Source organism: Notechis scutatus, chromosome 4, assembly GCF_049901735.1.
Source record: "Notechis scutatus isolate UNSWTSFEM ecotype Mainland chromosome 4, rNotScu1.2, whole genome shotgun sequence".
In the NCBI taxonomy this organism is placed as follows: domain Eukaryota; kingdom Metazoa; phylum Chordata; class Lepidosauria; order Squamata; family Elapidae; genus Notechis; species Notechis scutatus.
Window position 1 is genome coordinate 140,876,537 of NC_142012.1, and position 144,179 is coordinate 141,020,715.

Here is a 144,179-nt window from a genome sequence, read left to right on the forward strand (position 1 = left end):
AACTTTTCCCGCAGTTCTACGTCTGTCTCTCTGACGGGTCAATGAATCTGTGTAGGGAAGGGGTGACCTTTTCAGAGGAGGTCTTCATCACTTATGAAGAAGGAAAGTTTCGTGAAGAAAGAATTTCTATGCAGCATTGCCATCCCTACCCCCTGCTCGCTTCTCTTTTAAAATCAAAGCATCCCCTCTCTCCTGAAATTTTAGCTTTATTATGCAGTAGTTATGTGAGAATTTATAATAAAGGCGAACTGAATCCCAAACTTGGTTCAATGGAAATTCCTACTTTCAACACTTCATGTCATGCCAATGATTTCAAGAGTAACAACCCATTTAAATCTCATGTTCTGTGGGGATTAACTGACTTGTTATGGGCTCTAAGAACATAATACAGACGGAAATCCATGCTTCCTGGGCAGGACTGTAAGGAAGACTAGGAACTTATCCAATTACTCTCACCAGAAGATAGTATGTGGAAGGATTTTTGTGACTTTGGAAAGGCCTTAGAAGGGCAGAGAAATAATATGGGATGAAATGCTGGCCCACTCTTTTATTGAAGGAAGAAGATTTTTTGAAAGAAGAGAGAGTTAAAAACTTCACCCCCTCCATTTTCCTTTCCCATTTATTACTGATGGGTATTTTTACATCTAAGTGGGCTAACAAGGAAGGATGGAGAAGTCAGGTAGAGATGGTTATTCCCTCGGGAAGGTTGTCCCATCCTTCCTCATTCTATCCTTCCTCCAGTCTAAAAGTTGAAATAACCAAGACTAGCCCAATAAGATGCTAATTTCAAATAGAATACATGATCCATTCCCTCCAGATTAAGGTATTCCTGTCAGGTAAGATGTCAGTCAGTACTCTTCTTAAGTCCTCTCACGGTGGACCACTGGAAAGCTACCACGTTGTGGAAGGCTGATGCGGCAGCTAACAATGATATATATCTTGTAAAGCCAATCTCCAAGATCAAAGTCTTCTTTTTTAAATAAAATCCAAATACATGTCAAACCTCATTTCAATCAAATCATCCATTAATGAATGCAAGATGAATATGTCATAGCATAATGTGACAGTACAATCAGAGGCTCAGGGAATGTAGTTTAACTGGGACCAAACATACATTCTAGAGTCCATCTGAATGAACAGAAAGGGAATTGATGGGATACTGAGCAGCTGAGTTATGCTCACGCAAGTATAAGAAATTATATTTTAACTTACTTGAATATTCCAGAAGGTTTCTGTAAAATCCTTTTCTTTTTCTCATTTCAAGGTAAACATTGAGCTTTATTTTCTGATTTGGTTCCTGTTTAGGAAAGAGTAGAATTTTTTTTTTAAAAAAAGTGGCTGTCTTATGTGCAAGTGATAAATAATTTGAGAATGGCGTGAAATCTCCTTTTTTCCCCCACCCAGAATAAAAGACTCACATTGTTTTGGAACTCAGTCTTTGTGTCTACAAAATACGGCAGAAATAAAGGAAGGGAGAGAGGGAGGGCGGGAAGAGAGAGAACCAGCTTACAATTAAACATTTCAAAAGTTTGAGCATATTTTACAGAGCAGGTCTAAGAATGATTTATAGAGAAATAGGAAAAGAGATCCCCCCTCCCCAGTTTTCCTTTGATCTGGCCCACTCCTTCTGGCAGAAAATTAAGAAGCCCTACCACCAACTTGGCTGCATTGTTTATGGACTTTTCAGGGCCAATATTAAACTTGGTCTCATTTGCAAGACCCTCCGAATCAAAGATACTCTCTCAGATTTAAATCAAATACCCTCAAGATGGCTGGGGTACTTTAAAGCTGCCGCTTTTACATGCCTTGTCTCTACATTTCAAAGGGGGAAACCAATGGCTGTCTGCGATAGACACAGGGCTTCAACGCCAAGACCCAGATTTAAAAGATGCCTTTAGAAAATTCAAATATACACCCTAACTTTTATCACCAGTGGCAAATATGAAGAAGTAATTGCATGCACACAAAACGGCAGGAAGACATGACTTCATGGCTGCATTGCTACAGAAAGTCCTCTTCGTAGATATGGAATATAGATGCAAAATGTAGAGAAGTTAAGGAAAGAATCACATCTGTGAAGAAGACACATCAGGTTTTTATCAGGACTATAACTTTAAAGATCAATGCTATACTGGAAATATATATATATCAATATTACTGGATATTGTAATTAGAAGGCTTTTCTCAAACTTTTAAGTTTTATTTATTCATAATCAGTTATACAAGCACTGGTATAATGTAAAAGAAAACATCAAACATAGTACACCTATAACAATTGATTAAATTTGTTCAAATTTAAACAAAGCTAAAAGAAGGCTTAAAAAGAGGTAGTAAAGAAGATGTGTTACATTACTTAAAAGAAAACGGAACATTTTCAGAATCCCCTTGACTAATCAACACTTCAATTTCTAATTTTCAAACACACTTTTCTCCCCAAATAAGATTTTGTAGAGGGCTTAATCTGAGAATCCGTGTAACAGATTTCCTCCTCACGAACAGTTTCTAATGCATGGCTTTCACTATTAATGAAGGGGACTTTTTCTTTTCTTTTTACTTTGACCAAAATTCTGAAATGTGATGAAGTAAGATTTGAGGTTCATGTATGTTGGGCTTCTGGCACAGATGACACCTGTGTTTACATATTGAATAAGTGTAGTTTCTACTATGGGCTAGATAGTCCTGACTTCTATTTTCATACTAAAAAATAGTTTAGCTGTAAGCAAATACTTGCTGGTAACTTGACTCTTGATATAGCCAGTCATTCCAATAAACCTCTTGCCAATCTATTTCTTTTCCTTCTTAGCTAATTCCCTCTGAAACAGCAGCAGTAGAAACTGCAGTATAAAAGGTCCTATCCCTTGTTCTTTTGAAATAACAATTTCCTAAAAAAAAAAAAGCTAAGCAGAGCAAATCAAAATCAAAAACAAGTTTACATAGAGGGTATATACAAGAATCAAGTTCATTTGATTTTTTTTTATTGGTCTTGTTCTAGAGGAAGGAAAGGAAGGCCAGATCCATATTTCAAGAGCTTTGCAAACTAGTTTGAGTGCCCTCGGCAGTTGCTTGGACCAAGGCTGGTTAGGAAATCAGGTAGTCCTCTGAAAGGAAAAAGCACACTAATGTTCACCCCACCCCCGCCTTCCCAAGGTTGCACACTCAAGTCATTGTTCCGGATACTGTGGGCCTGGCACATGTTCCCCGGTCGCAGGTCAGAGGTCAACCTCCAGGGTGTTTCCAAAGCCGGCCACTTCAAGAGCTTGAGCCTTCAACACTTATCCAAACTGATTAACTACATGAACAACAGTAGCCAAGGAAATGAAGCGGACTTCACCTTTCTCGCCACTGGGAAGGAAGGGCCAGACCCCAAAGGAGGACTGGGTTGAAAGAGTGTATGTATTGGGAGAGGGGGGTGGATGGGTTGTCATTGTTTTAGAGGAATCCTACTTCGTTCTCTTCAAGGCTCAGCGCTCCCTTAAGGAAAACGCCTTAAGTGGAAGATTCGGTTATGAAAGGCCGCTGGACCTTTCTCTGCAGATCGGGGTTAAGGCCCTCTTCCCTGCGCAGGAGAACGCAGGGGAGAAGATGCACGGAATCTCCCAAGGGCAAGCCCTGCGCGCACCAAAGCAATGTCAGACTCTTGCAGCTTCCTAGGCATTTCCAGCCCGAGACCAAACGAGGAGAGATGCTGGCCGGTATAAGAAAACTCACGTTTCTGTAAGGAGTACAAAGGGAGGGGGGGACATTTTCCAGCGTTAGGAATCAGCTTTTCTGTCCCGTCCTCCCCCTCTTTCTTTCAGTGCCACCGCCGCTCTATCGCAACCGGCTGGTTTATTGTCTGCTATCCTGTAAGAAGCGTCTTTGGAGATCAGCCGCAGACGCGTTCGCTCCCGCGGCAGGGCAGCGTGAGAAAAGCCTTGCTCAAAAAGTCCTGGCCCAGGGGAAAAGAAGATCTTTTCAATGCCGCTTTCCCTCCCCCACCTCGCTCCTCCCCCACCTTCAGCTGTAGGAATATGGGTGGCTTACCTGCAAAACAGTGTCCACTAAAGGAATTGGTGCTAAACCCCATAACCCACGTGCCCGAGAAAGGTCAAGGCATGTGGGTGCATCTCTCCCTCCCCCACTCTCTTTCTCGTGTGCGCGCGTGTGTTAGTGTGCGTGTGACAGAGAGTGGAAGAGAACCATCCTAAACTCAGATCTACCCACCCAGACCCTTTGAAAAGTGAAAAATCGCTCTCCCCCCCCCCCCACACCAGTTTAGTCTGCCAGAAGCTGATTGGAACCCGTGTCTCCCAATTTTCCCCATCTTCCATTCTTCCCCCTCCATCTTAATCACTTACCCCACTCCACCTGTTGAAAGCGAGATCCCTTCATTTCTGTCTACCAAGCCCGGACTGACAACAAATAAGAGAATCTAATCATAACAGAGCGGGAAAAGAAATGGGGAGATGGGAATAGAGGCTGGGGCGGGGAGAGAATTAGGTGGTGGGCAGCCAGAAGTGCTCTTGGGTGCTTCGTCGGAAAGTTCACCCTTCGTTTCTTCTTTTCTTGCTTTCTGAAAATAGTTGGGAAACGCTTGATGAAATTGAAATAAAACGTCGGGAAGGTATTTTAATGGCTTATGTGTCACGTTGGTGCATGTGGCTTTGAACTGGAGCAGCTCTGGTTTCCTGCAGAGAACATGCCACAAATCCCACTTTTGATCACTTCTACAACCCACAATGCTTGCACACATACAGCGCGCACACAGGCACAAATGGAGTTTCTAGCTCAGCCGCTTTCCATCCCCCACCCCACTCCCCACACACACCCGGAGAAATAAACAAGTGAAGAAACAAAGCAATCAGGCTGTCATTTGTAGGCGGCGCTCTTCCTTGAAGGTAAAGTCTTGGGGTGGGTTTTAAATGGCTGCCCTGCGTTCCGAAGACTCTCCCCCCCGTCTCTCTTCTGCTAGCTGCAAAGGTGCGCTGGTTTCTCCCGAGGACACCCCCCAGATTCTCCTTTTGTTGATCTCCTGGAATTAACCATGCTAAATACAGTAACCTTTCACCTTTCAGGCCAGATCTAACACTTGCAGGGTGAGGCACATTTCTTGCCAAGATGGGATGCTTCAAACCTGTTGCTCAAGGCGCTGGAGCCTTGCTTATATGGGTTTGGTTTGCAAGGCTACTTTCGCCCAAACAGCGCTAAGAAGGGAGAGAAAACCTAGGGAAATCTACAGACCAGAAAATCTTCCCTTCTCTTGTATTGAATCTGCAAGGGTGTCTGGCGTGCAGCATTCATTTGCACTACCTATCACAGCAAAAGGTTTCATTTTTTTAAAAAAATGTGTTTGCCATGCAGGCCCCCTGCCCTTTTAAAAATATTGTATATTGTATCACCCACCTAGATCTGCCAGGGGAATTTGCTTCATCGCGCCTAACAGGCCATTGGAAGGGTGCGTTTTTTTTGTGGGAAAGCTCCCATTGGTTCAACAGACCTGAAAGATTTTGAGTTTTAGCTGGTTTTAAACCCCCCACGCCACCCCCAATTTTAAATTTCTGGATATTGGGGGGAAATGGGTCCGGATTAAAAACAAAGCAGCTTCCCAACTAATGCTGTTTAAAAAAAAAAAAAAAGTACATTTTGGAAAACTGCAAGGAAGAGAGTCCAGAAGTTGCATTCTTAAATGATTGAGCCACAAAGATTGTTTTTAAGGACCATACTTCTCCATCTCGACAATCATTTTAATATATAGTCAATGGCTCTTTGTAACAAGAACAAAGGCAAACTATTCGCAGTTCTTCAATAGACTTTAGTTGGGGGAAAGGCAGGTTAATCGAGGGGTTGCATCTAGAAAACAAGCAAGTGTTGTATGTTTGCACTGAATCCAAATGTCTGCATTTTCCTAACTAAATCAAAGGGAGTGTTATTTCTTTTTCTGCTCACTCATCTGAAGGTAAGTAAATTTTCTCTGGCGATCACAAGCTTGGTCAGCAACAAAGGCGCCGCCTGCTTTTTCCACCGTCCTGGTGTGGCAAGTTGAGGAATTTCAATAAATGTGACAAGGGTGACTGATTTGTGAACTAGAAACGGTTCAGCGTCAGAAAATTTATACTGCTCCTATCTAGAGAGGATTTCAAATGCATTATAAAACCCCAGGATCCAAGAACTTCATGCAGCATAGAAGAGACAAAAGCAACTTTGGGAAAATTTACAGTTTTTTTTTTTAAAAAAAAAAAAAATCTTGAATTAAAGAGTTGGGTTTAAAAAAAAGGTAGAAAGGAGAGAGAAAAAACACACAAAGTATGAAAAAAAAGAGACAACACAACCACTACACAAAATAGCCAAAGCAAAAACAAAAGCAAATTGAAGTGCTCTCACCCACCTGCCTTTTGATGGTTGTTACACATTGTTGTTTTTTTTGGGGGGGGGAAATCGAACGTATTATTGCCATTTCCCTACTGATGTAGATTTGTTCTTTTAAAACAAGGTCTAAACAAGTCACCACTAACTTTGAGGAGAGCCTTAGAGGCATGTATGTATGTATGTATGTATGTATGTATGTATGTATGTATGTATGTATGTATGTATGTATGTATGTAAAGAAGTAAACGTAAGTGGGGAAAGAACAGATAACAAAAGGATTTTCATGGTCAAGCCCCTTAAAAAGTTGTTGAGTGTTGTTCAAAGGTCTTGAGCGCCAACCCATGAGCACCTTGGAAATTAAAAAGTAAAACGTTAGCAGAGGGACATCTACAGCTCCAGAACAAACCTGGGGAAAAGCTTTGGAAATATTTTCCAGCATAAAAATAATATATTGTATATGTTTGTGGGTATAAAAAGTTGCTACTCCTGTACGAGCTGTTTGTTAAACGCGATGTCACTCGGCTTCACAATACCTGGGATTGATGAGAGGAGAGAACCAATCAGGACAGAGCAGAGGTTTTGTGCACCCTTAATTGGAGAGGAAGGAGGGAGTTGCAAGTGAAAGTAGGAATGGCGAGGCACCAATGAACTGCGACGTCGGCCTCCACGTAGCTCCTCCCCTTCTCCCATTCATGGGGGAGGGGGGACGGTGTCGTCTTTTCAATTCATTTATCTGCAGGAATGATTGCCGCTATCAGTCTCGCGTTCACCGCCCGGCTGAGGAGGTGAAAGTTTCTCCCCAGGAAGATAAACCGCAAAAGACAATATTGTGCATGATTTGCGCCGGTTTTTTTTTTTTTCTAAAAACAAAGCAGGGAGAAAAAGGAAAGTGAAGGGGGAAAAGCCACAGGACGGGGAAAAAAGAGACCGGGGGTGGGGGGGAGCGGAGAGTGAAAGAACTGGAAGAGAATTGAAAATTGTTCGCTACTTCTCTACATTCCTCTAGCTTCTGTTTTTTAAACATTCCAGAAAGGAAAGAACTAAAGGAAGTTTCGTTTTTGTTTTGATTTTTTTTTTCTCCCCCAGGCAGACTCTGGTTCCTTCCTCTCGTTTGGCTATTGTTATTTGAGAGCGGGGTCTCTTGAATTCTCTCCCGCCTCCCCGCGAAGACCCCGAAAAAGTGCAGTCCGAGAGGCAGGAGGTGCGGGGGGGGGGGAAGGCGCAATCCGTTTTGGCTGTGCGCGCGCCGAGGTCTTTTTTTTTACTCTTCTTTTATTTTCGCAGCTTCTCCGCTGCTTCCTCGGCGCTCCCCCCAGCCTTCTCTCCCCCCCCCCCTTCGCACCCGACCCTTTCTCCCACCCTCTCCTTTTGGTGTGTGTGTGTGTGTGTGTTTTTGGTGCGCGGATGCCGAAGGGGGAGTTCCTGATGTGGTCGCTTTAGTGGCTGATCGTCGCGCGGACTTTGGCAAGAGAAAGGCACGGCGAAGCTGGTTGGATTGGCGGCGGCGGCGGCAACGGCTCTTCCTTCCCGTTTTTCCTGCCGTTTGTCGGAGGCTGCTTCTTTCGTCTCTCCCCCGCCCTCCCTGCCCCCGAGAAATCACTTTTGTTCGGCGGTTGCTGCCCGCAGCTGCCCGCCAAGCGGGGAAAAATGCTCCTGGATGCTGGACCTCAGTACCCAGCCATCGGTGTGACGACCTTCGGCTCCTCTCGCCACCACTCCACGGGCGATGTGACGGAGCGTGAGGTGGGACTGGGCATCAACCCCTTCGCCGACGCCGGCATGGGCGCCTTCAAGCTCAACCCCAGCAGCCACGAACTGGCCTCGGCCGGCCAGACCGCTTTCACTTCGCAGGCCCCGGGCTACGCGGCGGCGGCGGCGCTGGGACACCATCACCACCACCCGGGCCACGTCGGCTCCTACTCCAGTGCGGCCGCCTTCAATTCCACGCGGGACTTTCTTTTTCGCAACCGGGGCTTCGGGGAAGCGGCGGCGGCGGCCAGCGCGCAACACAGCCTCTTCGCCTCGGCGGCCGGCAGCTTCGGAGGGCCCCACGGGCATGGCGAGGCGGCGGGCCATCTCCTCTTCCCGGGCCTCCACGAGCAAGCCACAAGCCACGCGTCGCCCAATGTGGTCAACGGGCAGATGCGCCTCGGTTTCTCCGGAGACATGTACGGCCGACCCGAGCAGTATGGGCAGGTGACCAGCCCGCGCTCCGAGCATTATGCATCCCCTCAACTGCACGGCTACGGCCACATGAATATGAACATGGCAGCCCATCACGGGGCGGGGGCCTTCTTTCGTTACATGAGGCAGCCCATCAAGCAGGAGCTCATCTGCAAGTGGATCGAACCCGAGCAGTTGGCTAACCCCAAAAAGTCCTGCAACAAAACTTTCAGCACCATGCACGAGCTGGTGACTCACGTCACCGTGGAGCACGTTGGCGGGCCCGAGCAGTCCAACCACATCTGCTTCTGGGAAGAGTGTCCCAGGGAAGGGAAGCCTTTCAAGGCCAAATATAAACTGGTCAACCACATCCGCGTCCACACGGGGGAGAAGCCTTTCCCTTGCCCTTTCCCGGGATGCGGCAAAGTCTTCGCTCGGTCGGAAAATCTCAAAATCCACAAAAGGACGCATACAGGTATGTCTCCAAAGACACTCCGAAAAAAAAAAGAAGCCAAACTTCACTTGCCTTGGTGGGTTCAAAGAGGGCCGTTCGCAACAGTGTCTTTTCGGGAAGGGAAGAGGCCTCGGGAATCCTGTAAGGGGGCCCAGAGCAATCCTAGCCGAAGAAGGCGATCGAATTTCGGGTTGAAGTTCAGCTAAACGAACAAGAGAGAAACAGAGTATTTTTTCTCTAGAGTTTTTAGATTTAGATTTTAAAATGTATATTTTTTTAAATAAGGAAATTCGGAAATATAGGTTCTAACAGCTGGGGATGGAAGGGAGGGGAGAGTAGGAGTTGAGGGGGAAATGGCAGCGATCTGAATTTATTGGTTTTAATTAATTGGTGTGACAGCGTTGCTTTGAGAAATCTGGTTAAATATATAGCTTGTTCATTCCAGTTTTTCTTGCTATCAGTTTTATTTCTCTGTAAATATTTAATTACGTGGGAAAATTTAAGTAATATGAGCTGTATGGGTTTGTGTTATTAACATGCTAGTCTTGGAAAAGGTTTATTGTAATATCTCGTAAATCAACAGCACCTTAAAATTTCCTTCCTTCCTTCCTTCCTTCCTTCCTTCCTTCCTTCCTTCCTTCCTTCCTTCTTTCCTTCCCTCCCTCCCTCCTTCCTCATTCTATGATATAAGTTTATACGAAAATTGGAAGCAGGTACTGTTACCACTTGGAAGTTTAATCAAAGCCTATAATGCATAGGAAGTGAGACAATGAAAAAGTTCTATCAGATTATGTGCAGACCAGGGTTGAATAAGGAAAAGGGAAAGTAAACTAAGATGAAGAGTAGCTTTAATAGTGGTAGCGAATTTTCCCTTGCCAAAGACTGCCAGCTTTGCTGCAGTAGGTTCTCGTCTGGTGAAATCCTGAGGTCTGTTCTTGAAGTGGAAGAAAAATTCACTAAATATTTTATTTAGTCCTCGTTTCCCGATATTTCTTGGAGTTGGAATGATCTGATGTTTGTGCATATATTATATTATAGAAAAATTAACGCGCACGAAGTCCCTGATTTGTAACGAGAAGGTTCATGTTTATTTTTTCAATAGGTGAAAAACCCTTTAAGTGTGAATTCGAGGGCTGTGACAGGCGCTTCGCCAACAGTAGTGATCGCAAAAAGCACATGCATGTCCACACGTCAGATAAGCCTTATCTCTGCAAAATGTGCGATAAATCCTACACGCATCCCAGCTCCCTACGAAAACACATGAAGGTAAAAACGATGGGTTCAGTTTTGATCATGCTTCTGAGCTTCTCCTTGCTAGGACCTTCTCGCCTCCGCTCGCTGTAGTTCGCCTCCCCTGTCCCTTCGCCGACTTGGATTATAGCCCACAGCTACTTTTTTTTCGGAGAGGGGGGTGGAGAAAAGAGTGGAAAGCCCCCAGGGTATTTTTTTTTTTTTTTTTTTGCCAAGGGTCATTCAACCTATAGTGAGTTTATCCCCAACGGTATGGCCACTCTAGACAGGATAAAGGGAGTACTCCCAAAACCTAACAATTCCATTTGTTTTGCCCTGAGAAATGGCCTCACAATGGGTCCCGCTCCGGATTCATCTGGGGTTAGGCGCTGCTTCGGAAAAAGGATTTAAAGCAAAATCGAGATGGTAGTGCTTTGAAAGAACCTAGATGGGCACGGAAACCTCCCGTTTTCTTGTTTAAGCTTGCGTTAACAGCTCAGGTTTGTGTGTGTGTGTGTGTGTGTGTGTGTGTGTGTGTGCAATCCAGGCCCATATTTTTCTTGCAGGGCCGTCCTGCGAAATTAGCAGAGCTGGCGGAGACTTCAGTTTCTCTTTGACCAGCCAGCATCCTGATTACCAAAGCAAGATTTCAAACTTCTCGCGTTTTCACTCCTCTCCCTCCCTCTTCGCTGGCATATAGAGTTCAATCGGTGAATTGAGCTCAGGGGCTTAGCATTCGGGACAATTGGCCGAGATAGCGCGCATGCACATTGGTGTGTCAGTTAAATACCCACAACTATTTAGCTCTGCAGTGTGCAATATGTGTACGTACACATGCATATGTGTATATGTAAGCGATGTGTGTATATATGTATGTGTGTATGTGTATATTTAAGCGGTGTGTATACACGCACAGAAAGTGCATACCTATATACGTACCTACCTACTCACACCCACCCGCATGTCAAGCTTTCCTCTTTGTTCAATCTCTTTTTCTGTTTTCCAGGTCCACGAATCCTCTTCCCAGGGATCCCAGCCTTCTCCCGCTGCCAGCTCGGGTTATGAATCGTCAACTCCTCCAACCATCGTCTCTCCATCCACAGAAAACCAGACCACGAATTCCTTATCCCCCTCATCTTCAGCGGTCCATCACACGTCCAGCCACAGTACGCTCACGTCAAATTTTAACGAATGGTACGTTTAAACAAACAAACGAACACGGGCAAAAAGCGACCTATTTAAAAGACTCAAAAAAAAATAATAACGAACACTTTGAAATTGATGCATCTTTTTTGGGGGTGTGTGTGGTTTTTTTTAATATATATAAATAAATAAATCTATCAATCTATCTAAATGCTGCCATAGACCCAGGAGTGAACCAAATCAAGAATTCTCTCTCTCTCTTCCTCTCTCTCCCCCACCTCTGGTTTCCTTCCTTCTCTCCTCCCTCTATTGCTGTTTGGGTTTGGTTTGGGGGGGGGGCAAAGTCTAGGAGAGCAAAGCCCAAAGGGTTCTGTTGTGTATGAGAGAATGGCCACTTTGTGGTGCCATCTTGTCCATGGGCAGGGCTTTTTAGACGGGAACCACTAACGGAAGCTCTCACAACTGCATGTTTCTCTGGGCAGCTGCCTCCTGTTTTCTGTAAATACAGAAATACTAGCTTAAAATGTACTGTTTGATTTTGTAAATAGTTCTGCCACAAGTTGAAATAAGGGGGTATGTGAAACGGTGGTCTTTGCATATACTGGGGGTGGGGTGGGGGAGGGGAGAGGGAGGAGGCTGAAAGGGGAAGGGGGTGGTAGAAGATCAACTATTTGTACTGAATGGCAAGGATGTTCTAGTAAATGTGTACCAAAATGTGAATTACTTTGTATTATTACAGTCTAAACGTCAACCTAACAGAATATTATTGGTGTGCTTTTTCTTTTGTATAAAGTGCAAGCCTTTCGTTCCAAAGTCCAGTCTAAGTAGTGCAGTAAAATGTTGTTACATGTCCTGTCAAAATAATTCGTATAGTGCAAGCCTGGATCTGCGTGTCAAACTGTTACATTTGTGTATGTAAAGTGATATTAAAAAAAAAAAAAGAAAGGAAAAAAAAAAGCTATAAGCTATAACCTGTCCATTGCTTTTGGCAAATACAACCACATATTGTATATATTTCCCGAATTCCATATTTATCCGCATGTAAAGGTCTGGTTATACATGTTACAGATATTCAATATTTATGGCTAGAAGAATTGGTATGTACAATTTAGTTTACAGAACTGTTTGGTAACATTTCGTACATTATTAAAGATTCTGAAATCCTGTAATTTGTGGTAGGCATCCTTATTACTTTACTTGGGGTGCTGCAACTTAGATTTTTTTTTTTGGCAGTTAACTTTAGAGTCAGCCCTCTCCCCTCCTCTTGGTCCCCCCTTTTCTTCCATGGTATCATCAGGAAAGCAGCAACGTTGATATAAATGTGATAAATGCATGCATAGTGGCATGACAGTCATGTGTAATTAGTATTAGATTAAAACCTATGGAGTAAAAGTTTTCATTTGCAATATAATTTAACTGGCAATCATAAACATAGAATATATTATTATTGGTTAAATTTGTCCTACAGAAGGAAATTTCATCTGGAGAACAGAAGAAAGAAAAGAAAGAATATGCCCAGAATGTATGCTTGACCGGGGAATTATAGTACCAAAATACTGCAGTCAGTAACGATTGAAATAATTTATATGAGGATTAAAACTAAAACAAAACAAAACAAAACACCGGAGAGACTTTGGCTATAATTTATTTAAAATAATTTTAAAGAGGGCCACAAGTGACATCTTGTCCTTCCTTTGTAATGATCTTTCCATCCCCTCCCCCATTTCTAAACCCTCAAACCACACCGTCGTTTTGGAATCATCCAAATATAAAGCTTTTTTTTTTTATCTCTTCCCTCTATCATTATGGCCAACCTTAAAAGCTTCTTACAGAACTAACAAAAACAAACTCATCTAAGGAAGGCTGGTTGGAGTTTATGTATTTTATCTCTTTTGTCTCTCCCCACCAAAAAAAAAAATCAGTTAAGAAATCATTTCTCCTGGCTGGCTGGCAGTAATGCAGTAAAAAATATGTCTTTGTTGTATCAATATTAGTTGTACATAATCAGATTGTTTCTCTTTGCAATTTAGCTTGATAGATTTGCAAGCTGTGGTGCTTCTCTTAACTTAGTGATGCTTGTAGGAACCGCTAGGCTTTGTTCCTGGATGTAGCTTGCATGATCGCCCCATTAAGCAGACAACATTTCAACAAGACAACACAGATCACAAGCTTGGCTAAAACTCTCTGTGTGTCGGCTATCATGTCACAGAGTGAATTACATCTGGTGACCTCTTCATAGTTCAAGGAGGTGTGTGTGTGTTTGTTTGTTTGTGTGCGTGTATGTGCACGTGCACTATAGGTATTTTTAAGATCAATCAATCTGTTCTAACTTCTAGAGTGAGAAAAATTTGGGGTGGGCAAACATCTTAGTATGGATTCATTCATTGCTTCCAATGCTTAATGCCTTTATTGGTTAACTATTTGCAATACAGTACTGTAATGGGGTATTTATTGTGCTTGTTTGAAAATAAATGTCATTAGGGGAAGGAGATGCTGTGTTTACTCTTGCTTGAATGTTTAAAGCTGCAATCCTGTATACAGCATCCTGAAAATAGTTCTTCTAAATGCAATAAGGTTTACTTTTCAACAGAAATGGGCTTGCATTCTTCATTCAGCCAAGATAGGCCTGCAGAGAAGAAATTATGTGCAGAGGAGAAAATGTGTGTGTGTGTGTGCGTGTGTGTACTCAAGCAGACAAACACACCCTTGCCATTTTTTTTTCAATAGGAAAGATCAGATAGCAAGCTGGCAAAGTTGGTGCTCTTGTCTGTCTCATTTTAAGTATGCTTTCTAGAAAACGCTAGTCTGGCCATAAACACATTTAGTCTTTCAACATTTAGTCTTTCAATGTGAAGAGCGCCACCTTGTAAAGCCTACAGTAACTGAACAAAGTTCCTACCAGAGAGAGCAGAGAACCTATTGTAGAGGCAAAAATACAGAGAACAGCACCCCAAAGACACTTTGGGAATCAACTGAACTCTAAAGAAATGCAACCTACTGACAAAATTTAGTATTTTTGCCCTTTAACTTTGCTTTAAATGTAGTCGTTTTGTACTGGGGATGGTGTTATTCTCTTTTTAAAGGGAAATAATTGTTGTTGTTTTTTAAAAGAAGTCAGAGGGTAGAACAATCTCCTCCCTACACCCACTTTGAATACTCACCTAGATTTTTATTTTTATTTTTAAGGATTGATTGATTCACGCTTAGATAATATTTAAAAGAGGAACGCAATTCCCCCCCCACCTTTTTTTTGGCTGTGCACTTCTCAGCCTTTTTCCTTCCATGTTGGTGGGTTCAGAACAGTTGGTTTTACCTGAATTTTATGAGAACTCGCGGAGTATTTTAGCCAATTGATCAGAACATGGTTTCCACTACGTTCTATTTAAGGTTAGGGTAGTGGTTCTGTGTGTGTGTTTTCAAATAAATTTTTATCAATTGGATAAACAGGCTTCTCAAAATCAGCAGTTAGCCATTTTTTTTCCTGCTATACAATCCAGAGACCAGGGGAGAAAGTACAGCATGTGTAAAATTATAAGGGAGTTTTACATTTTTAAATCTGAACAGGTTTTTATATTTATGCATACAGGCATGTGTGTATATGAGCATGGATCTGTGTTTACAAACACACACACAAACACACTTTATTGTATAAAATAAGGTACTGTTGTTCCTTATATGAATGCTTAATTAACCTTGCCTTGACATAAGAAATCAGTACCTGGCTAAAATCATCACCTTCAACATCTTTTTTTCCTTCTTCTTCCTCTTCCTTATTTTAAAGGCTGGATGTAAGGATGCCACCGAGAGTTTGCATTAAACGGCCATTTAAACTTTGGCACCGTCTGTCATTGCACGGGTACTTTTAATGGCTTTGTGCGATGCATTTTTCACACTTTTCTTCATGGGCTATTAGGTCTAGAAAGACGGGAAACGCTGGTTGAGAAATATGAATTGCTAGCGTTCTGTTTAGTGGGAGACTCAGACAATGCACAAGTGAGCTGCTTCGCTGCTGCTTTGCTGTAGCCTTTCTACTTTCTGCGAAAGACAGGACGGTATTTCAAGATTCCTTGCAAAGGGTCCAGATACAGCCGTAACTGCGTTGGTTTTCTGGGCGATCCCAAACAGGACGCAAAGTTCCTTAAAAAAAAAAAAAAAGGGCGTGGGATCACCAGAGTTTAGAAACCTTACTTCGCAGCAAGGAAGCCATCGGACTGTATTACTTTCGCAAACACCTCACCACAACAGCCGTGGATCCTAACATTTCATTGTGTACCGAATTACATTTCCCGCAATCCTATCAAGCCTTCCCCTCTTTTTTAGATGGACCCTTTGTCTGTAGAAAACAAATCACGTCAAAAATAGATAAACCAGTTAAAAACGGATGAAACTCATAAAGTATTCATAGTTAATGTGATTTAAGAATAGATCTCAAACTATCCTTTTAAGGTTTAACTGTACTTAAAAAAAAACAAACCCCAAAACTATTTGATGGCTAAAACATGCTGGAATATTGAAAATTGTAGATGTTGTCATATTGGGAGTATCTTTTTTTTTTTTTTTTTTTGCAGATTTAACAGGAGGTTTATAAGGTTTTGTTTTGTCTTTGTGACCATTTACATCTGGATCTTAAATAATGTGAAACTGTGACTTCCCGTTAGGATTTCACTTGTCGATGGAAAACGAAATTAAATTGCATTTTTAATTTTCATGGAAATCTCACTGAATATTTGCTCTTTTCTCCACTGCATCTCAGCACATTTATTCTTGAATAACTACTTAGTACTTGGATAGAAAAGAATTAATGTCAGAGCCTTTTCTGATTCCTAATTGAAAAGGAAAAAGAAAAGGGTCATGAGGAATGGAAACGAAACACGAACCATCATTTTCAAACAAATTACTAAACCATGCAATTTAAGGAGTGATTTCTACTACTGGTACAACAGTTGGTGCCTTTTAGAAGTGAAACATTTTTAATGCAAATGAACAGAACTTTTTCATCACATCTTGTTCACCTATATCAATGTATCTACTGATATATCCACAACATGCAGGATCATTATTCCACTTATTTTGCAAATTTGTTTGCACTTAGCCATGTGAATGTGTGTGTATATATGTGCATGATCATCATACCAGCATTTTTACACATATTTGAATAGATATAGCTTGCATTGAGGAGATAACAAGTGAGGGTCTGGAGACATTCTTTTATGGCAGCAAAGGAGAAGGCAAAGTAAAGAGAAAGCTCCAGCATCTTCAAGATGGGCACAACAGAAGATAAGACAATGAAGGCATGAAACAATGTGGGATTAGGCCTGGCTAGCAAAAACAATCCTGGCCAGTCATAGAGAAAGGATTTTTGTGGGAACAAGATCACTGGTTTAAAGAAGGCAACCATCATAAGAAGTCATGATTTATTCAGACAGATTTCCTATATTACCTCATGCTCTTATTTTGTGGGTGTGCATGTATGCACATACACACATGATTTTTTTTGTAATACAATGGGGTATATTTTTAAAAAAATGAATATGCAGAATTAACATGGAAAAATTAACATGCAGATAATACAAACATTTAATGAGTCAGCAGCACATTCTTGATCACAAACTTACATCAATACTCAATTCTACGGCTACTCTTTTTGTCTAAGAAGCTTTTACATTTTTTGTGCGTATTTTGTAGTGCATATTTCTTTTTACCATTTTTGTTTCTCATACCGAATCTGTCTGTCCCAGACATTTGCCACAATGGGTGCTATTTTGTTTGCAACCATTTTTAACAACTTAAAAAACACCAATTTTAAACGTGTGCTTGAAGATACCAACATAAAATAAATTATCAGAATTGAGCCTTCTCTATTTATTGTTGAAATGTGCATATGCATGTGTGCATACATTTACGTGCATATAGATAACTGCAATCCTTTGACATGATAAAAATCAGTGTTAAGTCTGTCCCTTTTCCTAGGTTCTGTAATTCAGACCTGCTGCATCTTTGCTTAATAAGAAACAGGATCGTGTGAAACCAGAGGGCTATTTTTACCATGCAGCTGGAAGCTGTCATCAATAGGTAACATTTATTTCAGTTTTAGAATGCTGAAATAAAATAGCATGAAGTTTCCAGATGACGGCCCTATTGGAAAAGGGTTTTTGAATAATAGTAAATCAAATTAATTGCAATATATGTGTATAAAAACACACATTTTATGCAGCTATCTTAGGAGAATCAGCACAGGCAGAGATCTTTGTGTATATGGCAATTCTCACTTGTGAAACAGCAGCACCCAAGCCTGACTGAAACCAACAGAAATGGCAAGTTTGCAAGGCACGGATCAGCAATATTAAGCCCTTGGAAACCGCACATGTATCCGTGCGAATCTTTAAGCATGTGTTTGCTATAGATCTCATCTAGGGCTTACGTGTATTCAATGTTAAGGCCTGTAGTAAACAATTGTATCGGTACGTTGTAGGCAGGACAATACTGCACACCCACCTCGAATGTTTACATTTAAATAACCTCTTTCTTCCATCGAATTTCTAGGAACTCATTTTTTGTTATTTTTAGCGCAAGTCACTCCCGTTCCGTTGTTTCCTGGGGACGCGCGTGTGCGGGAAAGAAGAGGGCTTGCTTTTCATGTTTATGGAGCCGAAGGGGATGGCTACAGAAAAAGAAAGAAAGAAATTGCAGGAAACGAAACGAGTAGAAGGAAAAAAAAAAACCTCCAACTTTCTTTTTCGCAAAGCCGTCTGCTGATTTTCCAGATTGGCTCTTTGGCCAATAAAAGGAACCGAGAGGAAAACAAAAGAAGCCAGGGAAGGCCAAGCGGCTTTCCTTTTTCCGTTAAGGAGCGTTCTTGGAAAACAAGGGCAAGACCGCATGCTCACAAGCCTCGCTCTGCTTTTTTGGCCGCGCCGAGGATCTGCTCGCCTTCTCCAGTGGCACAGAAGCCGGCAGGTTCCTCGCTTTTAAGTACGCGCACACAGGACCCGGGGCTAGAGTTCGAGTGCGCCGCGCATGCGCGTCTCCCACCCCTGGGCAGAGCTTCCACGTGCTGTTGAATATTTATAACTCAGCACTTCCTAAACTGTCTGGAGAAGGTAACCGCACAGAGCCTAAATCATCGCGAAACCGCTGGCGTGGCTCCCGAAAGAGTTGGGCTGGGGGGTGGGTGGGGGAGAATATGCACGTGCTTGTTTTCCCGAGATCGGCGGTGGTTTAAGGGAGCTCGTACGGCAATCAAGGCTCAGCAGAAGGTTCAGCAAACCTTGCGGGCTCATAGCAAACAACGCCAAGTGGCGGTGAGGCGGACAGAGGTGGGGGTGGAGGGAAGGGGCTCCTTAAGATGACAGGAACAGCAGCAGCGGCGGCGGCAGCGCGGTTCTCAAGCACCTCGTTAGGGCGACGCTGGTTCGGGCTTAACGTGTTCCCCTCCCTCCCTTCGGTTAGCCAGTGGTTTCTATTGCATTAGGAAGATCCAGCCATGCAGGCCCGGAAGGGATCTCTTCGGGGGCTTCGCTCTGGTTTGTCTACTAGACTGCCTCCGGTTGATCCCACACCTCGACCCTGCTATATAGTTGAAGCCATCTTTCAACGCGGGCCCTTCAGCATTTGCAAAGGTTTTAGGTCTGCAGCTCCGTCCAAAGGCTTTCCAAGGCGTTAGAAGGGCAGACAGGCAACAGAGAATTTGAGACATTCCTAAACCTTAATTCCTTTGCCTCGACTGCTCGCTCCTATGCAGGCGACCAGCTCCAGCCCCCCCGGGTCTCCTTACCAAGTCGTCTCTGAATGGCAAAGAGAAGCTTGGCAAACTAGGCGAGGCATCCCGAACATGGAACTATATAGAAGGGAGCCAGAGATCTCTTGATCGAAGAGATTTTGGAAATCCTCAGGGGCAAAAAGAAAAAGAAAAGAAAAAGGAAATACTGCCAACAACAAACGCCATTATGACGACAGAGGAAAAGGATAACGTACTTCAGGCGGGTTAGGGTGCGGTGCATGTACGCCTGTAATGCAATCCTCTTTTCTAGTCTTTGTTAGGAACAGGAAATCGCCCTGCAGGTTACCAGCCTAGCAACTCGGGCGAAGCTCTTGGATTTCAGCCTACACCGAACCCACCGAAGTCACAAGAGGGCACTGACTGGAGGAGCCGTTTCTCAGGGTGGTTTCAGTTTCTCTTAGTTCTCGGTTGGGGTGTATGTAATGCGGGGTGCGGGCGATGTCCCGCCAGCTGTAGGGCAGTAGAGCAACCTGGCTTTTTTGCCCTCCGAAAACACCGTTCATTCTCGGCTTCTGTGGCCTCCTTCAAATGGCACAGCAACTGCTCCTCCTGCTCCGAGTAGTCCTTCGCCTTCAGCATTGTGAATGGGGGCCTGAGACGAGACCCCAGCTCTCTTTTACAAGGTTTAACCGCGGCAGGTGAACGTTCAGTCTTTCCCTCTTCCCACCCCTTTTTTCCTCTTATTTTATAGAAAATAATCAGGCACTATTTAGAAATTCTAGATTATTCCCCCCCCCCTCAAATAAACCAAACAAACCACACTCCTTTCTGAGCGTTCGCTTTCCGTTTGGCATCCTAGAAACTTCTATCCCTGCCTCCTAAACGTCAAGAGGCGCCAAAGCGAGGTTTGTATGTAAAAAAAGTTGATGGTTGGGTCTTAACTTAAAAGGCCACTCTCTCTCCTTTAAATGTCGTGTGGAAGAAATGAAAAAAAAAAAAAAAGCGTGGGCTTTTTTTTTTCTTTCCCTTTTTAAAGTGCATCTCCTAACAGACTGATTATAGCCCTACAATCTGGCGAGAATATAATATATTATTTAGCTGAGAAGGCGAAGGAAGATTGGTGACTTGAAAAGCGGAATGAAATGCAGAGGCGCGCGCGAGCCCGCTTTCACACACACACCCCCGGTTGATCATGTGACAGGTCAGCCTCTGACAGATTTATTTCGTTCAAAAGGTGGGCGAGAAAAACATCCGGCTCCAAAATTGTTGATCCTCTTTCCTTTCCGACCTTGTTTACAATCCCTGCGTGCTCTAAATACTACCGCCAGCCCGCATCCTTTATTTGCACTTGCTAAACTTCTGTTTACCCTCAGCTCCACTTTCCCAGGTGAATTTTGTTTTTCAAAAGAAAGCGGTTTAGAGCTCTTTTCCTTGAGAAAACATTTTTTTTAAAAAAGCCTGGGCAACAGGTTGATCCACGCAAGTACAAATGCGGGAAAGCCACTCCACATGCCCCTTGGAGGGTTTGCACACTCCCCCTTCCCCGTTGGTTGGCCAGCCTGTTTGAATAAGCGCCTCTCTCGTTTTCATAGGGAATATATTAAAAGTAAAAACAAACCAAAACAAAATCCACCCAGCTCGCCGCAAATATACACAAATATACACAAATCGGAGAGCTTAGAAAGAGCTTTGTTTACAAAACGCTATTTTATTGTCAGGGGTTATTCCGTCTTTCCTTCGCTCGCTTGCGCTCTAACACCCCCCCCCTCCACGAAAGCATTAACCCTTTTGGTTAGCTGGAGGGAATGTGAAACTGAGATTTGGCCCTGAGTTTATAATCTCCCTCGTCTCTCTCTCCCGCTCCCCTCTCTCTGTCTATAGATCTGGCACGGTCTTGCTCTCTTAACTCTCAGATCATTGTTCCGGTGGCGGCGGCCAGAAAGAGCAAGGCAGCGCTGTGCTCTCACTTCCTCCTAGCTTCTTCTTCTTCTTCTTTTTTTTTTAAAAAGTGTGTGTGTGGGGGGGAGGGACATTCCTCGTCCAACTTTTCCTTCAGTTATTCACTCTCTCAATCCCACTGGCAGGCTTTTGCCGAAAACCTACTACACTCCAGTTTTGGTAAGTGGGACGCCGGTCCAATTGCAAACATGGTGCCGCCGAGCTGGCTGGGTGAGTGTACCTCGTAGAAGTGTGTGTGTGTGTGTGTGTGTGTGGTGCGAGTGCGCGCGCGCGCGTGTTTTCATATCGAACAGAGCCTGCCCAACCCGTGTCGTTTCGCGTCAAGCAGCCCCGAGTTAAACTATGGTGGCGTCTGAAAATCTCAATAGAAACCAGCACGATCGCGATTCGCTGGCTCGGACGAACTTCGGGACGCGCAACCCTGAAGCCGGTTGGCAACTCGGCTGCCGTTGTGGCGATCGTGGCGGCAGTTTTAACGTCCGCGTCGACGAGAGCCGAGCGCTCGTTTTGCCTTACCTTCCTATTTGCTGTTTGCAGCGGCTCGGCTCGTCGTTATATAAAACAGGCAGCTGCCAGCCAACGGGAGGCTCTGCGATATCATTGGTTAGCGTTGCGGGGTGGTTTGAAATCTCATGTCAAAAGTTTCCCCGAATAAGTTTAATAATTATTATGGCGAAAACAAACCCTTACAACTTTTTTTTTTTGCAAGCGTTGACAACACAGTCTTCACCTAGCATTTCGCAGCCCGAGGCACCGTTTTACATGATTGTCATAAATGGTTACCGAGCGCATAACTGATATTAAACTCCAAGGCTGATTGAAATGTATAGGCAAACCTGATTTGAAATTCACCTTGCCTAACCTCCCCCTCCCGCCGCCGCCGCCGCCCCCTCTTCTAGGATGTATTGGGGAAGTGAACCCAGCCGCTGCGTAGAGTTGACCTTTGGCTGACACCTCTGGGTGGAAGACGCTTTGCAAATGAAGGATGGAGGAATTAAAATTCGCTGAATTTTGGCGGTGTTCGACGAGGTCCCATGACGTTCGCCCGAGGCTGAGCTTTCCAGGTCTGGAAGTCCAGCAAAGTTCAAGGGGGGATCGGACAGCTTCTCGGGATCTCCCTGATAGTCACAAGTGGGGGTACGGGGAGGGGGGAAGAAAGATTATTCCTCCAGGCTACAGAGCGCGAACAGCAGCAGCGGCGCCTTCAAGTTCAGCTGCACTTCCAGTTCTTCGAAAGCTTTAGCTTTATTCTCACTTTTGGGGTTGTGTGGGAGGGCGGGGGGGGGAAGAGAAGTTACGATAACAGGAGTTTATGTCGCGGGGTGGGTTTTCGAAGCACGAAAACAAGCGCGTGAAAGCGGCTGCTAACAAACGGTGCGACTTTCTTCAGGGGAAAAAAAAAAAGTGACAAACTCCCCCGCATTCCTCGAAAACTTTTTTCGAGCGTGGGTCTGAATCTGCAGCGCCCAGGATTTGTGACAAAAGAGCTTGGCTATAGAAGGGAGCGCTAAGATCGGAGAGAAAAGGTGACATTTCGCTTTCAAAGCAAATTGCCAAAACCAATCCGGGCTCCTTTCTCCTTCTGATGGGTTTGGGGTGGGGTGGGGTGTTCTAAAACTTTACCGGCGTTTGGGAGACGGTCCTTATAAGTTTTCCAAAGTCCTGATACGCATGTCTGTTATGCAGGAGGGGTATTATGTAAAATATGAAGCTGTTGAAAGTGATGCGGTGATACCAGACTTCCCACGGTCTGAAAGGTGAAGGCTGGACAGAAGGCTAGAATATGGCAGTGGGACTGCAGAGAACGCCTCTCTCCCCCCCCCCTCCCGCCCCACGTCTTTGGGCACACCTGACTCCCCTCATCCTGTTCAACTCTAGGAAGTTAATGAAACCGGGCCAGCACTGACATGTTCTACAATAAGTCAGTCCCTGCACGGTTGCTTTCAATGGGAGTCTCCACTCCCTGCGTCTCGCGTCTCCCCCCCCCCCAGCATTTTGACTAAGAGGTATTCACTTCGTAATTTCCCGGTTTCCATGGTCAAGTTTCTCTCTGGAGCCGGCACACGAGTTTCCATCAAGTCTATGCTTTCCTCACATTTAATGAGCAGCGCTTTCCCTTCCCGGGCTCACCTCGGTGAGACTCACGCCTTAAGCAATGTTGCACAAAGGCTCAAGTCTCTTGGAGTGGGGAATAAAGGCTCTTCTGTAGGCGGAGGAAGGGCGAACTATCTACGAGGACCAGACAATTTGTGGGATGCCAAACGTCTATCCCCTTGTCCAAATTCGGACTTCTTAGATTAATACACCCTCCTGTTTGGAAAGAAATATCACCCGTCTAGTACATACGTTATCCAAGCACTCTTTCCCCGAGAATACAGGGATGGTGTCCAGCCGTTTCACCCGAGCTCTTCATGAGTTGCTTATATAGCCCAAGAACTTTGGTATGGATCGTCTCATGACCCAGGAGGATTAACCGATGGGTGAAGCGTGACCCTACGCACCTAGCGCCCTTTCTTGCGAATCTCCTCTAAAGCAGTGTTGGCTTTGCTGTGCTCTGTCAAAAGGGTGAGGTCCCCTCCCGTGAAAGTTTTGGAAAGTCTGCTTTTATTGATCCCTTCCTTAGACAAAACCAACCGGATGTGACTGTCTCTTTGGAAGACGGGCATTCCAAAGGAAACGCGAATGAAAACGATGCAGGTCCGAGAAAATATATTTTAAAGAGACAAACCGAGAAGTGCAATCTTTAACAGCAGAGCGGGTTTTCCTTTAGCAGACCTTGGCTTTCCTTTGCCCCGTGGAGATTTGGTCCCGGTGGCTGCATTCTGACGACCCACCTTGGCATGTAATTTCCAGCACGAGTCAGGCCAACTGGCTTCCGAGAAAAAGCCTGTTAGCCCGGAGGTGTTGGAAAAAGCGTCTCAAGGCTGCCTAGCCCCATCATGGAATAGTGCTTAAGCTATTAGCTCGATGCCCCCAATCTTTTTCTTTTCTTCAATAGGACCTCGTAGGTCGTTTTAAATAGGCTTGGAATCGATAGGATGTCAGTCTGAATCGAATCGGTGCGGGGTCCTCTGCAAGAGTTCGAATCCCATTGCCATCAATGAGACTAACCCCCGCCCCCAGTTAGAAGCGGGACTCCCCGGGCTACTGTACTCCGCTTGCGTGGGATTCAGGTGGAAATACAGATCTTCCAAAAATTGTTGTAGTGTATTGAGAACAAACCCCAAATATCTGGCTATGTTATCAGTGCTATCAGTCCTTCTTACATCCCCACTTTTTTTGTCTAAAATTTTCCAAATACAAAGGCTTGAATTCAAAAGATCATGCAGTTTGATCAGAGCTAAAGCAGACAAAACATCTCCCACCTTAATAAACCAGTATGTTACTTTACAAGAGGAGGGTAAACATACCAAGAATGAAAGAAATCGTGACAAGTTGAAAAAGTGTTAATAGGGCAACTTCTATTGCAAAAAGTAGGTTCCAACTGATAATATCCGGCAAAGAGGCATGGGCTGTAAATAAATTAAACGGTTTCAATAAGTTAAAACTGTTTCTAACCAGGTTTTAATTGCCAAATTTCACATAAAAGCTGATTATAAATCCTTCCTGTCCTATCTGCATTCTGCAGTCTGTCATTTTTTAGGCTGTTTTGTTATCTCTAGAACATTTAGCTAATTAATCATGCCTACATTTTTCTTTTCTTGTCTGAAACACACAGTTTATGGAAAGCAAAATCACAGCATAAAATGCTCTTTAAAAGGGCTGTTTACTTCTTTCTCTCCCTCCCACCACTCCTTATCACTGCTTTAGCCTGCTTGATGTAAGGCAGAAGTACATATTCCAAGGCAGAACTATCGCCCTATTGGTATGCTTTGTCCAGATTTAGAGCAAAAGGAACATTTAATGGGAGGGAACTGGAAAAATGACTGTGTATCTCTTTCTGTGTGGGCATAGGCAATGCTCACTAACCTCATATACATTGACAAGTTTAATGTTGATTGTATTAGCAGCTGAAAGGAGTCCATATCGATTACAACAGAATTTCTTTTGCCTATTAAAATTAGGATCAGGCAAAAAAGAGGTTGTGTATTTCTTGGAAGAGCAACTTCCTTTCTTCCTTCTTCTCTTTCTCCTTTTATTGGAGACAACCATTATAATGAACACTGGTCATCCTATAATTCAGAACTAATCCTATTAGTTAATTCTATTGTTTATATCTGGAAACTGGAAGAAAGTAATGTGTGAAGTTATGGATCTGATGCAACATTGATGTCACTGTCCCCATGAAATGTTAGAACAGCCAGCTTAGCCTGTCTGAAGCAGCATTCTTCCTATTTAATCACTTCTCCTGGCTTTTCTTTGCTCTCGCTTATCGCTGAATGTTCCTGACTGCAAGGCATAAAAGCCCGAATGGTAGATACGCTTGAAGGTGTGTTTCCATAGACTTAAGGGAAATCCATTGTATATCCTTTGAATTAACTGGTTCATGGATTGGGATAGCTAAGAGGAGTCACAGACAAGTTCTTCTCCCTCTTCTCACACACAAAGTATTAACATATTATTTGTAATGGGGTTCCATGCATAGGATACTTCCATCCCTCTTTCTTATTCTCAGCTGGGATAGTCCTGTTGCTTTATTGGGCTCCAGGTCAGATAATAAATCATAGGTGCTGGAAAAATGAATTCAGGAATACAGAAATGCTTTTGATGATTCTTATACTTCCCTTGAATTGAGCATTTAGACTGCAATTCGGCAGTCATTGGTAATGTACCAACAAACAATGTTTTTTAAAATATATATAGAGAGGGAGTTGTCCTGGGATAATATATGTACTTTATAATGATGATGTTGATGATGATATTCAGTTCCAAACATTTCAATTAAGAAATATAATTGTCTCCTCTCCGTGGGAAATGGGAAGTGACTGTAATGAATATTAAATATATCTCCAATAGCAAATGTATTTAATTCTAACTCAGAAAACTATTGAATTGCTATTTACTGAGAAGTAAGTCCTACTCATACTCTTTAGTCAGCATCTTTATGATTCTAACAGGCCAAAGTAACCCTTAAATAATTATTGTGAAAACAATTTTACAACCAATACTTGCATAATCTTTAATATTTTTGTTGATTTTTTTAAAAAAAACTACTAACACAGTTATAAAAGAATTAAGATATAAAGGCTTTGTAGTAATGGGTTAATACCACTGTCAATAAATGAAATCTCATTTACCTATCTTCTTTGAAAAATAATGTAATGAATGAAGGGTTGCCAAAACCAAATAATTAAGAACATGCATTTGGTGTATTTATGATGAAATCATTTTCAATCAAAAATACTTATTTTCTTTTTAATGCCATGAAGTCAAATTTTGTAATTAATTTCAAAGTACTTCGATAATATTTATGGTGTTTTCATTTCTTACAATCTTAAAGTATCCCTTGTCACTGATTTCAACAACATTTTCTCAGAATGACACTGAAAGGGTATTAAGGGCAATAATAGTTTTTATTTTAAAAATACATATCCATTGATCATCTCACAATTGCTTTTGACATTGATAAAGGAATAAAATATTGGGAAAAAATATCACTGATTTCACTGGTATCTTAGTGTGTATATTTTCTAGTAGTATTTTATTCTTTTCTCCATACATTTTGGATTATGACATCAAGACAGGGACAATTTTATTTCTTGTTGTAATAACAATAGTGAATTTAAAATACATGTCTAAGCTCCCCCCTCTCTACATACACATTTATAGATATCTATCCTTCTGTCTGTCTGCATATCTGTTAGTCTAGGTACACACACAAGCACATAGGCATATCTTGGATCCCATGTATTGATAGCTCTATGACGTTATTCATGGGTCTTTGTCCAACACAGAATCTGCTGTGCTTTAACTCCACTGTCAGAAATAAGTTTAAATATGGTCAGTTTGTATTGTGTCATGGGAAAAATTAAGTCATCTATGGAGACTATTATAGAATATTATATAGAAAAATTGGGGTGCAATGTTAGGAAGGAAGGAAAAATCAGTGTTTATTCTGGTTGGAAGTAAATTGCATTGGTTGGAAGTAAGTTGCACTTCCTTATATATAAACATAATCAGGATCAAGCCACTTTGGAGGACCATTTATTACTTATAATCAGTAACTATTAATAGATATTATTGATACATTAATGGCATATCAGGATAAATAAAACTAATAATCCTTAAAGATTATTATTTAGATTGAATTGATTATTATTTATAAAGATTATTATTTAGATTGAATTTACACTCTGAGTATTTATATAAGAGGCTTTATAATCAATGGTCTTAACCATAGGTGCCATAATGATTGCTAAAAAATTATGGAATGAAGAGATACACAATGAGAGATACACCTCCTTTCCCCAATACATTTACTTGAATAATTATATACACATGTGAATTTAACAGGCTGGAAGTCTGTGAGAGCAGATATGCAGAATATGGACTCCTCTCCTCTCCTCTCCTCTCCTCTCCTCTCCTCTTCTCTTCTCTTCTCTTCTTGTCCTTCGAAAAACTTGTATGGGAGTAAAAGAGAAAATATTTTTATTAAGGGGCAGTATAATATATATGTAGAGAAAAAATGAAAAAAGGTAATTAAAAAGAAAGTAAAAGTAAAAGAGTTTAAGGAAGGCAAATTCTATATTAGAAAGCAAGTTGTATGCAGAATTTATGGGAATGAATTGAAAGAATATAAACAATCTGATGTATAGAGCATATTTATATGTGCTTCAATATGTTTTTCTTTTTTTATCTATTTCCTCCTTGCAACAATGACTTCTAAATCATGCAGTGCAATTTCTCTAAATAGGTGTACACAAATGATACCATCTTTCGAATAAAGACTGTGTAAGCTGTTTGATAGCTTGCAATTATGGCAACGCTGGATCTATTCTTGGTGTACAACTATAAATCCTAAAAACACCTTCTGTTATTTCTAACACACCATGCTGTATTTTAGAGAGGTCCAAGAACTTTGTTCCAGGGAAAACAAAAATAAGGAAATATAACTATTAAGATTCTATTGCTTCAGCATATGGCATGGTAAATGTATGAAGATTTACAAAAAGGGATGTAACAACATGGTGTGCAGCTGTGCACAGCACCATTTAATCGTCTGATTTAATAAAGTAGTGTCTCAGAACCTCACTGACAATCACAGATTGCACACCAAGTTTTGGTATGTCCCTTTTCCAACTCCCTTATTATTACTTCAGCCTCAAATCAGTTCAAAAGCCCATTCTTCTGTTGCTTTGAAAATAATATTTATGGCACTTCAAAGGGAAATCTAGGAGAAGACTGAAATGCTTTCTGTAACACCTTTGTGCAGCATTTTGCCCATGTTTCTTCCTAATAATTTAAAAGAGACCTTGACAATTTTCTTGGATTACATGATGGAACACACATGCTTCTTTCTGGGGCTATCAGGAAAAGACTTTTTCTCTCCCCCCCCCCCAAGACTTAACAGATAGTTCTTTAAAGTTTATCTTGGGCAATAAGTGGTTATTTGGAGGATATGCAATAGTCTCCAATTAGCAATATATTCTGCCATGAAAGTCTCACATACTTAGCGTTCACGTGAAACTATTATCTTGGAAACTGTACAGGTTTAGAGAGGAATTTAGATTGCCAGGTTGTGACCAGAAGATTCTATCTGCTGCTTCATTCTACACTTTGCTTCCTTATTGCTTGTGCCTTTTTTCTTTTCTTCCTTGTCCTCTTATGGGGCAAACAGTGATCTCATAAAGGACAGAAAGCTGATAATGTAAATAAAAAGAGAAACTGAGTTGGGGCACATCATGCATCAATGCTATCAAAGAGCGATACCATTTTCCCAGTCCTGTATCTTCCTACTCAGAAACAAAGCAAAGTGCTTTGCTTTGAGTAAAAGTACTACAAAACCCTCCTGTAGACACAATTCCCAATACTTGAAGTTATGTCTCATTCCTCCCATTTTTATGCAGTTGCCCATATTCCTTAAGTGCATCTGAATTTATTTGTCTGACAAAAAGCAGTGCTGAAAATGTTAATAAAAATAAAGCTTCCATTTATTAATAGGTGACACTGCGGTGCATAAATATATATTTGTGTGATTCTCACAATCATAACAACAAGCAGAGATGATAGAAGCCCAACTAACCACGTAAGCATTGAGTGACAACCCAGTCACTCAATCACCCAATATAGGCAGATGCAGGATATGCTTTAAATACAGGAGAAATGTTCTATAAAGCTATGAGTCAGCATGGAGTCAGGCAGAGGTGAAAAAGCAGCAGTATAGACAAGGCCCATGGGGGAATATTGCAGTGTACTAAATAAACAACAAGTAAACAAAACAGATTGGTTTTCCAGCACGGAGTTTAAAATCCTTATTTCCAAGTTCTATATAAAGCAGTTAAATTCTTCACTGAAAGCTCAAGACATAACTTACTTTATTTCATTGAACTGAAATAAAAAATCCTCTTAAATTATTGGGGGGGGGGGGAATGATACATTTAGCGCTTTAATTTTTCCTATTTTGCCAGACTTTGGAATGATACTAGAATTCTGAAGATGGGCAGAAGATAAAATGATGTTTTGAGGGAATATGAAAATTTGCTCTCTGAATCTTAGTGGAAATTTTATGTAACATAAGCACACAATATTGTTTCATTTTTACCTCTGGCAATAAGATAGGGAAGCTTCCCCAAATCTAGTTACGTATTATGTGATGAAAAAAATCATGGAAGAATGATTCAAGCCTTGCTAATCTTTAAGAATACAGCAAATTAAATACTGTCAAAATGAATTTTACATGCATAACATGATTAATTTTCAATTGAACTCACTAGTTTTTTAAAACAAATATTTGTATACTATATACCTCTGGTTAGATTCCATTCAATAGGATTAATTGTTGAACCCTGCTTAAGCTATTGGTTGTTATATAACTCCATATGGACAGATACTTATTTCTTAAGATAAATGCAGCCTAATTCCAATTTATACAACAATAGCTCCATTAAATACATAAACAAGCCATTGCGATATATGATTTCCTACATGGAAACATTTTGTGCATAAATAACAAAGAACTAGAAGACTGGCAAAGATATTTTCTAATTTATGACAACATACATTTTCTACTAAAATGTTAACCCCAACATTTAAAAGGAGACTAAGCAATAATGATTAATGATTAAACAATGATGTTATGTTGAAGCATTTGAAACTTCTTCATAATGCAAAGGTTTGATTTCTTTAAAACGTGTATCTATCAGATAGCTAGAATTTTTTGACAGCCACATAAAAGAAATTATAATGAGGGAAAATCTTGTATCACTGTAAATTTTAGATGGGCTTTTAGCTTAGGGATTCTGTCAAATAATGTTTCATATATTGTCTTTGTATTGTTAAGTGAGGAATCACATTACTACACACACGCGCGCACACACACACACACACACACACACACAGACAGAGAGAGAGAAATAGAAATAGAACTGCATATATATTTGTAAAAAAAAGACCATTTCTGTGATTAAAATTTTAATAGCAATAGCACTTATACTACTCTGTAGTGCTTTACAGCACTCTCTGAGCAGTTTACCAAATCAGCATATTGCCCCGAACAATCTGATTCCTCAATTTATCAATCTCATAAGGATGTCAACCCTGAGCTTGTCAGGATCAAATTCCAGACTGTGGGCGCTGGGCAGAGTTAGCCTGCAATACTGCATTCTAATCACTATGCCACCAAGGTTCTTATGATTTTAAAAACATCAGAAACAAACATTTAATTAAAAATAAGTCTGGCCTATATTTTTAAAGGAATTGTTTATTCAGAATACAGTGGGTATAAAAAGTCTGTACACACCTGTTAAGATTCAGGTTTTTGAGATGTACAATAAAAAAAATCAGGCCAAGATAAATCACTTCATATTTTTTCTGCCTTTAATATAACTTATAAACCCAATCTATTCTCTGCCTCCTGAGTCCCAGCTTATCGGCTGGGTCTTCTTTTGTAGCTGGAAAGCAGATTAATGGGATGGGGAGGAAATGGGGATTTTACAGTATCCTTCTCCTGCCACGGCCATCAAAACATGCCACACCCACCAAGCCATGCCCACAGAACCAGTAGTAAAATTTTTTGAATATCACCACTGATCAATTTGAATGTCATTGGTTAATTCTGAACATAGACATATCCCTACTTATAACGGTCTGTGCACACTTATGCAACCACATTATTGTATGTTTTTTATTTTTATTCTTCCCTCACAAATATTTCAGTTTAGTTTTCAGTTGAATTATACTGCTTATATATTATATTAATAGTGGAAAAAAAATTGAAATGATTTATCTTGGTCTGATTTTTTTACATCTCAAAAACCTGGCATTTTAATACACATTTTATATCCACTATACTATAGGCCACATTTCTTACATCTAATTCATCTTTGTCTCTAAAGAATGTCTTTGAGCAAGCTTGTTAGCAAATATAAATTATTTGTTTTGAGCAGATCATATGTCCTTTTTGTAAAGTCATGCAATTGTGTGATTGAGTGAGGAAAAACTTCTAAAGCATCTGAATGAATGTTTGGAGGTTGTGAGCAGAAGGAGAAAAAATTACATCTGAATCCAGAAAGAGTGGAAATATAAAATGAACTCCTCCCTGTTCCCCCTTTCCCCCTTCTCCTTCTCCTCATCATCAGAGAAAACATTTTGAAGAGTTTCCTGAAATTGGTGTTGATTGTTGACACACAGGTTAATTGTTCCTGAGCATGCTTCATTCATTTTAGATTAATATAATATCTTTTTCTTCTTCTAGACATCACAGATCTTACTGCATTGGTCCATTTTCCCCGGAGTGTTCAGTTTGCTATACATGGGACAGGTTGCAACTAAGATGTTTGACTGCTTTATATGGAAGCTCTACTGAATCCTGAAAGCAATTCACCTGTCTTGCTATATTCCATAATACAGTTAAAAGTGGACCCTAGGGTAAAAATTAGGTAGCAAGTGACAAACAGGTCCAATATGACCGGATGTGTAAATATGGTCATTATCAAAATATACATTATTTTTTTTCCTATAATTGTTAAATTTTCAAGAATTTGAATTTCTATATATAATGCAATCAGAATGATTCTAGTAAATAAATAAAACAGATATAGAAAAAGGACATTTTTAAAATTTCATCATGTATTTTTCCTTAATTTTGCTCATATCTCTAAGTCAACATAAACTGTTAAAATCTCAAGAATAGACATCTCTTATTTTTTCCCCAATTGATCCTTAGTTTTCAAAGCTTCTAAAGGTGACTGAAGAACTGCTTAATTTAAAAATAACTTAAAAATAGAAGTATATTTTTGTTTATATAGAAAGTCCCTCAGTTCTGAAAAAACAATTACTTTTTTGTATTATATAATTTTGCTGAGAGATACAAATTTATAGGCACCAAATTACTAAAACTAATTAATATAATTATATGAAATAATTAATGTATGAATTCCACACAACATATTACTGGTATATTATAATAGCGGTTTAAGTTCCTGCTATTAAAAATAATAATGGGGGTTCTGTGATGAAGAAAGAACTTTATCCATGCTTTGATGGCTCTTAAAAACAGTAATTCCCAACCTAGCATTCTCCATGTGGGTTGGGCACATAGCTCTTAGCATTTCCAGCCAACACAACCAAAATCCAGGGTTCAACTGAGAAAATTTTAAAATGGTAGACCAGAACATTTGTTCTCATTCTCTTGCTATTTAAATATACAGTAATAGAGCCACTGGGGAAAAAAACCCCACTGGGTTGATTGAAATAGTAGTAGTAGTAGTTGTTGTTAGTTGCGAAGTTGTGTCTGACCCATCGCAACCCCATGGACAACGTTCCTCCAGGCCTTCCTGTCCTCTACCATCCTCCAGAGTCCATTTAAGCTCACACCTACTGCTTCAGTGACTCCATCCAGCCACCTCATTCTCTGTTGTCCCCTTCTTCTTTTGCCCTCAATTTTTCCAAGCATTAGGCTCTTCTCTAACGAGTCCTTCCTTCTCATTAGATGGCCAAAGTAATAGGGTATAATAATATGCTGTAGTGTACAAAAAACAAACAAACCTAAGCAATGTAAAATTATGTAGCAAAACCAGCATACCAAATAAGGCTCAACAGGAAGTCACAGCAAATCGCAGATTATTGAGATGCCAGTCTTCTCAGCTTCAGCAACTATAAACTGTGTGGACTTCAACTCCCAGAATTCCCCAGGCAGTATTGCTGAGTTAAACACCATACAGCTTAAAGTTGCTGAGGTTGAGAAACACTATCATGCCCTTCATGAATTAAGTGTAATTCATACTACCTGTCACTTATATTTCTTTTAAGACCCATTTCACATATAGTACTTGATTCCAACCCCCAGTACTCAATCCTATGTAAAAATGAAGCATGTTATTTTTTTTTTAAAAAAGGTTCTATGGCATGGGTGTCATCACATTGCTGTCACATGATGTTTTGTGAGGTTTTTCCTTTCGCGGAGCTGACATGGGCATGATGCATCCAGCCCGTGGGCCACCAGTTTGATACTCCCGTCCTATGGGCTACCATTTGTTACCATTTTTTAAGCTACACAGTATTTATTATAATCTCTTCTTTCTATGAAGCCATTATTATAGTATATGCTCTGTAAAGCCTTTGGATAATGAGTAGTGAATTGTTAGACAAAACTTGTAAAATCAGAACGATTTAATCCCATTATTTTTCAGAATGAATAGTCACTACTTAGTAAGCGTTCAAACGCTCCTCTTTATAACCCAACAAGCTTATTTTTACAAGTTGTTCCGAAAACATTCAGCTCAATTAATTATTGGAAAACCCATATACCAAACATTTCTATAAGGAAAGATAGAAGCTAACACACTTCAGGATTATTGCTTGTTTTCCAAACACCATCCTAAGAAATTACTCATCTTCTCCACTGCTATTTAGTTACAACGGCACATTGTCTATGCTGCCTCTCTTGAATTCCAGAGAGAACATAAAAGTTTTCAATGTATATTTTTATCTTCATTAAAAACACACAGCACTAGGTTTAAAAAATACTCCCAAAAGAAGATGGAGACATTTCAGTGCCACAAGTGAGACATTTTTATATAAACCTCAACTGAATTAAATCATTTGGCGGGCCATACTTCTTGCATGATAGAGCACATGTTGAGTTAAGAGTCATTTTTACAAGGTTGTATGGAAACGGGGCTAATACGATGACAATTTTTCAGGGCCTGACCTTATCACAGTTGTGCACTGAGGCTACAAATTGGACACTTGCAACCCTATTACATGGAAATAAATTGGAAATGACATATTATTTATACAGATGTATACATGCCTCTTGATATTTGGAGGGAAGAGCATTTAACTTTTATTTATTGCTCCAGTAAAATATAATTAAGTAGTTGCTACCTTGACATGGCAGGATGGCAGGATACAATAACATTGCTTACATATCTGGATTGGCTTATTACTTTTCAGCTGAATCAATTCTTCACAAAGGCAAAGAAGACCCATCCTGGAAAGCAGTCTAAGACAGACCTACAAGCTATTTTTATTATGTTTATAAGAAACAGGTTGATACACGACACATTAATATTTGTTTGAAAGAAAGTCCTATTATTTTTGATGGAACACATTTTAAAACAGGCTGAAGTCTCCTGTACATTTAGTTAGGAGTAGGTCTCATTGGATTCAGATAAATTGGATTTCTCCCTTTACATTCTAGGAATTTTCATAATTTGAACAGTTGGAATCAGATCTCTTTTGTTATGAGATATAAAATTATCTGATAACAATATTATCTGCAGCTTATCTCCAGTGAACTAAACAGAGTCTATATTGGTCTGTTGTAATCCCATGTATATTTATATGTAAGAAAATTCCACTGAAATTAACAGGATTTATTTTGAAAAAACAGCATTTGCTTGTGCAATATTTATTGTTTGTTTTATACTATCTGCAAATCCTAGGGTTGTGCATATTTCAAAAATGACTCTGGAAAAATGTTTTGCAATTTGCATCAACATACACTTCACAGTTATTAATTACAGAAACCTGATTTTTCTGGCTCCATATGAATCTGAATAAAGATGTCACTGCTTTATGGAATAATCCATAAAATTAATGTGATTGTTAACCCTGTCACCTGAAATCCTGGCCCCACATAATTTAAATCAGAGTTGTGCATCTTGTCCTTGAATCTTGTCTGACCAAGTGGAGGAAATGTATCACTGCCATATATAGCATTTTGGAAACAAAAACCTGCTCAGATCATCCCAACCCTACCGGAAAGCCCTACCCCTGTCCAAAGGTGAGATGAAGTTCAATGTCAGCGTTCCAACCAAACTCTCCATCCCAAATTCAGCACTCAGAGACAAAGTCCATCCAAGTAAGAATTTATTAGATAAGTCATATTGGCACATCTGGGGAAACCCCAAATCTGAATCTCTGCTTCCCCCCGCTACACTAAAACTCGCACCCAGCCCCTTAACTGATGGTCCTCAAGTCACACTCTCCAATCCACCTCAATGCTGAACTTCTGCCAAGTCCAGTCGCTCCTCTCCAAACTCCAGCGACTTCACCTTGAGCTCTGGCGAAAAAATGTCATTGTGGCTATCCTCCTTTCTCACTACTCTCTTGTTCCCACAGCTACCCATCAGTGGTGGGATTCAATTTTTTTTACTACCAGTTCTGTGGGCGTGGCGTGGCTTGTGGGCGTGGCTTAGTGGGCATGGCAGGGGAAGGATACTGCAAAATTCCCATTCCCTCCCCACCCCACTACCCTGCTTTCCAGCTCCGTTCTCCTATGCAGGGCAACAAAAGAAGACACAGCTGATCAGCTGGGACTCGGGAGGCAGAGAATTGATGAGGGCAGGGCCAGTGCAGAGGTGGAAAATTTACTCAAAATTTTCACTACCGGTTCTCCAGAACCGGTCAGAACCTGCTGAATATCACCTCTGCTACCCATCCCCCCTTGTGGCAGCCCCAAATCTGAATCAAGATGGATCCAGGGCTGACATTCTACACACTTTGCATCAGGATCCCAAAGCCCATGGCTTCCAGGAACTTCTTGCAAATGGATTTAGAGGTAATCCTTGATTTATAACATTGCATTTAGTGACTGTTCAAAGTTACAACAGCACTAGAAAAAAGTGACCTATGACTATTTTTCATACTTACAACCCTTACAACTTCTCCATGGTCACATGATCAAAATCAAAATTCAGATGCTTGGCAGCTGACTCATATTTATGGAGGGTTGGAAGGTCTCGGAGTCATGTGATCTCCTTTTGTGACAAGCAAAGTCAATGGGGAAGTCAGAGTTGCCGTTTCACTCACTTAACAACTGTGTTACTAACTGAACAATTGCAGTAACTCAATAACTGGCAAGGAAGGTTGTAAAATGGGGCAAAATTCACTTAACAAATGTCTTGCCTACAAACAGAAATTCTGGGCTCAATTGAGGTTGTAAGTCGAGGACTACCTATATACTGTATTTCCCCAAAAACTGATCATCCATGATGCAAATCTAAAGGCAAATGAATCCATAGAAGTTGATATGTTGGAGTTCATTGCTGCCAACTGCCTGTGGTCCATACTCAAGGCCCAAAGCAGCCTTTCTCAACTTTTTTTTTTTTTACCTAGGAAGAAGCCTTGACATAATTTTTAATAGATTTTTGTTGATTAGGACTGATCTTTTTTTTTTGCAGTATGATTATTGACAAGCAATGAAATAGGGGAAGAAGAGTTTTTGTTAAAATTAAAGAATGAGGGAAGGTGTTAGGTCAGGGGTCTTCAAACTTGGCCACTTTAAGACTTGTGGACTTCAACTCCCAGAATTCTCCAGCCAGCCATGCTAGCTGGAGAATTCTGGGAGTTGAAGTCCACAAGTCTTAAAATGGCCAAGTTTGGAGATCCCTGTGTTAGGCATTCAAATTGCTTATACAATGCTTGGAAGGGAGGAGAGTCATTTATATATATATATATACCGAACCAAGCAACACCATACATACATACATACATACATACATACATACATACATACATACATACATACATACATATATATATATATATATATATATATATATATATATATTTGTTTTCTTAAGTATATATATATATATGTGTGTGTGTGTGTGTGTGTATGTGTGTGTGTGTGTATGTGTGTATGTGTATGTGTATGTGTATGTGTATGTGTATGTATATATATATATATATATATATATATATATATATATATATATATATATATATATATATATATATATATATATATATATTTCTTTTCTTTTTCCCATTTCTTTTTCTTTTCTTGTAATATTTTCTTTAGAACTTATTAGCTTTTCATTGTATTTGTAAAGTTTATTAAAACTATTGTAAAAAGTAATATTTTTAGCCCTTTGGAACCCTTGCATAAAAGTAATTATATTTATAGCTAATATTACACAGCAGGCAACGTTAAAAAAACCCAGTGTGTTTCTTTGGGTATGCATGCATGCATGTGTGTGTGTATGCTTTGCATGTATGTCTTTATGTGGTTTGCAACCTCTGGTACAGGGTTATAGGATCTCTAAAATCAGCGTTGCTTCCTTTTGTTCTAAAATCATGGGTAGCACGATCCTTCTCGCAGAGTGAGAAGGGAAATGGCTTGCTGACATTTGTCATTCTCAGTTGTGACGAAAGTTTACTCTACCGAGTCCATTGCCCAAATAATAGAATTAACACTCCATTGTTACCTTATTATGTTTTATTTAATGAATTCAATTGCTGGGGCTAGCAGAAAATACTTAATCATAAACTAACCACATAGGCTGGGCTCATGAAACTCACCAGATTTAATATAATTGGTTACGTTAATAGTTCACATATCATGTGAATATCCTTTTCATCTTGCTATTGACTGGACAAGCTAAGTTTCAACTCCTGACATAGACCCTAAGTCACGTTATTCTTTAGGAGCCCCCAGAGTGTCTTTTTTCTCTCCTTTTTTTAAATATCAGGACCCCCCAAACCTTTGGATGTTGTATTTCTAGAAGTAGAACTGCAAATATAGCTTTTCCCATTTACACAGCTCAATGGCATCAGGGCTGTATCTGGGTTTCTTTCTGTTATGCAGTTTTTGTTCATACAAAGTGATCTCATTTCAGATCTGGAAGATCAGAGCAGACGCATCACTGTCTTGTTATGTGAGGAAGGAGTTGAGAGTGTCCCATATGAATGCTGCCAAATATACTTGTCAAGCACAGTAAGTAAACTATATGCCAGGAGTCTTCCTACTAAACTTTTTGGCAAAGGAGCAAGCCAGATTTAGGGAAGAACTGTCTAGACTTGATCAATGTCTGGTTCTTCATCATATAACAAAAATAGGGCATTTCTTCCTCTTAAGTCAAATGTTATGTGTGCTTTACTCATTTAATGGCAGATTTCAGTCTAATTCTTAGAAACTGGCTACAGGGGAAATTGCCTGCCATCTTCATCAATTAGGGTGGCCTCACCTTGGTCATAACATCTCATGAAAATAATTCTGTGTAGCTCTGTTGTGGTTTTCCAGAGCATCCTGCTCTCCCTCTCTAACTCCTAAGTGGAAAGGAATGAAACAAGAATGCACCTTGTCACCTATCCTTTTCAACTCCAATAGGCTCCCTGTTTTTTTTTTTTTTTTTTTGTAAGAAGTGGAATTTTATCCAATGCTTTCCAAATGAACCCATTTCAATTTTTTTATATGGATAAAATATAGCCTTCTTCTCTACACCTCAAGTGGGCTTCAGATGTTTCTACAGGCTTCCTGGAGAGCAGGGGTGTCAAACTAAAGGCCCAGGGCCCGAATATGGCCCACGGGGTGCTTAGATCTGGCGCGTGGGGCCTCCCTGTAAACAGTGAAGGACTGGTTTGGTTTTTCCGGTTTGTCGGCTTCAGCGAGCGGTAGGGATTTCGTGGCTGCGCGATCCCTGCCGCTAGCCGTTTTGGGGCTCCGACCGGACGGGTGCGGAGCAAGGCTGCCCTGCAGGGGTAGCTGAAGGTAAGGGGATCCGGAGGAAGGGTTTGGGGTGTTGCAGATCCCCTCCCTGGCCGGCAGAACCCCCTTTTACCAGGGCGGTGCAGCGGCGGTCCGCAATGGCCGCCACAAAGAAGTTGACAGCCGGGCAAGTATGCGCAGGAGGAAGAAGAGAAAGTTATTGAAAGTGAAAGTTCTTTTTGGTCGACCCAGGGCTTTGAGATTTATCTAATTTAATTCCTGGAAAAGATGGTTTTTGATGTTTTCCACAAGAAAAAAAAAAGCGGCTATTTTGAGTGCTGAAAGGAAAGTTTACTCTCCCTCCGACGGAATTAAGCCGGAAGGGAGAGGATAAGAAAATATAAAAATTTGGATCTTGTTGGAGGAGATGCCTTGAAGACTTGAGGACAGAAATATAATCTTAATAAGGCTTTAAAATATAGATTTGGACTCTTTTTTTTTATTTGTTTGATACCACCCCTGGAAGAGGAAGGGGGAATTTGGGCTTGCTTGGAGTTATTGAGGATTGTGGATTTTGGGATTGTTTTGCCTTTCTCTCGGAATATTTGGTTGGTGTAAGAAGAAAGAGGAATAAAGAAAAGAAAAGATTTATTTATAATGGCTTTCCTTTTTGAAGACCTGAGGGATGAATATGAGCAAACAAAAGCAGCCTGCAAAGATGGCATGGAAAAAGCTTTTCTATTTCTAGAAATGGCGCTGGTCAATTACCAACAGACAATGGAACAGATGGAAACGGAAGAAGAACAACAAGGAAGAGACGAAGACGCCATCTTCATTGAATCCCAAAACTTATCTAAGGAAGAAGGAAGGAAGAGAGCAAGGAAAATGAAGGACTTAAGATCTAAAAAACATTTGAGAAAGAGAAAAATATGATGCAAAGTAAATATAATGATAATAAACAAGAGAAAAAGGGAACGCTACAGAGAAGGGATCCCAGCAAGGCAGAGGTTAGAAGAAGAAGGGGGTAGGAAGATTTGGTGGGGGAAGAAAGAAAGGGGAAAGGCGGAGAAAAGCCTCAAAGCTTTAAAATTGGATGGGAGAAGAGGGATTTTTTTTAGAGACAAAGGATGAAATATAAATTTCTGTAAGAAAGATTCTGCTAAGGTACAGAAGATGGTATTGTAACATTTATATTTGAAATAGTAAATTAGAATGGTTTAAGATTTAATAAGAAATTAAAATGTTGAAGTTTTTAATAATGATTGATTTTTAAAATGTAATAAAATATCGAAGGAAAGGAGGATACAATGTATTTAAACATTTTTGGTGGATAGAATGTACCAAGCAGAACCAAATTGGGTATTTGTTATGTTGAATGTTAATTTTACTAACTTAGGGGGGAGGATAGAAAGGCATCATACTCTGATTAGTGATTTCAGGAGAAATTCTTTTTATTATAAGAAGAGATAGAGGGACAATGAATGGGCAAAAGATACAAATTTAATGATTTAATTAAGATGGATTAAATAAGATAGAATTGTGAAGAGTGATAAGCGCTATTATTTTAGCCCATGCAAAGAGAGGTAACTGGGGCCAAGGTACTTTACTAAAAGATTTTTTTATGTTTGTTTGTGTTTGTTTGTGTTTTATGAGAATACTGGGGAAATTATTGTAGAAAGACAGGGAAAGATTTAATATGTAATGATTTGTTTGTTGTTGAAACTTTTAATAAAACTTGTTTTAAAAAAAAAAAAAAAAAAACAGTGAAGGACTGGTTTGCGGTATCTCTGACAGCAAAAATGGAGCTCAGGAGGGCCGCATACTCCATTTTTTCTGGCAGAGAGTTGCAGGAAGCTGTTGCAACTGAAAACAGAGCTTAGGAGCCCGTTTTCTCAGGCAGAGTGCTCGGGCGACCACAGGTGCCCCCGACATGAATGGCATTGAGTTGGCCACACCCACCCTGGCTACACCCACTCCAGCCTCCCGAGGTCAAACGACCTTGATGTGGCCCTCATGAAATTGAGTTTGACACCCCTGATGTAGAGAATAAAGTCTAGTCATCAAAACAGGGCAAAATCAAAAACTGTTATGTTCTCCAAAAGACCTGCAACTTGCCACCACTCTGGAAAACTGATGATATCTGCAATGATCAGTCCAACATATTCTAGAGTGGAATCTTTTTTCAAGCATTGCCATTAAGAATGAACAATTAAGAGCTGTTCATATAATGTTGCAACTACTATAAGGGCTTGGGCATATAATATTGCAAATACTATTCTGTGTTATGCAAATCATAATGGTAATAATCATGTCTCCAGCTGCAATAAAAATCTATAGAGGAAAGGTCATGAGCCTTTTGGCTTATGGCACCCAGATATATAATTACCATAATTTGGCTGTTCTGTAAGCCATCAAATGTAAATGTTTAAGGACCTTGCTGTGAGTTCCCAGTGTGTTCTCAACCCCTTGCTAAGACAGAAATTCAGTTTCACTTCCACAGAGACTCATATATAGCTTTGCTGCTTGAAATTTGGGTTGAAACTCATTTTCTTTGAGAGTTTCCTGGCCTCCTTGACTTTACAAGAGACATTCACATCATGGATGGCAAAAATCGATTAAAATGTAAATGTTGTGGCATATTTGATGAACAAATGATTTCAGTTAAAAAAAGACTGATACAAATTGAAAAAAAAAAGTATTTTCAGCTCAGATTCTGAAAGATTTAAAGGATATCCTAATTTGTTTAGGTTCACCCTGATAACATGTTCCACTTGACTCACATTATAACCCATTAATGTTTTTGATTTAAGATTTTGCCATTAGCAATGCTGAAAGTTTTAATAAACAATTTTCTGCAAATTGCTTATTGGAGGAATTTAATATGTTCTGCATGTACTTCTTAACTGTACAGCTTGGCCCAAGGATCTAATAACTAATAAAGAAGGTAGGATGATCACAAGAAAAACATACACATTGAGGCAATACCTTTATGAAGAGTTACATGGTATTTGCAGACTTATCTGGTGTGGGATGCAATTTCTGGATGACCATTATTTCAACAAATCATTAAAACTTTTTTTTAACCTCTTTTCAGGCGTCTAGTTGTGACCCATATTTTGGTAGCTCATCTATATGCTTAAGTCTCATTTCAAATGTTAGGTCATAATCAAGATATCTTTCCATAAGATAAGGTTCTAATTGTAAAGGACAGTAGTGGGTAAGTTGGAGGGATAGAGCTGAATCACTGGTGTAGGAGTTAAGGTGCTGATCTAGAAACCAGACTACTGTGAGTTCTAGGTAGAAACTTTAGGCACAAAAAAGCCAGTGGATTAACTTTGGGCCAGTCACTCTCTCTCAAACCAACCTACCTCAGGAGGTTGTTGTGAAAAAAATAGGAGGAGGAAGGAGTATTAGATCCATAGTAATAAAGATGAAAAGATAAAAAGATACAAATCAAGCAAACAAATAAATAAACTTTGGGGTGATTTTTTGTTTTAGTGATGTTGGAGATTCCTCCCTCCCTCCCTTCTTTCCATTACATTTGGTAGTCATTTTACTACTTCAAAAAGATAGAAAATCAAAATCTAGCATAGTTGTTAGAGGGAGGCTTGTAGGCTTTTCTTGTTTTTTTCTTTTTAAAGTGAGCATTAGTCTGGTCTGTATAGTGTTAGGCATAAGAACCAAGGTTTAGAAATATTGAATCTGGCAAGGTTTCTTCTTCTGTACCACTATGAAAAGTAGGGCTCATTGCACCCAAATATCCATATGCAACTGATGATGGTTAGATTATGTGGTAGTGATATAGATATTGTATTCATACAACATTGAATCCAAGATTAACACAATCATGGGTTCTTTAATTTATCCAATTTTTCTGTGTTCTTTTGACACATTAAGACATACATTAACTACACTGTTTCATTTGTACAGTAACTTGTGGTTATTGTTTTGGACATCAATATATTGTGGAACATAGCCAATTTTCTTCCCTAGAAAACTGATCCAAATTTTCTGTTTCTGCTGTGAAAAGCAGTCCAGGAAGAGAGATCAGTTGGGCAATGGGGGAAATGGCCAAGGTTTTCTGGAGTTGTTTGTCTGCGTGCTGTGTGCTATCATGCTGACCATTTGTGATCTGGATTATTTTCTCTTCTTCTTTTTCCAAATGATTTTTATTGTTTTTCCTCCAGTACAAATCAAATTTACATTTTCAGCAGCATTTTGCATCGACATGCAATATTATCTTATACTGTCTATCAACTATTCATATACACCACCAATGATTATTGTCCTTACTTATGCTTGTTATTAATATCTATCTTCATCTATTTTACATATCTATATATCATTCTCTTAAGGATTCTTCTATATAATCTTCACTTTCCATTCCTTATCTCTATTTTCTAACCATTCGTACAATCTATGCCAAATTGAGTAATAATCAAATTCTTCTTTTTCCTTCATTTTTAGTGTAAGCATATCCATTTCTGCAGTCTGTTATTTTTTTGTAAGACTAATTCTTCTGTTGGAACATTAGTCCCTTTCCACATTTGCCCATAAGCTATTCTGGCTGCTGTTAGAATATGTAAAATTATGTTATTAAAGATTATTTTCTCTTCTAACTGACAGCTGATGATTTTCTGTTACCTGTTCTTTTAACAAAAGACATCAGATATTGAATCTGAGTTTCCTAGCTGAACATCCTTTAAAGGTTATTGCCATTACCTGGACTAGTTTGATAATATAACTCAGGATTGTTTGCACTGAGACTGAGATTAATATACTTTTTACAACTAGAAATAGGATATCATTTATTTTATATACAACACACAACATCCATCCTGCCATAATTTTGAAGGATTCTTGGTGTTTAAACAAAAATTAAGATTATTTTTTTCATAAAATCATTAAAAATATGATTAATTAACCATAAAACATCTCAACTTCTCAATAATTCAGCAGCCTTCAATGTGCAGCACAGATAACATTATGTGCCAAATGGCTTCCATATAAGCTCTGTATTTAGTTGATTCCAGAAGGTAGCCAAAGTAGGGCTCTATCTAATTTTTATTGAGAACGGGGGCTATTCCAAGACCTGGTGCTATTATTGAAAATCATCTACGAGCTTCAACTTCTTTCAGCTCCCCAAAGTAGTATTTCCTGGCAAGATCAAATTGGTTGAGTATCTCTAATAGGAAGATGTGGTTTTGAAGGTAATTTTGTGCTAAGATGTAAAGGGATTTTAATGAGAAGAAAACTAAGAAGCCAAATGGTAAGAAATGCAGGCGCTGATGTCCCTCATCAGCAAATGCTGACTAACATGGGTGGGCACAAGAAGGATTATAAGGCAAAGTGCAAAATATCCAGAAATATTGAAACTGTGGAGAGAAAAAAATTGGAAGTAGAAAAGCACTAGAAATTTGGAGAAAATAAAGTGTATCCATTAATAATCATGCAAACCTTTTGTGATCTAACATTTTATGAATACACAATGCAATATGTTTAATGGTTTATTCACACTGGTGTCATTTATTAAATGTGAAAGTATAATTTAATCATTAATTAAATTTTAAAAAGTTTTTAAATATTTCTCTTGTGCCTTTTTTTAAGCCTAGTCAAGAAAAGAGCTACTAATTTCTAGTTAAAAAATCAGCAGTCAACAAGCCCCAAGCTAATCAGAACTTGAATTCTATTTCTTTCCTTCCTTTAATAGTAGAATTCTCTCATCTACATGAGAGAGCGGAAATGCGTCTTTGTCTTGCACTTGACAGATGTCTTCTGTAGTACAGGTAGTCCTTGACTTACAACAGTTCATTTAGTGACCATTCAAAGTTGCAATGGCACTGACAAAAGTGACTTATGACCATTGTTCACGCTTTACAACTGTTGCAGCATCCCCATGGTCACATAAGCAAAATTTTGATGCCTGGCAAGGGATTCATATTTATTATGGTTGCAGGGCTTTTGTGACATTTTGGCAAGCAAAATCAATGGTGAATCCATTGCTGTGGCTCCAGAGCCATGGGTTGGAGCTGTAAGTCGCATCTGGAAAGCACTGCGGCAGATAGAAGTGACTGCTGTTGCCACCTCCATGGCCTGCCTGCTGCTCTCGCAGTGCCTTGCACAGTACAGTGAAATTTAGCACACTTCACAATGGGGAAGATGGGATCCTGTCCTCCTCCTGGAGTCCATTACAATGTGGAGCCACAATGTGACCCTGCCCCACTTGCGCCTGGTACAGCAGCGGCATCGGCCATGGGATGGGTCAGGCCAGGGTCTCAGGGTAGAGAGCATGTTGTGCATCTCCCTGAATGACTGAGGTGCATCCAGCACCAACAAGGGCCGGAAGTTGCTGCCCGCTGTTTCCTGCTGCAGGCTGTCGGGCAGCGAGACCCAGCTAGAGATGAGATGCTGGAGAATCAAAATCAGAAGGGGGGAAGAGGGGGGAGAGAGAGAGAGAGAGACAGACAGACACACACATACACACGAGAGACAGAGACACACACACACAGAGACAGCAACAGAGACAGACACACACAGAGACAGACACACACAGAGAGAGACACACACAGAAAGAAACAGAGAGAGAGACAGAGTGAGACACACACAGAGAGAGACAGAGAGAGACAGAGACACACAGAAACAGAGAGACACACACACAGACATACACACAGAGACAGACACACACACACACACACACACACACAGAGACAGAGACAGAGACAGAGGAGAGAGAAGAAGGTGAACAACACACCCAAGCTTGGGCATGGCAAGAGGTGGCTGAGAGGGGAGGGGTGGTCATTGATTTCATAAATGCAGCACGCTATAGCTTTTTATAGATAGCATAAAGGTAAAAAACGATATCTTCATTTTAGATATCAAAAGTGTTTTGTGCTTCCCGGTGTTTTCTTTTCTGTGGGAAGTGGGTCCAAATGGCTTTTGGAGTGTTTAAGGTTGAAGACCCCTGATCTAGACCCTTAACTTTCTAAATTCCACATTCTAGTCTTCTTTTACTATTTTTCAACAAGTAAAGCTTTTCTTTTCAAGTCTTACACTTACATAGAGCTTCTTTCATCCAGGGTAAAAGAAGATTCATGTGATGACCCGTAGTCTCTCAAAATAACCCCAAACCCAAAACATACATTAAAGTCCGGTAATGCCTTCAACTTAATTTCACTGTTTTATTAGGCACAGTTTAAAGTCACAAAAGTAAGTAATGAGGCAAAAGGAAACCAAAACAAACCTCACTGACAAGAGTTCCGAAGCAAGCCAAGATAATTAATCATACATTCCAGGAAGATAATGGGGAGAGTCCATGGGAAGAACACCAACAAAGATAAACCTCTTTCAAAGGAAACACTAAACTTTGACTCCAGCAATTCTGACTATGCAGTTACAAACTTATATACATAGCTTCCAGCTGCAAGCCACGAGGAGGATCATGGTAATCTCCGGAGTAGACCTCACTTTTCCCTGATCCTCTTCTCTCTGCATGCCCTAGGATGGATAAGGGATGGGCCTGGATCCTCTTCTGATTGCTCAGCCGGCCTCTGCCCTTCCCCAGCCTCCTCCACCACCTCTGGAGCCACACCTACACTCCCTGTTGGCTGTTCCTCCTCTTCCTCAGAGTCAGTCTAGACTAGGGGCATGACATTATCCCCCCTGCAGGGCCCCCTCCCATGGGACCAGGTGGACAAGGACATTGAGGAAACCAAGCGTGAAAGTCCTGGACCAAACAAGGAGCATGAACATCAGTAGCATCGACCCAGGTGAAGTCCTGTGGTCCATAACCTTTCCATGCCACCAAATACTGAAACTGGCCCTGCAATTGGCGTGAATCTCGGATGCTATCCACTTTGTACTTCTCCTCTCCCAGAGGGGCTACTGGGGCTGGCTGTGATGGAGCCGATCTATGCAGACTGTCGGCCGAGGCAGGGACTAACAGAGAATGATGAAAAACAGGATGAGTATGCATGGTCCGTGGCAGGGAGAGATGATAAGCCACAGGATTGATCACTGTCTTGACCGGAAAAGGTCCCAAGTAACGGTGATCGAGCTTTTTCGATGGTTGCGTTGTTGGTAAGTATCGAGTAGAGAGCCAAACCCGATCACCCACCACTAAAGGCGGAACATTGTGACAATGTCATTCTCCAAACCGTTTATAGTCCTCCTTGGCTCTCTCTAATTGATCATGGACCATGTGGTGCATGGATTTTAACTCCTGCAAGAATGTATCCACTTCCGGAACTGGGGAATCAGACAGGGCTAAAGGGAAAAGTCGTGGATGAAACCCATAGTTAGTCACCGGCAGCACTTCCACCCAATTGTCTTGTTGAGTATTGCTGAAACAGAATAGTATTCACTCTCTCCGTCCCCCATCAGTTTTGGGGTGATGAGCAGACGACAGACACGCCTGGACCTGCAATTTCGCGAGTAGGGTCTGCCAGAAGCATGCCATAAATTGTACCCCCCGATCTGATACTATGCGGTCTGGTAACCCATGCAACCGGAAAATATGGGAGATAAACAATTGAGCCATTATCTTGGCCGATGGAAGACCCACACACGGGGGCCATTTTAGTCAACATATCCAGCACCACCAAAATGGTTGTAGCACCATTTGATGGTGGTAACTCAACGATGAATTCCAATGAAACTGCCCCCCACAGTCATTCTGGCATGGGCAAAGGCTGCAAGAGACCAGGGGGTGCACCAGGAGCATACTTGGCTTGGTGACAGATCCCACAGGACACCACATATCCTGAAACATCATGTTTAAGTCTTGGCCACCAAAATGTCCTAGAGATGAGGTGCAGTGTTTTGAACACCCCAAAGTGTCCCGCCGCCGGACTATCATGACATTGATGTAAAATAAGGCCTCGAAGAGGACCTCCAGGCACGTAAGTGTGATCACGGAACCAAAACAGTTCCCCAATATACTCCCAAGGAGTCTCTTGTCTCCCATTCTCATCCAATTCTCAATGTCGAGCTGCCACAAATGGGTCCTGCCACTGCGCCTCCTGAATCCTCACTTAAAGGCCCACAGGTTCCTCGGTGGCCGCAAACTGCTCCAACGGAATCACCATCCAGGGCAAGATTTCATCCTCCCTTTGGATATACTCGGGCTTCCGAGATAGGGCATTGGCATGTTGATTCCCTCCACTCGAAACATAGATCACCCAGAAATCAAATCGAGCAAAGAATAAGGACCATCTCACCTGACGCTGGTTCAATGTCTGAGCTGTACGAAGGTGTTCCAAATTGCGATGATCTGTCTGAACCTCAATTTGGAACCACCTCTAGAGCCAAACTCCCACTCCCTGTTGGCTGTTCCTTCTCTTCCTCAGAGTCAGTCTCCACCAGGGGCATGACAATTCACCTGGCATAATAAGGCTTGTCTTTCAGAAGGTTCTTAACTTCTGGAAAATCAATAATGAACAACTTCCTAAATTAGTTAAGAGAGGAAGTGGGTGAACCCAGTATCTCTTTAAAAGTGCCAAACTGTGGTTTAGGCAAGATGTTTTATGGTTCCCAGAACTGCCAAACCCACTAGAAATTGCTATTTTACAGTCTTATAGGAAGATTCCATATAGATCCATCCAGATCCATTTACCATTTCCTCTATTTGCTGTCTTCAGTCTCCCACTCCAGTGCAAAAAACAAAATACAGTCTCACATTCATTTTCCTGAAAATATTCCTGAACAGATTTCAGGGAAACATTAAAAAATGTCACATGGTAACTGTTGACCACTGAGAGTGGAAGCTATATTATAATTCAAATTGGAAGACAGATGGATGTCAGGGCTTTCTTTCTATTTTAATTTTGTAGACTTACTAATGTTTTAGTATTGCTTAAATATTTTTCATTTTGGACTGTATGGAAGTCATAAACTTATAAAAGAAAATGAAGAACTAGGTTGAATCCTGAAAATTGTTATGACCAATTTTATTTCAATTAAATCAAACTATGCATTACCAGTTTAACTGCAGAGACTAAAGAATGATATTTTCTAAGTAAATTCTATCAGCCTTGAGTTAAAATATGAATTCATCAGATATTTGAAAAGTAATTTACTTTAAAAAAAAAACCTCTCTACTTTATTAATACCTCATTACGCATATTTGAAAGCTACAAGTCAGTATTATGCAGTTTCCCAAATAGAATGCACCCTCATAGCTTATAGAGGTAAATTGAAAATGAAATTTGTCAAGAAGATGATTGATATCTAAAAGTGTTTTGTTTTCAGTGACTGGCACTGCCAAGTTACAACCATCTATCATCTAACAGGTAATTAACCATATTTCTCATCATGAACGTTCAATCCTGCTGTTTCATTATTGAAATACCACAAATCAGTAAGCACCTGAATGCAGATAGAATTTCTTGTCATGGCCAAAGAAAATGCTCTGTGACTCTGTTATGTTTGAGGAAAAGTCAATGAAATGTAAAGCTCAAAATGTTAAGGAGACACATTTCTGTTTTGTATTTTGTGGAGATGTTTATAGATTTCAGAAATGCTTATTACATATTGAAGCACTCAACTACTCATTCTTTTTTTCCACAGATTTTAAGTATAGAAGTACTCAGTAACTCATGATTTGGTTAACTGTTCGTCTCTTCAAGATGCATGGGAAGTATTGCTGAGCTTATACTATTAGACTCTATTTCAGCAGAAACTAGAGGAAAAGTATAAAATACATTGTAAAAATAAAATAAAAGTATAAATACATTGGAATAGCAATTGTCATATTTGAAGTTGATTAACTTCTAATAGGTATTTGCCATTTCTTCAGCTAAAATAAGGAATAAAGTGGTGTTTATTGGACTACTGATTATGTGAAATGGAAACTGGATTGTGTCAAAAGGGTACAAGTGACTTACAACATGAAGCTGTGCAAAGACCCTCCTAGCCATGATTACTACCTATTCCTTGAATATGTGAGTCTAGAAAGAACTTAGATTGCACACTGGCTCTGTTTGGAAAAGTGCCACCTCATTCCTTTGGCAAACATTTTTCTTTAACTGTAGGAGTTTTCAAAACGGAATGGAACATCAACATAATCTTCATCTATAGCCAAATATATCAGGATTCATAGCATTATTGGCCTACCACCTTTTTTATTTATATAGTTGCCTTTGTAGCAAACCAGTCACTGGTACTTTAGGAAAATATGCAAAAAATTAATATAATAATATGAATGGGGTTTTTTATCAAGTAGAAAAAAGGGCAAGAACATATCTAACTTAAATCTGAATTGATGTCTGTCTCTGTCTCTCCATTAGCTGTATGAATTATCATATACTCATCTAGTGTGTGAATCATACATGGTTCTCTATTGTGCTATATTTGCATGGATCACATATTTTTTACCAATACAAAAATTAAACTGGAGAACAAAAACAAGAAATAGATTAAGAACTCTGTGACCTGAAAGGGGTCTATGAACAGGAATGGGAAAGTCAGTAGATATTAGTCACATAGAAAACATGACAAGGAGAATAAATATATTTAAAAATGATCATTACACATTTGTCCTTTTGGTTTACTCCAATTTCTCCCTGTAACTTTCTTCTTCAACTATTGAACCATTTTGTTCCCTGCCATCCTACACCTATCAGCAGGTTGTCTGCATTGCTTATACTTGACCTTTGCAATTACATAATTCATAAAACATTTTCTCTCTAGGCAACCACTAGGATGCTAAACATTTCTTCAATAGAGTGAATTTATATAATACTATATAATCAGGATATTTTATCCTTTGAGTTACTACTTCTTACATTTCCTTTGTTTCAAATAATTGCAATTTCACCCACGGCTCTGAAATTTTGTGTATAAATGAAATTACATCTTTTATATAAACATAGAACTATGGCCAAGTTTGAAGCCCAGCAAGATCTTTATTCAAAGAAAACAATTATAAAAAGGTTCAGGAGATGTCCTTCTTTTTCTTTTCCTAGTGTGTGTTTCTCCTACTTGTATACTTTACACCTATAGATTAATGCACATTATTAGACAAGTCTGCTTTTAGGATCACAAGAATTGAACAAATCAACCAGTCTTTTGAAAAGCCCAGCAATGAGGAAAATAAATATTATGGAAGTGGACAATAAAGGTTTTTGCAACTAATGCTAGTGCAAAAATCAATTTATAACATTTAACAATCAATTTATAAATCAATTTATAACATCCTGTTTTATCAATATGTTCATGCATAATTATTTTATTACTGGTTAAAAGTTTTATATCAATAAAGTTAGATAATATAAGAGAAATAGAAGATTTTCTAAGTCAGGCATGTAATATTATTCATTTAAGATAAAACAAGAAACGTAATTTCTATTTTGAGCAATCAGGATTTTCAAAAAAGTTAAGGAGCCTTCTGAATCTTTTTTTAAAAGAAAAATATAACTTGGATAGAAAATAAATTTGAAATACTTTTATTGAACTTTTGTGGTCATATCCTCTGTGAAATTGGTAGTGAATTATTTCTAAGGAGTTTTATTGAACAATGCTATTTATATTAAATTCCACATTAAAAATGGAAATTTCCTATATTAAAACAAGAGTGATGATAATTAGTGCAATGAATTAAAATTGCAATAGCATACACTATATTCGTAGTGCTTTACAGCCCTCTCTAAGCAGTTTACAGAATCAGTATATTGCCCCCAACAATCTGGGTCATCATTTTACAATCTGGGAAGAATAGAAAGCTGAGTCACCCTTGAGCTGGTCAGAATTGAATTCCTGTCAGTGAGCAGTTAGTTAGCCTGCAATACTGCATTCTAACCACTGTGCCACCATGGCAATACATTGGGCAATACATTGTTATATTGTATGCACAAGGGCCTATGCATCTGGAACTAAGATGTTATGACCTGAGGTCTATCCCTTACAGATTTGTTTATGATGTCTCAATGCAAGTACAAAATGGCAGAGTTTGCATCACAATATTGTGATGCACATTTATCATTTATTTGTCCCCTAATTCCTTGATGACTACTGTGAAGGGAATGTTTGAGCACTCTTTTCAATACAATTTCAGAGTTTACTTTGAGTGTGATGAATTAGCTGCCTGATTTTTTTGGATCCCATTAGCAAGAATCATTAGGACAAATGTAGGAAAAATAGAAGACAGTATATGCAATGATACTTAAAAATCCTATACTACACGAGTGAAATTTTACATGCCTTATTCCATCATAACATAGGAAAAATTATTCCACTTGTGGAAAAAACTTAGCATTCAATTTGAGTAAGTGTAGGGTAATAGAATTAAAAGGATCATAATGATTAAAAATAATATTGCACTCCAAAGTACTGTTACCAGGCATGGTTCTACTTCATGTTCACATTTGTTTTTGTGATCTGGATTGTTCACAAATGCTGTACTGAACAAGTTCCTGGTGGGACCATATAGCAGAGTTCTACCTTTTCTCTGTTTTATATATTTCCTCTAAAGGGTTTGGAATAGCTATAGAAGAAATAGCAAACTGGCTTGGATGGATTAAAGAATATATTTCAGCTTTAAAACATTTTTAGTTTAAGTCTCAAATGGTAGAAAGCACAAAGGACAATAAATGCAGCTCAAAATGAGATTTTGGCAGAGAAAGCACTATTCATGGTCTATTAGTTGGCCATAAATTACTTGAGAAAAAATTGGGAACCAGTGAACAAGTTTGGGGAAAGCACATTGTTTTACCCATATATATTCTAGAAAGATAGGAATTTTTCACAGAAAAATGGAAACAGATTGTAGCAGGTTGACAGGCTGGGAACACAGAAGGACCCACATAAACTTCATTATACTTTTCTTTCACCAGTTTAAAGTGATATAACTTACATTCCAGAGTGATCTATTAAAATGGGATGTAATGGCACATAATGCTGCAAACATGAGTATAAAATTGGAGCCATAATGCTGTCAAGGACAAAGAGTAAACAACATCAGTGGAAGGAATCGGAGCAGGTAAAACTGTTTATGAAATGACCAGTTTGAATATACATGGGGCTCTAGCTGCTTTTCAGCTATCTGGAAGTCCTTGTCATATTTTCCATCAATCTCCTTTTTAGTAAGCCTATGTTTCTTCATGAGACATGGTTTCTATGTCCTCTGATTCTTGCATTCATGGTAACACTCTGAATCTATTTCATTGTAACTCTATCTCTTAAAAAAGGCCACACACCTGATGTAACCAACATATTTCAGGTCCTTGTTTACTCAGAATTCTCACAGGCTTTAATTTGTTTCACTCAATTGAAGAAGGATTATCTCTGAATGCATTGAATAGCATTATTAATATAATGTAATTGTAGATCTGAAAGAGCTTCCCAGGGTTGGTTTCTTTCCCCAGAGAGGCATTGGGCATCATGTTCACTTCTAGATGAGATGCGTGGCACACAACTCAAATAAATAAATAAATGAATGAACAAATACATACATACATACATACATACATACATACATACATACATACATACATATTGACTTTGTGATGCTTGAGAAGTGAGGAAATCAACACAAGATTCCTTTGACATTGGACTCCCTTTCTATAATGGTATAATAATTATAATAAAGAAGACTGTGATGAAATTATCTGTGTTGTTGGTGTGGCTGAAACCCAGAATTGCAAGCTAGCAGACGAGTTCCCCAAACTTTATTAAATCCTAATTGACAACACAGTTAGCACTTCAGTCTGTACTGAGATTTAAACCTTACCTCCCTCTCTCCTCCCACTCTCCATATATATATCCCTGCCCCACAAGATTGAATGAGCAACCCATAGAAATATTACAATGGTCCTCACATCCTCCTAAGATTATGTGGCTAAAATTTGGCACCAGAGTCATTTTTGCCTTATTGAACAAAATAACAATGAAAATAGGTATGTTAAAGTTCTACTATGCACAATATCCTGTTTTTGCACTGAATTCTCCCAGGTGTCTTAGCCCTCTCCCCCCTTCAAGCCAATAATTTTACCCAGAACCCTCTAGAGAAGTGTCAGCTGATGATCTCAGAGGACAATTTATAAACAAAAACGAATTCTCCTTTAGCCCTGCAGAAATGCTGCCTGACCTTGCTTTATACAACACTGGAGTAGATAAGAATTGAATTTTAGGATGAACTGATATAATAAAGGAGTAGAATTAATTCATACTATAAAGTAAAATAGTATTAAATAAATGATAAATAAAATAATATGATTAGATAGGGAAAAAATTCTGAATGTTTTTTTTTAAACAAATCTCTGGCAAGCTATTCAAATGAATTTACTGTTAACATCCACAGAAGAAATATAAAAGAGTGACATGTGGCACTGAAGATTTCTTATTATATCCAACAGCAATGCACATATGTGATATATGACATCCTTCCATAAATCCTAAACTTACACAATATGCTAATCCTTGATTCCATTTTTTTAAAAAAATGATTATACCCTGCTGGTATGAGCAAAGGCATACTAAAATCAGTTTTCTATGCTTTTCCAACAATGAAATGCAAGACTGCGCGCTATGTAGCCAATACTTACCATATGTTAGAAGTTAATCCAGTAGACTTTAGTCACTGGTATGATTTGCGTAACTAAAAATCTCCCATTTTTAAAGCAGTAACCACAGTCTCCTTTATTATTATTATTAGTCTTCCTCCATCAACCATTAGAAAAATGTTACTATTAGACAGAGAATGAGCTCCTCTCCTGATACCACTCCAGTTTTTTTATGGCTTTTTGTATGACATAATTCCAGCTAGATATAAGGAGGGGGAAACCAGCATTTAAATCATTCATGGAAATTAATAAAAACTCACACATTTATTCACCGTATTATGCAGAGCAGCTTTAAGACTGATCTGGTATATTGCAAGTTTTGTGAAGCAATTAAGAAGGATATTACCTTATGCAGTTAAAAATTAGAATGTGCTACATATTTCATAGCAAAAAAGATGAATACACACACACACACACACACACACACACACACTATCCATAAAGCTGGCAATTAATTGTTATTAAAATGGCTGCAATTTTATATTCCTTTTAACCGTAGGAACAAAATTGCATTGATATAGAAATATTTATGCGTAATACATTTCTATAGTAGTTTTTTTAATATGAAGTCATACTGGTAGAAATATGCCACAGATTGCAGTATGTGGAAATTAATATCACTTTGAATTGTAATAATAACATAGGGATACAATTATTAGTTTCCATTTTTATACTTTATATGAAACTTATCTTAAGAATCATCATGGGTTTACTTTTTCACAATAAACAGTACTAGATTCGGAATACTAGCACTACCACTACACTTACACAGTCTCATTCCACACATACAAATTCATGAGTGTTGAAAGTAATGTCTTAATTTTTAATATGAAATTAAACAACTACTATTCCTAATTTTGTTAGTGTTACCTGCAGCATAAAGATGGCCCTGCAAACTTGCCAACTACAGGTAGTCCTCAGTTTATGACCACAATTGAGCCCAAAATTTGTGTTGGTAAGCGAGACAGTTGTTAAGTGAATTTTGCCCCATTTTACGACCTCTTGCCATAGTTATTAACTGAATCACTGCAGTTGTTAAGTTAGTAACATGGTTGTTAAGTGAATCTGGCTTCCCCATTGACTTTGCTTGCCAGAAGGTGACCACATGACCCCAGGATACTGTAACCATCATAATTATGAGTCAGTTGCCAAAGATCTGAATTTTGATCACACGACAATGGGGATGCTGCAATGGTCATAAGTGTGAAAACTGGTCAGAAATCACTTTTTTCAATGCCACTGGAACTTTGAACAGTCATTAGATAAACTGTTGTAAGTCGAGGACCACTTGTATTTTATAACTTAAAGGCCAGGCAGCACTGGCTGTCACTACTGCTGAGAATCAGCTTTCTGATAATTATTGATTTCTACTGTTTCCTTAGCCGTCACTCTTTATCTATGCAAAAAAAAAAGTAGATCAAGGACATGTCACATAATTTTTTTACAGAATGATTTGGAGAATAATGTTGATAGTATAATTCTCCTTTAAAACTATTTCTGATCAGCTTGAATATAAAGCATGTAGCCACAAGAAACATAAATATGTTGATTTTCTACCTTGTCAGACTAAAGGTCTACATAAGTAAACTATGTTTCCTATTAGGTGGATTTTGGAAGCAGGATATGTGCTCTAGTACTGGGGTCTCCAACATTGGCAACTTTAAGACTTGTGGACTTCAACTCCCAGAATTCCTCAGCCAGCTTTCCACAAGACTTAAAGTTGCTAAGGTTGGAGATTCCTGCTCTAGAATATCAGCATGAACAGTAATATAAAGAGGCTACAGTTGTTCAGACAGAGCTCCTATTGGACACTTGGCTCCTGGTACAACAAGTGAATGGTCATGTCTAGGAAGGCCTTTGTACAGATTCATCTGGTGTGCCCATTGTGTCTGTTACTTAGTCAGCCTGCTCATGGACACTCATGCCCTGGTTATTTCCAGTTTGGTATTACAACATGTTTTGCTTGAGTCTGCTCCTTAATTGGTCCAAAATAAAACAATGTGAATAAGTAGCAATAGCAAAAGCACTTAGACTTATATACACAGTGCTTTACAGCTCTCTAAGGCCTGGGTTCTTATTTTACCGCTCAGAATTGAACTCCTGGAGTAAGCAGTGAGTTAGCTCTGCAGTACTGCCTTCTAACCACTGTGCCACCATGGCTCTAGGGGTGAACCTTGGTATGCCCATGCAATACCAGTACTTTATGAGCTGCACTGGTTTCCTATAGAATTCTGGACGCAATTCAAGATACTGGTTATTGTCCATAAAGCATTTCTTGGCATAAGACTGGACTGTTTGTGAAACCATTTGTCCTGAACTGTTTCTGCTTATCCAATGAGATCTGGTAGGATGGGCGTGTTTTGGGTCCCTTCTATGAAATACTATCTCTTAGCAGAACTGAGGAGGCATATATTTTCAATTGCAGAACTTCTATGGAGCATTATTCCTACTCTTTTGAAGCTATTCTGGTTTCTGTTCATCACTACATTGCTTAACAAAGTGCTATTGAAGAAGCCCTATCTTTTGTCTGCTCTCAGTCTCTCACTATTGAGCTGTACTGGATAACTCTGAGTTCTAATATTGTAAGAAAAATGAAAATGTCCCTCTGTTCACTTAATTGTATCATGCATAACATTAACATTTTAATTGCTCTACATCAGAAACTTTTAATAGTATCTTGATCAATTTGTTGACCTTATTAACCTGCTCTCACCACCCTGCCTTCTCCCTTGTGAAACTTTTTAAAAAGTTTTTGGCCAAAACCACGTGCGCAAATGATTTTACTTATTTATTTATTTAGTAATCTGGTTGTTCATTTCATACAAGTGGTATACAAAGGTGGTATACAAAGGTGGGTGGTATATAAAGACAATGAATTTTTTAAAAAAAACCTACTACCAGTAAGATAATTCTCAGACTAATCATTCCTGCTCCAGCAGAGTGTTTTTCCATCCTGAATTTCATTGCAGTTGGTCTTGCTATAATCTTTATTTGTTAACTCAGCTGTATTACTTAATCAAATAAGTAAATAACCTAAAACATTTTAAGACTGTCTTATGGTTTTGCAAACATATATCATTAGTGCAGCTTTGAAATTTGAATAAATAATATTAAGACATTTCCCTACAAATGTGGAAGTAAAAAGGTGAAATGAATACATGAAACAAAATGATGTACATTCAGTTAACATTAACATTATGTTCATGCAATACATAATTGTAATTGCAATTTTAGTAGTGTAGACTGAAATCCCTCCATACTAATAACATGAATGTCCAGGTCTAAAAGATATTTAATTCCATTCTGAATTGTTTTATAGAGCATTCAGCTATTTAAAAATATTGCTTATTCCAGAGTATGTATAATGTGGTCTTTAATATCCTGAAAATCAAATAATCAAGTAAAGGCAGGTACATGTCCATGTAATTTACTAAAAAAGTATAGTTAATACACTTTTAATATTTTGCATAATTTTTGTATTATTACCAATTGAATTCTACTTTAAAAATACTTGGTTTCATAGCCAAATATTCCAAATTAAAAAGGTGATCTCTTTTTCACTTACATTCCAAGTATTTCCCAGTATTCTTATGAAAATATGCATTTCACAAAGTATGAAATAGATTTCTATTTAACACATTATATGTTGATTATATTAACCTCTTTGAAAATGGATCTGAATTAGTTAATTTTACTGTTTATAATATTATCCAAATTTCATTTAATATGTACTAACAATCCATATAAAAACTATAATAATGAACTGTCAAGCATTTTAGTAGCAATTTACAAGATGAGGACAAAATAGTATTCTTGATACAAGAAAATTTGCTGAAAAAGATCATGGATTTGATATTATTTCATCTAATTGGACTCAGAACAAACTTTGTGCTTGGTGGAGCTTTCTTACCAATAAATGCATCATATAACAATATTAGCATTGCTTAAAATAGGCAGTGAAAGTCACAGTCACATGATCTGTATTTTGGACTCCATAGAAATGGTAAATAGTTCTTGAATATGACTATATATCATGTACAGCTATTACCATGTGAATTCCAAATTTTTGTCTTTTCTAGAGCAATCTTTCTTAGAGTTAGATACAAATAGAACTTCTCTAAGTTATGGAACTTTGGCATATTACATTCAACAATAATGTCCACTGCTAACAGTTTATACAAAATACTATTTTTTTTTTTTAAAACAAGTTTTATTAATTTTTAAAACACACAAATTATCATTATTCATTACATGTTTAAACCTTTTTCCATTGTAAATTTAACAAGTCAGATAAATTATGATTCTGTTTTAAACCATTTCCATATAATATACCAAAACCTCTTATTCAATTTCTCTTTACTTCTCTTTACTCTTATTCAATATCATTATTATTATTTCATCTGATTCTTTCTGACTTAGTTACCATTATTCTCATTCTATATTTCTACAAGTTTTTACCAATTCTCCCCCCCAAAAAAACATATACACACAACACACAAAACATAAAAATATCTTTTTGGAAAGTAACTTGGACCCAGGTGTCTCTCTCTTCATGGACTTCAATTATATTCATGCTCATCTTACATATCATTACTTATTTTATTTACCATTCTAAGCCTTCTATATTAACTTCTCCACATATTTCACACTTCTTAATTCTACCTTAATTAATCATCTTAGTTTAAATCATTATATTTGTATCTTTTGTCCATTTTTTATCATCCCTTTGTCTCATCCCTTATGAAAAAAAAGAAAATCAGTTTCTCCTGAAATCATTAATCAGAGTATGATGCCTTTCTATCTCCCCCCCTAAGTTAATCAAATTAATCTTTAAAATAATATCTAATACCCAATCAGATTTTGCTTGGTACATTCTATCTAACTAATACATCCAACACAATTAAGTGCATAATTAGAGAATAAATCCAAATATTAAAAAGAAATACTATAATAAAAATTTTATAATAACATTAAAACCAATCATTTTTAAACATTTTAACATTTTAATCTCTTATCAACTCTTAAACCATTGCAATACTACCATCTCATCTTATGTACCTTGCAAAATCTTTTTTTTAAAAAAAAAAATATATATATACTTTATCCATTATCCATAAAAAATTCCTTTTTTCCATTTAATTTCAAAACATTGTAGCTTTTCTCCACCTTTTCCCTTTCTTTCTTTTCCCAACAAACCTTTCTACCCCCCCTTCTTCTAGCCTCTGCCTTACCGGCTTCCCTTCTCTGTCGTATTTCTTTTCCCCTTTGTTTACAATCATCATATTGGTTTTGCACTTTATTTTTCCCTTTCTTAAATGTTTTTTTAAATCTTAAGTCCTTAAATCCTTTAGTTTTCTTCTTTTCTCTTCTTTTCTTTTCTTTCTCTCTTCCTTTTTTTCTGGATCAAATTCTGAGATTCATTAAAGATGGCTCCTTCCTTTCTTTCTTGTTCCTCTGCTGTCTTCATCTGTTGTAATTTTTGTTGATAATTAGTAAGCGCCATTTCTAAGAAAAGGAAAGCTTCTTCCACACCATTTCTTAGTTCCTCAACAGAAAGAGCCATTATAAATCTTTTCTTTTCTTTTCTCCTTCTTTCTTCTTACAACAACCAGAATATTCAGAAGAAAATAAAAAAGATAAAACAGTCCCAAAGTTATCAATCAGTCCAAACCAAGGCAGAGTTCTCACTTTCTCCTTCTGGGGTAATATCAATCAAAGAGAAAGAAAGTCCAAATCTGTTTAAAATCTTATTACAATATATTCTAGTCTTCAAATCCTTAAGGCATCTGCTCCAACAAATCTTAGCATACAAATATTTTCTTTTTAATCCTCTCTTCCCACTCATCGCTTAAAACCAATTTCCACCTAAAAAATAGGTTTCTTAATATCCAGTTATTTATTCCGTAGGAAAAGAGGGAAAGCTATCCTTTCAGCACCTTCAAGCAGCCGCTTTTTTCCTCTTCTGGCAGGTATTATTCAGAAAGTCATACTTTTCAGGAATTTTATTAAATATGTCTTAGAGTCCTAGGAGCCAAGAAAAACTTTCTCCTCTCAATCACTTTCTCCACTTCCTCCTGCGCATTCTTACCCGGCTGCCAGCTTCTTTGTGGCGGCCATTACGGACCCGCCGCTGCACCGTCCCTGGGAAAAGGGGGTTCTGCCGGCCAGGGAGGGGGTCTGCAACACCCCAGTCCCTTCTCCGGATCCCCCTACCTTCAGCTGCCCCTGCAGGGCAGCCTAGCTCCGCACCCGTGTGGGTCGGAGCCCCAAAAACGGCTAGCGCGGCAGGGATCGCGCAGCTTCGCAAATCCCTGCCGCTCGCGAAGCCGACAAACCGGAAGCCTCACAAAATACTATTTTTGACTACTTAATTGACTAGAAGAGTTTGATAAGAAAGTCAAACTATTGGAGAACATTACTTAAAGCTTTGAATAATAATTGAGTGAATGCATTTACTATATTTGACATTATTAAAGCCAGAAGTTTATTTTACATATTGGACATATTTTAAAAATTATGCTAATCATACTTCTGATTTCATTTTCACCCAGAACTTTGACCCACTCATAACCATACCACTGTGCAACATTAGCTAACTATAACAAATAATCCATAGCAATTGGATTATTGGAATCCATAGTACTTGGAAGAGGTATTTACCATACTTGACTGATTGTAATAAACATTATCAAATAAAGATGCTATTATTTAAAATCTAATTTACTTCAACATTGTTCAATATACATTTCCATTCTTTTCTGGCTTTGCAATCCATCCTTCTTGTACCCATATCAACACATAGATAACAGAATAACAGAGTTGGAAGGGATTTTGGAGGTGTTCTAGCCCAATACTCTGCTCAAGCAGAAAATCCTATACCATTTCAGAATAAAGATTAATAATTGGAAGGGACCTTGGAAGTCTCCAACCCCTGCTGAGGCAGTTTTCCAATCTCTTCTTAAAAACCTCCAGTGTTGGAGCACCCACAACTTCTGAGGGCAAGTTGTTCCACTGATTAATTGTTCTGTCAGGAAATTTCTCCTAAATTCTAGGTTGGATTTCTCATTGATTAGATTCATAAACTGACTTCTGTTCTTCTTCTTAATTAATTATTTCATTCTTTTCACCATTTAAAATTTGGACTAGAAGACTTCCAAGGTCCCTGCCAGTTGTTAATATTTATTCTGTTACTCTGTTATTCTGTTAATCTTCTCATTGGAAAGCAATCTAATTGTATGTAATAAGCAATCAACATTATTTTTCTATTTTGTAATAACAATAGGGAAAAATCATGGTAGTGAGTCTTATTATTGATCTGGGGAGTGACAGAACCATATGTACAGCTTACTGTGTGGGAATATTCTTTGCATGACTGACCCATTCTTGAAAGAAGCCAAGACAATATTTCATTATGCCCTACATATTTTACATCAACATTAGAATGCCATAGTGTTCTCCTTTGATTGGATAATGCCGGCTCTATGTAATCCCTAGATCATACTTTAATAACCTAATGATGATTTCAATGTATACTGCAAAGCAACCAGCTGTGGATTTTACAGAAGCAATATATAAACATTATTGTGATTCATTCCTCTGCCCCACTTTTAGGGAGATTTATTAACATGTTTAGTCCAGCCTTAATCAAACACACATTTCCTGTAATAAAATGTTGGTAATTGGAAAAGTAAGAAATACAAGATACTCATCAGTCATCATTATAGCTATTTCCCACCAATGAAAATAAATTTGGTTAGCCAGTCAAGACAAACAGGAAAAAAAAAAAAAAAAACAAGCCACCTATTACTAGTCATTATATTGGTAGAGCTGTTGGAAGTTCAGTTCAGTTGGAACTGGGTTCAGTTCCAAGTGGGGAAAAAGACACTGGAAACATGGAGGCTGTTTGGAAAGATGGTTTAATGGTGGACAGGATCACATGCTCTGGATGAAGGAAGAAGGAAAAAGGGCTGAGATGCTGAGAGACCCTTAGTTTTATAATCTCTGTTGGGCCCCACCTTAGTGTTTCCTGTTCCTGTGCAATAAATGTATCCCATTGGCTGTCAGACTCCCAGGGGCGGGGGTCTTAACTAACTTTGTAGCCTTTGTCTGGACCACATGACTTCACCTGAGTGTTGGCTGATACAATCTTCCCAGGCCAGGTGGTGAGATAAGGTAGAGGCCTTTATTATGTAGAGTACTCTGGCCTAGGCATTAATGGCTCATTAGAAAAGGTGGAGTTTCTGCCTCTCTGAGGTGGGTTTCTGCTTCTGAGTTTCAACTCTTTTTAGGGGAAATAGTCTGCCTTTTTAATATTTCCCAGTATATTTCATTTTTCTAGGAGAGGGGTGGGCACTAACTTGCTAAAGAACAAATGGTGATTTATGCAAGTGGTTTACATTTACATTCTGTCTATTATTATTGGAAAGAATAGCTATTTCTACTATTTTTTAAAAAAAATACTATTCTTTCTGCTGCTGCTATTAAAATTAAGCAGAACTAACTAAAATTGTAATGAAACATTATAATAACCAGCCTAGCAATGGTACAACAATATGAGAAATCAGGCTCTACATATATGCTGTTGTACATATTTAATATTAAGGGAAGATTGAGAATGAGATCACATAGAAATGGTTATCAGATAAGATACCTGCAATTATAATATGCAAACACTGTTTTTCTATTACAAGAAAAGAATGAGAAAGTAGGAGTCATGAATATGGCATGTGGTTAAAACCAAAAAATTCTGCAAAGGTAAAAATGGCATATGAATTGTTAAAAGTAGCCTGCTCATGTAATCATAATTGTCATTTCATAATAATAATAATAGAGATGTATTATTTATATTGTTTGAAGTTTTTCAAAAGACTTAAAATAGTCAAGAGACAATTTTGCCAAAATCCCTGTAACATTACAACATTGCTTTTTCTATACTTGATTTGACGGGCCTTAAAAGCATGATTGCCAGTGTTTCACTTAAATGGTAACTGTAGCTGTAGGAGTTCTAATCATTCTTGGATGGTTTATTTTCACATTGCTGCTTTTCTGATACTGCCTTCTTTGGGAAATCATATAGCTAAATGGGAAAATTATGATTAAATTAGTCAACAAGCAGGAATCAACAAATTGTTCTGACCTTGTTTGAGACATTTTGTCCTTGAAGCTAAAGGGGAGAAAACAAAATAAACTTTAAAAAGTCTTCTAGGATGTATATTTTTTTAAAAAACAACAACTCTAAACCAATGAAGCGCTCTCTCTCTCTCTCTCTCTCTCTGTATATATATATATATATATATATATATATATATATATATATATATATATATATATATATATATATATATATATATATATATATATGTAAGATTAAGAGTATCTTGGTGACGTTTCAGCAAGGTCCCACTTGCCATCCTCAGGCTGGTACTTTCAGCTTCGTGCTAGTGCAAGCAGTGTGTGATCGGAGCTGCTGTCTCTCTATAAATACTGGTGGTGGGGGCTGGTGTGCTGGGCTGGTTGGCTGCACTGCTGCCTCTTGATTGGTTGATGGAGTTGATGTTGGTATAAAGGGCTGTGTGATGGCCTTGTGAGTTTCGTTGTGGATATATCCTGGATCTTGTGCTGTAATCTCCTGGGTCGTTTGTTTTGTAGTGATCTTTTTTTCCATTAGCCTCAGCAAAATTCTCCACAAACACAATATCAGGACAGCCTTCGGCACTGACCAAAAAAATAGCCAACATCCTAAGAAACCCCAAAGACAAGATCCAGCTAGAAAACCAAGGAGTTTATGAAATACCATGCAACAATTGCCCAGCCACATACATTGGACAAACCAACAGGAGAATAAATGCACGCATCGCAGAACACAAAAATGCAGTCAGAAGAGAAGAAAATACTTCCTCCCTCTTCCAGCACCTTAAAGCCACAGGACATGAAATTAATTTTGAAGGAACCAAATTAATATCCAACACTGAATACTCCAGCAAGAGAATAATCAGGGAAGCCATCGAGATAGAGAAACACCCCATAACATGAATAGATGGGATGATATCTCCCGCCTACCAGACATCTGGAAGCTAGCCCTCACCAACAAATGAGTCCCAGCCACGAAAACCAACACCAGACCCAAAACAACATGGGACACCACCGCCAATCCCTCTCATCAGACCCAGGCCCAAGCCCATCCTATAAACGAAGGACATCCACCATCCAGAAAACAGACCACGGCTCCTTCACCAGCTGTCACAGCCCCCAACCCCAAAACCAAACAAGCCGACACATGCCAAGAACACAGACCCAGACCCCAAACTCGAAGCCAGACTAAAACCCAGAATGCTACATTACAGCCATCAGCTCAGGATATCACATCAGAAAACTCAGGAAATTACACCACAAGAACTCAAGAAGTTGCAACACAGCAAATGAGCCAGGATATCACAGCACAAGACCAAGGATACCACAGCAATAAGTCTCACAAGGTCATCACACAACCCATTAACCAAGCCGTTACTATACAGGAGGCTAATGGAAAAGAGATCAAAACACAAACGACCCAGGAGATTACAATGCAGGACCCAGGATACCACAACAAAAGAACTCACAAGCCCATCACACAACCCAATACCCAAGCCGTTAAAACACGAGAGGCTAATGGAAAAAAAGATCACTACAAAACAAACGACCCAGGAGACTACAGCACAAGATCCAGGATATCTCCACAATGAAACTCACAAGGCCATCACACAGCCCTTTATACCAACATCAACTCCATCAACCAATCAAGAGGCAGCAGTGCAGCCAACCAGCCCAGCACACCAGCCCCCACCACCAGTATTTATAGAGAGACAGCAGCTCCGATCACACACTGCTTGCACTGGCACGAAGCCGAAAGCACCAGCCTGAGGATGGTGAGTGGGACCTCACCGAAACGTCGCCAAGATACTCTTAATTTTACACGGGAAAAGACCCGAACACACTTAAACCTACATACCTGTACCTGTGAAAATCTACGAACACAAATATATGTATATTCAGAGAGAGAGAGTGTGTGTGTGTGAGAGAGAGAGTAAAATTTCCTTATGTTAGGAAATTGTGGGAAAAGGTTCCTATATGGTTACAAGCAAAAAGAAAATGGATTTAAATCTTAGTGAATTTATTAGAAATAGCTAATGAATCCAGGTATAAGACCATCTCATAAATTTAAAATTTATCCCAGATTTTAGCCATTTCGACACATTCATTTTCACTTCCAAAATTTCACAGAATCAATGAATAACACCCACAATTGTTCTCTCCATCACAATTAATGGGCTCTTTTGAGCTAATCAGTAGGATAGCACAAAAATAAGCAACCAAGTTGTATCCACCCTTATCCTAAATGTCCTAAAGTTGTTTTTATAGGATCTTTAAAAAAGACTTGCCACTGTTAAAAGGGGCTGCAAAGTCATACCCTTACTCCCTTAAAAACACTAAAGTGGGCATCATATGGCTCAGTGCCTTATCCCTGCATGGAAAGAGGAAAGATAAAGAATCAAGAGGTAGGGTGAAGCAAGAGCTTCTCTCAGTGGGTCAGTGCAGGTCGCTGTAGAACACAGCTATGTTCCAGCTGTAGAACATTTGTTTACAGCTATGTTTTCTGCAGTGTTGATGAACCAGAAATTAATTGACTCTATGGCCCAATGGTGAAGATAGAATGGGATGATACAAATTCAGAGCCCACCCTGGAGTAGTGCAAATGCTACATTTGGAGGAGCCTTGAGTCATATTTTGAGGACTAATTTAAATCCCTCTGATTAATGGGATTAATTAAATTCCATTAATTCTGGAGCTAGTGCAATACATTTATGTACCATTTCTTTCCAAGAAGATTAAAAACCTCTACATTATTGAATTAAAACATTTAGAGAAAAGAAACAGAGCCTACATTGTTTATAACGTCTCTCCTCGTACATATTTTAATACAAGAGGAGATTATGTTATCTTCCCTCCTATGTTAAGTTCTGTTGTGCTCATAATAGCAAATTTCAATTATATCTGCAGAAGATACTCACTTTCTATAGGGGAATGTAAATCTGTCATATTTAGTATGCTGCAAAGGAAAGTAGGAAGGAAGGAAGGAAGGAAGAAGAAAGGAGTGAAAGATTGCCATTGCTTTGAAATGAATGGCAAAATCTATGCAAGAAAATGTTTTGTTTGCATAACCATCAGCCTTAAAAATACTGTATTTATTTCCTCTTATGCTACACATCTTGGGAGAATATAATATTAAGCAGAATATAAATGTAATGAATTAAAATCATACATAATACATAAATAAGATACCAATAAAGAAGAATATTTGTAGCTCAGGGTTGAAATAAGGGATCCTTGGTATTCTCTGAGCTCTCTGGGTTATCTCTTTTTTATCTTGCAGACATTTCATTACGCAAACAAAGTAACTTCATCAGTGCTAGTCATTATAGTATATGAAAACCAATTAATAACATGACATGATGTTAAGATATAAACATTAAGGTTAATAAAAATGCCGTCAGCTTTTATTTCATTCATAACAAGTACACACATGATTTATTTGTAGAGATTGTACCTCCCTAAGTATAATGATCTCTGATGATGAGTAATTGGCAGATCCATTTATTTGTAAAAAAAAAAAAATCCTTGGCATTTTGGACTCAACTTGTTCAGGGTCTTTGAAATGAACACATTGTCAGTGTTCCAGCAAACCTTCATTCCAATCAGTAACTCTGAGACAGCCATATCTTAAAAGTACCTTTATTAGAATAGCAACTGGCACCTCTGTGAAATCCTAAAAGTTTTTGGGCCTCCCACAACTTCCCAAACTATAAATCCATCCCTCATTGGCCATCATCACATCACGCGGCCAATCGCCATCCGTCCAAAAATAAGATCCTTATTTCATCCTGCGCCATACTAACAAAAGAATTTTATTTTGTCTACTTAGAGCTACTCAATTGAAATCACTCCATCCCACTTTCTCAGGCTATGTGGCAATGTGGAATATGGCTTCCAAAGCTGACACACATTCTTCTTTATGATAATGAACTGTACACTATATTTAAGGACTCCTTATGTACACAGTGGCATTCCTGAAAATAAAGACAGTTTATGGTCAGAATGGCACAACTCACTGCTGCCCACTAACCACTACTTACTCACCATGGCCACTTTGCCATGGCCAATTCACCATGGCCAACTCATTGCGGAACAACTTGCTGCAGCCAATTTGCCATGGGACAAGTTGCCATGGAACAATTCAAACAATTCAATTTAATTATTTAAAATGATTTTAAAAATATTATAATTTTTGTAATTTAGATTTTATTTTATTCTTCCTTTTTGCATTCTTTCTTTAATGATTTTATTCCACCATTTCTTTGATATTAGTTTAACTCTTGTCTTGTGGTGAGTTGTCCCATAGCAAGTTGGCCATGGCAAGTTGTCAAGTGATCAGTTGGCCACGGTGAGTTGATTGCAGCAGGGCATTTCCTGATTCAGAGAGAATCAAGAATGAACTCCCTGCTTTCCTCTCCAGCAATACCAGTAGTCTGCAGACAACTTTTTGTAGCCATCAAGGATTAAAATATATAGGGCAATTCTTGGACTCAAAATACTTGTCACTTGACATATCATAAAACTTTATTTAACATTTCCCTCCAAGTCACCTAATCATTTTGAAACAACTGCTCAAGGCAAGTAAATAATAAGCAACTTTTGATCACAGGTGCAATTAATAAATACTTCATAAAAGAACCCAACTATGAATATATTTATATATAGATGTTATATATAAGGGCTGAGTTAGAACTAACGGGCCAATAAATATGGACTTAAAAATGTTATTTTTGTTTTTTCACCAGGATGAATTGTTTTTATTAGATGCTCTCATCAGCATTCCTTCTCTCTATCAACATTGTTCTGTTTCTTGTTAAAATAGCACGACAAAGAAGTAAGGTCAAAAATATTCATGATAGCTTGTAAGGTCATTGTAATTTCAACAAATCTATTTACCTAGAGGGATTCTTAATGAAAGATTAAAGTCTTTTAGATTTAAGAAAAGGAATTAGTTTATTTACATGGCATTTCTATTGCCCATCATGTTTTCAAATTGTTCTGGAATTTGTTTTTATAGATATCAGTAAAACAGTTCAGCCAGTATTCAAAAGAAATAGGGCTATGGCAGCCCAATTATAATTTCTTTTATTTGGATGTAATACTGACACTTATTTACAACACTTATAGATTGTACTTAATTATTTGTAATTTAATTACTGTAATTATTCAAATAATTCATCAAATAATAATTGAATTTATATTTCATTGAATACTATTAAATTTAGCCTTCATTATTTCTGTAAGATACAAAAATGTGTTGTGACTATTTTGCCAATGAAACATTGTCTCCCTCTGATACCTTTCTTTGTACCACAAATTCACAACTATATATATTTTCGTTATTGTGTGAAGTAACATTTACAGCAACCCATCAGTTTCTTTCACAGAAAATTCCTTCATGTATGGTCACCTTCTTGACTCGATAACCACAAATGAACTTAGATTTCCATGAAACAAAAGCACTGCAATATCAGTTAAATGTGCTTATGTTAGGTAGCCTGGTGGGGGCTGAACTGTTTCCATGACAATATTCCTAGCCATACTTATTCTCCACATTTGTATATTCTTTTAAAGTTTTGCATTTATTTTGCATAAATAGATAACTTTTTTTGGCTTGGTTTAGAAACAGCTTGTGAGTGCTGTCATGAAATGGCCACCATAGGAAAGTTTGCCTCCCCATAAAATGGCTGTCATGATAGCTATGGTTTATCCCAAAATTCCTATTTATTAAAATTTATTGAATTTTATATCTAGATTAGTTAAATTAAATTTATTGAAAATTCCCCCTTCCCTGTTATCCTGTATTGCTTTCTACTGCTTCACATCTGTTTTTTTGCCCTCTAAGCAGGTAGCACACCTGAAAAACTCCTTTGAGAGACAACCACCTGCCATTTCTTATTTTCTATGAAAGTTTATAGAATCTATACCCCAAAGGCATGGCTAAAAGTAAAGATGATGCAATAGGCTGGCACTCTGTTTTTCAGTATGCCACTTTTTTTGAAAAAAAAAAAAATCTATAAAGAGAATTTAAACATTTGGGACTGGGATTCTGGCAGGTACCAAGGGAAGATTCTTGGGCATGTGGATGCCGAGGAGAGCACATTACTAGAAAATCATTGGGTAACGATCTGCCATAATGATATTGACCTCACTCATGAGGTTTGCGTGATTTTGTAGGGCACCGTCTCAATGAATTTTCAATTGGCACATTGGCATGCAATACTGAGCCATAAATTATTAATGTCACTGGAAACTGAGATAGTTATTCCTGCAGCTCACTGAAGCTCTATGAGAAAATATTTTAGCAAAGGTAAACAGGGATAAATGCTTGGCTATATTCTATTCTCCAGAATCCAGGTGTGCTTAGGTTGCTGCAAAGTTATTCTGCCCATTTATGAATTAGTAATGACATTTTTGGTCAAATTTTGCTTTATTTTATGCAGAGGTTAAAATAGAAAATTCCCACTCTAAAACAAACCAAAACCAAGACGAAAACTAACAGAAAAAAAAAGAAACATGTATTAAAGAAAAAAAAATACACATATATTGTCCTCCCCTAGTTGAATACTAGTAAACATATTTTAATGCTAGTAGTTTCCCAGCTTGTGAAACAGTTCTGCAATAAATAAGCTTCTACAGCTCTGTTTACCCAAACAATTTGACCTACTGTCTATCTACTGTAAAAAACAAAAAGTTAACAGGTAAGCCCACCAGCAAAACTAAACTTCAAAGCCCTCAATTAAACAATCTGTTATTGTAATTAACTCAAAGAAAGTCCACAGTAGCTTCAGATCCACCATTACCCACTGCAGTCATTGTCTCTGGTGCATCCAGGATCAAATATTCTTAGCTGATTCTTAATAATAAAACTTTTTCCTTAAAATTATAACTAGTATTAGTATATAATAATATTGAATATCAGTAATGACATTTAAGCAACCTAGACAATTTATTGGCTGCCTTTCTAACAAAACTTTCCCAGGATAGTCTACAATTTGAAAAGATACACGGACTGCATGTATTTTTTAATACATTGCACACCTACTTTGTAGATTTAGGGAGTTTTTTTTCTTTAGAAACAAAAGCAAAACTTAAATCAAATCTTAACTGAAGTTTAGTAACAGAATGAGGAACCAGATGGAAGAGATTAAGGAATTGTATCTAGACATTTTACAGTTTCAGAAACACAGACGGGTAAGGTCTTCATTTGCTAATAGTATGTCAGTTATCCTATTTATCCATTCACACAATAAAAATTATTAGCCAGTTATAATTCTGATTCTCCATTTCACTACTCAGCTTGGCAAATAGACAGAAATGGATCTAAATATATGGCAAATTGTTTTTACATGAAGTCAGTTTTAAAGTCACCAGACATAAGTGTCCAAAAATGCATAGATTCTGACAATATGACAGTCTAATCATTCAAGAAGATTTTATAGACTGGTAACTCTAGAAACTTGAAGATTGACAAAAACACATGTTAGCTATGTTTTATTATTAAGACAGTATGAAATATAGTGAACTTCTGCAGATATCTGTATTTGTGAATGTATAAATGTATATAATATAATTAGTAAATACAAAGCAGTTAAATAACTTTATATCAATATTTCCAAAATATACTAGTGAAACTGATGTATAAATTTAAAGATTAAAACTAAAAGATTACATGAGAATGTAGATTATGCTAGGATAAAAACTGCTGACAGCAAAGTCTGATGCACATTAGGTCAGAAGTAAGACCCACTGAATTCAGTAGAATTAACCCTTCTTAGGTGTGCATAGAATTGCAAGCTTAGTCATTTAAATATAGATTTTCTGATAATTATTGCTAATCTCTATTGAAATTGAAGACAGTACTGCCAATCACAATCATTTCCTACACAATTCTAATAATACGATCATTGAATGAACAATTGTAATATTTTTTGGTATGTGGATTTTGTTTCCACAACAAAGTTTATGCACTGAGGACATTAGAAAAATAGTATGCTGCCTTTGGCTAGTTCTGCATGACCAGCTTACCTCTGGAGGAGCACAGATCACTGACCATTTCACAAGAACAAGAATTCATAGTATCATGTTTTACCAACGGCCAACCCACTAGAAAGGCAATGTCAAAAGACCATTCATTGTAGGTGAATTGGATGGATTAACTCAAATAGTGATGTTCAATTCATGCTCTTCTTCATTTTTTGTGTGTGGGTATACCGTCATTCCAATTGGGTATTGAATCCAGTGGGCAGAATACTCCCTGCCCTGCAATCACTGGCATTCACCACCATTTTTCTTTCAAAGTTCACCAGAGGAATTGTGAATTGATGGACTTTTTAATGTGATAGACCAGTGGACAGAAAAAGAAGACAATGCTGTCTTTCTCTTTAACCAAGTGAAACCAGATTGAATGGAGAAGTAAAATGGCAGAATTGTGATGTTTTTCTTTTATTTCTCTTTCCAGTCTTCAACCAGTTGAAAAGAAGAGGAATCTGTCAACCAATATGACTGAACAGAAAATCAGGGCCCCTTTGGGAACAAACTGGTAAAACTATTGAAATCTGGAAAATAATTTCTTCAGTTCCAGCTATTTTACATTTGGAAGTCCAGTTGCTTAAGGCTGCAGCCCACAAAAAAACTGAATTAAGGACATGATTGGCAGACTAACTATTAAAATGGCTTTAGTGGTGGTGGTGAGGTAGCATTCCCAGCATGCTTTGGAGCAGGGGTCGCCAACCTTTTGGACCTCAGGGCCCACCAAACTCATAATTTTAAATCTCGTGGACCACTAATATGAATCCAGCATGCTGCTTGCTGAAGCGCCTTGACTCCCATTGACAGGATGGGGTCCTTCAGGCACTTAGCTTGGCTGCTAACCTTAAATACTCAAAGAGTCATTTGGATCCATTTCCCACAGAAAACAAAACACCAGGATCTTTCATCTCTGTTTCTCTCTCATCTCTCTCTCTCTCTTTCCTCCTCTCTTTCTCCCTCTCTCTCTCTCTCACTTTCTCTCTCTCCCTCTCCCCCTGCCCTCCCTTTCCCTCTCCCCCTCCTCCTCCCTTCCTCCCTCTCTCTCCCACACATGCATGCATACACACATACACACATACACACACACACACGCTATTTATCTGTCTTAGGAATTAGGAGTTTGAGTTCAGGACTATTTGTTTTAAAAATATAACATAGTAATCTGCTTGACTACAGCTAAAATATTAAGTAATTAGTAACAGTCATGAATATTATTTAAATTTTGCAAGTATAATTTATTATAAGCAAATGAATATCTCATGTCCTTTTCAACAGTTCGTGGTTGTTATCAAGCACTATATGTAGGCTGGATTTCACATTTTTATCCACCTTTTAAGTCTTTCCCAAAGACCTGCAATAGGTAGATGTTGTTTGATGATATTAAAGGTCTAATTGCAAGATGTAAGGTGTTCCAAGTAAAGCTGTACTGGCAGTAAGAATCCCACACATATTTTATTCTCTTCTCTGATTTAACTTTATTTCTTAGTTATAATTATATTTTTGTCAGTGATTTTATCATTGTTTTTATTGATATTTTTTAATTGAAAATTGTTTTTTAAATTATTTAACTCGCCCTATTATCATAAATATAAAAAAGTCTACAAACTGTTTGAAATTGTATCTCATGTTACATGTTTTGTACCTCATGTGTGCCATGGCCTACCAGTTCGTGACCACTGTTATATATAATCAATCAGTCAAGCAATCTTAATTGCTATAAGATGAAGCTCAGTTTCAAGAGTTCAAACGTGTATTCTATAATCCATAGAGGAAAATACTGAAGAATCTGCAATGTTACATTCCAGTTTTTATCATTAGTATGTGAAACCACAACTGTCTTCTTTACCTCCATTGGTATTTATATAATGTTTTTGTGTGTGTATATATATCTAAATAAATATAATCCATTGATTATAGAGATGAAAAGGTTTTCATGTCATCTAGTCCACTATTTATAGATGTGGGAAAAAGAAACAGAATTGGTAATAATTCAGGAAACATAACTGACTTGGGAAAATGCTACAAATTCAAAATCTAAATATGGGTTAAAATGACTGGAAGATATCTAATAAGATAAAAGAAAATCTTAGGATACATCTGAGAAAAAATAATCTGATTAGAATAATGGTATAAAAACTGATGCAATACACAAATTACATTATAAATATCTGGGATATTTATAATATAATTTATTATCCAACCACCAGTTGAATGATAGTTAAAGTACTGGCCTTGATACCAAAAGTGAGTCCTAGGTCTCCTATGAGCATGAGAGTGATTGGGTGGGTCTGGACCAGTCATTTTTTCTCAGCCCAACCCACTGCACAGAGGCAGTAATATTAAGTATGTTTTCTGTCTTGAATGGATCCCCTGCCCCCCCCAAAAAGGGCTAAGTAAAAATACAATAATAATAGTAGTACCAATAGTAATAGGCCCCTTGGGTGCAATCCTAAAACAACTGGAGCATTGCTTGAACATCATTGTCATTATAAAAATAATCACCAGTCAATTGCAAAAAATAGCTTTATTTGGAACAGCTTACTTCCTGCAGTGATACCGGTAAAACCATCAAACATCCACATCTTCCCATCTCAGGTCCTGACTTGATAGGTGGATAAAAATGACAAATCCAATCTGAACATCTGGCTGACTGTGTGATGAACCACAATAACATCACTTGCAGATTTTGAGTTTCCAAGATTTCTTAGAAGAGAACGTTTCATGCAAAGATGGACATAAAGGACCAAAATGGCAGGGACCTAACAGAGGCAGTAAAGATTAAGAAGAGATGGCAAAATTACACAGAACTATATAAGAATGAGTTTATCATCCATGATAGCCACGATGGGGTGGTTACTGACCTCGAGCCAGACACCCTGGAATGTGAAGTCAAATGGGCCTTAGGAAGTCTGAGCAACAACAAAGCTAGTGGAGGTGACAGTAATCCAGATGAGCTATTCAAAATCTTAAAAGACAATGCAGTAAAAGTGCTACACTCAATTTGCCAGCAAATTTGGAAAATTCAACAGTGGTCTCAGGATTAAAAAAGGTCAGTTTACATTCCAATTCCAAAGAAGGGCAGTGCCAAAGAATGTTCAAACCACCACATCATTGAACTCATTTCACATGCTAGCAAAGTTATGCTCAAAATCCTACAAGCTAAACCCCAGTAATATGTGGACCAAGAACTACCAGAAGCCCAGGCAGGATTTCAAAGAGGCAGAAGAACTAGAGATCAAATTGCCAACATATGCTGGATCATGGAGAAAGCTATGCAGTTCCAGAAAAACACCTACTTCTGCTTCATTGACGATGCTAAAGCCTTTGATTGTGTGGATCACAACAAATTGTGGCAAGTTCTTAAAGAGATGGAAGTACCAGACCACCTTATTTGTCTCTTGATAAACCTATATGCGGGTCAAGAAGCAACAGTGAGAACTGGACACAGAACCACTGATTGATTCAAAATTGAGAAAGGAGTTTAGCAAGGCCGTATACTGTTGTCCGGCCTATTTAACTTATATGCAGAACACATCATGAGAAAGGCAGGGCTAAATGAATCACAAATTGGAATTAAGATTGCCGGGAGAAATATCAACAGTCTCAGATATGCAGATGATACCACTCTAATGGCAGAAAGTGAAGAGGAACTAAAGAGCCTTTTGATGCAGAGGCGAAGAAGGAGAGTGCAAAAGTTGGCTTGAAACTCAACATTAAGAACACTAAGATCATGGCATCCAGCCCTCTCAATTCTTGGCAAATAAATGGGGAAGAAAAGGAGGTAGTGACAGATTTTATTTTCCTGGGCTCCAAGATCACCGCAGATGGGGACTACAGCCAAGAAATTAAAAGATGCTTGCTTCTGGGGAGGAAAGCTATGGCAAATCTAAACAGCACAGCAAAAAGCAGAGACATCACCCCTCAAACAAAAGTGCATATAGTGAAGGCTATGGTTTTCTCAGTTGCAATGTATGGCTGTGAAAGTTGGGACCATAAGGAAGGCTGAGTGCCAAAGAATTGAGGCCTTTGAACTATGATGCTGGAGAAGACTCTTGCAAATCCTTTGGACTGCAAGGTGATCAAACTGGTCAGTCCTAGAGGAGATCAGCCATGACTGCTCTTTAGAAGGCCAGATCCTAAGACAAAACTCAAATACTTTGGCCACCTAATGAAAAGGAAGGACTCACTGGAGAAGAGCCTAATGTTGGGAACGATTGAGGGAAAAAGAGGAAGGGGACAGCAGAGAATGAGGTGGCTGGATGGAGTCATTGAAGTAGTCGGCATGAGCTTAAATGGACTCCGAGGGATGGTAGTGGACAAGAAGGCCTGGAGGAACATTGTCCATGGGGTCATGATGGGTCGGACATGACTTTTCAACTAACAACAACAAAGATTTCTTAATATTGTAAGCTGCCCAGAGTAACTTCAAAATGAGATGGGGCGGGCAAATAAATATAATAAATAAAATAAAAATAATTTCAGCTCCTTTACCATGGTTGCAAAATCTAGATGACCAGTACTTGGCCAGAAAGATACAAAAATGTTAGTTGCCTTTCTGTGGTCATCCAGATTGTTGCAGCTCCTGTGTGCTAGCCCAATATTTATCTTGCAAATTTGCAGCTACTTTGTAATCTTTAATAAAGATCCTCAATATGGATTCCCCCCCCCAAAAAAAAAAGTTAACAGAACTTCTGTTGTTGGATATGAAAACCAGTGTGACAGTTTCATCTACAACTTACATGAATTTTTCTTGAAAGTAAGGCATGAATTGATAGAGGGAAGAATAAAAACATGTAAACCTTGATAACTGGGTAAAGAGAAGGAAGGTTAGAGGGATTTAAAATCCACCAACATTTTAAGTAAGTACTTCTAGAAGCAACATTGACAGGTCTATTGGATGTGATCTTTTCCTAAATCTTGATTGCTAGGTCTCTTAACTAGAGCAAGGATTTGCTACATTGTTAACCTCTGTTTTCTATTTTCAGGCAATGGATGATTGAATCCTCTTCTGCTCAGAAAAAAATTCAACAGCAAAACCCCATGTATACAAACTTGATATATGCTAATAATAATATTATGCATAAAATATAAGAAGTTGCATTTTAAACAGTTTATCTGGTCTTTGCTGTGAAAACTCATGAAGATATATACTGGAGAACATGCCTGAAGCACCTGCAGTAGGTTTTTAAAAAATATTTTGCATTAATTCTTATATCTTTGTTTTCTAATAATGTGCTGTTGTCTTTTACAACAAGATACTAGATTGAGTAAATTGTATGTTTTTTTTTTTTTTGTATCTGCTTCTACTTGAAAGACTGTGATAGAGAGAGAAAAGAGAGAGACAAAAGCTTCAGTTGTTTCTGGGCTATCATTGTGTTCTCATTCTTTTAGCAAGTTCACACAATAATATTTGAATAAAACCGGAACAAATTCTACTTGAGAACTGCATGGAACTAATGAGGAACAAAGAGACCATGTTATAGTCTTTGCTGTCTGAATAATGGCCTTGTTGCTTTTTGATCTTTTATTTTGTTGATTTCCTTCTTTTCTGAAAGAAGCAAGTTATATTATAGTTCAAAGTTCTGTTCATTGCTTCAACCCTGACAACCTGTTCTGCAGATTTAACGTTAATAAAGGAATCACCATTTGTCTTCCACATACTGGACTCTACTAATATTTATCTTAGAAACAATGAAACCTTTTTTATGTGTAGATGCATGAGTCTCTTTGAGGTACAATGTTTTGTGTGTCATTGAAAATTCTAATCTCAGGTCAAATTTGCTACAGGTTTTTGTATTTTCTTTTAATTTTGTCTTGACTCCTGATTGCTAATAATGAACATCCTTTTAAAATTAACATTGGTACTTGTGGTTTCACTTTTAAAAGTATATGAAATAAAAATAGAGGATCTTCTGGAACAAATATATGGATATATAAGAGTCTGTATATGATAGGGAGAATGCTGATTAAAGTCAGATGCTATTCTGTGCTTGAAAAATTCTAGATCTCAATTCTTTTTTTTTAAAAAAAACCTATAAAATGCTGAATATCCCTTAAATTATTAATCACATTTACAATCAAAATGTGTTTCTTTTATTGATACTGGTATCTTTCAGATACTGGTATCTTACCTTTTGAGACTATGTTCTTCTCTTTATGAAAGATTAGGCTATCATCAGTCAGTGTGCTTGCATAGCTGATTGTGGATCAGACTAAGTCCAACACTTAACCACTACACCAGGTTAGTGTATCTACAGTTTCACCTATTTCTACCTTCCCACTCTTGCTATGCTACCTCATTTTGGTGATGTATTGGGAGATGTTCCTCAGAGGGATGGGTGAAGGATGCCAAAGTATTTTACTAAGATGTAATTGACAATGAGGTGTTCCTCAGCTGATGGCACTCAACATGCTGCTCAGAAAGAGCTCAGAATCTTTCAGAATATTAATGGAGTTTATGATATGGCTAAATTAAAATGTTCAGGATGTCCAGTTGCTGATATTGCCATGCAGGGGAAAACCCCCCACTAAATCTGCGAAGAAAGAAGGATAGCAGGAACATGGATTATAAGAAGCATGAACATGGGAAAGCTTAACATAGTAAAAAATGAAATTAATTGTTCACGTTGATACTTTATGTTTGAAGTTTAATTTGAAATCAATAAAAAATGCCAAACTTAGGAAAGAAGAAAATGTAGTTGGACTACAGAGCCCAGAAAACAGAAACGAAGGAGAACAGATCAATTTCTGAAAAATCTAATGATTTTTTTTGCTAATACATTCTTCATGTAACCAAAACAATGTCTACATATATAGACATCATAAGATAGAAATTATGTAAATCAAATTAATCATACTTTGATGCAAGGTGGTAGAAAAGCCAATCTCTAATAGCAAAGACATGGTGAAGAGTTAACAGTAGAACAAATCACAACATGCTCATATACAAAGACATAATTTAAGCTAAAGCAGAAGATCAAGGTCCATCAGTTTTTTGGATGTGATCTTGAGCTTATACGTATCTACCACTTCAAGCAGAACATCAGGAATTGTTTTGATGAATTTAACTTCATGAATAGGGAATTATTATGGAATGAATTAATAGTTTTCCTGAATGAATGAGAAAAGAGACTGCAAAAACTAAGAAACAGAAGAAAGCTAATGTTAAAGCCAAGAATGGAAATTGGAAGGAGAAATGGAAGTCCTGGTTAAATATAGATGGATTAGTTTACCAATCTTGGAAAAGTTATTCTATGCTACACATTTAAATAAAAAATTACCTCCTACCTTGAGACTTACTCTATTTTAACAATGACTTTCAGAAACTATGTTCACTTCATCAGAAAACTCAGTCTCTGACAGTACATCTGCAATGACTTGTGCCTGAAATTATTGCCATTCACTGAGGAATGCTCATTGATTGTCCTAAGATATTGTATATCTTAGAGCACACAATAGATACAAACTCAAAGTAAACCGCACCAAACTTGATTGCAGGAAATACGACTTCAGCAATAGAGTGGTCAATGTCTGGAATACTCTACCCGACTCTGTAGTTTCTTCCCCAAACCCCAAAAACTTTAACCTTAGACTGTCTACTATTGACCTCACCCCTTTCCTAAGAGGTCTGTAGGGGGCGTGCATAAGCGCACCAACGTGCCTACCGTCCCTGTCCTATTGTTTCTCTTATTCTTCTTTTATTTTTCTTATATGTACCCATTTCATGTATTCACAACTATGTATACACTTATACTTATTATCTTGTAAACAATTGGCAAATCAAATAAATAAATAAATAAATAAATATATCATAGATTAAAATTTCTATTAAGTATTTAAAATAGAGATCTCCAGCAAAGAAGATGGAAAAGAATATGGTATAAGAATAAATGAGGTCAACAGCTTATTTACTTATTAGCTAGGTCCTGTAAGGGCTGCCTCAAACATTATGTACATCTTACTAAGGGGTATACACCACTGCCATGCTTTGCAGAGAGCTCCAAAGGGTACTTTAATTGAATGGACATCTCATGAATATGGATAACTAACTATACATTTTCCCACTAACAAAATATTGCTGCTTAGGTGCTGTAAAAATGCTGTTTCTTGATGTGATATTACAACAGATACAACAGATGTGGTAGCTAATGGAAAGATCTTTGAATATTGCACAATTATTTAACAACAATTGCACTTTTTATTGCACTTACAAGCATAGAAAGGCCTGGAGCAGAATTATAATATATCAGGATTTCTGATTTATTTTGTAAATAGAATGTGCTCCAGTGGTTTTATATGTTTGAATATATTTCTAAATATACTGAATTCCAAGTACAACGATCGTGGATATAGTCATGTTTAAAGTCCATGATAAAAAGGACATTTTGAATTATCTGGAGGGAAACAAAATCAGTTATCTTAAACATGTTTCTGAGTCTCATTCATTTTACCTGGCTTCTCCTCTACAGATCGATATCTAGATATTTGGTACCTAATCGATACCTAATATTTGGGGAACCAAGTTTTTATTTTTTTTAAAATAAAACATTAATAGTTCCTACTGAATACGTTGAACTGTATAAAATGACAATGCCTGTTTATCCTGAGGTAGGCTTTCACATAATACTTTTTAATAAAATGGAGAAGGTATAGAATTAGTTATTAGAATAAACAGCAATCCTTGCTATGGTGAAAGTAGTACCAATCAGTTTGAACATATTTGCTACAAGTATATCCAAAATCTGGTTTTATCTGAAGCATATTGGGGTTATTTCATGCAAGCTAGAATCATTAGTCTGGAGACTATTTTTATATTTTTATATTATTATTTTATTTTATCATTTATTTATAAGCTCTATAAAGAAAAAAGAAATAAAAAACAACAAAAAATATAAATTTACAGGCTTTATTAATTTGAGCAATAACTTTCAAAGCTAACAGATGCATCTTAAATATATCATTTAAATTATAATTAAAAGCAAATCAATAATAATTAACATAAGTAACCAATATAATAAAAATAATCAATCATAATAAATACGTTTCCTTGTAATTTATTTTAAAAAATGTATCCTTATTATAACAAATCAGGCAAGACAAATATTGTAAAGCATTATATAGAAAGAAACCTAAACCTTGGATGAGATACAAGTCCATGTGGAAAACCAGTCTCTAAATTATTTTCAGGTTAAATTATATTCTTTTTTTAAAAAAATACAAAGTTTTTTTTTATATATTAATGCACATTCTTACAGTTTAGATAGAATCGTATGTAATTTTCAATAAGAAGCATAAGATAATCTGCAACTGTTATATACAGAATCAACTCTATGTAGCAGTTTAGAAATATAAAGAATTATTAGCAGAAAAACAACTAGCAGAAAATGATATTTAATATTTGATAAATTCTATGTGAATCACCTTCCAAAAATGTTGAACTATGTTGCTACCAAGTATGAAAATGTGATCCAGCATTTCCAATTATGTTTTGAATACTAGTTATTTATAGTTTTTTAGGGTTGGACTGGTTCACTGATGACATAGAGATCAATACTGTAGCTATTCAACTTGATAACAGTGTGATTGCCATCTGTTACAACACTAATAGTCTTCGTTGTGCAGTTGGTTGACCACTCTGGATACAGATTCCTGGATTAGTTGGGCCAGGGGTCCAGTCCAGCTATTGGACAACAACTGGTTTGTTTGAATCTTCATACGTATAGTAAGAGTTACAATATTTTTGTGTATAAGAATATTTTCATGCCCATTTTTTGATAAGGAAGTGAGAGTTGAATATCTCAATAGAGAGAAATAATAAAATAGTGAACATGATATTTAACTCGTGAGAATGGAACACATTAGAACATATAGTCAATAATAATGGATGATGACTAAATGACTTACTCTAAAAGTAAGTCAAAAATATGAAAGAAATACATCGGATTAGTCTGATCATACAGAATCAGTGAATGAATATTGCAAAATAAATATATGAAGAAAAAGTAAATGAGTCAAGAAAAAAAGAAAATTGACATGTGTTTCAATGCAGCTGATGAGATCTTCCAAGAGGTAAGATTAAAAAACAAAAAGTAATGGATATAATAGCATGTAGATGGGTGGAAGCAAATGGAGATTTATACGGACAGAAAATTATAGACAAGTATGATGATACTAATAAAGGAAAATATATGTAGCTCAGGTTTGAAACAAAGGGTCCTTGGTATTCCTCTCAGCTTGCTTGTTTTCTTGCAGACATTTCATTACCCAAACTATGTAGTCTCATCAGTGCTAGTAAGGAGTGCTGTTTGCTGTCAGTTTATATTCTGGTGGCTTTCCCTGTCAGTATCACCCCTGACAGGAAAAGAATGTAAACTGATAGCAAAACAGCACTCCTTACTAGCACTGATGAGACTACATAGTTTGGGTAATGAAACATCTGCAAGAAAACAAGCAAGCTCAGAGAAGTACCAAGGACCCCTCAGTATGGTGAATCATATTGGCATAAACTAGTTTTACCTATGCTCCCTTTTATTTTATTTTTTAATCTTATTATTTTAATGTATTTGGTTTACTGATTATCTTTTCTACAGATATTTCTATTGCTTACTTTGAACTGGACTATTGTGCTGAGCATGTACATACATATGTCCTGTATTGTATTTCTATGTTTAGTCTTTTACATCTTAGAATTACTAGACCTGAACTGCTAAAACCCCCAGACTTAGTTTTCTGTACTTCCTTGCTTCTGGATTTCTGCAGCAGTGATCTGGTGGTCTTATTATATCCATAAATAATCATGCAGGATTACAGTCATAGTATTTCTAGCGCTGTAATATCATGTGCTCATTTTGTTTAGGAAGCATACCACTATTAGCTTTGAAATATTTTGTTTGTCCTATGATGTAGGATAACAAGCAGGAACTCAAGTAATTTCATTCCCTCAATAGTTTTATTATTTTCCTTCCCCCACCTCTTTCTTTTCTTTTAGATCTGGGCTGTGGGCTCTGTACCAACTGAGCAGGAACACACATATGTTTCTAATAACAAGACATGAAAAAACCTGACCTTCCTGAATTTTGACAATTTTCTTTGCCAAATGCACAGACAGACAGAAAGACAGACAGACAGAGAAGCAGGGAGACAGACCATATTCATTGTATGGAAACAAAACATCTACCAATGTTGTTACTTCTCAGGTGACACCTGATAGACTACTGTTCTTCAAGCTAAACTTCATGGAAGGTCTCTTCTGCATCATTAGGCATTATTATTACCCAATTTTAGGATATAGTTAAATAATTTTATTTGATCTGGTTATCAGATTGATATATCTCATCCCAAGCAGGCACATATAAAACAGAATGTAAGTGCCCATTTGGTAAGGTTTTGTTTTGTTAAGTAAGTTAAGTGTATGTGGATGGTTTGGGAACTGAAGTAGGGATTGACTGAAAACTAACCAAGGGGTAATTGTGTTTTTTACATGCATGGTTCTTTCATAGCCATATTTGCTCTAGGAATCTAGCAGAATGACATTTGTACATTGAAAAGTGCAAAGAAGCAAGCCTAAAGCATATATTTAGCCTATGTCTACAAAACTTGCAGAACATTAAATCAGCAGAATGAAAGGCAAGCAAACAGAGGAAACATAAAAATGAACTGGCTACTTCAAGGCACAGCTACAGTAATTATTTCAGTCTTTTGCTTACGGGGGTACCAACTGTTTACAATTTACTGGCAAATTGGGTATTGGCAAAGCTGGGTATTCTCATTTTCCCTCCTGGTTCAGGAGTTAAAAACATATGCTACCTTTCGTAATGAACTCGCCTAAGATTTGAAGCTATCCATATTCATGTCACCAGAAATGTTTACGCAGGAGCAAAATGCTCCGATATCCATATAAATCAGAAACAACTCAAAGTTTATATTTCCTTATGCTTCTTTGGCATTGCAAAGCAGACAAATGTAATTTAATTAGAAACAAAAAGAAAAAAAATGGAAATCATTGCTCTGAAAATAATGCAAGCCAATGCAAAGTTTCAGCATCCTTCAAAGATTTATAACTTATCAATAGACACAAGAGAATATAGAGATATATTGTATATACCTTGCATATTTCCATCTACTCTGCATAAATTATACATTCATTATCATAATTATAATCTTATTTGTAGGTTTCCACATCTCTTTTCTTATAAAATGTAGCTGTACAGTAATATTTGCAATTTTTAGGGGAAAACACACTTTGTTTTCTACTTATTTACATTCTGCCAATATTCTCAACCTGTCCAGGGCCTCTTAATGTATTTCTGTTCGAAAAGCTTCTGCTTTAAGCAACCCTGTTATATACAAGGTTCAATAGTACTGTATTTGGATAGTGAACCATATTTACTGAATAATGAGTCATTTTTATGTTTGACACTTAATTAATAATTGCCCAATGATTAGATGAGTAGGCTCCATAACAATAGATATTCCATTATTGTACAATAGAGTTGTTCTTGTGATGTCTGTTTTTTGACCTAACCTACCTTGAATGGTGGACAAAAAGGATCAGAAGAAGCACACTTTCCCCATTTTGTCTGATTTTTTTTGGTTACCCATCAATCAAGTTTCCATTGCATGCTCAGGTATGAATCCTAATTGAAAAGGATCCAAATAAAAGGGTCCACTTGCCTAAAACACTTTGTAGTTTCAGCCTCACCACTCTTCTCAGGCAAAGAAGAGAAGAACGGGTAAAAGCGATAAGAAGATTCCCCCCCAACCTCACAAGGAACTGTGAAGTGAATAGGTGTTGGAAAGGGGAATGGGGAGCTTCAGCTACAATGTTCCATCATTTCCAACCATAAATAGTCCTGATTTTTTTACGGTATACCCTTAATATTGTCTCTCTTTTGGGATACATGTAGTAATGGAGCTGAAAATAGCATCTCTTTAAGTATGTCTAGATCATTATTCCCTGAAAGATAGTTTGATTAACTATTTCAGGGGTGTCAAACTCGTGGCCCATGGGCTAGATGCGTCACATGCTGGCCATGCCCACTGCTGCTTTAGCAAAGAGAAAAAAAAGTTGCAATACATCACATGACAATGTGTCATCGTGAGTTTGACACCTCTGAGCTATTGTGAAGGTATCTTATGTTTTCAAGAGAACATACAGTAATTGTTTTAGAAGATATTAAATCTGTTCGTTTTATAGGCATCATAGTATAGCAACTGCTTCATTGCTTAGCTGCTTTGTTGTTTAGCCACATCTTTATTTTAGTTATGCAGCCTCTGTCTTCGTTACTATGTATATATATATATGTATAGTATGTACATAACATTATTTTGTTGGATAACATGGAATCTACAGTTAAAATGCAAATTTTCTGCTACTAAGACAAAAGATAAAGTCAAAAGATAAAGTCAAAAATCTTCAATAGGATTTTGAGGCTACTGCCCCAGGAGACAGCTCCTATTATCTCATACAGCCCCATTATGACAAATAGAATATCCCTTTCCTTATATGGTAACTATACAAAAGAAAATGAATTACTAAATAATAAAGACATTGCACAGACTTAGATAAAGCATGGATTTAGATAAATTGTAGTGCATAAATGCAAATTTATAAATACATACTATAATTTAAACATAATTTGTCTATTGTATTGGAGAAGACTATCATTAAGGTGTCCTATTTGTATACTTAAATTGCTTCCAATTTCCAGATAGGAAATTCCAGTGAATGGTTGAGGATTGCCCTGTGTAGAATGGAACTCATTGCTAAGTATGAAAAAAACATGTCATTTTTTTAAAGGAACAACTGCTTTGATTCCTTTTCCTTCCGCCATTCTACTCTATTAGTTATCTTTCTATTTGTTGAACTCTATATTTCCCACATCCAATGTATTTGGAAAATATTAAGTTGGTGAACACTGCCTGGACAGTAACATAGTTTGATTCCTGAGGGAAAGATGCAGCTTTAACCGATGAGAAGGAAGGTAAGACTATTCATGTTATGATAACCAGATTTCCAATATCTTTTGTCTTAAGTATCCTTTTATTTTGATGATGGCTCAGAGAGGCAAGTTTCAACTAACTGAACATCGAACTAGACAATTATTCTACTATGAGGAAATCAATTAAATCTCTGCTTCTTTATGCATTCAATTGTTTTTATCTTTTTAGTTACAAGACTGCATTTAACTATGTTTTCCCAGCATCTGTGTTTAGGGACTCTCTGCTTACTAATGCTCTATTCTTCTTAGACTATTATTAGGATTTATCAGGCAAACATTCTAACACTTTCAATGTACAGAATATCCTATGAGATCCCTGCAATCCCATATATTTCAAGTGCTTTACTACAGTGTGTACTGGATGACATGACTTGGATCTCATCCTATTAAAATTTGGATATTAATGTTTACATAATAACAATCTTACATTTTGTTAACAGCAGATATGTACACTTATGCTGTATTGTGAAATATGTTATATACATTTCTGGGCTGCTGTTACTCATTTAACATATTGATTTACCATGTTTAATGAAAGAACAGAATCCTGTACATTTATAAGTAATTCTGCACATGCATTTCAACAGATCTAATTGCTTCCACTGTGACAGTAGAAGCTGGTTCTGATGAAAATAATCTTTTATTTGCAGCAATGAATTCTGCATTCTGTATCAAATCCAGCAATCTATACTCTTTACTGTGCGTGAAGAAGCAATTCAGGGCAAAACAAACAATAAAATCTAAGCTATTATATAATGCAGAATGATTAAAATGGAAAAGAGAATGTATTGCTGTTTCATCAGCTTGAGAAAATGCTTCTATTTTCCCAAGTTTTGCTTGATTGGACGTTCCATATAATATTGATGAAAATAGACAGTGAGGGATTCAGCAAAATAAAAGCAATTCTTTAACGGGTCTTGCCAACAGTGACTGAGTGAAATATTGCTGTCAGTTAATCATAGCACATGTATCTCATACCTTGGGGCCATCTGCCCTTGGTGGGTTTATGTTTTTTCAAGAACTGTTTTTCTAAAGGCAAGGGAGATGGAGTGTGCCAAGACTGGACTGAAGAGACAGTGGACTCTTGTTTTACTCTTTTCCATTGAGAAATTTCTCACACTCTGATCTGTGCAATATAAGAAGCTGGCAGCAAAGGCTGTTGCTGCTTGGATGCTGGGAATGGAATGCTTGTGGCTGATCACATTTTTCCCTCGAGGTCCTGTACAAGCATGTAGTGCATGTTGCAGTAAATGAAGATCGGACATTAACTTCCTCTGGATATTTTATACAGTCATGTACGCATGCGTGTGTTTGTACTCATGTGTACATGTTCTTGAATAGGTTGCAATCAGAGGACATGAAATTTAATGTGTATTATTTTTGTTTAAGTATCTGGTAGGGATTGGGACATAATAAGGATTTCGTTTTGGGAAAGGGACCCCTGCAATGGCATTCATTGGTGGTTCCTTTAGAAAAGCTGCTTGCACTAGAAAAAATATTCCTTCTGAACCCACTGTAGAGAATCATTTCAATCAAATGTATTATTTGGGCAGAGATGCAAAATATATGGATTTTTCTTTTCCTGCCTGCAGTAGCAACAATCTTGATACTTATATTTCCCCACTACTATCAGCAGCTAGTATGATTAACCATGACTTTTGATATTTTGTTGATGCTACAGCAGAGTAGAAACAGCAATACTGACATGACACCATATTTATGATATTAACACCCCTAAACCATGTCTTGAGAGCCAGTTTGGTGTAGTGGTTAAGGCACTAGGCTAGAAACTGTGAGACCATGATCATAGTCCTATTTTAGGCATAAAGCCAGCTGGGTGACTTGGGCAAGTCAGTCTCTCACAATCTTATAGGTAAGGCAATGGCAAGCCATTTTTGAAGTCTTGCTGCCAAGAAAACTGCAGGGACTTGTCAAACATTGATGTGAAGGTATCACTCACTCAGTATTACCAGGTTGGGCATCATTAACTGCAGTGATTCTCCTACCTTCTCCAACTTGTTGCCATCTTTCCTTGCTCCAGCTTTGCTTTAGTACATTAAAAAAAACTTTGCACTTTTAAATACAATATTTTAAATCACAATTGTTTCCACAATCATTACCTTTCATGTTCCCATCACCTCTTTCAAATTTTTTTTGGCTTAGTGGGAACATTTAAAACTCTGGGATCATGTTGAGAGTTTCAGACAATTGCTGCCAAAATGGACACAGCTACTCCCAGATTGTTGCCGATAAAATGGTTATGATAAAGTCATAAAGATTAAAACCTATTTTTTATGTAGATACTCCCTATCATTCCCTTTCATGAATATTTAATATTTTAATATCAATATTATGTTTAATAGTATTTTTATTAGATATATGTTTTTAGTCTATCTATGGATAGTATATTTTTCTCCATAACAGCAGTGCTGTGATTGAGACTAGGTTGAAAAAGAGCAAATAGCTTAAAGTCATCCAATGAAATTCAATAGCCAAAAACTAGAATTTCCATCCCATGTTCCTAGTCCATTCCTTTAACCACCACACCACATTGGCTCAGTATGTTGCTTGTCGTAAAATCCAATATTGTTATATTATGTCAATATATAATGATTGATTGGTCCCCAATTTATTGATCCTCAGTCATCTTTAGAATAACTCTATATGGAAATTGGTCTTAATCTGACTAGTTTTTTGGATGGTTATTATATTGGAGCATTAAAAAAGCTAAGTTATTTTAAAGATGAAGCATGCACCAAATTTGCCTTGTTTACTCAACATAATTCATTCAAATATAGAGCTCTCTGAAAGGAGAATATGGGATGCATTTTAATATGTTCATTTTGGAGAAGAGGCACAATCTTTAGAGTTTCCAAATATTTGGAGATTTTTGTGAAAACTTGAACAATGAATAACTTGTTCAGATCAAATTAAATGGTTTTATAAACAATGAACCATTAAAAGATTTTACAAATAAGTCAGTGAAATAAGCATACAGCCCATTAGCCTTCAGAGGTACAGTAACAGACTCAGGGGGAAGAATATGTAGCCCTCCAGATATTAACAGATAACAGATAATCAGAGTTGGAAGGGACCTTGTAGGTTATTTAGTCCAACCCCCCGCCCAAGCAGGAGACCTTACACCATTTCTGACAAATGGCAGTCCAATCTCTTCTTGAAAGTCTCAAGTGATGGCGCTCCCATAACTTCCGAGGGCAAGCTGTTCCATTGATTCTCACTGTCAGAAAATTTCTCCTTATTTCCAAGTTAAATCTCTCCTTGTTCAGTTTCCATCCATTATTCCTTATCTGGCCTACAGGCGCTTTAGAAAATAGCTTGACCCCCTCCTCTCTGTGGCAGCCCTTCAAATTTTGGAAGACTGCTATCATATCTCTCCTGGTCCTTCTCTTCACTAGACAAGCCAAGCCCAGTTCCTGTAACCGTTCTTCATTTGTTTTAGTCTCCAGTCCCCTAATCATCCTGGTTGCTCTTCTCTGTACTTTTTCTAGAGTCTCAACATCTTTTTTTGTAATGTGGTGAACAAAACTGGATGCAGTACTCTAGGTGTGGTCTTACTAAGGCTTTGTAGAGTGGTATTAGTACCTCCCTTGATCTTGATTGTATCCCTCTGTTGATACAACTTAGGATTGCATTAGCTTTTTTGGCTGCTGCTGCACACTGCTGGCTCATATTTAGCTGGTTGTCCACTAAGACTCCAAGATCCCTCTCACAGTTACTGCTATTGAGCCTGGTTTCACCCAGTCTATATGTGTACGTTTGGTTTTTCTTGCCTAAGTTAAGTCTTTACTTTTCTCTACATTGAATTTCATTTTGTTAGATATGGCCCAGTGTTCTTGTCTATCAAGATCCATCTGGATCTTAAGCCTATCTTCTTGGGTGTTAGCTATTCCTGCCAGCTTAGTACCATCTGCAAATTTGGTAACTTCCCCTTGTATTCCCTCATCTAAGTCATTAATGAAGATATTGAAGAGTACTGGGCCTAAGACAGAACCTTGTGGTACCCCACTGCTTACTTCCCTCCATGTAGACTTAGACCCATTAAGGACTACTTGTTGAATATGGTTTGTCAGCCAGTTGCGAGTCCATCTAGTGGTGGTGGTATCTATTCCACTTTTTTCTAGCTTACTAAGAAGTAGGTTGTGGCCTACTTTGTTGAATGCCTTACTGAAATCTAAATATATTATGTCCACAGTATTTTGCTGGTCTGCTAATTTAGTCACTATGTTGAAGAATGAAATAAGATTGGTTTGGCATGATCTGTTCTTAACAAACCCGTGCTGACTGCTAGTTATTACTTTACTTGTTTCTAGATGTTGCCAGAACTGTTTTTTAATTATCTTTTCCAGGATCTTCCCGGGTATTGATGTTAGGCTGATTGGTCTATAGTTTCCTTTATTGCTGAACTGCATGTATAAGCAAGTTTATGCTATCAGTGAGGGATTTGACAATAATTTAAGAGCTATGTAGACTGGAAACTAAAGCTGAAATCAGTTTCTTTGGCAGGGATCATTTATGTCATCACAGAGGACTTAGGTTTCATTTCTAGTTTAGCTAGTTTGGAAACAATGTGTAATATTTGACCTTAATGGGCACTGTGCCATGTGAGAGCTTGTATCAGAATCCCCTGTGACAAACTTGTTTCACACTAGAATGACTAAACATCAGAAATAATTGAAAGCAAAAATATGTACCTTGCACATCCTGCTTTTCTGGCTGTTCCTGACTAGATCTTTGTCTCTTGTAGAATGCAAGTTTTGAAGTATTGATATGTACTTAGAAGACTTCTGGTCCATGGAACACATTAATTCCTCACACAAATGTCCCTGTATAAATTAGTCAACTAATTTGCACCCCATTTCTGATCACCTATTGTACCTATTATCTCAATTAATTTCTCACCACAGAATTCAGCCTTCTCTTTAAAATCAATTTCCCCTCCATTAATTACCTAGGCTTCATTACCCCCCTAAATTAAATTCAAAATAAATAAAGTTTTACGGCTATGGTGTGCAGTTCCTTTTGAAATGAGCTGAATTGCTTTGGTTTTTATTTTTTCTTCCTTCTTGGCTTTCTTCTCTGTTATTTACCTCAGTGAGATTTATTTATTTATTCAAGTTCTATAGCCACCCAACTCAACCAAGATGTTTCCTTTGTCTTTCCCTTTTCTTCCTCTTTGAATTTACCTGAACATTTGTAAGGTCAACATTTCCCCTATGAAGGGAAACAATGTGAAATCCATTTCTTTTCTATGGACACTACACAGAACAAAAAAGTCTCCAGAATGGGGGAAACATTAGAAATGGCATTAACTCTTCCAAGGGCATTTAAAGCCACTCATCATGCAGATAGAAGTAGCTCAGTTGTTGGTTGGGATTATCCTCCTTTTCCATACTGAAGCATACTACTCTGTACCAAAATCTTCTACTACTACTCACAGTTGGTAGTTTTTGCAAAACGGGGGTCTTGTCTAGACTTTAAGTCTAATTAAAGAGATCCAGAACTATAAATATATTGACCCATAACTGCATGGAAAAGCCCTAGCTCTGATCCTAGGAAATTCCCATTTGGAAATCCACAAACAGAATGCTACATCAATATCAACTTAGCCAATTGCACAGAGAAAGGTTAGGTAGGAATGCTGCAAATAGGAAGCCAACCAACTAACCAACCAACCAACTAACCAACCAATCAACCAACCAACCAAGCAACCAACCAACCAATTCTCTTTACCCTGATATAATTTATAAAGTAAGTACTTTATTGTATTATTGTATCTATATCTTGCTTTTCAGCTTTAGACTGTTGTTCTGATTTTGTGAGTAGAAATTTTTATGCATCATACACTTAACTATCCTTTGGCAATGGGAAATCTAAGTTGGTATTATATCAAGGCTAAGTGGGGATGAGAAGGGTGCCTAAATTATTAACAGTGCCTATTGTAAATATTTTCTCCCATACTGTATAGTTCTAAAGTACTATTTCACATTAAGATAGGATTAAGGTTTCATGTCAGGCACATTCACAAGTGGATCTTAGATATATTTTTACAGTAAGTAGAAATTGTCTGTAAAATTGAGGATTACTTTATTTTTGAATGTAATCATCCTTTTAGACATTATATCCATTCTGGATTTGGTAAAGGACAACTCTTCTTTAGATTAAATGGTGTCTCTACTGATTGATGTTGATTCCTAGGTAATATTTAGGATGGCTAAATTCCTTGTGTAAGCAAATAAGATTAGGATATTCTGTATCTCTTTCTTCTGATATCCCATATGTGTATTGTTGGGATTAATGTTACATTACTTGGTTACAGTGGGAGATTAGATCATCATGTTTAGGTGCAAGGACAGACTTATGCAAGATCTGCTAGATAATGATTGATACTTGTATTCTAATGGCATTTTGATTCTGTGGGAATTTGGATTGAATAATTGTTAAAAGTACTTATGCCAACAATTTATGCTCATTGTTTTCATTACTATTATAAAGATTAAAAAGATGTATGATTTTATCTTTATGTTCTGCCTTTTCTTTTCAAATATACCACATAATATCATGAAATAAAATGTATGTACAATCTTAATTGTTTGACTTTGTTTATTCCATAGAGAAACCAATACAGCACTTACAGTAATTAAGATATTTTTTCTGGTCTTCTCATTTTGTTAATGATATCTTATTGAAAGCTGAGCAGTAATTACTGCCCACTGAGGTACACGCTCCGAAGCAAACTAATGGCCAATGACCAATAATGATTACATTAGTAATTATCTCTTATGAAATATTAGCAAATAGGAAAAAAAGTCTGAAATTAAAACCAGTATGTTTGAAGCTAAAATTGTTTATCTTATTAAATAGTACTAAAATTGTATTTGCAATTCATCGGAAAAATATACAACAAGCTGTTTTTCCCAACTGAATGCTAATGCTTTACTTTTTCAATTATATCTTGAAAAATATTTCCTTAACCCACTGCCTAAGGAACAATTGAAAACAACAGGTGCCAATTTTCAGTGGTGATGCTGTTGTTCACATTATGAGGGATATAATGTTCTGGATATATATTTTAGAATATTTAAATACATGTGTCCCAAAATGTACATTTTGTCATCTCATTAATACATCTAAAGAATATAATATTTAATTTCTTTCATGTAAGAAAGAATATACCTCTCAAGAGTAAAACTAAATTGAGGTAAATAGTTTGAGAATAAAACAACTTTAGAAGACAATACACTTTTATCTACAGTATTTGATAGACTGTAGCTTCTGGTCCTCAAAGCATCAATATGTGTGGAACCACATAAACAAATAAAAGTGGAGGAATGGTATTTGCATCTAATTTCAATTATACACAAAGAAAACATTCAGTTCCAAATATCTTATATGTGGTATCTTTGTCTCTAGATATGCTGCACATGTTTTGAATCTGAAATATTTTCAGCTTCAGACACTTCCAGAAATGTCAGCACCTTTTTCAAACATGAAGCAAGGGTTTGAAACTTGAAACAGAGTGTTTCAAGCTCAAAATATTTCAAAACTGAAACATTTTGCATAATGTTTTAAATAATAAAATCTTTAGGCATAAATGTATTAGGGTAGTTGTGAACTATATTGGAAGATCTTGAACCTAGTATCACCCAACAGATTCTGAAATTCAACAACACAATAGATTCAAAAGTCCAAAACAAAATGACTCTCTATCCTGATGCTTGTGACTCACCTATACAGGAAGTAGAATTATATAGTCCCACAGGCAGAATGAATTGCATATTTCAGCTACACAAAGAAACCAATCCAACTTTCATCTCCATGAGAGCCCTCCAATTTCTTTTAGTATCTGCTGTAGTCTACTATATCCTAGAGTATCTGCTGTTTCCAGTCTTTACCCAGGCATTACTTGAGATATCACTTCTTTAGACCCATAATTTTTAAATATATTCAAGCCTTTTGAGAGGGACTTTTTCAAAAGCTTTTTGGAAGCCCAAATATGTTCTGCCAACTGGATTGTCTCTATATATTTGCTTGTGTCTCTTTGTCTTTGTCTTTGTCTTTGTCTCTCTCTCTGTCTCTCTGTCTCTCTCTCTTTCTGTCTCTCTGTCTCTGTCTCTCCCTCCCTCCATCTCCCTCTTCCCCTTCCCCTCTTTTTCTCTCAGCAGCAAAGAAGATGTGGGAGAGGGAATGGCATTGACCAGGGGCTCAATGGCTTCATCCCTCAACTCCTGCAAACTTAAAGATGGACGGGAGGAGCCTTATCTGGCAGCAGAAATTTGGAGAGACAACTGGGCATTGGCCAGGCAATGGTCAGACTGGGGCATCCATAGGATGGTGGACATTAAAATACTAAAGGAAAGGAAGGTTTTCCTCTTTACAAATTAAAATACCTCTGTAAAAAATCAAACAACTGAATAACATCCAACCAACCTCGAACCCAGTGGGGATTAATGTTAGATGCACATTCATTGATGTTTATGGCCTTTCCTGGAATTGCCTAGGTTGCTTCTCAACCTTGGCAACATGAAGAAGTGTGGACTTCAACTCCAGAACTCCCCAGCCAACATGGCTGGTTGGGGAATTCTGGAAATTGAAGTCCACATCTCTTCAAGTTGCCAAGGTTGAGGAACATTGGTCTAGAAGCTTTTTGGCATCTCGTAAAATTCTGAAGAGTATCTTTTGCTAACATTCACTTCACAGTGACATAGGATGCAGACTGCCTAATAATTATCTTTTGTACTGTTCATTATAAATGTATGTTCTTATGGCCCTGTTTTATACACACATAGACACTGGAGATTTGTTCTTACACAAAGAAAAAAAACCTAGAAAAAAATTCTAGGATGCAAAACACAACAGCAAACAAACAAACAAAACAAAACCCAAAACGATGTATTCAAGGCTTCTTTAACTATTTTCTACAATTTAGTAACCATTTTGGAATGTGTATCATAAACAAAAGTTGAGCCTCCAATTCAGATTCCATGCAAGACTGCCAGAAGAGATTTTCCCAGCCTGAGCTGTGGTAGGCACTGGGAACAGAAGCTCAACTAAGAACATATAGGCAGGCAGGGAACAACACAGCATTTCCCCTTCTCTCAGTGAGACCCACATACCAGAAGACAGGGCTATTCTCTCTATCTCTACAATAGTCTCTATCATCCACTCTGGCATGCTTTGTTCTGCTATCCTTCCACTGCCAGGTTGGCCTTTTCATTCAAGGTGAGAATCAGGAGCAATAATAACAGCATTTAGGCTTATGTTCAACCCCATATCCCTTTACAGCACCCTCTGGGTAGTTTACAATGTAAGCAATTGCCCCCCAAAAACTGGGTCCTCATTTTACCAACCTCAGAAGGATTGAAGACTGAATCAACCTTAAGCTCCATCAGGATCAAACTCCAGGCTATGGGCAGAGTTTGTCCGCAATACATCAGATGTTGGGCCTTGCAGTCGAAAACGTGTTGGGCAACAGTTTGGGGTTGTCTTTGAAACTCTTACAAAAAATATTTTGGCTGTGGAAAGACTATCCTTACTGATTTTGCCTTAAATCCACCTCTGAAAAGGAACATTCTGTACTTGCTGTCGTTGCTATTTGTCTCAAGAAACAAGCAACATCAGTTGCTCAAATGGAGTTATAAATCTGAAGTAATTGCAAGCAAAACTTGATGCTACAAAGTCAAATGTAAACCTAGCATAATGTGTTTGTGCCTTTATATCTGGCAGCAAATTTGGCCCAATATATTTTATTCCTAATTCGCACCTTAAATCAGATTTTCAAAGGCTCAGCTGAATAAGATATGCCTCTGTAAAGTATGTTTTAAATTAGGAGTGGTGGAATACTGTGTTTTTGATTTCAGGATGAAATGTATATCCCGTTGGAACAGAAAAAAAAATGCTTCTATTGGCTTCTACTCCTTCTCTCCTCACTCCCACCCTTGTCAAGAATTTTAGGATCCAGCAAAGAGAATTTTTGAAACAAAAAACCTTTTTTAAAAAATCCCAACCTCCACATTTTCTTCTAGGTGCAGAGGAATGGTTTAAAAGGGCAAGCTGTGTTAGGCCAAAGTGTTTCTATAGGTTAGGGAAAGAGTTGAGTTGCTTTAGGAGGAAAGGAGGTAGAGTAAAAGAAAAAAAAACCACAAGACTTCCAACTGGTTTTGATTTTATTTGTAATGTTCATGGGAACCAGCCACACATGCTTGGCTGAACTCAGGACTTGGATATTTGGCAGGTTTTTTATGACCCCATTTTGGCAAGTTTTCAAGATCTCCAGATTGCTTCCATTATCTGTGAATAAGCATGAATCACTAGTTTAATCTGAGGTCTGATACAACTCTGATAAGTGCTAGTTAAGAAGGAAAATCATAATATAAAATATTATGCTGAGTTCCACTGTATATCTGCAGTAGAAAAATCTTTTGGGATATTTTTGTGTAAATATACAATACAATATATACAACTTCTCCTGAGCTAGCAAAGCAGCATTGGAAAGAGATTCTCACTACATAAGAATGAAATCTACTCTCATTTTAACTGTGTCTCTGATGAAAAATGGCAACAGCAACTCTACACATTTTTAGGAATGTTTGGAGCAAAGGTCTACATGTAAGTTGACTCTAACATTTAAAAAGCATCCCATGGCTTTAGATGCCCTGAGTATACCAAGATAATCCTGAATAGAGGATTTCTATTTATGATCATCATTTTTTTTTTTTACATTGCAAGGTTCAATATTTATTATTTGTTAAATTTATTTGTTGGCTAACTCACCATGGGGCTACTCTAGGTAACCTACAACAATAAAAAGGAAGAAAAGAGCATAAACAACATAAAAATAAAAAAATAGAATAATAAAATAAACAATAAAAAAGAAAACAATGAAAATACATCAATATGATAACTTACAGATGGATTGGTGGAAGCAGAGAGCAAGAGGAGGGAGGTGGAGTCTGCCATCAATTATGTCCCCCTCTCTGATGTGGAACTCACAATTTGGTCTCCAAGCTAGCTGGCAGAACCAGGTCTTTTGGGTCCCATAGAAGGATAGGAGTGTGAGAGGAAATCTTACCCCAGATGGTAGGAATTTCAAAAAGGTGGTCACTACAGCAGAGGAGGGTCTTCTGAAGAACTGATCATCGATAATTAGAATTCTTTGACCAAAAGGATCCATAGTAGGCCCTCCTTGCTAGCACAATTAGGATAGGCTTGTTCTAGTAGGATTAGACAATTTATCAGGTAGCCTGGATTTGTGTCAGTAAGGGCTTTAAAGGTCATAACTAAGATCTTGAACTGCACTTGGAAGTAGACTGGTAGCCTGTGAAGTTTGTGGAGAAGAGGTGTAGCATGGGCCATCCTAGAAACTCTAAAGACTGTTCTCGCTGCTGCACTTTACACCATCTAAAACTTCTGGATAGATTTCAAGAGTAGGCCCATGTAGAATGCTTTGCAAAAGTCCAGATCAGAGATGACTAGGACTTGAGTAAGTGAACGCAGGGAATTATCACAGTATACTTTACAGTATGGCATGTACTCTTAGCCAATGATCAATCACAGCAAATCAGTCCTATTATCATATCTGGGCTACCTTTGTCAGTATATTGCCTAGCCAGCCAACCACTAACTATTTCTCTTGCAAAGATGAGACAGAATCAATAACTATGGCAACCTCCAGATGGCAGTTTCCCTTGGCTGCTTTCATAATGCAGTATATGCTGGAATGAGGTTGGGTGCAGCGTGAGTGGATATCACACTACAAGAAAAAGGCACCAATGAATGTAGAAGCTTAGGCTATGGATTCTATATTGATCTCTACCACCTGGACCAGATTAACAAACTCTTCTGGTCTAACATACAGACTGATATCATCTATCACACTGCTGCCATCCTCTGGCTTGTGAGTATCAGCTGTGTTGAATAAGTGAGCTACATGTTGTGGACATTTTCTGCATGGCATCTTTCCAAGCATTTCTGATTATGCAAATTCTACCTGCTACCTTGATTATATGTAAATGACATTGGGGTGTTATTCAGGTGTTAAGTTATTTTACATGCAAAGAGTTGATAGAACAGGAAGAGTTGATAGTTACAAGGAAGATGTAAATCTCACTATCTTTGCTAAACTTACAGGCTGATATTTAATGAGGAAATCATGAATAAAAATTCAAAAATGACTGTTCACACAGAAGTCTGTGTTTTTCTATTTCTACAATTTAGATCCTCCTTCTTCCCTCCCTCCCATCTTGTCTTCCTTTCTGCCTCCCTTCTTTCTTCTTTACTTGCAAAAAGACTACATGGAAGCAATATAATTGTACCATTTTTTTTTTTTACTTTTACCAGTTTCATCTGAAGATAAGAAATATATTTTGCTTGTATATATCAGTGGTGGGATTCATTTTTTTTTACTAGCGGTTCTGTGGGTGTGGCTTGGTGGGCGTGGCAGGGGAAGGATACTGTAAAATCTCCAGTCAGAGGTGGTATTTGTCGGTTCTCCGAACTACTCAAAATTTCCACTACCAGTTCTCCAGAACTGGTCAGAACCTGCTGAATACCGCATCTGGTATATATTACATTCTGAGCTTTTATGTATTATAGATTATATAGATTATAATGGCTATTTTTGTGATGACTTTGAACATGCCATTTCAAATGTCAAAATACCACATTTTGACTGGATGTTTCAAGGGGATAGAACTTGAAGTCTAATACTTGTAGGCACTGCTCTTAGTGTCAGACTCCTTGTCCTGATTATAAGATTGAAAACTGACCAACTTCAAAACTTATCCAAAAATCCTAGTATTATCCATAGCTATAAGAATGCATCTGGGTTTCACAGACATTCTTTGAGAAATAAAATGACGGATTGGTGCAGTCCAGGAATTTGCCTAGTGGTATACCTGTTTGCCATGAAGATAATCTTCAGCAATACAAACAATCCTGATAGACTAGAAGCAGTAATGGGGAAGAAGCAGACTATTTTTCTTTTGGGTGAAAAGGTAGCATTACCTACTCTAGGAGCCTTTTTGAGATTACATAGTTTATTCATAACAGTCGATTTGTGAAAGCACCTACAACATACTCTCAAAATTCAAACTAAAACACTAGCCTATTGTTGAGACATACAATTTGACAACTGAATTACCACTTTTATTTTACAACAATTGCCCAATCATGACTTTAATGTTTAAACGTGTATTATTATTTCACACATTTAAATAGGTAATACTCAAATTTGATTTTGGAAAATATCCATTGAAATTAATGATAATGTTTGAAATAAGTGATTTAAGCATTTAAGCACTTTTAAAGTCAATTTTAAATGTTGCATTTGTGCTGGGAAAAAATTCTGGAAGTCCAATGAAGCTAATTCAAATTCTCTTTGGACTTGTAATGCTCATATTTCTTAGTGATGTTTGGATTATTTTTTGGTTATAGAACACCATTTCACTCTTCTGTTCTTTCTGAAAGCATTTCAAGCTTGGTATTCAAGAGCTGGCTGGATCATGTTTTCAAGGGCATCTGTTTCAAGCTGCAGTTGAGGATGGGGCCCATAATGCAGACTGCAAGGATCCACCTAGAATTGCTTGAATTAAGTCCTTGCACCTGGATATAATTGTTGTGCTGCTGTGCTGGGGTTTTCTTAAGCTACTGGTAAAACAAATTAGCTCATTTTAACTGGCATCCAGTAGAGAAGCACACAACTCTCCTCATAGAATGTTTTTCAAATAATTATTTTTCTATTGCCAGCTTTAGCTCATGAATATTTTTCTAAGACTGAGTGAAATTTTATTTGAAAAAGGAAATGGAGGAGGAGGAGGAGGAAGAAGAAGAAAAAAGAAGATATCTGATTGTAAACTTCAACATTAGCACTGTTTAGATTGGGATGTAATGTTTGTGTTGCTTAATTGTAATTCCACTCCACTCCCCAATGTACACAACATACAATCCTTTCTCAATTAAAAAATACCAGTCAGATATGTAAAAAGTCACAAAAATCTAAGCAAAGCAAAAGCAGTCTGCAATATGTAAACCCTGCTATATATGATTCAAGAATATGAATTTGGTTTTTTCCCTTAAGCAATAACAATTATTTTTTAAGGTAGAATAGGAAAGAAAAGGACAAAGCGTATTCATCATATGTGCTTGTAAAGTGTCATAAGATTTAGTTTTGCCTTCATTATAGCTCATTGACTCTAATTTATATATTTCTGAAATCCATCAAAATTAAAGTTTTCAATCACATTTGATATGGTTTTTCATGTTCCTTCTTAATTCATGATTGTACATTGAAAGGTCTTCAGAGAAGACAATAGGAACAATTATCTCTATACATTTTAGAATAGATTAGTCAGGAGCTATTCTGTAAGTGGACTTTAGGAGTAGAATCAAACTATAATATACATTTAAATTTATGTTGAGGTTACAGTTACAATCAGTTTCACATGGGCCCCAATCTTTCAGAAAGTGTTGCTGGTGGATAGGTTTCCAATCAGAGGGTCTTTGACTTGAAAAAATTCTCAGATAACATTATAGATGAAACTCTTGGGAGATGATGTATATAGGATTGGGGGGCCTATCAGTATCAGATTTATCATAAGTATCAGATTTATCATAAGTATCAGGTTTATTACTCATTCAGGTCCTAGTCATCTCTTGGTTGTACTGTTGCAATGTGCTCTACATGGGATTACCTTGGAAGAGCATTCAGAAGCTATAGCTGGTGCAGAGTGCAACAGTATAGCAATAGCAATAGCACTTAGATTTATATACCACTTCATAGTGCTTTACAGGTCCTCTCTAAGTGGTTTACAGCATATTGTTCCCAGCAATCTGTATCCTCATTTTACTGACCTCAGAATGATGGAAGGCTGGCAGTCCTGAGCCTGGTGAGATTCAAACTGCCAAATTGCAGGTAGCTGGCAGTCAGCAGAAATAGCCTGCAGAAATAGCCGCATTGTAACCACTGCGCCACTGCAGATCTTGGGCAGTTCTTGGGCCCCAAGGGTGCTCATGTAACACCAATGCTCTGTGAGCTGCAATGGCTGCTGGCCTGCTTCTGAGAACAATTCAAGATGTTGGCAATCATCTTTCATGACATGGGTGCAGGCTACTTGAAGGACTATCTCATCCCAATGGGATTGGTCTTCTCCACTTGTGTCAGCAGAGGAGGCATGCTGCAGACCCTGTCAGCCTGAGTATTCAGCTGGAAGAGTCCAGGACAAGAGCCCTGCCATTGTATCTGCCCTTTAGAACAGCTTGCCAAAGGTGAGGTGAGCTCTAAACCTGCTGACTTTCAGTAAGAACCTAACACTTGGCTCTGCTGGTTAGCTTGGGGCTCCAATGGGGGAGCATTATAGTGGAGGTTGATAGATTAACAAGATACCTTACCTCCCCACAATCCCACTCCCTCTCTCCCCATCTTTTAATTGGGCAACAGTATCTGGTTTTTTCACAATACTATGGCCCAAAACACAAAACATTTTATTTATGTATTTTGTATAATTTTTGTCTTTTTAAGATTGTAAGCCACCCAGAATTACCCTGTGGTAAGATGGGTGACCAATAAATTTTCCAACAAACATCTAAAGAGAAGTTCCTGGACTTTCAACATAGCTTGACAAAACTTGAATTTGGATTAAGGCTGTAAAGTACCTGACAAAATTTCATAATAATCTTTTATAATCTTACATAATAATTATTTCATATTATAAAGAAAGCTCTAAAAGACTTGAATGCTCTCTGTCACATGAGAGGTGTAATTCCCCTTTTATGCCTCCTGAAAATGGATATCAAATGGGCATGAAAGGGACAAAATTATCATGTATTTCATGACATCATAGAAATGACACAATTTATATATTTGGATTAGATGTCAAGGCTGAAAATAAAATGTCCTTATGTACTGGTGATGAGCAAATGTCACCCCCATCTTCAGAAAGGGGAAGTATATAATCCAGACCTATCACCTTGATATCTACAGTTGGTACATGCTTGGATTATTGAACAGTATAATTATGAGCAATTGAATAGGAACCCTTAGATTAACAGGAACCATCTTGCATTTTGTTATAAACAATTTGGACCAGACTAACCTTATGTCTTTTTTTTTTTTTGCTAGTTATTAGCATTGAAGTTCTGGACATAAGCATAGTATATCTTGACCTCACTAAAGACTTAAAAAAACTTTCATGATATACTCCCTAATAAAGTGGGAAACTGTTGGCCAATTGACCATTTAATACTTCACTTATAGATGAATTCACAAGTTGTATAATCACACCAACATTAGTGAAGAATTGGAAAATGACAATTTTAAAAAGCTGTACACAGGCATGAACACTGAGCTGAAATGAATAGAGTAGCATTTAAAGGGAAGAAATATAAATTTCTGCACCTGATAGGAAAAATGTATGACATGATTTAAAATAGGGGAGGCTGAGATTTGCAGTGATATACATGAAAATCACAATCCTTTAAAATCACAAATTAAATATGAAGCAGCAAGGTGATACAGTTGCTAAGAACATAAATGGTATCTTGTGATACACAGAATTGAGACCAGGGAACTGATTTTTCTATACTCTGTTCTGGCCACAGCTCTCCTGAAATATTGTGTCTATTTCTGAGCACTACATTTCAAAAAGTAAAATGACAAAATTTCAGAAGAGGGTTACAACTAAAATTGTAAAGGGTCTGGAAACCAAGCTGCATAGGGAATGGTTACAGATCTGGGTACATTTAACCTACATAACAGAAATAGATGGCTATAACAGTTGTCAACTAGTTAAAGAGTTGTCACATATGGTATAAATTCAGATCAGCACATAGGTTAAGCAGTTTAGATTACTTTATCTTTCCTTTAATTTGTACCCTGTACAGAAAGAGCAAATGCATGGAAAAAAAACCAAGATTTTTTAAACACATTAAGCAAGGATCTGTAGTTTATTTTGAGCTTAGGCTCATTAGTGAACACACTGTAGGTCCTTGTTCTGAAGATCAGAATGGTCAACTCACTTTTGTTTCTACAAAGGGTTTGCTCTCAATTTGTCATGGATAGAGACTAATGCATAATTACTGGCTATTAATTCTTGTTCGTGTGACTCCATAATGATTCTGCAAGTATTGCTGGTATTCTAAGTTCTTGTGATAAAATGTAACTGCTCAAAGTCACTAGGAGTTGGGTGGCATATAAATTAAATGCATTACTATTGTTATTGTTATATGACCTAAATAACCAGAACTTAATCTTAAACAAAGTACCTCCCTTTTCAGAATTGATACATTCCTGCATGTTCAGGGAGTTTCATAGACCATAGAGCGGTTAAATATTTTCTAGTACCTTTCAAGTAGTAAATGCTTTCTGGCAAAATTGTATGTTCTAGGGTATTGAACCACAAGTCTCCTGGCATCCATAGTTATTGTCCATGCAGGGTGTGAATAGTGAAAGTTGTTATTAACATTCTTGTTTAGAGAAGGCTGCTGTTCCCACTTTGCACAGAAAATGGCAGAGGCATTGTGAAACAAGCTGGAACCTGTTGCCTGAATGTGTTTTTCACAAAATGAATAACTAAATAATTTCAGTTCATGATATAGCTAAATAATTATAGAATGTAGCCATAATGGTTCTACAGGGTACACTTGGGCATCATTTTCTTGCATAAATTCTAACAGCTTAAAAGTAGTAGTGGCAATAATAATAGACGATAGCTTAATAATTCTTAGATCCTTGGTTAGGACTTGAATTATTAAGTTTCCACCAGTCTTAGACTGTGAATCTAACTGTAGATTACATAATAATAAGTGGTCTTTGGTAGTACATAATTGTGCAGTGGAATGTTTGCAAGAAATACCATTTGCCTGCATATAAGAACTGCAGGTCCACAAAATAGACAAAGTAAATACCATTCAAAGAACAGGATGCTGTGGGAAGAAATTCCTTCCCTGTTACCATACTATGCCAACCCAGAAATTAATGTTGGGCTATTGTGCTGTGCACCATCATCTTCCACTTCTTTTGTGGTCACTTGATACCTGTTTAAGTAGTAATTTGGTTCCTACATGGATTTGGGGGGACCAGAACATAAGAGGTGTAATTCTAACTGGATTACTATATCAATCAATAATTAAGACCTGTTAGATTTCTGGTGATTTTCATCTGGTCTCTACAAGCCACTTTAAGAGGAACAGTATTTTAATTAATAATGTTAAGGAACGATTTAGAAAATTGTTAGTTCTCAGCCTAAAAGCATATGTGTTTAAGTAATAAAGACACAGGATGGAATCATGATTTTGTAGATGACTGAGAAAGAAAATACAATAAAAACTTACTTTGCTCCCTGATAGAAAGACTGGAAAACTTGCTTATTCACTGCAATTTCCATGTTGCAAGCCAATAAACCGCAGGTGCAGGTGCAGACCCTTCAGGCATGTGATCTATTGCCAGTGACATTTGAGATTATACAGATTAATATTAATAAACATTGACATTGGATTTTATCAACATTTAAAAATATAGACTAAAACTGTACCAGTATGGATAGATGATTGAGACACCCATAAGAGGTGCTATGACTTTTAACCCATCATCCCAAAAGTTTCCAATATTTTTCTTTCCATATTTGTTCTGTAAAGATTATATTGTTCAACACATATCATGCTGTAGGCTCATAAAAGTCTTCTGCTCTCAATATAAGCTCAGTTCCCAGTTCTCAGTGTGTTTATTCATGGAAAGTACTAGCCAAATGACTTTATTTACAATATGCTAGTACTAACTTCTTGTTTTGCTTCCTCAGAATGTTTTAAATGAGTAAAGCTATTCTAATAAAACTGGAGTGATATAGTAACGGTGTGTTTAAAATTAAACCCTGAAATTGCTGTCAGTGTTTTGATTCAACCCAAATTGTGGACATAGTTTAGTGCAAATCTCTCTTGGCTTTAGGCTGTAATATGATTTTCATGCCTACCTAACAAATCTCAACAAATTCGTGGATATGGCATAAAACCTTACATAACATCAACCTCTGTCTGTCTCGCTGTATCACAGCAAGAATGGTAGTTAGATAACTCTGCTTTTTGTATGCCTGCTAAATAATATTTAATATATAGTCTCAGAAATGACACACAAAATATTTGTAGAAAAATGTTAACTTTTCTGTAACAAGAATCTCATTTGTAGATTTATTTTATTCCTTGACATCTCTACTGTAATTGAAAAATCTAGGTGAATAACCTTGGAAAGGTTTGAAACCTTGGCTCTGAGGAAGTTATTAAGTCACACCTCTGCCAGTGTGCTCTGGCTTCCTTGGTTAATCTTTTGCTTGTGAAAGGAGAAATAAAAAGGAGAAAAAGAGAAAGAGAACATAGCAATTTATGTATTGCTGCTATGCAGAGCTCAATGGAAAAAAAAGATAACCTACTGTTCCGACCCAGATCCCCAAACATGGCAAACCCTCTGACGTGAACTCAAAAGATGCCTTTATTAGGAATGCTGGCAAAAAAGTTTTTCTCGTGGGCTAACAAGTCCATCTGGCTAGAAGATGAGTAGTTGTCTGCCACACCTATTCATCTCTTCCCCCGCCTTTTATCCCCAGAGCTAGTATGGGGCCTCGTTAGCAGCAGTGGCTCTTCCTTCTCCAGGATCGGCCCATGGCTTTCCACTACTCTCCTCTTCTCTGCCTTCTGCATAGCTGCACATCAGGAACTGGACCCAGCTCCTCCTCCTCTTCTTCATCAACCACTTCCAGATCTGCGGGCTTTGGGCTCTCCATCTGAGGGCTGACGGATGGCCCAGGCTCCGCCTCTGTCTCTCTCTCTGCCACCTCTTCCCCCTTGGAACTCCTAGGTTGCCCTGATGCTGATCCTGACTTCCACACCTCCTCCTTTGATTTGGCTGCTGGAGGAGCCAGCGCTGACATGCCACAACACCTCTCTATAAAGCTATAGGCATGTGCCATGATAGTATGTAATATGACAATATTGCAGCAGCAATATTGGTAAATTTCTTGGTAACATCTACAAAGCAAGGAATCCAACTAAAACTAAAGGATTCCAGATCTTGGCACATGTTTTTAATGCAAAAACTATTGATGATTTGCCAACTTAAGAAATTTTGTGCAGCTCTTTTAGAGTGTTATTCTGGGACAAGAAAAGGAAAAGCACTGACTGTGCACAACTTACAATCTGAAACCTTAAACAGCATCAGAGGTATTGGTAATGAATGACTCTTGAGGTCTCCAAAGAAATATGTTATTGATCTTAAAATGACAGTTGCTATTATCAACTACTCATGAGCAAAGGAGCAAATTTGTTCACATCCATTATATCTATTTAATATATCTATTATGTACCAGTATCTTATGTTTTTTCAAATCCTTGAACATCTGTAAAAGAGCAGTATCTGTGTGATTTCTTATTGCTTCCTTGGGTCTCATATGTGAAACTTCAAATTCTGCCTGTAAATGGGAAAGAGCAGCTTTAATACATGAGTTTTATCTTACATGATTGTAATCCTAGGCCAATATTTATAAAGAGTTAGTTTCCAGTGGGAAATTAAACTAATCTGAAAAGCATAGTAAAACATAAACTATGTACACTGAGAGAATTCTTACAGTGATGTCTCTGCAGTGCTGATTAACAGAGACAATAATAAATATAAAAAGGAGACACTGCTATCTCTTTTCCAATCAGAACACATGTTTTTGTATGGTAAACTCTTTGTCAAAACTTAAATTTTTAGATCACAACAAGAATAAGTGTAAATCTGCAGATGCTTGAATTCCATTTAAAATACTTTTTTTTTTACATTTTATTTGATTTGTCAATCACTTACAAGATACAGGTATAAGAATAAATATAGTTTTAAATACATGAAATAGATACTTATAAGAAAAATAAAAAACAATAGGACAGGGACGGTAGGCACGATTGGTGCACTTATGCACGGCCCCTACAGGTCTCTTAGGAAGTGGGTGAGGTCAATAGTAGACAGTCTAAGGTTAACCTTTTTGGGCTTTGGGGAAGAAACCACAGAGTCAGGTAGAGTATTCCAAACATTGACCACTCTGTTGCTGAAGTCGTATTTTCTGCAGTCAAGTCTGGTGTGGTTAACCTTGAGTTTGTATCTATTGTGTGCTCTTTTATTGTTATGATTGAAGCTGAAGTATTCATTTGCAGGTAGGACATTGCAATGTATGATTTTATATACTATATTTACATCAGACCGAAGGCGGCATAGTTCTAGGTTTTCTAGGTCTAGAGTTTCAAGTCTGGTGGCATAAGGTATTCTTCAATGAGTAGAGGAGTGGAGAACTCTTCTTGTGAAATATTTCTGGACTTTTTCAATTGTGTTAATATCAGATACATGATATGGGTTACAGACTGATGAGCTGTATTCAAGTATGATATTACCAGAGAAGAAGCTACGTAGGATTAGATTAACAACTCTTAATGCCTTTTTGGCTATGTAGTTACAGTGGGCTCTAGCACTTAGATCATTTGAGATGAGTACTCCAAGGTCCTTGACAAAGTTTGGATCCTCAACAAGGTCTTGACTATTTAGGTTGTATTTTATTTTCTGATTTTTTCTGCCAATATGTAAGACAGAGCATTTATTTGTTGAGATTTGAAGTTGCCATTTGATTGACCATTCTGATACATAGTCAAGGTCTTTCATTCATACAGGATACAAAACAACTATACAAATGTAAGTACAAATGGGTGTTAACATATAAGGTTTTCAGTCTTAAATTCCGTTTTCATAATTTCTGTATTAGCTTGAAATGTTTGGGAAAAAAAGTTCATGTTACAGTAAATTGTGCATATTTTTCTGCATGTATTTCCTAACACAAATATATTTGAGAACTATTGTGGTAATGTGGTTTAAGTACCTGATTGGAATAGAGAGGCCAAAGTCAGTCTTTCTTTAAGCCTGGAAGTCAGCTGAGTGATTTGGAAGCATGGTAGATTATGGTCCATAACGTTCAGTGAGGAAAAATTCACCCTGCAGTGGCATAATAATAATAATAATAATAATAATAATAATAATAATAATAATAATAATAATAATAATAATAATAATAATAATAATAATAATTCAACAATAATGTATTACTATGGTAATGACACAAATCATCCCTACATTTTCTAGTGTTCTGTACCCCTGACCACAGCACCCCACCAAACATCTCTCCAATTTATGCTACACAAATTCTCAATTTAAAAAAAAATGTTCTGCTCTTTCTCATTTGTCTAAATTATCTATTTTTTCCCCTTCAAATTTGTTTTCTTCTACTATCCTTTTTTCATTATTTCTTTTTTTGTCACCTTGTGCCTTTCTCATCCCCATGTTCTTCTTGTCTTTTCCTATTCCAAGTTTTTTGCTGCTTCTTTTTCCTTCAGGTGTTTCTGCCACTTGCTAATTCCTCCTCTCTCTACATTTCCTCTCTACATTTTCCAATCTGAATTATTCTTCATTCTACAATTTCTCCTTCCTCTACATTATAAACTCTCATTATTTCATCTTTCATCTCATGGTCCTGTTGGGAGTTCCACTGTCTAGTCAGTTTGCTGGGGAGGACAGACCTTAGGCAAAGAGATATTCCAATCTACCTGGCAATTTCAAGATTAAACACAACAGAGGTCGCTGGCACAAAACTCAGATGATGCCCTCTTTAAACCATCATGATGGTAATCTCTTACAACAAAATATGTTGCTACACCATGGTGAGTTAATAACTTTGATTTCTTTAAGACAGCATTTGTCAATATATTGTATATATAATATACAAATATATTGACTATGGCAATAATAGTTAATGAAGTGAAGGCTATTGTTTTAATTTGTTTCTTGTTGCATGCATGTTAGGAAATGTTGGAATCTTCTAGTACATTCAACAACAACAACAAAATGGGAAGTTTGATTTTTAATTTTAATTTAAGGGATTTGAAAAAGTTTTCTTCCTTTTCCTCTTCCTCTTCCTCCTCTGCTTCCACTTCTTCCTCTTCTTTTTCCACTTCCCTTCCCTCCTCCCTCCCTCCCTCCCTCCTCCTCCTCCTCCTCCTCCTCCTCCTTTGTACTTTTTGGCTCTTCAAATGACAGTTATAATCATATTCTTCCAGAGATGTAAATAAGGCAAATATTAATTTAGGAAGAATTGCCAAATAACAGACAACAAGATTTAAGAGTAAAGTAATCTGCTACAAATTATGAAAAATGAATATCATAAAGTTTGAATCCAATAATGTAAAACATAGCAAATGTGTTTCAACCTTAACTCTTCTCTGATTCCAGTCGGGATGGTGGGCCAAACCAATATCCTGTTACAGTATTTAGCAGGATGGAATTTGGCTTCTTAATTCAATCCATTTCATACAGATTTTGGGAAGAAGCAAATTTCTGCATTATTTGTGACCCATGACTATACATAAGGTAAAGAAGTTATTATGTTCCTTTCAAAGTATATAATTTAAGAGTCTTGTATGACTGCCAACTTTTTATATGCCAACATTCATAAACTGAAGCAGCAATTGCCAAATAAAACAAGCTAGGGATATACACTCACACAGGCATACATACAGACGATGCTGAAGTAAAAGATGTATGAAGCTCTTCTCTTCAAGAAAAATATTGCAACATCAGAATTTCCCCAATTCATAATGTGTGTCTTACTTATTCCAGCTGATGATATATTATTGTTAGATTTTATATATTTAAATGTACCTAATGCTGTTATTTTCTTTTTTCCTCATAACAACTTTGTGAAGTCGGTTATTTAACTGAGGCTGAAATAAACTAGAGCTTAGCCAGTGCCAAAAATGTGTGGGGATATCTTATCTCTTTTATCTTTTCCTTTCTGACACCTATCTTTATATCTTATAAGCAGCAGGTGCAGAGAAAGAAACGCTTTAATCAGAAGTAAAAACTAATGGTATTTTCATATAAATTGAATAAATATGTAAATATTTTGTGCATAAGTTATGAATTTAGGTTAGAGATCATATAAAATTAAATTGTGGGCTATGTATAATTTGTTCAGACAGATTTTAATCTTCCACTGAACATTAAGATAGCTTTCAACTCTCCATGGGATTTACTAGTGAGTTTACCACCAAAACTGTACTCATGAAATAGCAGTAGCACTTAGACTTATATACCACTCCATAGTGCTTTTCAGCATTCTCTAATTAGTTTACAGTCAGTATATTGCACCCAACAGTCCTGATATTTCTGACCCCAGAATGATGGAAGGCTGAGTCAACCTTGAGCTTGTCAGAATCGAATTCCTGGCCGTGAGCAGTGAATTAGCCTGCAATACCGCATTCTAACCACTGCACCACCATATTCTACATTGAATTGTCTTAACTTCTAAATATTCTTCCACATTGTGAATATTCTTCTGTTCCAGTAATGAATATTCAGCTAGATAGCCCCTAGTGGGGTAATCAAACCACTCAATATTGTTTGTTTGTTAATGAACTGGCATAACTGTTGGAAAATGCAGGAAGTCATTACTACATTGACACACAGAAAAGAAAGAAAATAAATTTTCATAGGCTTTTCTCTTTCTATGTTTATGACTTGCCTCCTCGTCTTCTTTTTTCATATTTTATTGGTGCAATTTTTTTTAGTAATCTGGGCCACCAGGTAGTTTGCTGACACAATATGAAAGAAATACTATATAGTATTTGGTACATTTCCAGGTTAGAATATATTCAAAGTAGACTAAGAAATGGCAGCATATCCTAATAATAAAGTAGAGACTTAGTAGAAACTTCATACAATCATGTATTTTCTGTCAGCAATCCATATCATATAACAAAAGTGCACTGCATAGAGAAGCCCCTGTCTATGGCTTCAGTACAAGCTGATGAAAGAATACTATAATTTTACAAAAACACAGTCCATTTACCAAGTATGCCGTAGAATCAAAATAATTATGTAAAACCATTCTTATTTTTTTTAGTTTTAATTCAGAAACATATTTTCTCCATGCACATCACTGTTTGAAATGTTTAATATTTACTTTCCCCAAAATAGGATATTACAGTACAGACGTTTGACTGAATTTTCGGTTGGATGAGAAGCATCATCTCTCTGAAAATATAATTTTTAAAATGTACTTCTTTAACCCAAAAATATTCGAACAAGGCACTGACATGTCTTTTCTATCTCTTTCCACTTTTTATCTTTTCTCTACTTTTTATATGTTTTTTTTAGTTTGTATTAGTCTTTGATCTTTGTACTTGCATAGTTTAGTCAAATTATTATATAGAAAAAAAAGTCTCATTTTACTCTGTTGCACAATGACTCCTATCTCAAAGTAAAATCTTAAACCAGTGGCATGACAATGGTACAAAACAATGCAATGTACCAATACAATTCCAATATGCCAAAGCAAGACCACTGCCCATTTTTTCCAGAAATGTTGCCCCCCATGCCTGTAATTGGCATCTTATTTCACCTATTTTAATCTATCCCAGCTATCACAATTGCCAAATTCATTGTAATGGTTTGACCAATTCCAATCACAGCCATTTAAATACTAAAATCCCCAGGATTAGTCAAGTGCTGAAGCAGCTGATATCCCAAGATATCTCAGAGAAATTCACTTCCATTGGCTGTCCTGGGATTTTTTACTACTGAGCTGGGATCATCAGGTCCAGCAATCAAGAATTGTCTGTTTTCCAATTAAGCTGCAGCTTCTTTTTTTCTTGTCATTCTAAACATTCTTATACTTTTAGTTTCTTTCAATCAGCATCTTTAGAATGGACAGTTCATTTGACTTTCTATTGTATTGCAAATGAATTTGTTTAGGTTGCACTACAATAATGTATTTTGGAACATACAAAAAAAAAAAAAACCACCACTGGAATGGTAGGAGTTAAAGATATCTGACCAATGAAATTCTAGATTACAGAACCCTAGTCTCACAAGGGTGGAATAAACTCAAGGATGATTTCTAAAAATTCTGAATTTTGCACTGCATATTTTTATTTAGAGAGAGAAAATAAGCAATTGATCATAATGTTAAGGCTTATTTCTTAACAAATCCACACAGCAAATCTCTTTTCCTGCAGAAATCCCCTCCCCTGCCAAATTATAATAGTGCTATGCTAGAAGAGGCTTTGATTATATGACCAATTGTTTAGCATGTGTTTTTAAACTGGCTTGTAATTGCTAAATTAATCTCTCCAAGGTATTAAAAGCTGATTTGCACAAATCTGTACAAGACAATGAGATAAAGATAAAAATCCTGGAAGAGAAAGCAAAATATTATACCATAAATTGATAACATGTCCATTGCAATAGCAAATATTTGCTTATGGAGCCTCTTGTGGCCCTGGGAAAAAGCAAATATCAGCACAGGGGAATCACAAATACAGAGGCATTGCTATTGGAGGCTGTCAGTAAGTGGTATGGTGGCTTCAGGAAATGAATTTCTCTTACTAGAAGCTTTGTCTCAGCCTGTGTAAGAGGCTTTGGCACTGTATCAGGCCTCTGGGGAAGCCACTTAGCAGGGTGGGGATTATGCAATGGTTTGCTACAGTTTGTGCTTCTCATTTCATGGCAAAACTTGCTTCCTGTGTCATGAAGGCACGTGCACACCCTCTACTTGCTTCTCCTTCATTTTTTTTTTTTCTTTTGCATGTGCTGAACATATGCTTTTTCAAAGTGTGAGCAGGCGAAAAAGAGGGGGAAAAAAGACTTTAATGCATATGGCTGATGAATAAAAAAAAATCAAAACAAAAAACAATCTTTAGAAATCTTAGACTAATGGCAAAAATGCAGAGATGGGTAATTTGGCCAGCCTAAATAATACTCTGAAATGGATGTGCTCTGCTTTGACAATCCCATCTAAAATGCAAATGAATTATGCCTGGCTATAATAATAGCTGCAAGTGTTACATGATTCCTCCCATAATATTAGGTTTACTCTTAATGAGTATTCCCTAACACATTGCTATCAACGATTGGCTTGTGCTGGAGAAAAAGGAATAAAAAGGGGGGGTATTTAAATGAAGAGAAAAGAATTGTGGATATACTTCCTGTCTTTTAAAAAAATAGGAGTTGGGGGAGAACTATTTGCAGTTCTGTAAGAAAAAGAATGATTGAATACTTTAAGGAGGTTTTGGAATATTTGGCTTTTCTACTGAGTGCTATTTATCCTTTTAAAATTGTGTTTAACTTTGTGGAATTTTTTAAAACAAAAATCCTGATGAATGCTCTAAAGGATTTGCAGCGCACCAGTCCTACACATAGAAATCCTTATAAAACAATAGCAATTGCTTTATAAGCTTTGCTCGTGCAGTAAAAAAAAAAGTGCTGGTTTCTTACATAGGTTGGATTTGACTTTATGAACCATGAAAATTAGTTCCCATCTGGAAGATGAAGTTGAATAAAGATGGAACAGTAAGACTACGTCTAATAAGAAGATATACTACTTGACATTATTTCAGAATGAAAATTGGAGAGAAAGAAATTCCAAAAGATAAAATCAGTCTAATTTCATATTTTTTTTTTCATGACATAGGAAATAACTATGGAGAAACTCGTATTGGTAGTTTTGTAAACAATTTTTAGTATTTCTAATCCATGGTTCACAAAGCTCTTCTTACTCATGTATAATCAATACCACAAATCAGGAATGTTAATTTTCAGTATATTTTAGGATACAATAGAATTGGAGTTCTATTGGAAGGGACCTTGGAGGTCTTCTAGTCCAACCCCCTGCTTAGGCAGGAAACCCCACACTACTTCAGACAAATGGTTATCCAATCTCTTCTTGAAAACTTCCAGTGTTGGAGCATTCACAACCTCTGGAGGCAAGTTGTTCCACTGATTAACTGTTCTAACTTTTAATATAGCCCTTCATCTAATTTGAAAAGATATTTACAGCAGTTTAACTTCAGATAGAGCAATCCTTAATCCGGAGAATGAGGAAGAAGTTAGTAGGGATGGAAAATAACGGTTTTGCTTATTTGTATTATCCCCATATACTGTACAGCATATTGTCCCTGAAAAATTTTATCTGGAGAGAAAAGAAAAGTTGTTGATCAATCAATAGTCAGATTTTTCAGGGTTTTATGTGACTCATTATAAATGGGGAGCGTTTGCTATGGGTATTTTCATAGAAAACTTGAAAATGCTTAAACAATTTCCAGTGTTCAGCTACAGCAGAAGTAGAACAGTTTCATATCTCTTGTTTTAGGTTTCTTAGACATCTAAAGAGAAACTTTTTCATGAAAAATGCTTTTGCATATTATTTATTTATTGAATTTATATTGCCGCCTATTCACCCATGGTGAATCAAGGCAGATTACAGAACATAAAACCACATTTAAAAGAATAAAAACTAACAAAAAGAATCAGATAAATTAATATAGTACAATATAACAAAATCATCCCCACCTCCCACTCACTGCCCCGGCGACAGCAGATCAGATGAGCCATTTAATGGGTTTTATCCCACTCTGGGTTCCCACTCAGGCCCACTGGCAGAACCAGATCTTCAGCACCTTCCAGAGGAGTATTAGAGTGGGGGATGTTCTAATCTCTGGGGAAATGATGTTCGAGAGAGAGGGAGCCACCATTGAGAAGACTCTTCTTCTGGGTCCCACCAGGTGTATCTCCCTTGGGGGTGGGATCTGCAACATTCCCTGTGTCCCTGCTCTGATGGGTTGGGTAGATGTCACTCATCTATTAATAACCTAAGTGAGGTCAGTTAAAAACCAGTGCCTGTTAATTGTGACTTTCTTTTACTGTACATAATATATTGTTCAGTTTATTGTGTGAACTCAGAAAATATTTTTATTCAGAAGTCAATTAAGCACACTGGCCAATGTCAGTGAAGAATGAGGAGTTTTCATTAATGGACAGTCAATCAGAAAAGAGCCATGTAAGTTTATTCTCATTTGTGATGATTGCTATGAGACTATTATATGTACAAAAATGGAAACATTCAGAAAAGAGGGGACAGTGTTGATTGAGATGATAGACATAGTAGAGATGGCAAAATTAACTTGTTTGTTTAGAGAAAGATTAACAGCTACATTTATCAGTGACTGAAAACTCCTGATGCACTTTTTGTTTGGAAAAAAAAAGAGAAAAAATAATATTGTGATTTATGGGTTTAAAAACTAGAAAGCATTGCTTGAGGAATGAAAAAAACTGTAACATTAGAGAGAGAAGGTAAAATATGAGTACATTTATAATCACTGAAAAAAATCAGAAGTCACTTTTTCATAATCTTTTCTTTTTATTCTTTTCTATTTCTTACTTACTCACTTATTCTTTCTCATTTTCTTTCTTTCTTGTCTAATTCTTATTTTTATCTTGCTAAACATTTCTTCAATAAAATTATTTTTAAAAAAAGAAAATAAGAATCTTCTTCTGTTCACATGTTGTAATGGAAAACACAAAGGTAACACTGATGATGTTACATGGTTGGGGAATGAAATGTTTGCAAGAAAACAACCAAACTCAGAGAGCAACAAGGACCCGCACAAAGGTTTTATTTGAGAAGAAGATTGGAAACCTGAGGCACTGCTGTTTCTTCCTCTCTATTTTGGAAATTCATAATCAACCAAAATTGAGTAGAAGACTCCAAGGCTGAATCATGAAGTTCTTGCATTGAAATTAAAAGCATAAGAAAAATGAAAAAAAAAAAAAAAATAGAAAAGGTGAGGATGACAAAAAAAAAGTGTTGAAATGAAATTGGGCATGTTAAATTGAAATGAGGTTGTATTTAGTTTGCCCAGGGCTATCCAACCTTTGCAACTTGAAGACTTGTGGATTTCAACTCCTAAAATTCTCCAGCCAGCCAAGGTTGGACCATTCTTGCTCTACTCTGTATTTTGTGAATGGTTTGTACTGCCTAACAGTTCAACACATTGTATGAGATAATACAATTTGCAGGACTCACAAAATAAATGGCAATGAATCAGGACTAGTGGTGCAAACATGAATATTTTATAGATTATAAAATTCTAGTCCAAAGAAGAGAAAGAACAAAATAAGGGAAGCCAAACTACATCCCTTTCTCAAATTATCCTGAAAATTATCTTCAAATTATTCTCAAACATTCTAAAATGTATATATTTAAAATAAATATCTTATTTTGTCTTAATGTTTATTGCTTTAAAACGTTCTCTATGAAACTATTGCACAGATATTCAAAGACAGCTAGTGGTTATGTATAGTTCTTCACATTCTACATTTTTCATTATTTGGTACATTGTATAGAATGATCATCATACATAAACACAGACATATCTTGAGTAAAAATCCAATAGATGGTATTAGTCGTGTCAATATTTCAGACTTAGTTTCCATTTAGAATTAATGATTCATCTTGCAGGACTGTGAAATAGAGCAAAGATTATAAAATATTTTGCCAAGTAAAAATTCTATACATGTGGTGGCAAATATATATTTTACTATCAGTATTTATTCATTTCCAGAAAGTAATTCTTGATCAATGTCTTTGATTTATATCTGTAGAAAAACATATAATCTATATTCCTTGGTACATATATTTATGATAAAGTCAGTTCAAATGAAATTTGAAAGACTTCTCAGATCGAGAACTAATTTCTTTGGAACTGTATACCTCAAAAAAGCAAATGTTCTATCAGCATAATTAGATGCAAAGTGAACATTTACTGTGTGTGTTGTTACATTTGTTGGTTTTTAAGACAACAATAGTCTTCATTCTTTTTGATACTAAAGACGAACAAAGCTGCTTCCTATGAAAACTTACTTTTCAGTCAACTAACCATTTTTGGAATTTTTTAGTTAAGAATGTTTTTTGTCCCATAACAGTTTTATTATTAATAAAAGTTGTTTTGTTGATAACTTTTAATTACCTCACAAACATGTTGTGAATATTGTGAGCATATGAAGTAGTATGTTTTCATGGGCTGATCTGTGTATCTTTTCCTGTCTGAAACAAGATGGGAGACAGAAACAGTCCTGTCACCAAATTCTCCATTCCCTTTAGAAACAGCTGATGTCTTTGTCTGGCTGACTGTAAGGACGTCAGCTAAATGGGCTCTAGGAAGAGGTAAATATTCATGTATCTGTATTTCTTCTGCTCACTCAAGGGGAGCAATGGTAAAAGTCTTCAAATGCCGACAAATACAATTTAGCTTTGAAGGCTGCCAGCAATTCTGCAGTAGCAAATCCCATTTGTAATCAAAGGGTGAGTCATTAGCCTTGACATTTGAGAAATGAAGATTACTATGAATTTATGAAAAAGATTTCCTAAAATGTTTCCTTAGCAACTGCCAATGAGAAGCCTGAGGCATCTCTCTTAGGTCCCTAGACTGAGTAAGGCTGCCAACAGAGGAACCGATGGTTTTCTTTCTGATAGTAGTTAAAGCAAACACTGCTGAAAGTCTGCTGCATCTTTCCACCTATAAGACTTATTTTAGAAAGAAAGATAGATTGAACCCAGTGTAAATGTTTAAAATGAAGACATCACTGTCTCCATATCTTGACCATGGTTAACTATAGCAGAAATGATCCCCAGCCTGATGGCTATTGTAGCCAGGGAGTAGGAAAAATATAATACCAAATGTAGTTAGCATGCAAAATAACTAATTGCCTGGTCATTTTCAGATTATGCAAAATGTCTGCCACTTGGGAAAAAAAAGTGGAGCTTATTGAAAATCAATATCAATCAAGTTGGTATTTTTTAATATTTTCAATAAAAGTGAGATGCGTTTTCTGACTAAGCATACATAAAAATAAGTCCTGCAAATTTCCATTGAAAGCGTGAGAGCTGGATCAACAAATAACTATTAAGATAAAAGTTTATTTTTTTCACTTCACATTCAAATCCTATAGTAATCTGAGCCACTGGAAAAATTGGGGGCTCCTTACTAGAAGCAAATATTCACTTCTTACTAGAAGAAAATATTATGACTGCTTAAGATTCATATTTCCAAGACAGGAAACATAAAATTTGGTGACATTCCTAGTCTGGTAAGATAAATAACAGTTCCTCACATTTGAGAATACAATAAAATAACATAGACAATATGGTAGCAAAATTAACTTGCATTTTTTCACTATGTAAGATATAAAGGGCTTTAGAGACAATTTAGGAAAAGTATGTGTAGCCAATTGGCAGTTAACTGATTTTAACCATGGTAAGCTCAAATTTAAATAGGATCAGCAATAGTCTTAGGGGACTTGGGTGAGTCATTACCTTTCTATCTCCATTCCCCAAATGATCTTTTATAGGGTCCGTAATGGCTAGGTTGTTAGAAAAATGTAAAATGATAAATATATTGCAAAATATAAGGGAATTATAATGGATAAATATTAAGATTAAATTGGCTTAAAGTACTGCAAAAAACCAACAAACCAACAAACCATGGAACACCTTTAGAAAATTTCAAGCACATTTTTATTCTTTCGTGAGATTCCTTCCTAGACACAGTTTACATATGTAACCCAATGGGTCTTTGTAATGCTAGGTCAAAAAGTTGTCATAGAGGCACACTATCTTACACTGGACTTAAACCTCCAAGGGCCTTGTGGATCAAAATGCCATCTTGAATTACAGCTGGAACTGAACTGAGAACAAACAGCTTTTCCAGAGAGCGGATGTAATACAGCCCCTCTGAGGAGTGTTGATAAGAAAGTTGGCAGTCTCACCAGCTGATGTTTCTTCAAGACCAGGTTTGGCAGATCAACTCTGATTAGTAGCAGCTGCAGTTTCAGGCTGCAGAAGCACTATGAATGTTGCAAATACATTCCAGATGATAAATGCAACACAGATTTACAGAAAGGAGAATTCCATTTTTGGGGTGGGGGACTGGGACATTTAATAATTAACTGTCCTTTTTAGTAAAGAACATAGTTTCTATCAATGAATTGGCAGCCAAAGAATAGGCAGTCCCTACTTTCTTTAAAAAAAAATGTAAATATATAAAATGTATGTGGTCATTTCTTTTCAAGGTGGAAGACCAGCTTTTTTCCCCTTTTCAAAGGAAGCAACACTTTCTGAGGATTTAGTGTGTATTGCTTGAATTGAGCCTTTGCCATTCAAAATGGCTGCCACATTATCATGCCAAAAAGCAAATAGTCCCACCGTGGAGAATATTCTCAGGAGAGTTTTGCAAAGCAGCCATAAGTGGTTAAAATCAGCTTAAACCTTCCTAATGTTAAATGTTGTTTGCATCTTTTGTTGATTTCTCTTTTTGAAAAAACCCCCACAAGATTTCTTCTATATTCTCTTTCTTGTTGTGTAAAGAGAGAATGATGATAGTAAGAAGGCTTCTGAAAAGGAGTTGGAAAGGGGTATTTATTTTGTTTTGTTTTTCTTAAAAGAGAACCAAAATAGGGGATGATCTAGTTGAGTAGGGACTTTGAGAGAAAATAAAAGACTAATAATCAGCCTCTAAACCACAAGTTTCTTCCATAACAAAAGAGCAACAGGAGGTAGATAGTGTGCCTATGTGTGTTTAGGGGGAGAGTCACAGCCTTGAGATGTTGTCACAGAAACAATGGCTAGGGAATGTGAAACATTTCTTAGTCCTGCCTGATGTATGTTTTGTTAAATTGCTGAAGTGCTTGAAGTATAAATTTTTTTTCTACCTTTTCTTTTGAAATTAAGGATCAGGTACCATACTGGGAAGAGACTCTGAGCTGAATTTAAAATCAACTTCAAATCTGTCTAGATAAGATGTGCCTCAATTAGCGCTGCATAAAATTTTGAATGCCCCCCGAAACCCCCAAACATATTTTCATTAGCTATATGCCTTGAATAGAAAAACAATCTGAGTAACCAAATAAATACATTACCCAGGAAAGAGGAAAAACTGCCAAAATTCTATATTTCTGAAATGACAAAACTGCAGTGAATGACACTAATTTCAAAATAATCTTTAATTAATAACAAATACTGGGCAACACTTTGATCCTGACAACCTATGTATTTTCTGTCTCTGTGTTCAATAATGTTTTGAGATGATATCAACTATCGTGTTGCCTCTATGGTTTTTTTCACAGTAACCTGGGATTGAATAAATAATTCTTCAATCACAGGACTGTTTTCTAGTAACTCTTCAAAGTGAAGAATGTACTGTGTATGGAAAGATAGATGTCCACTCAACACATTTCATTTGCTTGCTTGTTCAGAATATCTTTGAATTATGGCTGTGAACATGGAAGTTTAATTTTTTAGAATGGCAGATAGTCATACTCATGTACCCACTTGCAGACCATTTGTACGTACTTGCAAGATTGTGTAAATCATGCATTGATTAATATATTGAAACAGTCTTCTAAACCTTTGATTAAAAGTATATTAAGGACCAATATGTTGCATCCCTGCCTGTTTTCAATGTTTTTCATACTAGCAAAACATATGATACGTTTAATAAAACTGCATATTCAAAGTTAGGTTGTATAGACATAAACAATTACAAATTTATGTACTTAGGGCCTAACAAAGTACAAATGCTGTTAGCATTTACTCTCTAGGATATGCCTTTACTCCCATCCATAATCTACTGAGGAGACAGAGCAGGAATACTTTGGCTTTAAATCTGTATTACTTTGGCCCAGCAGAAAAGAAGGGAATGACATATTAACTCACTTCTGTCATAAGATCTACAAATAGATGCAGCATTATCAACAATGGAAGATTATGTTGTTCATAACCAATCATTTTATTTATTCACTGTTAAAGTTGTTTTTGAAGATGTTCAAAACAGCTGTTTTTGAAGTAACTGTAACAGCTGTTTTTGAAGATGGAATATTTTAGGCATTGTTTGTATCTGATCCTCTTTAAATGATGCAGCCCATTTTTAGATATGAAAATCTAGACATTTTCTCTGGAAGATAGGGTTATCACTTGTTATAAAAATACCATACTTTAAATATTCTCCTCAAAAGAAAAGTGGTCAAAACATTATAGATATTATTTATTTATACAACTAGATGTTGTATAAACATCTAGTTTAAAACAACATTTTGTTGTTTTAAGTGGTTTATAAACATTGAATTTCAACTTGTGTGTATATATGTGTGTGTGTGTGCGTCTTCTCTCTCTCTGTGTGTGTGTGTGTGTGTGTGTGTGTATACCGTATTTGCCGGCGTATAAGACGACTGGGCGTATAAGACGACTGGGCGTATAAGACGAGCCCCCAACATTTCCACTCAAAATATAGAGTTTGTTATATACTCGCCGTATAAGACGACCCTCCCAAACTTACAAAATCGCACGAGCAGCATCCCATTCCTGGGAGAAAAACAAAAAAACAAAAAACAGGAACTCTTCCCGAAGCGCAAAAGCAAGGATGGCGCTTTCTCAGCTTTGAGCAGCGTCGCTGCTCTCCCACCCCCTCCACTTGTCCCCACGTGCAGCGAAGTTTCTGCCACTGGGGGGGTGGAGGGGGATGGAAGGAGGTGAGGGATGGAGGCAAAGCCTGGAGCCTGCCGGTCCGCTCGCATGAGCAGAGTGGGTGGGTGGGTGGGAAGGGAAAGGAGAGGCCGCGCTGCTGCCTGCAAGTGAAAGTGACGCACCTGACCCCTCCCCCTGGGGGAAAGTGAAAGGCCTCCTCCCTTAAGCAGCCCCCGCATGCGTGCCATTGGGACTCCAAGGGTGGGGGATGGACAGCTGCCAACTCTCTCTCCCTCTCCCCCCCCTCTGTGTGTGTGTGTGTGTGTGTGTGTGTGTGTGTGTGTGGTGTGGAGGGTAATTCCGGCTATCTCTGGCCTCCGCTCGGTTTTAAAGTAGCTTGGCCGGATCCCAAGTCGCAAGCGTGCGCTGGCCGGGAGACGCGGCGCCGGGTGGCAGCTCGGTGCCGGGGAGGCGGATCTTTCTCTCTTAAGCGGGGAGGGGAGGAGGGGACAAGAGGAGGGATGGGACGGGTGGGAGGAGGTCCCTCGCCTTCTTCCACCACCCACCGGACCCTTTTCTTCCCAAGGGGACCCTGGAAAGCAGCTCGGGAGCCGGGTGGCCCTGCCCAGCAGGGTCCCATCAGGAACTTCCCAAGGACACCCCCCCGCCGCCCCAAGCACAGCCCTCCTGGTCTTTCAAAGAGGGAGGGAGAAGCGGGAGGAGCAAATTGCTGGCCCCACCTCGCTGCCCAGAAGGAGGGGCGCCACAGTCCACCCCCACCACCTTCTCCCCCCCACTCCCTGGGCCATTACGCGGCTCGGGGCTGGCTGGGCGAAGCGGCCCCGCCAGAGACCCTCCCGCTCCACCCCCACACCACCTCCAGATTGGCCTCCGCAAGCGCCCCGAGCTGGGTGGAGGGGGGGGAGGAGGAGGAAGAGAGACTCCGGCTGGGCTTGAAGGGGCTTCGCAAGTTGCGGAGCTCCGCCCCTATCGCTCTTGCACCGAGTGACAACAACGTATTGCCGGCGTATAAGACGACCCCCCCACTTGGAGGCATGTTTTTCAGGGCAAAAAAGTCGTCTTATACACCGGCAAATACGGTATATATATATATATGTGTGTGTGTGTGTGTGTGTGTGTGTGTGTGTGTGTGTTTGTGTGTTTGTGTGTTTGTGTGTTTGTGTGTGTTTGTGTGTGTTTTCTGAGGTTCTCGCGGGTATTTGTATGTGGATCTTTGGTTATTCGGGTTACTCAGCTGCAAGCTCACATTACTCTGAGAAGCACAAAGCTGAAGACACAAGATGATGAATGAGACTTCATCGAAACGTCGCCTAGATACTTCCAACTTTATGCGGGAGAAAACCCGAATAACCAAAGATCGATCGATATATATATATATATATATATATATATATATATATATATATATATATATATATATATATATATATATATATATATATGGCATTCAGCTTTGTTCAGGTATTTTCCCACGTCATTGTAGTTGTGCTTTTAAAGTTGTAGCAACGTTTCGGCAGAATCTCATCTGCCATCATCAGGCTTCTGATTTAAAAGCACAACTACAATGACATGGGAAAATACCCGAACAAAGCTGAATGCCATACATGTAAGTACCTGCGAAAACTTAAGAAAACAAATATATATATATTTATATATATAATTTTATATATATAAAAATGGCATTCAGCTTTGTTCGGTATTTTCCCACGTCATTATAGTTGTGCTTTTAAAGTTTAGTTAGCGTTTGGCAGAATCTCATCTGCCATCATCAGGTTTCTGTATTGTGCCTGATGATGGCAGATGAGATTCTGCCAAACGTTGTTAAACTTTTAAAAGCACAACCATAATGACGTGGAAACACCCAACAAAGCTGAATATCATACATGTAAGTACCGCGAAAACTTAAGAAAACAAATATATATATATATTTATTTATATATATGTATGGTATTCAGCTTTGTTCGGGTATTTTCCCATGTCATTGTAGTTGTGCTTTTAACGTTGTAGCAACGTTTCGGCAGAATCTCAGACTTTCTGTCTGAGTCAGACGAACACAATACAGAAGCCTGATGATGGCAGATAAGATTCTGCCGAAACGTTGCTACAACTTTAAAAGTTGTATACATGTAAGTACCCACAAAAACTTAAGAAAACATGTATGTATGTATGTATGTATGTATGTATGTATGTGTGTATATGTACACACACACACACACACACACACACACACACATACATATTCAGCATAAGCCTCTAAAGTAGTCCATCTAAGTAAGTAAGGAGGGACTAATTTCAATTCCAACATAAAATTCCTTTGTAATAAAATCCCTGCCATAGAAGAAAGTTTAGCTGAAGAAGTTAGACATAGTTATGTGTCTACAGATGCCTTGTTGAAATATGTTTAGTAGTGGAGTTTTTAAAAGTAAAGGTTCTTTTTTTGTCTATTTTTGTTCTGGCTAATGGAAGAACATTAGCAAGAAATCTGCCTAAGCTCTAATTATTTAGGCATGGGATGCCAGTCGCCCTCCATGTGTTGTTAAAATGCAACTGTTGTTAAAATGCAACAGTCCCAACATCCTCCTTTTTGACTGCTCCTTTTTCTCCTTTATCATACTGGTCCTTAATATACTCCTGCTCTTTTATCATATTGGTCCTTAATATACTCCTGCTCCTTTATCAGGGGATAAAATTCAATATTTAGAGGTGTTGCATCATTGGTGCATTCTGAGCTTGGTTGCTTTCTTGCAGACATTTCATTACCAAACTAAATAACATCATCAGTGTTACAAATGAAATGCTCAGAGGGCACCTAGCTCAGAGGGCACCAAAGATTCCACAGTTAAATCCTGAGCTACAAATATTCTCTGCTATTAATAATATTTTCTATTCTTTTATAGCTACATGCAGTTTTTTCCAATGATATTTCCTACACGCATTTTGCTTCACGTCAATATTGCGGTATTTTGCCATTACTTTCTTCTGGATCATGGGTTAGTTCCTAAGTCCAGAGATTTCCTGGCATCTTTCATATAAACATTAACATAAATAATAGCTAGGTCTGACCATTTATAGCTTTTGAGATCAGTTAAGATTAGCTATGGTAATTGTAGCAACCTGCATTTTAACACAAAATCTCCCTTCTTCTCAAAGGCTGTTCAATGAAAGACTCCTATCTATTATTATTTAGAATATTCCCTGTGATCTATGTAAAAATTAGACTATGGGATAGAATAGAATAGAATAGAATAGAATAGAATAGAATAGAATAGAATAGAACAGAACGCAACGCAACGCAACGCAACGCAACGGAACAGAACAGAACAGAAAAGAACAGAATAGAATAGAATAGAATTCTTTATTGGCCAAGTGTGATTGGATACACAAAGAATTTGTCTTTGGTGCATGTGTTTTATATTTAGTACAAATTCCTGATTTGGGGCAGGGGACAGCTCTTGAACATGGTGCATTCAGAGGGTTCCTCTGAAAATTGTTCGTTCATTAATTACCGAACTTCTTGTTCTGCTTTTACAGTTGAAAGACAAACAGGGGAGGAGCAAAAGGAGAAAGGGGCCCCTGGTCACTATGCCACAACACCTGTTTTTAGTATTGGGTTTTCTCAGATATCAATATCTATATATATATCTATATATCTATATATCTATATCTATATATCTATATATCTATATATCTATATATCTATATATCTATATCTATCTATATCTATCTATCTATATCTATATCTATATCTATATCTATATCTATATCTATATCTAATCTATATCTATATCTATATCTATTATCTATCTATCTATCTATCTATCTATCTATCTATCTATCTATCTATCTATATATTAGAAGAAAAAATATCATATTAGTTTTTATGTATATGAGACAGTTTTGGTTTTCCATGGCATCCCAGCTGTAGCATCCCAGTCAGGTACATTATAAACATTCATTTCTTTGGAAGAAATTAAAAGGGGGGGGGGGAGAATCAGAAAAATAATGCTTACAGCAATTTTAATTATAAATCTCAGATATCTACCAAGCTGCATAATAGCGAGTTATCATTTTATACGAATGAGATCAACTTTTTCACACACCCCAAATTATAATAGTAGCCTTGGTAGATTAGCTACACTGTATTTACTGTTATATTTAGGAAAATAAACAACATTCACATTTCAGACATAGAAATATGCTATTGTAAATAGATGAACAAAAATTGGGAAAAAGAGGCTGAAACATGCTCCATTTTCTCATGCTCCTCTTCTCTAACACTTAAGTAAACCAGCCTCCCCCAACCTCGAATTTTCTGGATGCCATAGACTACAAATCCTGCCATCCCTGTCCTTTACTGAGGAAGGTTGCAATAAACTTTGAAATCATGAAATGAAGCAGAGATCAATGGATGACTGCTCATTCATATACAAGCTAGATGCAATTGGATGCATTAATGACTTCTCCCATTGATATTGTAATTTTTCTTGTATGCATTGAGATATATTCTCATATTGTGGGTTCCAGAGGCTCTTGATATTCCACAGATTGGGATCATTAGAGATGTTTTTCCATGCTAACCCATGTGCATTGTGACTGTATTGGTCACATAAACCATTCTCTTTAAATTGAAAGCCACTGATCACTAAAGAGGTTGGACCTTGAGCTTAAGACCTTGGTGACTGATTTGATTAGTCCATTTGAGTGAGAATGGGGCAACACAGGGGCTATGTTAATGGAACTTAAACAATAGGCCATCACTAATCAGAGACCTCAAGGTTGAAGGGAGGTTAATTGTTATGCGGGTGGCATTTGAAAAGGAGTGTTGACTAGTGTAATGCACTGTGGGACTGTAGCATTTGAACATGCAGCCTTAAGGCCAGAGGTTTTGTTTAGTTTCCCAATGAAATTTAAAGCTACATTATGCACTTCTGTAAACAGCAGCCTATACACCATGATTCTTTGATTCAAGAGAAGAACAATTACTAATTGATAATACAAAGAAACCCCAGGATTTGGAATCAACATTCAAATTCCATCTTGGTACAGAAACTGACTTCTTTTTTTTTTAAAGGAAAATATAAGAAAATGGTTCAGATGGATCATCACTACAATTTAAACATTGAAACACAAATTTCTACTTACATACTTATAAAAAATTCAGACAACATTGAGCAGAGAATTGCATAGAATTGTAATCAACATCCATATTAATTCCATCTATACCATAAAGTAATGGAGTTAATTGCATGAAGAAACTAAATTTTTGGCTGAAAATATGCAATGTTCTGAAAAGAATTAGGATACAACACTATTAACAACAATTACTGGACTCATTGGAACTCTTCATACATTACAATAAATTGTACAAAAAACCCACTAAGCATTTAAATCTAATAAGTAATCTCATGTTATTAGCATCTGAATATTTAATATTTATAGAGTGATCAGTGTTTACTATACTTCCCACATGTACTATATAACACGAACACATACAAGCTTGTATAATTGATTACAAGGACATGTAAGCAATCTGTGTAATGTTGCAATAAAAAAGGCTAATGTGGTTTTAAGAAGCATTCATAGAACAATAATTTCCACAATAATGAAAATTAATAGTCCCATTTTTTTCAGTACAGTGCCGGACCACAAGTGTGCAACAGTAGTATTCTTTGTAGCATTATGATATTACATTATTAAGAAGACAGACAAATTTAAATGGCAAAGGGCAGTGAATATAGGCATTGGCACTGAGTAAAACTTGAAGAATTTTAATATTTATTTATTTTATTTATTTGATTTGCCAATTGTTTACAAGATAATAAGTACAAGTGTATACATAGTTGTGAATATATGAAATGGGTACATATAAGAAAAATAAAAGAATAAGAGAAACAATAGGACAGGGACGGTAGGCACGTTGGTGCGCTTATGCATGCCCCCTACAGACCTCTTAGGAAAGGGTCAATAGTAGACAGTCTAAGGTTAAAGTTTTTGGGGTTTGGGGAAGAGACTACAGAGTCGGGGAGAGTATTCCAGACATTGACCACTCTATTGCTGAAGTCGTATTTCCTGCAATCAAGTTTGGTGCGGTTTACTTTGAGTTTGTATCTGTTGTGTGCTCTTGTGTTGTTATGGTTAAAGCTGAAGTATTCATTGACAGGTAGGACATTGCAATGTATGATTTTATATACCATGCTTAAGTCGGACCGAAGACGGCGTAATTCGAGGTTTTCTAGTTTTAGAATTTCGAGTCTGGTGGCATAAGGTATTCTACAACGGGTAGAAGAGTGGAGAACTCTTCTTGTGAAATACTTCTGGACTTTCTCAATTGTGTTAATATCACATACGTAATAAGGATTCCAGACTGATGAACTGTATTCGAGTATTGGTCTAGCAAATGTTTTGTATGCTCTGGTTAGTAGTGAGATATTACCAGAGAAAAAGCAACGTAGGATTAGGTTAACAACTCTTAATGCCTTTTTGGCTATGTAGTTGCAGTGGGCTCTAGCACTTAGATCATTAGAGGTGAGTATTCCCAGGTCCTTTACAGAGCTTGGGTCATCAACAAGATCTTGACTATTCAGCTTGTATTTTATTTTCTGATTTTTTTTTACCAATATGTAAGACAGAGCATTTATTTGTTGAGATTTGAAGTTGCCATATGTTAGACCATTCAGATACATAGTCTAGGTCTTTTTGTAGGGTAGTAGTATTGTCTGTGGTATTGAACAGCTTTACATCATCATCGAAGAGAACGCAATTGCTCTTGATATGATCACAAAGGTCGTTTATGTAGATTATGAAGAGAGTTGGTCCTAGAACACTGCCTTGGGGAACACCACTATTGACAGGTACTGGATTAGATAGGGCGTTCCCAATTTTGACCATTTGTTGTCTGTTTGACAGGAATGCTTCTATCCAGTTATTCAGTTGTCCAGAGATACCATAAGATTTTATTTTTAGGAGTAGTTTGTCGTGTACCACTGAATCAAAGGCTTTGCAGAAGTCTATGTAGATTGCGTCTATTGCTTTGCCCTGGTCGAGTTGTGTAGTCCATATGTTTTTGCAGTGTAAGAGTTGCAGATTACAGGATAGTTTTTTCTGAAACCAAATTGTTTATTGGAGAGTAGGTTGTTTGTCTCTAAATGGAGGATGATGGATTGGTTAATAATTGATTCCATGACTTTACAGGTGACACAGCATAAGGAGATTGGTCTGTAATTTTCAACTAGGCTTGGGTCTCCCTTTTTGAAGATAGGGATGACTGTGGCTTGTAACCATAGGTTAGGCAAGGAGCTGGTCCTGAAAGATTTTTCAAAGATTATGCTTAGAGGTTTGGCTATGGCAGTGGATAGCTTTCTTAAGAAGTAGGCACATATTCCATCCGGTCCAATAGATAGAGATGGTTTTAGGTTGCGTAGTGCTTTTTCAACGTTGTCTACTGTAAAATCGATATGTATTAGATCATTGTTGTTATCTGTGGTACGGCTAGGAAACATTGGGCATGATCCATTACTGTTTACAAACACTGAGCCGAAGAATGTGTTAAAGATGTTGGCTTTAATGGTGTCGTCGCTGCAGTCTTTACCATCGGGTCCTATCAAGGGAGGGATGGACCTTGAGTCTTTTAGTTTGTTGTTTACAAAATTGTAAAAAGCACGGGTGGAATTGGTGCTTAGAAGGTTTTCCTCTTGTTTAATGTGATAATTGGTGCATTCGGTCTTTATCTGGTGGCATAAATTTTTGTATCGGTTTTTGAAATTAGCAACGTGACCAGATTTGTTTTTCCGCCAGAGTGATCTCTTTTTGGATTGAAGTTTCCTTATTGATATGGGTAATCTGCTTTTTTGTTTTGTTTTTGGAGTTGTTGTTGGAACATATAGTTTGATGACTCTTTTGACTTCAAGTAAAAAAATGTTGTAATGGTCTTCAACAGTATTGCATCCAGTGAATAGAGATTGCCAATCGAGGGATGAGAGATCGTTATCTATAAGATCATAGTTACCTTTTTTGAAGTTACAATTAGGGATGACATCATTGTGGTGATTTTTGTGTGGACGTATGTTGAGGCAAAAGTCAATCATATTGTGGTCACTACTGGAAAAGGGTTCTTTGGTTTGTATTCCGTAAATTAAATTCAAACTATTGCAGAAGATGAGATCGAGGCAGTTGTTCAGTCTAGTGTTGTTGGTTACTAGTTGTTCAAGACCTAGATTTGTAATAGCATTGTAGAAGGTTGTGTGTATGATTTCAGTTGTACAATTATTTAGGGTCCAGTCGATATGAGGTAGATTGAAATCTCCAAGAAAGATAAAAGGGTATGGGCAGGATGTAGCCCATGTTAGTAGTGTATTTAGCTTGTTTACATGTTCGATGTCATAATCAGGTGCTCTGTAACATAGTAAGAATCGAATTGTGATATTTAAGGATAGTTCACAGATGATGGTTTCAGGAAGGGCAAGCTCCTGGTTAACTTGGATATTTTTTAGATGTAAGGATTTTTTATAGAATATAGCAACACCACCTCCTCGACGATTTTCACGATCTGATCGGTAAACATGATAGTCTCTTACTGTGGTAATGGAGTCGGGGAGAGATGCATTGAGCCATGTTTCACAGACAAATATAATGTCGAAGTTAGCCATATTTAAGAGGATGAGAAATTCAGGTATTTTATTCACGAGGCTTCTTGCATTGAGTAGTTTGCATTTAAGTCCGGCAGCAGTTGGGATTGAGGTAGTTGGGGGCGTGCGTGCCTAGTCTTGGGTGATGGTGGGTGGTGGGTAGTTTAGGTTGAGGTGGATGTTGACTTCAAGAGCCTATCACCAAAATGTGATATTCGTGCATGCTTAGGAATGGATGTAGACCGACAGAAGGAGCTCCATTTTCCTCGTGTTTGCTTCTCAAAGAACTGATTTATCCAAACAAAATATCCTATCGTAGTTGCTACTAGCCTATTCATGTTTATGCAAAGAATGAGCCAATCAGCAATTTTCATATCTCTGCTATGATGAACTTGGAAGAAGTGGAAAATTGTCAAGCATTCAAATATAAATCACATGATCATGGGGAAGCTGCAATGGTCATAAGTGTGAAAAATGGTCATACGTCACTTGTTTCAATGCCTTTGTAACTTCAAATGGTCACTAAATAGACTGTTGTAAGTTGAGGACTACCTATGCTATAAACAGAAGAATAGTCACCTTCTGAATGAAGTTCAAGGAAGAAGGCTCTTATGTCCACAATGTGGCCTTGCAGTTAATAGACCAATAACTGATACTGTATTATTGTTGTTGTTATAGTTTTAACTGATTCATGAATTGCTATCATATCTACCACTAATACTAAGAATTCTCAAGAGTGCCCAGGCTATAGAATTGTGAATGTCAATGAAACACAATAACAAAAGATGAAGAAATTTTTCTACAGCTGCTTTTCTTGGGCCCCAATAATGGCTGTTTCTTCTACAATTTCATTTTCTATATAATGCTAAACTTCTTTTCCTATGAGATCAATACTCCAACCTTGTACAATCAAGCTGGGAAATTATTACCGTACCTCCCTTCTTTTCAATGTTTAGAGATATTCTACCGTTGCCTTACCTTCATATTTTTGACAGTCAACTTCCCCTCACCAGCAGTTCTTCTACACTAGGTTAGACTTTTAAAAAAGTTAACCTGTCTGTGATAATCCTTGGCAAACTTAAGAGAATTTTGAAAATGCTTGTGTTTCGGCCAGGATGCTGAATCACATTATAGTTTATTCTGTTTGAGCTTAATGTGTTGTCAGTACTTATACACTGAAGCTAAAATTCATGTTGTCAAACCTCTATTATTATCCCTTTTTTGGTTCCAGAGCGAGTAAGCTTGTTTTTGTTTAGATCCGGCATTTGGACCTTTGAGATGTTTTAGTATGCTCAGTGAATCCAGGCAATTGTGATTCATTTTGTAAGTCTCAGTTAAATGTCACAAGCTCATGGGACATTGGAAACAAACTTTGTGTATGTGTGTGTGTGAGAGAGAGGGGGGCGAGGGTGATGAGGGAGAAATGTTGATGGTATATGGTGTACAGGTCCATCAAGCTAATTGGAATGGAAACCCAACTCCTTTGTGAAAGGCAAGATCCTATTATACTGGAGCTGCTGTGGGCAAACAATGGGCAAATGAATCTGGCTTGCAAATAAATCGGAAAACTGAATGCAGGATTAAATAAAAATTCAGCATGATTCTGCAAGGCTCTTCTTTTGTTTTTACAAGTTAGATCTTCAATAGTAGTTAGAGAATCAAGTGCTTCCCTTCAAGGTTTAAGAACCATCCATATCCAGCTACTCTCACCTATAAAATAGTTAGTTTTCCATAACTATTGAGCAGCTCATTAAAATGTTTGAGGAAAGGAATATTTTTCCTGAGTACATTTTGTACTTAAACAAAATAAGGCATGGTTTTGTCAGACCTGCTGATCTCCCTCCCTCTCTCCCTCCCTCTCTCTCATATACAAGAGTTGCTGTTTCTGCTGCAAAAGCAACATATGTTCAGCCTAAAACATCAGAAAGTGAATGATGTCTCTACCCTATGACCACAACCTTAAATATCAGACTAATGAGATTTCCATAATATTGGGTTTATTTAAAAAAAAAAAAATGAAACTTATGTTCCCACGCTGTCATGATTAACAGCACTGGACTGAGTTTATTAATTTATGAGTTTACATTTTAACTTTTTTTGGTAGGGGGGGATAAATTTAGAGCATGTAAAATGATAATGAGGATAGCTAAAATTTAAAAATCCATATTATTTATTTATTTATTTATTTATTTATTTATTTATTTTGATTTGTCAATCGCTTCAAGATAATAGGTATAAGTATATACATAGTTATGAATACATGAAATGGGTACATATAAGAAAATAAAAGAAACAATAGGACAGGGACGGTAGGCACGTTGGTGCGCTTATGCTTGCCCCCTACAGACCTCTTAGGAAAGGGGTGAGGTCAATAGTAGACAGTCAAAGGTTAAAGTGTAATACATATAAATATAATACATCTATATATATATATATATATATATATATATATATATATATATATATATATATATATATATATATATATATATATGTTTTCTTAAGTTTTCATGGGTACTTACATGTATGGTGTTCGGCTTGGTTCGGGTATTTTCCCACGTCATTGTAGTTCTTTAAAGTTGTAGCAACGTTTCAGCAGAATCTCATCTGCCATCATCAGGCTTCTGTATAGTGTCCGTCTGTGGGTCAGACTTTTACAGTGGTTTCAGATTTAAATTTGGGGCAGCCTATTGCTGTGCCAGAATGGTTTTTTCTTCATCCTGATTGGTTGGGAGTCTTGGTCTGTGTTTATTGGTCTCGGAGTTTGCTGTGTTCTGCTTGATGGGTGTTTCTGATATCTTCTGTCTGTTTTTTGGCTCTTTTTTGTATCTTGATTGGCTGGCAGCATTGTGTTACTTTAATGGAGGTCTTTAGTGCAGCTTGGCTTCGGGTAAATGGACGGCTATCATTAGTTAGGAAGCTGGGTTTCATCTGGGTGCCTGGTTGGGGTGTGTTTGAGCTGGAGGTATCAGGGGGATCTGTTTGTGCCCAGGTGTTTGCCTGGCTTGTGGTGTGGAGATTTTTTTGTTTGTGAGTGCAGGCTTCCAAATGATTGACAGCCTGGTGGAATCATCTCTTCTGTTCATGCTTTCTGGTCTTTTTTCAATCTCTATGGCTTCTCTGATGACTCTGTGGCTAGGGTTTTCCATAGTGGCCAGGGTTTTGGTGCCATTGAAGTTGATGCTATGACCTGTAGCTTCCATGTGTTGGACTAGTGAGGAAGTGTGTTCCAGCTTTTTGACTGCATTTTTGTGTTCATCCAGGCGGGTACTTATTCTTCTATTGGTCTGTCCAATGTATGTGGCCGGGCATGATGCACAGGGGACTTCGTATACGCCTTGGTTTTCCAGGTCAATTTTATCTTTGGGGTTGCTAAGGATGGCTGCTATTTTTCTGTCTGTTTTGAAGGCAGTCCTGATGTGATGTCTGTGTAGTACCTTACTAATTTTGTCTGTAGTACCTCTTATGTAGGGCAGGACAGCTGTTCCATAGGTCTGTTCATCTTCTGGGTCTCTATTATGTTTCAGTGTGTTTTTGTGGATCAAGCTGGTGATTTTGCTTTTGTGGAAGCCGTTGGCTGTCAGTACTTTAGTCAGGGTGCATAGTTCAGCCTTAATGTGTGTCTTGTCTGCCAGGCGTTTGGTTCTGGTAATTAGTGTTTTAGCCACGGAGTTTATCTGTGCTGGGTGGTGGTGGGATTGGGCGTTGAGGTAGCGGTTGGTGTGTGTTTTCTTCTGGTATATGGTGTGTCCTAGTGTGCCATCTGTTTTTTTGTAGATTAGTACATTTAGGAATGGTAGTTGTTTGTTTGTTTCTGTTTCCATGGTGAACTTGATTTTGGGGTGTGCGCTGTTTAGGTGTGTTAGGAAATTGTTTAGGTTTTCTTGTCCATGGGGCCAAATCACGAATGTGTCATCGATGTATCTTAACCATAGTTTGGGTTTGAGGATGGCATTGGCCAGGGCTCTGCATTCGAATTCTTCCATGAACAGGTTAGCAATGACAGGTGACAGTGGTGATCCCATGGGGGCTCCTTCTATTTGTTTGTATCTTTGTCCTTTGTATATGAAATATGTGTTGGTTAAGCAGTGTTCTGTTAGTTCCATGAGGTGTTTGGCTGGTTGGTATTTATTTTTGATGATTTCAAGGGTCTCTTTTATCGGGACTTGAGTGAATAGGGAAACCACGTCAAAACTTACAAGCAGATCTTCTTGCTCCACGTGTAGATCTTTGATCATTTCCAAGAAGTGGTATGAGTTTTGTACATGTGAAGCTGCTGTTTCAGCATGGGGCTGTAGCTGCTTTGCTAGGTATTTGGCTAGGTTTTGTAGTGGTGCTCCTCTGGAGCTGACTATGGGTCTGAGAGGTATGCCTTCTTTGTGTATTTTTGGGAGGCCGTATAGTTTGGGGCATCTGGAAGATTTCTCTCTGGGTATAATCGTGTGTTGGATCTCTTTGCTTATGTGGCTGGTTATAATTTTCTTCTTGGTTAATTTTTCCAGATATGTGGTTGGGTCTGTGTTTATGGGTTTGTATGTGGAGTCTTGGAGTAGGTCTGTCAATTTTGTTTCGTAGTCTTTTCTGTCCATTACTACAGTGGCATTTCCTTTGTCTGCTGGGAGGATGATTATGCTGCTATCTCTTTTCAGGGTTTGTAGTGCTTTAATTTCATTTTTCTGTAAGTTGCTTTTGGGTGGCTTGCTTGTGCATAGGATATTGGTAACTTGGTGTCTTATTTTATCAGCTTCATCTGTATTTAATTTAGTTAGGCTGGATTCTACTGCACATATGATGGATTCTGTGGGGATTTTTTGGGGTGCTATAGCATAATTGAATCCTTTGGTTAGAACATCTGTTTCTGTTTTGGTGAGTTCTCTGTTGGAAACGTTGTGCACTAATTGTTTCAGGTGTTGTTGTGAGTTGTTGGGGGTTTTCTTGTCATGTTCTAATTTCTTTAATTTTTTCAATAATTTTTCCTGTTTGTAAATACCTTCAGAATCAGCTCTCCAAGTTGTAAGTTGTTTTATCTTGTCCCAAAGTAGAGGGTGGATTTTGCTGCTCAGTTCCAGGTGTAGTGCTAGCAAATCTTTGTTTAACTGATCTAATCGGAATCTCTTACTGTGGAGCTCGTTCCGTAGTAAAGCCATTTCAGTTCTTTTCAGGATACGTTTAGTGGCTGCTGTGCTTTGATGAAATGTTAATTTGAAGCAGGTTGGTGTAGTATTGTTGTCTCTGCAGCTGCGTAGGAATTGGAGGTCACATAGTATTCCTGCTCTTTTAATTTCCAGTTTCTCGTAGGTTTTGATCTGGCTGTTTATTTCCTCCCCGTAGAGGTTTGATATTTGTTTTCTTAAGTTTTCGCGGGTACTTACATGTATGGTATGATACATGTATACAGACAAAATTAGTAAGGTACTACACAGACATCACATCAGGACTGCCTTCAAAACAGACAGAAAAATAGCAGCCATCCTTAGCAACCCCAAAGATAAAATTGACCTGGAAAACCAAGGCGATATACGAAGTCCCCTGTGCATCATGCCCGGCCACATACATTGGACAGACCAATAGAAGAATAAGTACCCGCCTGGATGAACACAAAAATGCAGTCAAAAAGCTGGAACACACTTCCTCACTAGTCCAACACATGGAAGCTACAGGTCATAGCATCAACTTCAATGGCACCAAAACCCTGGCCACTATGGAAAACCCTAGCCACAGAGTCATCAGAGAAGCCATAGAGATTGAAAAAAGACCAGAAAGCATGAACAGAAGAGATGATTCCACCAGGCTGTCAATCATTTGGAAGCCTGCACTCACAAACAAAAAAATCTCCACACCACAAGCCAGGCAAACACCTGGGCACAAACAGATCCCCCCTGATACCTCCAGCTCAAACACACCCCAACCAGGCACCCAGATGAAACCCAGCTTCCTAACTAATTATAGCCGTCCATTTACCCGAAGCCAAGCTGCACTAAAGACCTCCATTAAAGTAACACAATGCTGCCAGCCAATCAAGATACAAAAAGAGCCAAAAAACAGACAGAAGATATCAGAAACACCCATCAAGCAGAACACAGCAAACTCCGAGACCAATAAACACAGACCAAGACTCCCAACCAATCAGGATGAAGAAAAAACCATTCTGGCACAGCAATAGGCTGCCCCAAATTTAAATCTGAAACCACTGTAAAAGTCTGACCCACAGACGGACACTATACAGAAGCCTGATGATGGCAGATGAGATTCTGCTGAAACGTTGCTACAACTTTAAAAGAACTACAATGACGTGGGAAAATACCCGAACCAAGCCGAACACCATATATATATATATATATATATATATATATATATATATATATATATATATATATATATATATATATAAATACATATAAAATAATTACAAAATTAATATAAATTTTATAAATATAAATATTTATAAAATAAATATAAAATACATATAAAAGTGTATTAGATTGTGCAAAAATTTAATACACTTATTTCTTTCTTTTAAACAAGATAGAAGCATTTGACTTGAACCAACATTTATAGATAGCAATTTTGTATGCATACATATTTTTCTCCTTTGGCTATCAGTAGAGATTTATAATAATAATAAAATATAACACATGATATACATATATTTTCTTTACAAATCTTGTTATAAATAGTCTTAGTTATTAATCAGACTTCCCCAACCTGGCTGGAAGATGAAGGTGTAGAACATATATAGAACATGTTGGAAAAATATGTTAGAAGATGAAACTCTAAGGTGGCAGAGGACTTTGAACTGTGAAGGAATAAGATGTTACTGGCAGATAATTACTTTTATCTTTTCTGAAGATTATATAAGTTAAAAATGTTACCTTATGTTACTCCAATGTGGTGATCAGGTGGTGCAGGGATCAAAGATGACAATCTTTCTGATTATTTTTTCCAGTAAACCACAGAATGAATGAAATCATGTGGAACAAGTTTAATTTCGATTACTAATTTGATAATTTTGATATACTTAAAATTATGTAAATAGAGCGAACAATGACCTAAATAAATAAATATAATTTGTTTGGACAGAAAAATCTTATATTTAATTCTTTTTTTCTCAAATGCTTGTAATGCTTGATTGCAGCGTTCTTAAAAATGTGGCATTTTGATTTAAAGAAAAGGGCAAACCTACATATAAAAATCAATCCTTGTAATAGAGCGATGTAAATTTTCTCCTAGTTTGTAAGCCCATTTTATTCAATGGGCTTGACAATGATTACATGTTGGCAAGATGGATGAGGATATCATAATTGACCAATAATCTTGATGGTTTTAAAAAGGATTTAGTCAAATTCACATAGGATAAGTCTCTCCACGACTATTATCAAGATGGTTATATAGGCAATATGGTTATGAGTGCCAGTTTCTGGGGAGAAATGAGAATGCCATTGCATGTATGTTCTGCCTGTAGTCTTTCCAGAAGCTTCTGGTCACTCAGTGTGTGTGTGGGGGGGGGGGGAGATGCCCCACTAGATAAAGCTTCAGTCTGACCTAGTAGTGCTCTTATGATTTAAGAAGTATGGGCTCATATTCAAATGTATGCCACCACTGATAGAAAATGGGTATCTATGTTCAGCCTTAGCAATTACACCTTGTAGCACATTGTTTGATTGTTGCTTAGTTACTAATACAAGGCTAAATGAAAAAATATGGAGGTCAGTCTTGAAGTTCTAAAAGATACTTTATATAAATTGGTAAAATAATATTTATACTTTGGATATATGTATATGTATTTATTTATTTTCAAAATCACTGCATATTGCTTTCTATTAAAAGAAACTCAAAGAATTTTACAATAAACTTCACGTCATCAATTACTATGGACATACATTATGACATTTTATATTCACTTTGTTGCAATGGGTGTCAGGAACTCTCCTTCACTCAAGGATAACTATTGCTAGGACCCAGCTACGTGTCACGTCCTAGGTGGCCTTATCAACCAGTCAAGAGGGGTATGGATCTAGTTCACAGATGGTCCCTTTTAGTATCCCAAAGATCTTATCACTTCCTTAGCTCCAAAAGGATCAAACTGTTCTGCAGATAATCAGGTCATTTATTCCAGGCAATGGTCAGGGCCTCAGAAGGATTGTGCACAAAGCCTCATGTATACCCCTCCTCCCATTTCCTTTTTAGATACAGATTAATCAAGTAGGTCCTGTTCCCCTGCAATGGAGGGGACAACATAAGAGAACCCCAAAGCCACCAGAGTGTAATCTGACCACAACAAAGGAGACAAGGATAGTTCTGCTCAGATCACATACCATGTTCTGGCAAGAAAACTATTACTGGTGTGTGGCCACTCTTTTAAGTTGGGCCATGAATGACGTGTGATAGGCCCATGGCTACCATAGTGGCCACGAACTCTTCAGCTGCCTCGGAGGCCCGTCTCAGATATGACAAATTGAAGTTACACAAGACCATAAGTCTGGAGAACTCCACAGCAAACTCTCCACAGATGGTCTCCATTAACTGAGGTAGGGAGATTGTTATGCAGCTGGGAAGCTGGTACAGTAACAATCCTAACTGCTCCTGCAAGCTTAACTTCAGAAACAGTTTTACATCAGTAACTTGTGGAGTCTGACAGACTTTCTGTTTCTTCCCAGGGGTTTAGATTGGTACCATACCTTCAATCTGGCTGGGCACATTTCAGAAAGGGGAACCCTGGCTTCAAGGTCGAGCCAGGAATTGGTAGTACTTGCCAGGTTGGCCTGCTCTTCTGCAATGAGGTTATGAAGAAGAGGGGCTTTATTATTAATCAATTTGACATTAAGCAAGAAAAACTGAAAATCCAGGGCTCTGTTGCTTTGCTATGCAAAGCTGTAGGCCTTAATACAGAGGTCCAGAATATGACATCAATTTCAAACTTCGGGGACATCTTTCCCAGGAGTAGCCTGTTCTCTTGTCTACTATCAAAAAGTTCCATACATATCATTGCCCAAATATAATAACCAGCCCCAAGTCTCCCAGTGTCCACTTGCTTCTCCACTGTTCCTGATTCTCACACATGTGAGTACACATACTATCACAACTTACCCACTCAGTGATCTACTTTTGCTCTCTTCCTTCCCTCCCCATCTCTCACTTAGAGAGGGAACAGGAAGGATATTTTAAAAAGTTTAAGGTTCTTTAATGTTTTTGTTGTTGGTCTCTTTTGAGAAGGAAGTTGTTTAAGACAACGTTTGTTCCTCTAAATGTCATCATTCCAGGTGGCATACAATTTAAATAAATAAATAAATTTTTACAAATACTAAAAATATATGGAATATATTTTAGAATGTAGAAGTTTTCTAAATCAGGGGTCTCCAACCTTGGCAATTTTAAGCCTGGTGGACTTCAACTTCCAGAATTCCCCAGCCAGCAAAGCTGGTTGGGGAATTCTGGGAGTTGAAGTCCTCCAGGCTTAAGGCTTCCAAGGTTGGAGACCCCTGTTTTAAATACATGCATGTATATATATATATATATATATTCTATGAGGGATAAGACCTTCCATAATATCAACAGCAGAAGAATATGTAACCTATCCTAGTCCATATTTATCTTTTTGAAAGAAATGCACAAGCCTAACACCAGCTGCCTATTTTAATGTTAGAAGATTTCCCCCTTTGGCTGTTGTTGATTATATTTGTTTTTCACTGTAGCTTCCAAGTTAATAAAACACTTCAAAGTGGTTCTTGTCATCCAGCTTGTGAACAGCCCTTTTAAAATCAGCAGAGCTGTTCAGTGCTTTACAAATTTGGTTCAGCATCCCTACTGATGAACTTATCTGTGCAAGCGGAATCTAAATCTCTCCACTGCCATGAAAATTGCAGTATTTTAGTAACCTGTGCAGAATCCCATTCATGATGCCATGTAGCTTGATATTTTAGAGTTATAAGTTGCGTTTATGGGTGGGTATCATTGTTAAATGTAGGAAATTCATGAACTTTAACAGTTATTTTTCATTATTCTCACAGGTCATACAGGAGTCCAATTCTGTGAATGAAACAGAATATATTTATATTAAGGCTAAAGGAACAGAAATGTCACAATGCCAGTTTTAATAAGAGTTGATTGTTTAATAATAATTAATACTAAGTTAAAGAGGGTTGGTCTACAGAAACACAATCTAATAGGTAATGGAGCTATGAATGTATGATAGTGTTCCAGAACAAATGGTTTGATTGATCACTGACTATCATCCAAAAGAACTTCTACAAGAAATGGATGACTATGAGCAATAACTAGCATTTTGCAGATTGTTAAATGAGTGATGAAGATTGGAGAGAAGTATTATCTTAACCTGCTTTAAGAAATATTATATTGTTCCTGCATCTAAGTCATATACTTGCACTGGTACAACCAGTAAAAGTGATTCTTAGACCCATTCTAAATGCTGGAATTCAGTCAACTCTGCATATGTGAGTAAACAACGTATGAAAGAAAGCAAATGAAGTACTGTGCTTTGGAAGATTTAGGATGAGATTGATTTTGCTCAACTTCTTTTAGTCTCCGCTGTGGCTTTGAGAAACAACATTAGAAATTCTAGTCACAGATGTTTCTTTCATGACACTGTACAAAAATGGTTTACTGCTCTGCTTTCATCTCTTAGGAAAACAAAGGCAGCTTCACCAAATGTGCTAAGGGACCTCTCTTCACTGAGGCCACAATAGCATGAACAGTCATGACATTTTCATAACTGATTTTAGAGATCCTGTTCATGAATATACAGTGGCATTTATCCAAACTGTGTGCCTTGAAGGCCCCACACCATTGTTTAATTCAGTGGATTAAAACTAACCAGTTCTATGTTGCAGAATGAAGAAGATAAAAGGGCCAGGCTTACATACCATGCACTGAATTAATGGTTCACAGTGGATTTTGAGTAATTAATCACTTCTAACAACAATAACAAAACTGCCATACTATTTAACTCTAAGTTTCTGCTCTGGGATTTTTCTCTCCAAGCAACAAGACTACAAATACTTGCAAGGGAAATCTGAAGTATTTTTGCTATTGCAGTAATTCTTTCATTTGCATTATAAATCAAAGAAAGAAGTTAGATATAAATATAAAAATCTGCTGGTGCAGTTTTGCTTGTTTTTTAAAATAAATTTATAATTATATGTATATGCAAGTAACCAAAATTATGAAAAATAATAAACATGATGATGTCACAATGCAATTCACATCCTTTCACAATTGTGCCTCAACTTTGCAAATATGTAAATCACTGTGTTTTCATTATGTTGTCACCATGCCTGCTCCCTAGCCCATGACTATGCTTTTAGGAAACAGTAACTACATAGTACCTAGATGATCCAAAACCATAATTTCATGAAACCTTTCAATGACTAGCATCTTCCATATATTCCTGGAAGCCCAACTGGTATTCTTAATGGCTCCGGGATTGATATAGTTTTCATCTGTGCCTTTTAGGAGACTCACATATGTAACTATTGGATATTATAAAATTCAACATGAATGACTCTTTTGAATGGAAACAGACATGAGATTAATGTCATAAAGCATTTAGCACTGATGGAGTATTCATACTATTGCTATCCCAACGGTGGTTTTTCAAGTGGCAACTGGACTTTCTTGTTTTTCTTTGAAGATATTTCATTTCTCATCTAAGAAGCTTTGATGTATATTTAAAAATAAAAATCCAATAAAACTTTTAAAAAAGAAGCTTCTTCAACTCTGACTGGATGGTGGAGAATGGAAGGATTTATATTCCTTGCAGACAGCTGGTCATTTGCATTCTTTTAGAGAGTCCTTGAGGCCACTTCGGTGGTGAAATGCTACTGGTTCAGCCAAACCGTTAGTAAAAAGAAAGCTCCGATGATCAGCTGAGAGGATAAAGAAGAGAAAAGCACAGGAGTGGTCTTCCCACCAGCCCCTGTGCTTTTCTCTTCTTTATCCTCTCAGCTGGCAGAGCCTCAGCTGGTGTTTGGAAATCTGTGGGCGCGTGCGTTAGGTGCATGCGCAGGCAAAGTGCACTATCACCGAACCAGTAAGGAAACTGATAGAATCCCACCACTGGGTCACTTGGAGGTTTGTCTGTGTTCTCAGGATCACCTAAATAGTGCAAATGAGCCTTCTTGGAACTGCTGAAAGGACTGTGCTATGGAGCCGAGCTTTCTGTAGGATGTTTTCTGCCCTATGTCCCTTCAACACAGGTGCAGGCTGTTGGAGATGAGTCTGTGTTGTCTGCATCTCAAACTGAAGTGCAAATGGTTCCTGTAGTCTGCAATTTTTCTGGAAATCTGGCCATACCCCCACACCATTCAAAGGGTATCCCAAAGTGCACAGCTAAATGTCTATGAAGATTCTCAGCTATCCAAGTCATAGTTGTCCAAAAGGTGCTTTTTTTTCAAGAGGCAAGTGAACTTTTTTGTTTTTCTTTGAAGACAGTTCACTTCTCATCCAAGAAGCTTTTTCAGCTCCTGATACTATTGCTAGATATTCTTCATCTTGTGATGGAGCTGATGGCCATTGGCTACTGCATGTAGATTCAGCTTTCAGTAGTTTGGGCAAGTACAGTTATCAAAAAAATAAAGGTGGGATAAAAAAGAAAGAAACGCAAGCAGTTGTCAAGATATGGACAAGCTGATTCCTTTAATTGTTCAAAGGCAACCAAATTATATTTAAAATGGGCTTAGCTAGTCTTCTACTAGATTATTCACAAAATCAATTCAGCTTAGCAAATTACTGATTTTATTGCATGAAAATGTTCATATAGTTCATCCAGGTCCAAATTAGAAGGTGGTAGATACCAATTCTCCAAATTTAATACAAAAAAATAAAGTATAAGGCTATAGTATTATAAGCACTTTGGTCTTTATAGAAATATCTATCTAGCTTATCATCTAAAAGAAGGTGTGCAAATAATTTTATAAGTAAGAATATGTTTTAATAAATGAAAATGTACAGTGAATGATATCTGAAACAGTTCTGAAATTGTTCTGTTCTATGATACTAGTCCTATTCAGTTCTGTTCAACACTATTAGTCTTATTCAGCTTCACCAAATGTGCATTAGCTTGGTTGTAAAAATCCTTCTCAATCTTTTTCATGTGACAAGATCTTCCACTGATGGGCATTACATTCATTTGGACAGGAGTGCCAGGAAGAAAGTACAAATAATATGCTCATGACTATGCCTCCAAATGTGCTACTTTTCCTCCATAACTGAATGGAGCTATTATGTTGAAGCCACATAAACTCACCATTTCTTTTATCAACATTTCCAACAGTCAGCCTAAAAATTATCCCTAACATATACTATGTTAACCCTAGCATCTCTAGCTTCTTTATAGTAAACATGAAACAATAGTAATAGTGGTGTAATAATAATCATCATGTAATTAATTAATCAATGCTTCTGCATATTACCAAAAACAATCTTAAGTTAGATATCTCAATGTGTCTCGCAGCAGGACGATCCCTATTTTTCATCTCAGTTTATTTCAGAACTCAGAATTCTGATAATCATAATCACACTTATGTGCAGAGCCAGGATTTTTCTATTTTCTCCTAGATTTCCTCTTTGATACAATATGCTTCTTTGACTAAATTAACCCATGTTAAGGCTAAATGAAGAGATAAACTTGTTTCCATGTGTTCTTTGTCTCAGAAAATTTACTACCAATTTCAACAACTGGGTTATCGAAAACCAACAACATTATTAGGAAGATGTCACATGGCTTTTTCCAGAAGCATTCTCCAGAATTCTGGGTTTTTGAAAAACACTGCATATGAAAGTGTGCTGGGCAAGTTTTAAAAACCTGCACAAATTACTGGACTTAAATTAATTGCAATTAACTTGTTTCTATGGATTTCATTGGGCCTGCCAGGCAGGAAAGCTATTCCCATTGATTCAACAAGATTTCAACTTTCCTCCCTGTTGGCATGAGGACGTTATTGTTTATTTTATTTATTTATATTTAATATTTCTTAACTGCCCATCTCCTGCCCATTGTTCTACTTATATTGGTAATGTTTAAATTGCTAAACACTGTAAGATCTAGTTTCTTCCTTAAATGTGGCTAATTGTCATTGGATGGGAACTACCGTTGCATATTTTGAAGTGGTAAGTCTTGTGCCTATTTTCTCAGGTGTTTCATTCAGGGAATAAGGAGCCATCCAGAAGAGTTCTGTAGATGGCACAGCCCCATCCAAAAGTACATACACCTTAGATTCGATACAGATGGCTGGAAAAGCAAACCAAAAGTCTGTGTTACAAATGAGGCATGGTAACAAAAAGATTCACTGTGATTGTGAAGTATATGGGTATGCCAGTCCTTGCTGCCAATGCCATCTGACAGAAGCCATAGTAAAAGGAACATTTGCTAAGTGGCAGCCGACAGCA

The 144,179-nt window shown here is 37.4% G+C and overlaps 1 protein-coding gene and 1 long non-coding RNA gene across 4 annotated transcripts; both read left to right on the forward strand.

Moving 5' to 3' along the window:
• Positions 1-7,556: 7,556 nt before the first annotated feature.
• ZIC1 (Zic family zinc finger 1) lies at positions 7,557-11,453 on the forward strand. The gene is made up of 3 exons (XM_026668126.2): positions 7,557-8,983; positions 10,065-10,228; positions 11,199-11,453. The coding sequence occupies exons 1-3, from the start codon at positions 7,993-7,995 to the stop codon at positions 11,394-11,396; spliced, it is 1,353 nt and encodes a 450-aa protein (XP_026523911.1). The 5' UTR covers positions 7,557-7,992; the 3' UTR covers positions 11,397-11,453.
• Positions 11,454-21,068: 9,615 nt separating this feature from the next.
• Positions 21,069-83,823, forward strand: LOC148130945 (uncharacterized). Of its 3 annotated transcripts, XR_015749126.1 has the most exons (5): positions 21,069-21,173; positions 38,240-38,337; positions 72,193-72,273; positions 76,748-76,939; positions 82,750-83,823. It is a non-coding gene; the product is annotated as an uncharacterized LOC148130945 (long non-coding RNA). The 3 variants fall into 3 exon arrangements; XR_015749125.1 differs by lacking the exon at positions 82,750-83,823 and having other exon boundaries at positions 76,748-77,600; XR_015749127.1 differs by lacking the exons at positions 38,240-38,337; positions 82,750-83,823 and having other exon boundaries at positions 76,748-77,600.
• The last annotated feature ends 60,356 nt before the right edge of the window (positions 83,824-144,179 follow it).

Excerpts from the sequence above, each read along its gene's own strand:
- ZIC1 (XM_026668126.2), top strand. The coding sequence starts at position 7,993 with ATGCTCCTGGATGCTGGACCTCAGTACCCAGCCATCGGTGTGACGACC. Across the intron at positions 8,984-10,064 it reads CCACAAAAGGACGCATACAG|GTGAAAAACCCTTTAAGTGT; the intron begins GTATGTCTCCAA and ends TTTTTTCAATAG. Across the intron at positions 10,229-11,198 it reads CCCTACGAAAACACATGAAG|GTCCACGAATCCTCTTCCCA; the intron begins GTAAAAACGATG and ends TCTGTTTTCCAG.